The sequence below is a fragment of the Pan troglodytes genome, chromosome 9, assembly GCF_028858775.2.
Source record: "Pan troglodytes isolate AG18354 chromosome 9, NHGRI_mPanTro3-v2.0_pri, whole genome shotgun sequence".
Taxonomy (NCBI): Eukaryota; Metazoa; Chordata; class Mammalia; order Primates; family Hominidae; genus Pan; species Pan troglodytes.
Genome location: NC_072407.2, coordinates 71,526,716 through 71,670,417, shown reverse-complemented (window position 1 = coordinate 71,670,417; position 143,702 = coordinate 71,526,716). Strand labels below are relative to the sequence as shown.

Below are 143,702 nucleotides of genomic sequence, written 5' to 3'. Positions count from 1 at the left end.
CATGAACTTGGGGCAGGGGAAAGTTACATCTTGATTTTTACCAACCTCTAACTGCACGGTGGCACTGGAGGGTAGGCCATGAGCCACAGCCATAGCAGCAGGGCGTGTGGCTTTGTCGTTTGTAGAAATTGTGGATTTTTTCAAGTCACAATACAGTTGCTGCAGACATCTCGGAATGTTGTTTGTGCTGGTGTGCCCTTCGAAGCCATGGAAGTGAGAAGACCTGCTGCTGCCTTTATTGCATGTGCTGGAAAAGCAGGACAGTTTCCATATGATACACTTGTTTTTTTTTTTGTTTTGTTTTGTTTTGTTTTGTTTGAGTTTAAATGCATTTTATTTTTAGACAACCTACATGACATGTTTTTCTTAAAAACAATGCCTCCACTCCAAATAAATCACAGTCAAAATAAATGAAGAGCTCAAGATGACATCAGTCCCATTTGTCTTAAGTCCTGGTGTTGTGTGGATGACAAGCAGAAGCCAGTTATGATGACAGGTGATAGATCCAAAATAATTGCCAAATTTGTTAACATTTTTCCATTTCTAAACCATCCTTAAAGAAAATCATATATGGGGTCACACCATCCTCACGGTAGTCCAATAGAGCAACCATGCCATCTGGATTCATGTTTTCACCAATAAAGAACTGGTAGTTTTTGAAATTAGCAAGGATGTGCTTGATTTGTTCTGCAGCCCCTGTCATAAAAGGTTTCACTCTTTCTGGTCTCTGTTCTTCAAGTTTCCCTTTGATTGATTTCATGTAATCTTTGATGTACTTCTTGTAGGCTTCTTTTGTGAAACTTGTTTCCTGCAGGTGATGGTTCATGACAATATCGACACCAGTGATTACTGTGCTTTCGGTACCTTCGCCCTCCGGGCCTTCAGCGGAGGCATTTCCACCAATGAGCGAGTCATCAATGTTACCTTCTGTCCTACTGACCATCTTCCCCTCCACCTCCAGGCACAACCCGTCCGCGATCTCCCGGATCTTGTAGATGTCGGAGAACATCTCATCGTGGCTGATGAGGTCCCGGTAGATAATCATGATGGCGACTGAAGGGAGACGACGACGGCGCTAGCTTAGCACGAGCCTGAAACTCGAAGCGAGCGCGGTGCAGCCGGAGCGGCGCTCGGGGGGAGGGGGGAGCGGGCGGAAAAGCGATACACTTGTTTTTTTTAAATTTTAATTTTAAATTTATTTATTTATCTATTTTGAGACTGAGTCTCATTCTGTCACACAGGCTGGAGTGCAGAGAGGCACAATCTCGGCTCACTGCAACCTCCATCTCTTGGGTTCAAGCGATTCTCCTGCCTCAGACTCCCAAGTAGCTGGGATTACAGGCATGCACCACCATGCCCAGCTAATTTTTGTATTTTTAGTGGAGACGGGGTTTTGCCATGTTGGTTGGCCAGACTGGTCTCGAACTCCTGACCTCAAGTGATTCACCTGCCTCGGCCTCCCAAAGTGTTGGGATTACAGGGTGTGAGCCACCACGCCTGGCTATTTATTTATTTATTTTTGAGACAGAGTCTCACTCTGTTGCCCAGGCTGGAGTGCAGTGGCACCATCTCTGCTCACTGCAACCTCCACCTCCTGGGTTCAAGTGATTCTTCTGCTTTAGCCTCCCGAGTAGCTGGGATTATAGGCACATGCCACCACACCTGGCTAATTTTTGTATTTTTAGTAGAGATGGGGTTTCCCCATGTTGGCCAGGCTGGTCTCAAACTCCTGGCCTCATGTGATCCACCCACCTCAGCCTCCCAAAGTGCTGGGATTACCGCGCCCAGCCCACTTTTTTTTTTTTTTTTTTTTAAGAATATTTGGTTAACTGATTTCAGTGTAATTTGCTTCCTTTGAATCCTATATATTTTGTGTTTTGCACTGATAAGTGTTATTCTGAGAAGGGGTCCATAGAATTTAAAAATTTCCCATAAAGTCTACATTGCAGAAAGGGCTCAGAGCCCCTGCCCTGGTTATCTTCTTTTCCTGTCCACTGAATGAGAAATGCAAATCTGAGCCCTGAAATCAGAAGCATCCAGATGATTCCAGATGATTCCATGTGGATGTGATGCATGGAGGACATGGTCACTGAAATGAACACCAATTTTAAAAACCTCATGGAGAAATCGTGGGTGGCCCACCCACCCGAGAATATGGCCCCCAGGTCATCGGCTCTCAGCTAACTGGACAGGCCCACTTGGGCTTCCTTAGCTTTGTTTACATTGTTCACTGCCCTCCCCGCATCCCCAACCACTCCCTACCTATTCCAATGTTTCATGTTTCTCAAAGCTCTTCTGGGCCTCACCTCCTCCAGGAAGCCTGCCTGGATCTATAGAGGTCATGACAACACATTCTCACTGCTCAGGCCCAAGCTTGCCTTGTGCCATGATGCCAAGGGCCCCAATCCCTTGAACAGGGCTCCCTGGACATCATTTTTTGGTTCTAAGCCACGTGGTTTCCCTGAGGCGCTGGGAGTCCTCTCCAAGGCTGGGGAACCCGGGAGGAAGGGGATGTGCTTGGGTTTTCTGCACCTACCCTTTGGCTGGTGCACAAACACCACGGTGATCCCTGTGGAAAATGATTGCTCGTGGTCAGGGTGTGCAGAGCCCAGGTGATCCCAAGATGCCAGCGGCCATTTCCTTCCTGACAGTGGGAGTGGGCTGAAGCCGGTGACCCTGCAGGCTGTGACCTTGAGGATGGCATTCGTGATAGGCGCTTTGGTCTTTTTCCCTGTCCCTCTTGCCGTGAGGGCTCCCCAGCCAGGTGGGTGCCCATGTATCCAGGGAAAGAGCTGGTCATACTGGCATCATCAGGAAGGTCTGATGGAGACAAGCAGAGTCACTTTGATCCCAGAGCCCGGAAGTCCAGCTGCCTCCTCACTTTCCATTCCCTCCTGGGATGGTGGGCAGAGATTTCACAACTTCCCTCCTGCCCAGATGTCCAAATATTTCTCTTATCAAAATGTATATTTTCAGCAAATTGTACAGTCAAAGAGGAAAATCCCACAGAAACAGAAGAAGAAGAAAAAAGGCTGTGTTTTCACTTTAGAAAACAATCTCTTGAAAAAAGAAATCTTCCTGGCCATGGAGGCCAGAATATGGTTCTGGTGGGCTCATGTGTGATCTCAGACTCAGATGAATCCACTGATTTAACAGGCAATTTCCCTTAAATGACTCTGAACCCCACTTACCTCACCCAAATTATTCTTCGGATAATTTGGGGCCTGTTTGGGGTTCATGGACTCTGGATTCTCAGGACAAAGTTCTCAGCACGGTCTACTAGGGGAAGCAAGAACTTTGGAGGGAAGCAGACTCTAGTTTGAATTTTGGAACTTCTAACAGATACCTGTATATCTTCAGATCCCAGTATTTTTATTTGTAAGATGAGCAGCATGTCATCTGCCCATGTTAATTTCCTGTCCTTACTTAAACAAAGTACATAGTGTTTTGGAGGGCTGGCTGGGTATGGAATTGCAAATGAAACCAATGTCATACTTACAAGTGGGCCAGGACTTCTTCCCCTTCCCCTCACATTCAAGGAACTGAGGCAAGAATGAGAATCATTCCCAAACACTCTCACCTCTGCCTAAAGTTTGCTCCTGAATTTAAAATCCAGGCAATTGCCTTAGTTTCCCGCTTCTCAGTTAAGACATGCTCAGCATTGCAGTTTGTCTATTACCCAGAAGATGTTTATTGATTTGAAATGGCAGGTGTTTGGAGGTTAACCAAATGACACAGGTTGACTTGGCTTTCCCCTCTTCCCTTCCTTGTTCCCCCTCTCCCTCAGTCCTGTTCACTCATTCTCACTTCCCAACCAAGTACTTGCAGTTAAGTCTTTGTTTCAGGATTTGCTAAGAACATTGGGCTAAGATAGTTGGAAAAAAGAAATAACCTCTGAAAGCAGAGCCCCAGGATGGGATTTTGGTATTGGATCACTCACTAGTCAAACATCAATGAGGGTCCCGTTCCTGGTAGTGGTGATGATTATGGCACACATTGCCAAGGCTCTCACCTGTGGTTGCCTGGGATGAGGTGCACATGGAAAATGAGGCATTGGGCTGTGCAGGGCTGTGGCACTTGAATAGCATGGAGTGTGCTTCCTTTAGTTAAATGGCCCTGGGAGCCTTGAAAAAGAAAGTGATAGGTTTAGATTAGCCATCTGTCAGTTCATGTCAAGCTGTGGAATCCAGAGGGTCTCTGGCAGCATTTAAAGGTTTTCATTTTCTGTAAGGCAGACTGTACTGAAAATCAGGCTCAGGATCTGATTGTAAGAGTGGCAGAGCAGCAAAGAAGACTGAATGCACAGATCTGCTTTGTCCAAATTAGGGTCCTGGTAGGAAAAGAGTGGGACTTTGAGATCCAAGATGGTAACATTTAGGTGGATGAACCTGAAAATCCTGTACCTCCAGATTCTTTTGAGTCCTCTACATCAGCAGATATCCTTATCCCTTCGATGAGAAATGCCCTCTTTGCCTAGAGCTTCCTCCAATTCACAAAGTCTCACTTGAAGCAGGTATGTAACATGACATTAGCCATTTTCAGTATGTGTTCCCACCTCAGTACATCCAAGCCGATAAGGCTAATAGCTAGGGTCAGCCCTGAGCATGGCCCATGTGAGGAAATGTATTTCCTGCTCTAAGAGGAAAGAGCTCACTAGTGAAGAAATCAGGAGCTAATGAATATGTACCAATGGGAACCAGGGACGTATACATAGTAGTAGGTTTCAGTTTACAAACCCAGACTCCATTAATTAATTAATTAATTAACTAATTAACTAAAAGGGAAGTTGAGTATCCTTGAGGGAGGATCCTGTGATACCACTGCCAGTTTATGCAGCAATTATTTCCCTGATGCTTTCCTGAGGTGACATGTGGCTATCTACCGGAGTAACTGTGCACTGAAGAGAGAGGATTACTTACGCTTTCAGGGATTGTTGGATATAGGGCCTGATATCAGGCAAGCTGAAACTCCTGATTATCCCCTGGTTATACTGGCAGCGGACAGTGGGGGGCCTTCCTAAGAAGACCAGGTGATAAATGGAGTTCCTTCCTGCCCAAGGTCATCACACAGTGGAGCCATTGGATCCAAGGACTCACCTCATAGTCATTTCCCCTCTCCCTTATTGTAGTAATTGGAGTAGCCAGACTTCAGAATTGGCAGGACTTTTGCTTTCATTCTCTGACTTGTGGGAAAAGAGCCATGAAGTGGGAAGAACCAAGTGGAAGCCCCTGAAACTGTCACCTCCTGGCTAAGATGGTAAAATCAGAAGCAATACTATAAACCAGGGGGAACTGCAGGGATTTAGGACAATCACAAAAAACTTAAAGTATGTAGTGATGCTGCTCCGTGGCATTGTCATCCAATTCACCTGTCTGGCCCCTGCCAAAACAGACAGATCATGGTGCATGATGGTATGGTAAACTTTACCATGTAAACTTAACCTCATTGCTGCTGCTGTGCCAGATGTGGTGAATATACTGGAGCAGATTGACACAATCTCTGATATTTGGCATGTGACTATTTACCCATTTATTTACCAGTTCAGATAGTCTTCATTCATTTGTGCGGGTTCTTATTTCCATTGGTATAATATCCGTTCAGCCTAAAGAACACCCTGGCAGTACAGATCCGCTGGTGGGAAATGCTTTCAGGTTTTATGGGTCTAAAGAGGCCTTTATTTCATCCTTTCCTCCACTCTTGTTTTTGAAGGATATTGTCACTGGATATAGAATTCTGAGTTGAAAAATTTTTTCAACACATTAAGTCTCTCTTGGCACTTTCTTCTGATTATAGTGTTTCTGATGAGGCATCAGTACGATTTGTATCTTTGTTTCCCTCCTTGTAATGTACATTTTTTTTCCCCTGAATGTTTTCAAGATTTTCTCTTTATCTTTGGTTTTCAGCAGTTTTACTATGGTGTGCCTAGGTGTGGTTTTTCTTGGCAATTGTTCGTTTAAGGTCACTGATTTACTTGGATCTGTAAGTTGATGATTCCCTTCAACTTTCGGAAAAGTTTTGCCTTATTTCTTCAGACTTTTTTCTGCCTTGTTATCACCCTCTTTCCTTCTAGGACTATAATTACACATTGCTAGACCATTTGATTTTGTTCCATAGGTATCTCAGGATCTGTTACTTTCTTTACATTTTTTTATCTCTGTTATTTAGATTGCATAGTTTCCACTGATTTGTCTTTCGATCATTTATTCTGTCATTTCTAATCTTCTTTTAAGTCAATCCAGCTACTTTTTCATTTGCTTTGTGTTTTTGAGTTGTAGAATTTCCATTTGGTTCCCTCTCTAAGTTTTAATTTCTCTGCTGAAATTCCCTATCCATTCAGTCATTAACACCATATTTTTCTTTAAACCCTTAACATATTTATTATAATAACAGTTTTAAAGTCTATATCTGCTAAGTGCAACATCTGGGACATCTCAGTGTCAGTTCCAATTGATGCCTTTTTTTCTGAGTATGGCTCACATTTTCCTGTTGTCTTGGATGTCTAGAATTTGTTTTTATTATATTCTGGACATTGCCGATAACAGACCCTAGAAATCTAGGATTCTGCTATTTGCTTCTGAGTACCATTGATTTCTATTCTAGCAGGCAGTTTGATTCTGACGGATAACTTGAATTTGCATAGACTAGGATCTAGTGTTTCCCAAGCCCCACTAAGTTGATTTAACTCATCCTCCAAGTTTTGCCTTCCAGCTGTATGTGGTACTCTTGTTGAGGCTTAGTTTTAGGTTTAGTTAGAGAGTATAGAGTAGACCTTATTCTAGATTATGGTCCTTACTCCTGAGGCATGATTTTTCTGATGTCTCTTATGTCTGGGATATAAATGAAACCACTCCCCTCTGGCTGAGCTGGAGTTCCAATATGTCTCAGCATCATTCTCCCTCTCAACTGCATAGCAACTGATCTCTGGTAATTCTTCAATCTTTCCCTGTATATACACAGCTCCACCTTTGTCCGAGGACTGTGGGTGACCCCCACACAAACTTTTGAGGTACCAATGCTTGGAAGAGCTTCCCCTGTTTCTGGTGCCCTGATCCATAGATCCAGCTATTTGGCAGCCTCTTCAGCTGGGTAAAATTGCTATGCTCTCGCTAAGCCCCCTGGACCACAGTTAGGACATTTTCCTTAGGGAGAGAGGCAGGGCAATCCATGGGCTCACATCAGGAGTTTCCCTTCTCTTAGAGATCACAGTCTTTGCTGCCTGTACCCAATGCCTGAGCACAGTTGCTTCATATCCCTCCCCAGTTCCCCAGTTTTAGAGTTGTTTGTGGCAGGAAAGTTACTTTTGGCCAGAATTGGAAGTTGGAAGGTGTGCAGCTATTGCTATAGCAAATGTGTTCTCCATCCTGATCAGTAAAGAGGATAAAAAGCAATTTATCATTAGATAGGAAGGATATTCACAATCTCACTCCAGATCTATGTTATAATAATTCCTGTTCTCCAAAGAATATACTTCACAGGTACCATAATCATCTTGATATTCTACAGATCATGCTGGTCTGCCCAACCTTTCAAAGGCAGACACTAGACTGGGTGTGGTGGCTCATGCCTGTAATCCCAGCACTTTGGGAGGCCAAGGTGGGCAGATCACTTGAGCCCAGGAGTTTGAGACCAGCTTGAGTAACATAGTGAAATCTCATCTCTATGAAAAATGAAAAATTAGCCAGGTGTAGTGTCGTGTACCTGTGGTCTCAGCTACTGGGGAGGCTGAGGTGGGAGGATCACTTGAGCCCAGGAGGTTGAGGCTGCAGTGAGCCGTGATTGTGCCACTGCCTTCCAGTCTGGGCAACTGAGCAAGACCCTGTCTCGAACAAACAAACAAACACACACACACACACACACACAAAAGCAGACAGTAATGACAAACCTTCAATAAGGCCTCATTCCTTGAGGGCTCTGACCAACCACTTAGTGGTAAGTTGATTATATTGGTCCCCTTCTAGTCTAAAGGAGATAACACTTGTCTTTTTAGGAATTGGCATTACTCTAGAAGGTGTTTGCCTTCTGCATTCACAGTGCTCTGCCCACATCAATCAAAGGGCTGACAGAATCTGTCTCCAAGGAATTGGCAGATGCCTTGAAGCAAGGACACATTTTACAGTGAGGGAGACGCTCTCTGGAGCACACACTGGTGAGATCTGTCAGGCTTACAACAGATATATTCCCATAAGCCAGAAGCATCAGTCCAAGGGAATGTGAGAGCATCTTGCTAAAGACTCTGCTAAGGTGTCAGCTCAGGGCAACACCCAGTGGCATTGGGACCCCGTCTTCCAGTGTGTGGTGAATGCACTGAGCTAATGGCCGGCACACGGGGCTGTGTCCCCAGGAATTCATGGGCAGTAGGAGTGACGCCTCTCGTGGTCACACTGCGACCCACTTGTGCACTGTACCGGAGTTTGTGGATGACTCTAGCAGAGGGTGGTTGCTGATGGATGAAGGTGGGATTAATGTTTTCCCCTCTCCAGAGGAAAGTCCAGGAAAACAGTCACACACTCCTTGGGGAATCTCTTGGTTTGAGCGACCAGTGAAGGTAGCAATAGCAAGTTCAAGTCTGTGCCTTTGTGTCGCCCCCTGTCCTTCCAGCCTTGCTCACCCCACCTCAGATCATACTTCTCCATGAAGGGCTCACACTCAAGCCTTTGTTTCAGCCTCTGCGTACTCTGCACCACTGGGCGCTGAGGCCATTTACCCGGTAATATTGATCGAGCTCTCCCGATGTATGAGGTAGGATACTCGGGCTGGGGACACAACAGTGAATTAAACGGACACTTCTCCCCACCACCCCATGGACGCCAAATTCTAGAGGGAGAAGCAGAGAATGCCATGTCACTGAATGAGTAATAACACAAAGGGAATAATGCCAGGTAAGAAATTGAGAGTGACCATGGGTGGAAGGAGAGGGGAGCAGGGAAGCAGTTAGCACAGGGGGCTGGGGGGATTTGTATGGACCTCCAAGTGGGCCAAAGAGGACAGCCAAGTGGCCATTATCAGGGCAGAGTGTCCTGGGCAGAGGGGACATAAGGGACCACATCAGGGAGGTGAGGGTCACTTTCTTTCCAATCTGTTCAGCATTGAGAAATAACAAATCTTCAGCTTCCCATCAGACCCCTGAGAACTGGGCCTAGCCAGATTATACAAGAACTCCACATGCCAGCGAGCCTGTGACCTACAGACCATGCAGAGTCTTCCATCCATCTCTTACCCCGGGCACATGAGCCCAGCAAGAAAATTATATTTAAAAGATGAAGATCAAAAGGAAGGCAAAACTGTGTGCATCCGGAATCCCTTTATTAGACACCAAATTTAGTTAAGATCCGTCTTTTCTACTTTATTATAGTACAAAAGGATAAATAAAAGATGGTGAACCCGAGCCCTCTCCTTGGCTGTTCATTAAGAAAGACCATTTTGATTTTGAGCAATCTAAGCCAGGTGTGGGAGGGACCACAGTCATCCTCAAATGATACCGTTGATGGTGGAGAAATTAACCAAAGTCCACAGGAGAGAGCACAGACACATTTTTCTTCTTGGAAATTTTTGTTTGTTTGTTTGTTTTTGAGACAGGGTCTTGCTTTGTCACCCACTGCACTCCAGCCTGGGTTTGTTTGTTTGTTTGTTTGTTTGTTTGTTTGTTTTTGAGACACGGTCTTGCTCTGTCACCCAGGTTGGAGTGCAATGGTGCTATCTTGGCTCACTGCAACCTCCACCTCCCGGGTTCAAGCGATTCTCCTGCCTCAGCTTCCTGAGTAGCTGGGATTACAGGCGCCTGCCACCACACCTGGCTAATTTTTGTATTTTTAGTAGAGACAGGGTTTCACCATGTTGGTCAGGCTGGTCTCGAACTCCTGACCTCAAGTGACCCACCCACCTCGGCCTCCCAAAGTGCTGGGATTACAGGCATGAGCCACCGTGCCTGGCCACTTCTTGGAAATTGAGTTGCTAAGAAGTCTGTTCAGATCTCATGTCTGTTGTCTTGGGGCATTTACGTATAAGTGGCCTGTAGCTGTCAAAGGGCTTTAAAGGGTTTGAAAGCAGGTGTAGTGGACAGAGGCACATCTCAGAAATCCCCATTGCTGGCAGGGACAAAGTTCAGATAATGCCCACAGCATGTTATTGCAGAAAAAGAAGGCCTCTGGCAGGATTCTATAATAACACTCTGTATCTGTGGTCTGTTTTCATCCGAGGATCTCAAAACATTTTCAAGCATTAATTAAACTTCACAACGATCCAAGGCCGCAGGTATAATTAGACCCATTTCTTAGCTGGGTCATTTGAGGCCCATTAAGATGAACCGATTTGCTTAGAGCCTTGGAACCCGACTTTCCTGTTTTGAACCTCAGCTTGCCAAATGTCTCCAAATCAGAGAGGAACATGCACATTTAAGCAAATCTACTCAGAAACCAGTTACTTAACGAATTCTTGGACAAACCCTCAATGGGTCTCCGTGACCACTGTGTTATCATGTTCTTTCATCACAACCAATTAACCAAGGTATTTTTTACATGCCTTTATGAAAAGTCACTGTATGGAAATATTGAAAGGCAGGAGGTTGGTCTCAAGAAGCAGTGAAAAGTGCCCCTTTCTCATGGCCTGAAACTGACTCCCTCCTGGGCGTAAAGGAGACTCCAGTGTGCTGTTGGTTTCCCATCATTTTGCCAGAAGGCTATAAGATGTCTTTTCATCTTAAGTTACATAAGTATCCAACAAATAAGAAGTCTGTTATTACAACAGCAACCATACTGGAGGGAAAAAGGGTTGATTTATTCCGAATATCTGCACTCAACAGTTTTGATGTCTTTTAAGAGACTTCCGAGTTTTAGGAGGGAGAAAAAAAATGCACAAACATTCTTTTAAAAATGCAACCTGGCTGTGGCTAATGTTGTCTGGCCAGAAAGCTATTGTTCATAAGCCCAGGGCTGCGTGGTTATCATTCATCCTGGGATGCATCGACTTGCCTTCCTCCTTGCCGACAAGCTGCTTATGCAAAGCAGCCCCCAGTATTCGTATGGAGGGTGGGGGTAGGGAGACTCTCATGCGTTTACTTCGAAAAGTCTCCTCCTGACAATCAAAAACATTCTCAGGAAACATGCCTTGCTGTGGATGATCCCCACACCCCCTGCCCTCCTGTCTTCAGAAAAACAAATGAGTGGTTTTTCTACAGAAAGGTGTAGAGGTAACTGAGGGAAGCCTGTGATGGGAGAGGAAATTCCCCGTTTTTCATGTCTCCCTTATAACCGAGGGCCTCCTTCTCCGAGGTGCTCTACTGAGCTTCATCCTTCCACATTCTTTCCCCTTGACTGACTCTCAAAGGATCCATTTCAACGCGGAAGAAAAAACTCCAGCATCTTGGATGATGGTCGCTGATTCTGACACTCAGATACGTTGTCCGTTAAACAGATAGCTTTGGCTCAGTGATATCGGACAATTGACCTCTTGGTGCACAGACTCCCAGCAGCCTCGCTCCCAAAGGGGGTCTTAGGGGAAGCCAGTTCCACAGGTCAGGAGCCCCTAGGGGACCTGAGACGGGTCTAGGGTTTCAGTTTCATCTGTGATCTTTTCGGTGAGGTGTGTTCAGTCAGCGACTTCCTAGGAGGAAGCCTTCAGATGCATGGAAAGAAATTTAAGTTCCTATTCTCTGTCCCCAGAGTCATTTAAATGGGGCCAGTGTCGGAGACCGGAGCGTGATCCTGCGCTGTGCCCGTGTGCGATACCATCTCAGTTGCCACTGAGCTCGGCCTGCTGGGGAGGAGGAAGGTGGCCTGCCCCAGGGAGTCAAGAAATTCAATCCAAGTCCATTTTTAACTCGATGAACATTGATTGACAATTTAGTAGGTCTTATGTGGAATGCAAGGATGAATACATTAAAAGACAGAGTCTCTGCTGAAGGTAGGAATGGACATAACTAGCATAATGCAAGTGGGGATGTGGTATGTATATTAAGAGGGGCACGAGAATGTGCTGCAGAAATGATTCTATCTTGGAGAAGTGGGGAGGCACTGCAGGTGGATGACAGCTGGATCCTGAAGGGCAAATGCAGTGTCAGTGAATGTAGTAGTGTCTTGATCTGCTGGGGCTGCCATGATGAGCTATTGCAGACGGGGAGGCTTAAACAACAGAAATTGATCCTCTCACCATCCTGGGGCTGGAAGTCCCAGATTAAGGTGTCACAGGGCTGGTTGCTCCTGAGTCTTCTCTCTATGGTTTATAGTTGACTGCTTTCTCCCTGTGTCCTCCAGGGTGGTCTTTCTGTGCGTGTCTGTGTCCTCATCTCCTCTTACAGGGACATCGATCAGATGGGATTAAGGCCCACCCATGTGATCTCACTGGACTTAAATTACCTCTTCGAAGTCCCTGTTCCCCAAAACAGTGTCACATCCTGAGATATGGGGGGGGTTAGGACATCAACACATAAATATTTGAGGGACATAATTCAACCCGTGCTAAGGGAGAAAGAGGCCTTTCCATGGAGGGGACAGAGGCAGCAAAGCCAGAAGGATGTGAAAGGGCAGGGTCTCTGGCCAGGCTTCTCAGATGCAGAGCCTGAGACAAGGGTTTGGGTCCATGGGATTGATTGACAGAGGGCTTTCAAGAGAAAGAAAGTGAGAGAGGCTAGATGGGGCAGGGGAGGCTCAGCACAGTGGTGGTTTCAGCCCCACAGGGGGCTCTGGAGTGTGACCTGCATCACAGAGTCAGTCCCACAGTGAGGCATGGGGGCCCTTAGACCCCCAGGGTCAGTCAGTCAGTCACTGACTATGGCCCTACCAGGCAGGGTGGTTCTGGTGGGATGTTCCAGGCCAGGTGGCTTTCATGCAGTCAATATCAATTCTTGGCTCAGGACATGGCTGTGAGTCCTCAGCGCTTTCATCAGAGACTAGGGGATGCTCCCAGAAGCCAGGCCAACACAGGGGACCTGGATGGTGAGCTTGGGGATGAGAAAGCGGCTGCTCTGCTGTGTTGACCACAGGGCTCTGAAGTGGATGCTGGAAAAGTAGTCCGTCTGGAGAGACTTGAAGGCCAAGCCAGGAATCTGGACTTTGACTGTAGGAGGGGAGTTTCCATCTGAGCTGTGCGGCCGGTCCTGCATACTGCACCCTCTTGTAAACATGTGGATTCACCCCAGGCTCAGCTGGGCCCAGGAAGCTGCAGGTTCCCACCTTCAGGTTTCTCCTGGCCAGGCTGGCCCTCAAAGCTGGGCGTGAAGCAGCTGTTGTCTCCCATGGCCTCTGCTCTCGGCCTCCTCTCTGCCACCGTGGTCTTGCACTTGTAGGGACCTCATCAAGGGGTTAACAGGAAACTCATGGGGCCCAGCGCCTGCATCTGGAGAGCCACCTCCCTTCTACTCTTTGGGCTTTTATGAAAAAGAGTCCATTTAAATCTGATGAATAAGTCAAAATGAATTGAATAAATTAACGAATATGTGCATCTCTGCAGAGGATGTGGCTGCCTGGTGGAGAGGCCAGCGGGCCTGCCAAAGAACAAAGGCAGGCGAGGACTGGCCACAGTCCTGGGGCCTGGGGGGGGGGTCCCAAGCAACGGCGACTCCTGCAAAAGCCAGAGCACACGTCCTGTTCCCAAGAGGGACTCAGGGAGGGACGGTCTGAGGTATGGAGCCCAGGGGTTATCGAGAGCCAAGGAGGAGTGGAAATATGGTTGGCTTTGCTTCCTTCCCCATTCATCAGTGGTGGTCCTATTAACATTTGCCCTGTCAGCTCCATCCACGGTTGCTTTGAGCGAAGGCCTCCCAGTGTCATTACCGTCATCACCGCATGTTGGAGAATGATAATGTGTTTGAATTTCCTGAGTACACATGAATTTCCGAGGTCTGAATGTGGCACGGGGTCCCAGGCGAGGAGGGGTTTACACGGTGAGAGTTCTGTTGGGACGCACACGCTCCCATGTGGGTGCCGCTCCGCAGGCCACTGTCCCTCCCAAGAGGCGCAGATATGGGGTCTGGAGCTGCCCGTTGCCAGCAGTTCTTCCTGCTGTGGGTGCTGGCCTTGGTCAGTGCCCACGGAAGGTCTCTTCTCTGGACCCTAAGTGGCCAGTTGGCTAAGGAAGGAAACTAGTATTAACTCATCACTCTACTGAATCCATCTAGGCTCCAGGGATGGAGACGTGGGGGTGGAGGGTGGTGCTGACTCAAGTGAAATCTTGCCCCAGCTTTGATTCTGCTTGGACGATGGAGGAGGATCCCAGGAAAGTCTCCTCACCCCTACCCCTAGGGTGGCTTAGGAATGCACTGACATTTTGGTTTCCTCCTTCCAAAAATAATAATTTGCACATAACAGACAATTTCTTTCAAAAACAGAGACCCATGTTATAAAAAGGGCAACACCCTGCTAGAGATAGACCACCTCATGGTGGAAACAAATAGCTTGTTTTATAAACTGTACTCCATTCCTTATAGAAATTGTGTTTCCTCTCCAGTGTACCCTGCAACCCTGATGCACCAGATGGACATTGATGGGGAGTGTCTGCAGATCTAACGGGAGCTCAGCTTCACGTTCGACTTGGGTGGCAGCTATGCCATGTGGAACTGTAAAGATTCTGGTACTCGATTTTTATAAAACTACGATACTTATTTTTTAAACTGAAAGGCATAAAGACAGGCAAAGGAAGAGAGGCAGAAATGCTAATTTAACTCAAGCTGACTTTTTTTTTTTTTTTTTTTTTAGCTGTCTTTGAGACATGACAGAAGTCTGGAAAAGATAAAGCGACAAGTTCAAACGTATAACGCTTACTTTTACTCCGCATCAAAGCAAACCAAACATCGAGAAGACCTATATGCAGAGCTAAAATACTCAATTGATCCTTTTTTTCCCCACTGACCGGCTCCTGGGAAACATGGATGCCTCAGCCTCTTAAATAACGCTGCTAACAGCGGGCCAATTGTGCAGCAGGACCGGCACTGCCCAAGGTAGCCGATAACTTCCTGTGTTGAAACGATGACTTGGAGATTTCATCATGATATCTTTGCACACCAGGAAATATCATCTTTCAGACCTGCCATTTCTTAATCGGTGAGAATGCTATTAAAGTCGATGTCTTAATTAAGCCTAGCATTAGCCAAGGAATTACAGGCATCCGAAGGCTTAGCTGTCTGGTGGGATCCAGTTTCATGAGGCAGGATTAGGTGCATGGCTGGGAACTCCAAGGGGGAGATCCCTGGCTGCGAAGAGAACAGGAACATCTCTGGAGAAACCTGCAGGGTGTGCCTGGCGGGCAGGAACTCAGAAACTCTCTTTGCCTCTCCAGCCTCTTTAACCCATTTTATTACAATTGGTCAGTTTGTTTATGCTATAAATGAATATGTACAACCAGGCTCCTCGGACTTCTAGGCCTTTGTTTAACTCCTCTGGCCTCTGTTTTCAATCTGAGAAATGGGTTTCATTCTCAAGTGCCCAAGTAGACTGATCACAAACAGCTCTGAAATCTAACTTTGGAGTATGGGACGTAGTACTGAGCCAGGGGGCTGAGCCCTGGGCTCTGGCCTGGCCCCACCACCCCCAAAGCGTTTGCACCATGGAGTGTTAAGATTGAGAGGTAAGGGTAGGAAAGCTTTCTGGTCTTGAACTCCTGGGCTCCAGCGATTCTCCCACCTTGGCCTCCCAAAGTGCTGGGATTAAAGGAGTGAGTCACTGTGCTGGAGTGGAGTGTTGCTGTCATGGCTCACTACAGCCTTGAACTCTTGGGCTCAAGCGATCCTCCTACCTCTCAGCCTCTCAAGTAGCTGGGACTGCAGGTGTGCCACCATGCCCAGCTAATTTTTCTATTTTCAGTAGAGATGGGGTTTCACCATGTTGCCCTGGCCGGTCTTGAACTCTTGGGCTCAAGCAATCCTCCCACTGCTGCCTCCCCAAGTGCTGAGATTACAGGTGTGAACCACCATACCTGGCCAGGAAAGCTTTCTGAACACCTGAATTCATGTACCTAGGTAAATGATTATTATTAGCAAAGCAAGGAGAGCTGCCTCCATCTGCTTAGGGTATTATAACAAAATACCACAGACTGGGTGGCTTAAACAACAGAATTTTCTCACAATTCTGGAAGCCAGACATCCAAGACCAAGGTTCCTGTTGGGTTTAGCTCCTGGTGAGGGCTCCCTTCCTGGCTGCCAGACTGCCACCTTCTTGCTGTGTCTTTGCGTGGTGGAGGAAGAGAGGGAGTAGGCTGTCTGGTGTCTCTTGCTCTTCCTATAGGGCCACAGTCCTATCAGACTAGAGCTACACCCTAATTCGACCAGGGCCACACTTGATCAGTGGCCCTCCAGGGATGACCAACCACCTGTCCAGACCCTTCCAGGCTAGAGGCTGGGGCTGCTGAGTGGACCCTGAGCCTGACGCAAGAGTAGGCAGAGCCATGCTACTCCTGCCCACCGGGTGGCTGTCAGCACCAACTATGGGGACCCGGAACCCATGTGCCATGCATAAGGAAGTGGTTACATCCCTCTGGCCATATTTCCAGGGAACTCTGCTTCCTCTTGACAGCACAAGGACTCAGGGGCTGTGAGCACATAAGCAAGTCCTTCCTACCCCAGGTGCTCACACCATGGGGACACCTGTCCTGACGTCAGTCCCCAGCTCTCACAAAAGCTCATGGCCATTCCTTTTTTCTAAGTAAATCTCAGGCTGCATCAATTGTAACAGTGACAATGATTATAATGATAATAATAAAATTTTAAAAGGCTGGCCTGGTATTGCCAGTGTCTTGTGTCTGGCACCAACACTGTGCCTACTTGGAATCACCATAAGATGAGACAAATTCTATGCCATTTCCTCAGCTCCCAGTGCACAGAGGCCTGGAGATTTTGCTGGACTAGAGAGAGGACTTTCTCCTGAATGTTCTACACTCTGTGCCTGGAGTCCCACGGGCCGATGCACCTCCTGGCCTGGTGGGAAGGGACACGAAGCACTGGCCTCCCCTATCCTGTGGGATTGGCCCCCTTAAGTGATGCTGGAGTCCTGAGCCCTGGTACCCATGAACGGGAATTTGACCTTGTTTGGAAATAGGGTCTCTGCAGATGATTAAGATGAGGTCATTAGGATGGGCACTAATCCAACATGACTGTGGCCCTCATGAAAAGGGGAAATCACACAGAGGGGCAACCAAGGGGAGACGCAGGGAGAGGAGGCCATTGACAAGCCAAGGAATGCGTGGGGCCCCCAGCAGCGAAGGAGAGGCGTGGCACGGGTTTCCCTCAGACAGAACCAACCCTCCTGGCACCTTCAGTTTGGACCTGGGGCCTCCGGAACTGTGAGTGGATACATTTCGATTGTTAGGCCACTCGGTCTGTGGGCCTTGTTATGACATCCTGAGCAGGGGACTGCATTCTGTGGGCCAGTCATCCCCCTCCGACTTGTGGGGGCTGGTAACCCTGCAGGTTGGAACTGCCCTTTGGAGAGAGGCGTCCCCTGGGGACAGAGGATGGGATGCTAGCCTGTCCATAGAGAGAAACCCTGGTGCTCCTGGGGTTCCCACCCCGTCCCACTGCCAGGGCTACGGGAAGGATGCTTGCTTGCCCCCTCCCATGGCAGGTACTCCATGCGCCTTTGGTTTGCAGGTGAGGGAAATTCGAACTGGAGGTGGCTTTGCTGGAGCCTGTGGTTGGGCTGAGCAGCCTACACCCCCCTCTGAGGCAGCAGCAGAAATCAGGGGTGACCATGGGCAGGCCCGATGTCACCACCCTCTTCACATCATCATTGGCAGGGCCAACTCTGGGCACAGCCTGGACAGGTTCTCAGAGCCCCTCAGCTTCTTCCTGCAGGGACCCCCTAGGAAGGTAGCCAAGAGCTCAGCCACCTGACAAAGCCAGCACCCACACTTCGCCTCTCAGGGGACAGAATGCTGGGAGGGCGACTCTCGCATGGTGGCTCCTGGCTGGAGGGGTCACTGGGTGGGGCCGGCTCTGTGTCTCCACTGCCCAGCCTGCCCAACAAGGTGTCTGTTGTTTCCAGGACAGGCACACGGTAGGGTCCGTTTTGTTGCTGTTGAAGAAGAAGAAAAAGATCTCTAATAAGCCCCATTAAGACTTGAGTCAACACAGTCCCTAGAGGTCCAGGAGTGGCCAAAATGTCTGCGTGTAGCCATGTCCCTGTGTCTGGCAAGGAGAGTGTGAGGACGAGGCATGAGGTCCTGGGAGTTCTGGGGAAAGAAAGCAGTTGGGAAGGGGCCACCGTGTGCCCAGCCACGGGTCTGTGGTGATGGTGGCTGGGATGTGCCTGTCACTCCTTCACCTGACAAGTCCTGAAAGCCAAGGCGCTCGCATGGTGCTGGATGCTGAGTCCAAGGACTAGAGGGACCCTCGTGGTCCTGCAGGTGCTCCCAGTGAGGTAGAAGGGGATGCTGGGCTTCTGAGCTCAGGTGGGCGGTGTCCACCTGGGGACTCTAGGGACAGGGAGATGGTAATGGGATGGCCAAGGTGAGACACCAAGGTGGCATTTGCTGCTGCCAGAGCCCATCATCTAACAGAAGGAAGCAACTCTGTGTGTGTGTGTGTGAGCATGTGTGTGTGAGCATGTGTGAGCGCATGTGTGAGCCTGTGTGTGAGCATGTATGTGAGTGTGTGAGCCTGTGTGTATGTGTGTGTGAGCCTGTGCATGACCATGTGTGTGAGTGTGTGTATATGAGCGTGTGTGTGAGCATGTTTGTGTGTGTGGGCCTGTGTACGTGAGTGCGTGTGTGTATGTGAGTGTGTGTGAGCGTGTGTGAGGATGTGTTATGTGAGCGTGTGTGTGAAAGCATGAGTGTGCATGTGTGTCAGCATGTGTGTGAGAGCGTGTGGGTATAAGCATGTGTGTGCATAAGCATGTGTGTGCATGACAGCATGTGTGTATGTGTGTATGTGTGAGCGTGTGTGAGGGCATGTGTGTGTGTATGTCAGTGTGTGTGAGCATGTGAGAGTATGTGTGTGCATGTGAGCATGTGTGTGAGCATATGTGTGCATGTGTGTGAGCGTGCGAGAGTGTGTGTGTGAGAAAGCGTGTGTGTGGATGCGAGCGTGTGTGAGCGTGTGTGTACCAGAGGGCCTTCCTAGAATAAGTGACACCAACACCAACTTATGCCTTGAAGGCGGAAGAGGAAGGCAGTCTGGCCAGTGGGAGAGGGCGGGCACCCCAGGTCAAGGGCCCAGCAGGAGCAATGGCGCTGAGGCATGACCTGGTGCAGTTGTTGGTCCCGCTGCCAAAACAGGCAGATGGCTTAAACTACAGGCATTTGTCTTCTCACAGTTCTGGAGGTTGGAAGTCCAAGATCAAAGTGTTGGCAGGGTTGGTTTTCCCTGAGGCCTCTTTCTTGGCTTGTAGATGGTATCTTCTCCCTGTGTCCTCACAGGGTTGACCCTCTGTGTGTGTCTGTGTCCTCATCTACTCTTCTTATAGGGACACAGTCATATGGGATTAGGGCCCGTGCTGGGGATCTCATTTTAACTTAATTACTCCTAAAAGCCCTATCTCTAAAGCAGTCACATTCTGAGGCACCGGGGTTAGGACCTCTACATATGAATTCTGGGGACACATTTGGGCCCGTCACACATGGGGTGGGCTCCAAGGGAAGTTGGTGCAGTGGTCCTAGCTCTTGTGACCGCATAAGCTCCAAAGGCTTGTTGGTATTCAGACCTGAGGAATCAGAGGCCCAAGGAGGACAGGAGACACGGCTTTAGGTCCCCAGTTCTTTGTGGCAGGACTGCCTCTCACCCAGGTCTCCACTCCCAGGAGAAGACGCCTTCCACACTCGATGCCAGGCTTCTTATTACACAGACCCTACTGCCTCAAAGGCCTCAAGTGACTCCGGACTCACTCACGCCCTGCAAGCAGGGGAACTGTCAGCATCTGGCTAGGGCCATGTCAGCTGCGATGGGCTGGGGCGAGCTACAGTAAGAGTGGGGCCCGTGGAGTGGGTTCCTGGGGGAGCCCATCGTATGTCTAGCAGTTGCGGGCTTTTTGGGATGTCAACCACCTCTGCTGGGAAGGTGCTGGGCGTGGGTGGGTGGGTAAGATGCTGGCTGAGTCATCTGTGTCCCCGAAATAGGCTGTGGAATGGGGAAGCTTGAGCTGTGCACGTCTGCACCACCGAACTCTGAGTTGACCAAGGAGAGGGTGAAGCTGTGTGGGGCAGCCTTCCCTCACAGCAGAGTCCCACACACCCACCCCGACCTCTGGCACTGTGAGGCTGCTCATTTGAGCAAATTCTTCTCTCACCTGCCCTTTGAATACCAGGAGTCAACCAGCACAGCGCCCTTCTTTTTGGGCTAAGCACCCCATTCCTTCAGGCTCACTGTGTCAGCCACTTTACCTCTCTGGTGGCGTCCTCTGCACAGTCCTTAGTGTGCTCTGTTAAATGCCTGGTGGCAGGGGGTAGAATCCTACAAAAACCAGCATGAGCCAAAAGGATCCCAGTTGGCTCTTGTGACTGGAGAAGTCAAGTGGTTTCAGGGATGGCTGGATCTAGGCACTCAGGTGATGTCATTAGGCTTTGTTTTCTGTCTTGGCTCTGATTTCCTCTGAATGTTCTTTCTCTCCTTTCTCTTTGCCAGTTCACACGGGCATCTGTCACGTGGCCAGAGAAGATGATGCGCTCCAGGCTTATGTTGTTCTCCGACCCTAGTGGAAAGAACACTCATCTGCGCCACCACCCACAGAGCAATCCCAAGGAGGACTCTGATTTGCTCTGCTTGGGTCACATGACCGCCCTGAGCCAATCACTGTGTCTGCAGGAAGGAGAAAAGGAACTATGGCTGGCTGAGCCTGTCTCTGCCCACCCCGAGACTGAATGTACCCAACTTAAGATCTGTTCTCCAAGGTCCCTGGAGCTGGCAGAGCTGGCCTTCAAGGCCAAAACCTCATCCTCCCTGTGCAGCCTCTTGGTGCAGCCTCCAATCAGGCCCTGGGGAGGGCAACAGCTTGGAGATGCGGCCTCTGCCTTCAGCGGTTTACACCTGGCTGGGGAGACAAAGCAACGACACAGGAAACAAAGAGTTAAAAGTTCGGCCACAGAGAAAAAGCTTAAATGAGGTGCCAATCTGCTCCCCCATGGGCTGTGGAAAGAGGGCTGGCCCAGAAAGGGGACCCCAGCAGCAAGAAGGTGGCTCCCTGGCTGTCCTCCTGTCACCCCGATGACTGGCCTACGCACGGCCAATGGGGACTGAGCAGGGGGCGTGGGGGAGGTTTTGGAGGAAGGTACCTTTGGACACCTACATGGAGGCGTTTCCCATTTTCGTATTCAACAGTCACTTACTGTGCATGGAACTGGGCCGGACCGGTGGTTCTCACCTGGCCACATAGACGACTCACCTGGGACAGTTTTGCAAGAAGACGAAGGCCACCCACTGCCACTTTGGCGGAATCCATCTGGGTTTGTTTAAAGCTTCCAGGCGATTCTGAAATGCAGCCGCTTTTGGGAAGCACTGAGCCAGACAGACATTGGGGGAGGTTCTTAGACCAGGACCCGGAGACAAGAGTGTTTGCCGCCTGGCATGGTGAGCACTCAGAGGGAAGGCCTCACTGCCCCGAGGAGCTGCCAGAGCCGCTGGGCAGAGGCCCTGGTGTTGAGAGCTCATTGTCTATACCGGGGCCGGTGCGGGCACCGGGTGATCAGGAAGCAACGCGTGCGGCCCGCTAAGCCCCCGTGGGCCCTCGGAGCAGACGTGGCCTCCTCTGGCCCTCTGCGTGCAGCACAGTCCAGCTCAATAGGAAGAGAGGTGAGTTCATTCAGCCACACAGAGTGTCGTCCCCGCTCTAGAGAGTTCCAACCATGAAACAGAACGGAATTCAGGGAGCAGGAGATTGCATTCACTTACAATTTTCAGAACGTGATTCAAAGCGAAAATGGGCTTGAATAGGTCTATAAAAAGAATACCAAAGTCCCCTTAGACAGACGAAAGCATTTTGATGATTTTAGTATAAATGAATCTGGAACATAAGGATTAAATTTTTCTCACAATACTTGAGAATCCAAGATGGTGCAGAGAACAGGACTGTGAAGAATCTGACAGCTTTCCGAGACTTTTTCGACGGGAAAGACGTAGCTGAGTAAAGCTCCCAGAGAACGGGTCTCCTTTCGTTTTCCTTCTGAGAAAGGATTTTCCATTTCTTTCCTTCTCTTCACAGATGTACACGGCACCCTCCTTCATGGACAGCCTTAGCCCCTCTGTCTGGGGAGCCCCCTGCCCTCTCTGGTCTTATCTCCTTGGCTTGTCTTGCTCTGTGCTCGTTCTTATTGTACCTTGAATCTCATTCCTGGAATCTGCTCACCATCAGGTGCTGGGTGGGGGACACTCTGTATGGGTGGGGGTGGGTGGGAAGGCTGGGAGGGGGACTTTAGTGTAGACATGGGGTTGTTTGGGGAGGGCTGGGCTGTCAAGGTCTGGTTTCTCCTGAGGTCTCTCTCCGGCTTGTAGACACGCATTCTCCCTGTGTCCTCACGTGATCATCCTCTGTGCATATCTGTGTCCTCATCTCCTTTTCTTATAAGGACACAAGTCAGATTGGATTAGGACTCCCCCATCTGACCTCATTTTACCTTAATCACCTCTGTGAAGACCTCATGTCCAACTGCAGTCACTGGGCAATTGGGGTCAGTTCTGAGGCTCTGGGCCTTAGGACTTCAACATGTTCATTTTGGGGGAGCATGACTGAATCCTAACACTCCCCATCAGCAAGATCCTCCCCGTCAGTATGATTTGATAGGTTGCCTGGGATAATGGTGAACATTTCTTATAGTTCTAAAATCCTAAGAGCCTGTTTCAATCTTATGACAGTGATATCACTGAATCAAAAATGAGACTCACAGAGGAAATGAAATCTGATCTCACTGTTTCAGGAGGAGATGGTGGGATATCGTAAGTGAATTATATCCACATCTATATACACGATGGTACGTGAACAGGACACAGCAAGGTCTGGTGGCGTCTTTCCATTCACCATTCTGTGAGATGCTTATGGCTGCCATAACAAAATATCGCAGACTGGTTGGCCTAAAGAACAGGAATTTATTGTTTCACAGTCCTGGAGGCTGGAAGTTCTAAATCAAAGTGGCAGGGTTGGTTGCTGGTGAGGGCTCTCTTCCTGGCTTGCAGACTGCAGCCTTCTTGCTGTGTCCTCATGTGGCTGGCAGTGGGGGAAGATGGAGAGAGAGAGAGGGAGCTCTCTGGTGTCTCTTCTTATAAGAACAACAATCTTAATAGATCAGGGCCCCACCTTTCTGACCTCATTTAACCCTAGTCACTTACTTAGAGGCCCCATCTCCAAATACAGCCACACTGTCAGGCTTTAACATATGAATCCTGGAGGGACACAAACATTCGGTCTATAACATACATCTCCTCATTTTCTCTTCCCCCTTCCTGACTGTACTTTAAACTTTACACCATCAAAATGGACATTTATAGATAGTTGGCTAACCACAGTTCAGGCTTCAGAAATTGAAACTGTGTCTGAATCTCCTCTTATAAGGATACCAGTTATATTGGATTAGGGTCATTTTCTTTTCCCCTTCCTAACTGTACTTTTAACTTTACACCATCAAAATTGACAACATTTATAGACAGTTGGATAACCACAGTGTAGGCTTCATAAATTGAAATTGCATCTTAATCTTCTCTTCTTGTGAGGACACCAGTTTTATTGGATTAGGGCCTACCCTAAAGATTTCAATTAGTCTTGCTTTTTGGTTTTTCTTATGGTGCTTTTTTTTTTTAACATGTGAGAGATTTTTGTTTTCATGTAATTTAAACTTTTTTATCCCTTTTATATTTTTAGTCATAATTTAAAGGCCTTCCCCATTGTCTAGCTGTAAAATAATTCTCTCATGTTTTCTTGTAGCACTTTTATAATTTTTTTCCTTTACTTTTCTCATTTGAACCTTTGATCGATGTGGAATTCATCTGAGCTATGTGACGAGGTCCCTGATTGTCCTAACACCATTTGTGGCCATCTCTTCCCCATTGGTTAAGATGCCCTCTTTTCCACGTACTGAAGTGTCATGTGTATTCTGAGTCTATCTGAACTTTTTATACCTTGTCAGTGGTCTGTTTATTTCTGGTATCATACTGTTTTAATGACTGATGCTTTTTTTTTCCTCTTTTAAAAAATTATACTTTAAGTTCTAGGGTACATGTGCACAACGTGCAGGTTTGTTACATATGTATACAGGTGCCATGTTGATGTGCTACACCCATTAACTCGTCATTTATGTTAAGTATATCTCCTAATGCTATCCCTCCCCGCTTCCCCCACCCCACGACAGGCCCCGGTGTGTGATGTTCCCAACCCTGGGTCCAAGTGTTCTCATTGTTCAATTCCCAGCTATGAGTGAGAACATGTGGTGTTTGGTTTTCTGTCCTTGAGATAGTTTGCTCAGAATGATGGTTTCCAGCTTCATCCATGTCACTACAAAGGACGTGAACTCATCCTTTTTTATGGCTGCATAGTATTCCATGGTGTATATGTGCCACATTTTCTTAATCCAGTCTATCATTGATGGACTGATGCTTTATAATATGTTTAAATATCTGCCAAGATTATCATACTCTTTTCTCCTCTTCTTTTTCAGGGTTTTCCTGGCTATCTTATTTATTTTTCCACAAGAATTTTACCATTGCTTTGTCTGGTTAGAGAAAAAGAAGCTATTTGTATTTTCAATGGGGTCAAGTTGACTTTGAAAATTAACAGTGAGAATTGGCTTCTAGAATTTGGGTTGTTTTTCCAATTGTTTATTTTCCTTTGTGTTCTTCAATAGTTCTTAAGAGTTTTAAAAAATAGAGATCTTAAAAATTCCTTTTATGCTTATTCCTATCATTTTATCTTTTAAAAAAATTAACTGAGAAGCAGATTCTGGATTGTGTGTGGTGTGTGTGTGTGCACGTGTGTGTGTGTGAAAGCTACTGATTTTTTAATATAGTCTGCTCCCTTAGTGATGCATTTGATTGCTTATAATAGCCTTTCAATGTATTTTGGGGGGGTTTCCAGGAATATAAGGATATCACCTGCAAATACTAAGACTTTTTCTTCTTTTCCATTTTTATACTTTGAATTTATTTGCCTTTTCTGGTTGTATTTGCTAGTAATTCTGCAACAATTAAATAACAGTGTTGATAACGATTGTTGCTGTCTTAGTGGCAATACCTTTCATGTTTCTTGTATTAAGAGGAAGCTGGCTGAGATGGAAATATTTTGTTAGATTAAAGATAGTTCCATCTATTCTTTTTTATTGAGTGTTTAACCAGGAATTTTTCAAATGTTTTTCAACTATGGAAACAATCATTTGATTACCTCCCCTGAAGTCAATTAATACAATCAATTTTATTAACATATTTCCCAGTGTGAATGTAGTCTTCTTTTCATGTGCTTCTGAATTCTATTTGTTTATATTTTACTTTGGATTTTCCCCTTGATATTTATAAGAAATTTTATCCAAAGCTCCCATCAAGTTTTGGTATCAATGTTATACTTGCTTTATAAAAATAATTTAAAAAATTTTCTTCCTTGTTGTATGCTCAAGTTTTAAACAGCATTGGGATGAAAGGTTTAGGAGCTATTCCCTGTGAACCTCCTGGGCCTGGTTCCTTTTTGGGGTTGAAGGTCCTAAAATTTGCCATTAAAAACAATGCCATAATGAATATCCTTCCTATCTATGCTTGTACACTTACACGGGTTTTTCGGTTAAGCTAATTCATAGATGCATAGTTGCTATCAAAGATCAGCCACCATTTAAAATGTGATCAATAGGTCCTTATAGTCCCTACCCCTCCCATGGAGGCTGAATCAATTTATGCTCTCTCCAATAGTGACATTGGGTATTTTCAACCTTTTTTGTCTTCGCCAATCTGATAGACAAAGCAAAAACAAAACTCAAAATTCTTATATTATTGGTTTAAAAAATGCACAGTTTTTAAACCAGTTATGAGGTCGGGCGCTTTTTTATATTTTTACTGGTAACTGAATTTCCTTCTCTTTGAATTGCCTGCTCATGTCCTTCCCATAGTTTTCCAACGGGTTTCTCTCCTTTTCTTCATTGCTTTTCAAGAGCTTTTTATATAGTAGGGATCCACAACCATTCCACTGGGTCCGTAATCCTAGGCCAGCCATGCGTTGTCCTGGTGGATGGACTTTATTATAAAAATTATGTAGCTGCTCTACAGTACCTAAGTTCACTCTACTGGGCAGAGGCCAAACTGCAGATGATTCAGCCTTGGGTCATGCAGAGAACTTGAACTCGTCAATCGAAGATCCAGAACTGACTTGAGGAACTTGACTCAACTATCCTGTGTCCAGTTCCAGCAAACTCTTTATAGGACTGGAAAAAAGTGTCCACGGCTAGAGAACTCCCACAGATGGGGAAACATACCACACATCCACGTAAGTCTGGTCATCAAAATTCATTTCCTGAATAGGATCAGAGGAAGCATGGCCTGTCCCTGGTTAGTTATTTGAGGGAATAGAACGGAAAGGAGCTATTTGCAATTTTTAAAAATCAAAATTCAGCCGGGTTTTCTGGCGAGTTGTGTTTTTTGGTGCTTTGTTGATTTCTGGAGGAAAACAAAAATATGTGATCGGGATGCAAAGGAAGTTTTGGGAGGCCAAGAACGGCAGGGAGGTGGCAGTTCCCGGCTGATAACCACAGCAGGGAGGGAGAGGGTGTATGTTGCCCATATGTAGTTTGCTGTAGCTTTGCAAACAGCTTTAAAAATCAAGCAAGCCATCAGGCCACAATAGTTTCAGACCCATCTTTTTGGAAGCTGCATCTCTTAGCCCAGACCCAGCCCTTGCCCATGTGTCCTGGCAAGACAGGACGTGAGGATGAGTCAAAAGGATGAATGAAACATCAGATAAAACAAGGGGGGAGAATGTGGTTCCACTGTCCAGAGCACAGACATTCCTCTGACCTGTGTCAGGCACTGTTTTTGACTTTGGGCTGACAAAGGTGTTGAGAATAACAGTACAATCATGGCAACAACCAAAACACATGCTCATTCTCTGTCACAGGCGCTACTGGGAGGCATGTCACAAACACACGCCCATTGGGTCTGCAGAATGAGGCAGGTGCTATTGAGACCTCAACCTGTAGATGGGGAAAGTAGACTTGGGGAGGTGAAGTAACTTGCCCAAGGGTGTGTGTCTGGGAAGTCTGAGCCCAAACCCGTGCTCTGTGCCACGTTGCCTCCTCAAGACAACAGGTGCATGGGTACGTCCTTGGAAGCTCAGGGTGATGATGCTGTTGAAGGCATGAAGCCATGGCTTGGAGTACCATGTGGCACCTGCTGTATGGGGAAACAGATGCTGAGGGGATCCAGAAGACTGCCTGGGATGTCAGGGAGGGCTTCACCAGACACAGGGGCAGGTGCCCAGGGATGCTTTGGGTTTTAGCAGGAAAACAGGGAGGAGGCTAGGTGGGAGGATGGCCTTCCGGTGGATTGGCCAGGCTTCTGGAAGCAATGGAGCCCATGAAAAGCGACAGCCAGGGACAGTGGGGAGGGCTGGGGTTAAAATGGCTGTAACTAGATCGGGCATGGTGGCTCATGCCTGTAATCCCAGCACTTTGGGAGGCCGAGACGGGTGGATCACCAGAGGTCGGGAGTTTGAGACCAGCCTCGCCAACATGGCAAAACCCTGTCTGTACTAAAAAAATACAAAAATTAGTTGGCATGATGGCACGATGGCACGCACCTGTAGTCCCAGCTACTCAGGAGGTTGAGGCAGGAGAATCACTGGAACCTGGGAGGCAGAGGTTGTGGTGAGCTGAGTTCACCCCATTGCACTCCAGCCTGGGCGGCAGAGTGAGACTCCATCTCAAATAATAAAATAAAATAAAATAAAATAAAATAAAATAAAATAAAATAAAATAACTGTAACTCTTCCTCAGAGAAGAGTTAGAAGAGCTGTAGGGGCTGGTGGGCCATTCAGGAGGGTCCCTTAGGGCTCCACTAAGGAGTCTGGCCACAGTGCCCCAGCAGTGGGAAACACTGCAGTTTCTTAAGCAGAGAGTGGCTTGGTCAGATTCACGTTTTTTATTTTTATTTTTGTTGTTGTTTGTTTGTCTGTTTTTGAGACAGAGTCTTGTTCTGTTGCCAGGCTGGAGTGCAGTGGCACGATCTTGGCTGACTGCAACCTCTGCCTCCCAGGTTCAAGCGAGTCTCATGCCTCAGCCTCCCCCATAGCTTGGGACTACAGGCGCACGCCATCACGCCCAGCTAATTTTTGTATTTTGAGTAGAGACAGGGTTTCACCATGTTGGCCAGGATGATCTCTATCTCTTGACCTCATGATCCGCCTGCCTTGGCCTCCCAAAGTGTTGTGATTACAGGCGTGAGCCACCGCTCCTGTCCCAGATTCACGGTTTTAAGAGCCCATTGTGACAGCAGCCAGGGGGGAAAACTGAGGGCCACCCTATGTCCTTCATAACTCACCATCTGGGCCCCATTTGGAAAAGCCTAGGCGAAGTACAGTCATTGGTTCATTGTCATGGTTCATATCCCAGCGAATCCCAGTGGAGTGGGTGCTGAGTGTGTAATACTTGGAGGAAGAGTTGTTGCAACGGATGTCGACGTGCAGGCTGAACACGGCGACATGGGCCTGATGTTCAGCAATAACAAATGCAGGCTACTGGGGAGCTTAGGGGCAGGAATCCTGCTTCTCTTAACAGAGAATGTGGCCAAGCCTCTTCCATGTCAGACTTCTCATCTAATGACATTGAGCTTTTGATATATGAACATTATTTTTAAGGCTAAAACCAGATGTCACAATTTTTCAGAGTATTTGCTAGGAATATCACCCTGACTTGTTGCAAGGGAAGTTTCCTCATTGTGAGACTGAGAGATTAAATTCTATTTTATGTGTCTGGAGGAAGCCATCTGCCTTCGGCTTTTGTTAAGGGCTTCTTTCTGCCTCCTTTACTTTCAGCATTTCATGTTTATGTGCATATGTTAAAATTTCAAGATGACTCCAAAGAACCACACTTTATTATTATTATTATTATTGTTATTGAGTCAGTGTCTTGCTTTGTTGCCCAAGCTGAGTGCAGTGATGCCATCATAGCTTACTGCGGCCTTGGACTTCTGGGTTTAAGCAGATCCTCCCACCTCAGCCTCTTGAATAGCTGGAACTATAGGTGCATGCCACTGTACCTGGCTGATTTTTTGTGGAGATGGGGTCTTGCTATGTTGCCCAGGCTGGTCTTGAACTTCTTGCTTTAAGCAGTCCTCCCTCCTCAGCCTCCCTAAGTGTTGCGATCACAGGCATGAGCCACCGTGCCTAGCCTAAGAACAAAACTTTACATGGGACATGATGACATAGGCTGGTGGGATACGAATTGGCTAACTGGTACAGACCACCAACCACAGACAATTCTCCAAGTTCCAATGAAATGTCCCCACAGACACTGAACCATAAAGTATATGATACCAGAGATGGCACTGAGAGACAGCTTCATGTCAACATCAGAGAAGAACAGACAAAAATTTAAACCCACAGAGAGCAGTGCACTAGGTAAGGTCTGCCAAAGAAACTGGGAATTAGACTGGGAATTGATCACCTCATTTGCTTCCCTGTTTGGGAGCTGAGAAAGGAAATCCACCGAATACAATTATTTGCCTGATCATTTAAAAACATGATGCCTTTACAGATCTTGCTTTGTTCAGGGATTTTAAAAAGGAAGCAAACCAGTAAACCAACCAACCAACAAACAAATGTCCAGAAAACAAACAACAAACAAATAAACAAACAAAAAACCACCAATAAGGGGCAAAACAGGAGAAACAGAACAGTATCTAAAAGATGAGGATCACAGTCTGAAAATGTTCTATTGCAGAATCCCCCACACCCAAATAAAGATCAAGAGACTGATTGGGTTAAATCCTATGAAATTGCCATTTTTATAAGTCTAAAACAGCTCAATATAGGCAATTTCATAGGGTTCAACTTAATGTATATTCAACATAAGATATAGTTTGGCTCTGTGTCCCCACCCAAATCTCATCTCAAATTGTAATCCCCACATGTCAAGGGAGGGACCTGGTGGGAGGTGATTGGATCATCGGGGTGTTTTCCCCATGTTGTTCTGGTGATAGTGAGTTTCTCTTGAGATCTGATGGTTTAAAAGTGTGTGGCGGTTCCTCCCTTGCACAGTCTCTTTCCTGCCACCAAGTAAGACATGCCTTGCCTTCACCTTCTGCCATAATTGTAAGTTTCCTGAGGCCTCCCAGCCATGCATGACTGTGAATCAATTAAACCTCTTTTCTTTATAAATCACCCACTCTCAGGTAGTTTTTTTATAGCAGTGTGAAAACAGGCTAATACAACATATCAAAGACAGAAAACAAAATAAACAAAAAGAAATGTACACACAATCATTGAATAAAGAGACAAAATAGAGCTGAATGTCTGGGTTATAATAATAAATGTAAATGGGATATACTCTTTTATTAAAAAGACTCTAAAATTCAATTATGTGCCATTTCCAGGTGATACCCCTAAAACATAGTTGCTCAAAAGGTGAAAAAATATGTAGGTAAATACATACTAAATAAATGCTAATACAAGGAAAGAAGGGGCCGAGCATGGTGGCTCCACACCTGTAATCTCAGCACTTTGGGAGGCCGAGGCAGGCGGCTCACTTGAGGCCAGGAGTTTGAGGCCAGTCCAGCCAACATGGCAAAACCCTGTCTTTACTAAAAATACAAAAAATTACCTGGGCATGGTAGCACATGCCTATGGTCCCAACTGATTGGGAGGCTGAGGCATGAGAATTGCATGAACCTAGGAGGCAGAGCTTGCAGTGAGCCAAGAACATGCCACTCTACTCCAGCCTGGGTGACAGAGTGAGACTCTGCCTCATAAAAAAAAAAAAAAAAAAAAGTCACAATATTAACATTGGCTCAAGTGAAATTCAATAGAAAAAAAACAGAAGCAGAACAAAGAAGGTAATTTTATTTTTGCTTTTATTTATTTATTTATTTATTTTGAGACAGGTCTTGCCCAGGCTTGACTTGAACTCCTGGGCTCGAGTGATCCTCCTGCCTCAGTCTCCCAAGTAGCTAGGACTATAGGTGCATATTATTGGCTATGTTTATAGATGATAAAATTCAAAATAAAGATATACTGACTTAAGTTTCTTGGTGATAGATAATTATGCCCTAAATATATATAATGTAAACATGGTTAGAAATATAGGGAGAAATGGAGAGAAATCCATCAAGGCCCCAAATCTTCTTTTCATCATTTGATTTTCAAAAAACTATGAAAGGCAAAACCTTTTCTTAAGCCTGGCACCAGCTAGGGAGTGAAACTGGACTTGAACTGTTAGGAGGCTATTTATAGTCTTATCTCACTCAGTGTGGATATTTGTGTATTTCACTGAAGAAACATCACTGGATTTGATTATGGGGTCCTGCCTCTGATCTGTCTGGGGGCTTTACATAGAATGCCCTATATTACTTTTCTAAAAATGAGAACACTCTGAGTTTTGATTTATAGCCTGCTCCAGTGGATAGGGTAAGCGCTTGTGGGCCTGTGCTGAAGATATCTTGAACAGACTTCTCTCAGTCTTTGGCCTATGCAATAGGCAAAAAATAGAGTATACAACATAGTCGTAACTATAATAGGTAAAATTATAATTAATAAACGCCTTTATGTGTGTGTGTTTATTACCTTACCAATTGAGAATGCACATTTTCTGGCTCTTATTGTAACAGTTTTATGTTTATATAAATCACACTCTATGATACCAAAGCAATAAAATCAGAAATTTACAACCCAACCATGTGGTTTTAAAAAACACTCTTCTAAATTAGGTCAAAGCAGAAGTAAAAACTGAAATTACAGACATCCAAATTTATGGGATGTGGTCAAGGTTGAATTTAGAGACATATTAAATGCTTTCATTATTAAGGAATAAAAAAGGAGAACAAATAAGAACGAGAACAGGGACTCTGCCACAGAGGTGGAGAATTTACACAATTACAAAGAAGCTGTGGAAGACCCACGGCTGATAAATGGCTTCATGTTTACTGGGTGCCTATGATGTGGCTACTATTGCCTAGAAAAATACAAGTGGCAAAATTACTGAATTAAGGAGGGGTTGAAAACCTGAAAAGACAAACACCCATAGGAGAAATTGAAAAGTTATCAAAGAATTGTCCTCCAAGAAGGCTGAATTCCATCAAGCCCTCAAGTTATCAGTCATCCCTATACGATGTAGACCACTCTTACTGAAAAACAGGATGAAGAGTTTCACTATTCACACCACAGAAAACTGCAGACATACCTAATTTGTAAACATAGACTCATAAATTCACAACATAAGATTTCAAATAAAATAATGCAAAGTCCAACAGAATATTTTAAGGCATAGAGCATAAACAGTCAGGTTTTATTCAAAGAAAGGGAGCAGGGCTCAGTATTAGACAATCTACTAATAATTCCTCTCATTAATGGGCCAAAAGGAGGAAAAATCCCTGCTATCATTTGAATAATTTCCAAATAGACATTTGATAAAATTCAATATTTATTTCTGATTTGAAAAGAAAAGGAAATTCTTAGTAAGTGAAGACCAGCAGGATACTTCCTTGCCACGATGAAAATATCCATTTGAAACTAGCAACCACCTTTGTACTCAGTGACCGACCACTAAACACATTTCCACTAGAGTCAGAGACAGGGCAGAATGCCTCGCTGTTATTGCTACAAGTTCCTACAGAGATGTAGTTTTAGTAAGGAGGAGACAAAATATAATTATTTTATCTATGTATAAATCCTAGAGCACTCATGAAAAACTTACTAGGCTGTATTGCAGGATAATTCAGAAGGTGGCTGGTTAGAAAGTAATTATACAAAAATCAATAACTTCCTTATACACCAACCAGAGCCACGTAGGAAATATAATACAAAATAAAGACATTCACAATAGCAACCCAAATTATAAAATCCCTAGTAATAAATTAAACAATGTAGTGGGTACTTTTAAGTGTCCACTTGACCAGGTTAAGGGATACTCAGACAGTAGTAAAGCATTATTCCTGGGTGTGTCTGTGAAGGTGTTTCCAGAAGACATTGGCGTTGGAATCAGTGGATTGTGTAAAGAAGATTGACCCTCACGCAGTGTGAGTGGGCACCATCCAATTCATTGAGGGCCTGGGTAGAACAAAAAGACAGAGGAAAGGTGAATTCCTTCTTTCTCTTGGAACTGGGACACACTTCTTCTCCTCCCTCTGACATCAGAGCTCCTGCTGTTAATACTTGGACCTTCACACCCAAGATTTACACCTGTGCCCCCCCCCCACCCCCCGCTGCCAGTGCCAGGTTCTCAGGGCTATGGCCTTGGACTAAGAGTTACTTGGTGGCATGAAACAACAAAAAAATTATTCTCTAGTGGATCTGGAGACTGGAAGTTCAAAATCAAAGTGTCAATTGCCTCTTTCTGAAGGTTCTCGGGGAGGATCCTCCCTACCTCTTCCAACTTCTGGGGGCTCCTGGCATTCCTCGACTGTGGCCGCATTGCTCCAGTCTCTGCCTCTTCTTCACATGGCCTTCTCCTCTGTGTCTGTGTTTCATCTTCTTATAAGGACACCAGATATTGGATTAGGGCCCACCTTACTCCAGCATGACCTCATCTTAATTTAACTAATTACATATGCAAAGGGCCTATTTCCAAATAAGTTCCTATTCACGGGTACCAGAGATGAGAACGTCAACATATCTTTTTGGGGGACACAGTTCAACCTGCAGCACCATCTAAGCAGCAGATCACTTATTCGCTTACTTTTTCCACACCTGGTAAGTTTGGTTGTGTTGCATGGACAGAGCATAGGCTGTGTTGAAGCTGCAGCATTCTTTTGGAGGACCTTCAATGAAAGAAATGGTCTCATAAGATCTCCAGTAGCCTGAGATTTTATGACTGTGTGAAGAGGAACACTCATGGCTTCAGAGAGCAATTTAAGGGAGAAATGGGTCCCATGTCCTTCATGTCATGGGGTAGGAACCTCAGTGAGGCTGACTGGGGCCAGATCTACTCTTGCTGAAGGACCCCACTCCCGAGAGGTCCAGAAGTTGGTGTGGCCATCATGTCAGGGTTCAGACAATGCCTACAGCACATGTTATCAAAACCATGCTTGTGGAAGCACGTGGCTTGAGATGCTGGGAAAATTGGGCCTGAGTTATCTGACCCTAGTCAGAGCCACTTCAGGAGGTGATCAGTGGCCATTTTATAAAAGACCCATGAATGACCCATTAGGGACAGGTGTCAAGTTAAAACCCAAGGTGAGAAGGGTGATCGAGGATGCTTTCACAGGGCATCTCATAACAACAGGACATCTGCACGATTAGAATGGATTGTTAGGTTCATCACTAGAACGTCATCATCACTATCATTAGGCTATCATCAGAATCCATGTGATTAGAATATATTATTAGAATTATCCACATGATTAGGATTTATCAAATGCTACTAATGATAAAATAATGTGATTCCTTTTTTAAACAAATATATTCTTTAACAAAACAAGTCTTTGCAGTCATCCAAGGGGGATACACACCTATTCTACAAGACAGCCATTGCCCAGGCTTGCCGAATACACCTGGTGATCCTGAATAGATGGTGGTGGGTGCCTATTTTCCCAAAAAGAAGCTTCAAAAGGAGTTTGAGTAATGATCAATGAGCCTGAACATATGAACTTTCAGGGACATAGATGAAATTGTGAGACATCTACTTACCTAGTCCAACTCACTGATCTAGTTGCACATACACACACTTACAATTACATATCACATGAAATGCTTTGATGTAGACATATTGGTTTTCCCATCTCACATATTATGACATGGTTTTATGGCAACACTTTGCAGAGTGCAGCTCTTCTCCTGTCTGGGCTAGCTGGCACCTGTCCACTCATTCAGGGAGCTACTCCCGCAAAGGTGGGGCAAGTGCTCTCTCATTTCTTTTATAGGTCTGTAGTGGAGACCCCACAACAAGTGGTCTTTAAAAGACTCGGGCTGGGCATGGTGGCATGCAGCTGTCGTCCCAGCTACTTGGGAGGTTGCAGGTGGGAGAATCCCTTGAGCCCAAGAGTTTGAATCCAGCCTGGGCAACATAGTGAGACCCCATCTATAAAAGACAAAAAGTACTTGGACCCCGTATACTGGACATTTACAGTTATGAAGCCATGGTCCAAGGGAGAATTCTAAGGCTATGCTAGATGTCCTCACCTCTCGATGGCACCTTTCATAGGCATTGAGAGTCTCCAGAGACTGAGGTTGCTTCTGCTACTGCATCTCTTTCAGCTAGGAGTACATTCGATTGCTTGTAATAGAAAGTCCAAAGTAAGTGTGTCTTATAGAGCATAGAAGTTTCTTTGTCTTTCTCATAAAAGAAGTCTGGAGGTGAGTAGTCTGAGATTGTATGGGGGCTTCACAGGCACCAGGGACCTTGCTCCTTCTTCAGTCTTTCAGCTCTACCATCCTAGTGTGCCATTTCCCCTCCCGAGAACACCTCATGGTCTAACCTGACTGCTGGAGTTCAGCCATCACATCTGAGTTCTGGGCAGCAGAAGGAAGAAAGGAGCACAGCTCCCATCTGAGTTAGCTGCCTTGAGAGAGAGTCCCTGGAACCCCACCCAGCACTTCTGCTTATGGGTCATTGGCCTGGACCTACCTACTACGTGGGGACATCTGGCCAAAAGAGAGGCTGGGAAAATAAAATCTCCAGTAGCCTGAGACTTTATGACTCCATGATTCGTGGCTTCCCAGAGTGATTTAAGGGAGAAATGGGTCCTGCGTCCTTAACATCCTGGGATAGGAACCCCAGGGAGGCTAAGAGGGGCCAGGTCTACTCTTGCTGAAGGGCCCCACTCCCGAGAGGTTCAGAAGTCAGTAGGTACGTTTGCTACGAGTGATGAACCAACCGTGGCACATTATTATCTGCTGAAGTCCACAGTCTTTTAGCAGGGTATGTTGCTGCCCCAAATAAAATTGAGTTTCTCTTACTCAAGAATTAGGAAAGGACAAACACCAGGCAGGTAACTAGTATCTTTACCCAACATCTTCCAACCATGTTTCTTTTTTAAAAAAAAAATTGACTTCATCAAAGAAGATATACAGATGGCAATTAGCTGGGTGTGGTGACGGGCGCCTGTAATCCCAGCTACTTGGGAGGCTGAGGCAGGAGAATTGCTTGAACCTGTGAGGCGGAGCTTACAGTGAGCAGAGATTGTGCAACTGCACTCCAGCTTGGGTGACAGAGCGAGACACTGTCTCAAAAAAAAAAAAAAGATATATAGATGCCAAATAAGCATATGAAAAGATGCTCAACATCATACGTCATTAGGGAACTGAAAATTAAAACAGCAATGAGACACCACTAGATACCTAACAGGGTGGCCGAAATCGAAAACACCAAATGCTGGCAAGGATGTGGAGCAACAGGAACTCTCATCACTGCTGCTGAGAATGCAAAATGGTGCAGCCACTTTGGAAACCAGTTTGGTGGTTTCTTATGAAACTAAACACACTCTTTTCATGTGATCCAGCTATCATGCTCTTTGGTATTTACCCAAAGGAGTTGAAAACTTATGTCTACACAAAACCTGCACACAGATGTTTAAAGTCGCTTATGCATGATTGCCAACACTCGGAAGCAACCCAGATGTCTTTCAGTAGGTGAAGAGACAAACGAACTGGTTGGCTCAATGGCTCACACCTGTAATCCCAGTGCTTTGGGAGACCGAGGCGGGCGGATCACCTGAGGTTGGGAGTTCGAGACCAGCCCGACCAACATGGAGAAACCCCATCTCTACTGAAAAAACAAAATTAGCTGAGTGTGATGGCACATGCCTGTAATACCAGCTACTCAGGAGGCTGAGGCAGGAGAATTGCTTGAACCCGTGAGGTGGAGGTTGCAGTGAGCCAAAATTGTGCCATTGTACTACAGCCTGGGCAACCAGAGTGAAACTTCATCTCAAAAAAAAAAAAAAAATAGCAATGAGCTGTCAAGCCGTGAAAGATGCAGTAGTACCAGGTGAAAGAAGACAATCTGAAAAGACTGCATACTGTATGATTGCAACTCTGTAACTCCAGGAAAGGCAAAACTATGGAGACAGTAAGATGACGGGTGGTTGCCAGGGGCTCGAGGGAGGAAGGAATGAATAGGTGGAGCGCAGGGGACTTAGAGAACACAAATTCTTATTTCCAATCTGTGCTTGGTTGAATCGGTGGATGAAGAACCTGCAGATACAGAGGGCTGACCGTATTGCATATGACACAGTAAAGATGGATACATGTCATTGTACTACTGTCATAACTCACAAAACCAGCCAGGCACAGTGCCTTACACCTGTAATCCTGGCAATTTGGGAGGCCAAGGCAAGTGGATCACCTGAGGTCAGGAGTTTGAGACCAGCCTGACCAACATGGTGAAACCCCATCTCTACTAAAAATACAAACATTAGCTGGGCATGGTGGCGGGTGCCTGTAATCCCAGGTACTCAGGAGGCTGAGGCAGGAGAATCACTTGAACCCAGGAGGCAGAGGTTGCAGTGAGCCAAGATCGTGCCACTGCAATCCAGTCTGGGAGGCAGAGCAAGACTCCATCTCAAAAAAAAATAAAATTAAAAATTAAAAAAAAAAACCCACAGAATGCATGACCCCAAGAGTGAACCCTACTGTAAACTGTGGACTCTAGCAAATAATAATGTACTGCGGTTGGTTCATCACTTGCAGCAAATGTACCAAATCAATGCAAGATGTTAGTGATAGGGAAAGCTGGAGGAGGGATGAGGGAGTAGACGGGAATTCTCTGTACTTTCTGCTCAATTTTTCTGTAAACCTAAAACAGCTAAAAAATTAAGTCTATTAAATATAAAACAAAATATCGAGAGGGAGACCTATAACATGAGCAATCTGGTAAGGACTCCATTATAAAGGGGGTCTCTCTTTTCCGAGGGTAGATTCTGGGACAACGAGGCAGCCTTATACAGGGTGTACGTCCTGAGCACACTCTTCAGAGGTGGTCACTGCTTTTAGGACTGATCAGCAGGAGGTATGCAGCTCTGCGCAGAGAAGGTTATGTGGCTGGGTGGGGGAGCCACTTTTGATGTGTGATAATAAAGTCACGGGAAGAATTTCCTAGCATGGCTAAGTATCCCATGAGCAGTGCCTAAATTGCTCTGAGCCAGGCTTGGCATCGGGATCTCTAATCGGACTTCTTTGCAGAGTGAGCTCTCATGTGTTGGACCCAGGCCAGTCTCATTACTGTGCCCTGAACCCCACACTCGGTGGCCCCATTCTTCTAAGATTCGGCCACTGTCCCACCAGCAGGAAGGAAAGAGCTTGGGTTTGCTTTGCAAGCAGTGAATGGATTTAGGCTGTTCTGCAATCAGTCTCTCTCCAGTTCCTCTTGGGGCCAACTGCAAATACCCGGAGATGGCCGGGCTGGGAGGGCAGCCCTGTCCTGGCTAAGGTCAGAGTCAGGGCACCTTGGCCAGCCAGGCTCTGCCCAAAGTCATCGGGTCAGGTGTGCATCTTGAAAGGTTCACAGGTAGGGCTGGGTCCTCTGCTCTGGAGCTCACAGATGTGCAACCTGCCCTGCTCCAGTCTGAAAAGGGGAAGGAATGTGCTTGGGCCCCCCCACCCCCCAAAACCAGGCTGGCACTGATAAGAAGCACAGAGGAGCTGGAAGGGTCCCTGGAGGAAACAGGCTGGAAGTGTGGGGTGACTGGCCCAGGGTCACGCATCCAGGAGAGCTTGGCCTGGGCAGACCACGAGCCCACTGCCCTCCCAGGACAGCCCCACAGCTGGCCAGACACTGCCCACTCAGCCAAAGCGATTCTGTGTGCTCATACAAGTGACCTTTCTACCTCCGGAATATCTGAAAACCAGGCAGACAAAGACACTAAAGCCCACAAGAGTCAGTATCTCCTGCCGCTTAACGCCTTGGGCGTTCTAAATTCCTTCCACCTCCACCACCACCACTTCTCCTGGGCCTGGGAACCCTCCGGGCGGTGTGGGTCCATCCCACATATCTCAGAGACCTTTGGGCAGCCGTCCTGGAAGAGGGACAGGCTGGAGGAAGGTCTCAAAGCTCAGTCAGTGTGGGGAGAGAGAAAGGGAGAGAGACATAGGGACAGGGAGACAGTAGAGAGAGAAAGAGGGAGATGGAGACAGACAGAAAGGGGGAGACAGAGAGAGACAGAGGGAGACAGAGACAAGGGCAAAGAGACACAGGAGGGAGACACAGAGAGAGACACACAGAGAGAGGGAGACAGAAGGGCAGAGAGAGACAGAGAGGGGAGGATGGAGTCAGAGAGGGAGAGACAGAAAGAAACAGAGAGAGAAACAAGGACAAAGAGACACAAGAGAAAGACACAGAGAGAGAGACATGGGACACGGGGAGACAGAGAGAGACAGAGGGGGAGACAGCAAGAGACACATTGGGATAGCAATGTGAGACAGGGAGACGGAGACAGAGAGACAGGGAGACAGAGACAGAGAGAGACAACAACAGAGAGACACAGAGAGAGATGGAGAGGGAGAGACAGGCGATTGAAAGCATCAACTCTTCAGGACTTGAGTAAAGAAACCACGGAGACCCAGCCCCCACCAGGCTGTCGGTCTTGATAGGGTGCCCCCAATGTCCTAGCCGTACCCACCGCCTCACACCCCTGAGGAATATAAACACCTCCAAGGCTGTCCCCAACTTCAAGTGGCTTTGGTCTGATAAAGGTCCAGGGGGGACACACAGAGCAATGAGCGTCTCTCCCTGTAGAAATGGCCTGGACCCGCAGCTTGGTGGGAAGAGGCAGGGCGCCCAGGCTGGCGAAGGAGGCCCTGAGTTCTCACCCTCACTCTGCAACCCTGGCCTACCTCTGACTTCCCTGGGCCTCGGTGGTCTTGATGATGAGACATGAGGCTGTTGGCTTGGGGGAAAAGGTAGGTGCAGACGGGAGCAAAAGCAGGTGATGGGATAGTGGGAGCAGGAAGCCGTAGGCTCAAGCTGGGTGAAGGGAGAGTTGCAGGGAGTCGGGGACACCTGGGGGTGACACAGGACAGCCGGACCCTGAGTGGATGGTGGGAGGGAGGGTGGGGGCAAGGCCTCCCTCCAGCCACGTGGTTCTCAGCATCTGAATGCACTGCACTTCTGCCACCTCAGTGCTGGGGCAGACTTGATGAGGCCTAGGGTGATGGGGAGAAGCCAGACTCCCAGGCCTCAGCAATGGGTACAGCCAGGAGTAGGGCCCTGGGAACAGAGCTGGGCCGGAGCATGGCCCGTTGGCTTTGTGGACCTGCCACCTCCCTGTCTCTGGGCTGGGCTGGGCTGGGCTTGGCTGGGCTTGGCTGGGGAATCCACCCTTGAGCTGCTCAGCCAGGAAGCCCCCAGACTCACATTAACAGAGGGAGGCACACACAGTTGAAATTTAAGTCAAAACCACCTAAAGCTCTCCAGTGGGTTTTTCTAGACCTTATAGTTGAATTTCCATGACATCTTTACTCTTTCCAAGAGCGGCAGAGCCATGGGCCTCGTTCCCGGCCCCTGCATTCTCCCCATGGTTCTCTGAAAGCTTCTTATCAGTCGCCTTTCCAGGGCTGGTGGTGGCTTCTGTCTCAGTGAACTCAGCTACCAAGCGACCCCTGATCCAGGCAGGATTATTTTTTCCCTTCCTCCCAAGTGCAGATACCAGCCCGGTTAGGACCCAGGACTTTGCTGCCTGACCCTAGTACCAAAGAGCTGGCTTATTACCTGGCAAACACAGAGTGTTTGAAGGAGAAAAGACTGTGAATCGCTGTTGGATGCCACAGCCTTTGCATGCAAGAGCTTGGCAGCCTAAAACAGTAAAAACATATTGCATTCCTTCCAGTATTCCTTCGTTGGATACTGCAGAGAACAATTTTAATGTGTAGCTACCCTTTTCTGCATTCTTCAGAAGTTAAAGTCTTAATTAACAAGATGGTAGCGTCCATAAGCATCTCAGGGGTGGGCCCAGCTTAAGACTGGAAGACTCAAAGAAGCGACATAGAGTACAAGTAGAGTTCCGATGGTTGGAGTCCTCCCAGGACCCTCAGAGTCACCCACTGAAAGCCACATGGATGATGAGTGTCAAATTCCATAGGAAAAATAAGGCTGGTGAGCAGATCATAACCAATGTTGTCAAGTCTTTCTTTGCTTTTCACGGGCCTTGAGCTAAAACTCAAACACAGAAGGCCCTTCCTGACCCCATTTTTAGCCTCACCCTTAGTCCCCCGCCCTCAGCCTGAACTCCAGCCAGTTGTGGGCACCTACCTGAGCAAGACCTCTTCTGCTGCCTCACCTTGGGTGCCAATTTCTCCCCCTTGGATTTCATGGCTCCTTTTCATCACTGGACTGAGTCCTACCTTCCTAGGGTCTCCTCAACTGACACCTCCTCCAGGAAGCCCTCTAATATCCATGGAAGGTATGGTCCAGGCCTGCCTCAGTGTGGCTACGGCACTCCAGTGTGTCTTCCCAATATCTCTTCCCTCCCTGACCTGCGATTGTCTTCACTTCTGTGTTTGCACACAGGACTGGATTTCAGTACAGCATGAGCAGGCACCTTGGGCATGGTTGACCTTTTCTAAACCGTTTGTGAGACAGATCATGAGGTCAGAGCTACTTGGAGGCCGCTGGCAGGGTGGTCCCACCTTTTCCTGAGCCCCCCACCCTGGAGACCTGCATGCACACACACGTGTGCTGTGTATATTTGGGAGGACCAGGCGGCAAAGCGTGCAATGGGAGAAGAGACAGCAGCATGTGTGGGAGCCCTGAGGTGGGGACAAGCTCATTGTCTTGGGGGTCCCAGCCCAGGCAGCAGGAGGTTGGAGAGCTGGCAGGAGCGAGCTGATGTTGCTGCTGGGTTCATGGGGACCAGAGCTTGTGTGAGGATGTAACAAACACCATTGGTGCCTGCCCAGATCCCCTTTTTGAGTGAGGGCATCCACCTTCCAGTTGCTGAGGGTCTTGGCTGTCAATGGCACCTGGTGGGTGCTGTTGGGAGCCCCCCATCTTGCTGCCAGGCAGTTATGGAACACCCCACCTCAAGGGGCAGCCCACACCGGTGACTGCTGGAGGTGGGTCAAAGGCTGGCCCAGCCTCGGCGCCAGCGGTGCAGTGGGACTCATGCCCCAGAGCTGCCCTGAGCACTGGGCTAGGGGCAGCCTTTTGCTGAGGCCAGAGCCAGGCCCAGTTCCTCCTCTTGCCTCACCCTGCTGATCCCTCCCAGCAGCTTCCCCGGGAGCCCGCACTCCACAACTCTACTTTGGGCTTGGTGTCCAGAGAGCCTGGCCTCACCCAGGCCACGTGTGCCTTGTGCCAGGTCTGACGTCCCCACGTGCTGATGGCTGACCCTTGGGTAGACAGGAGAGCCCGGAAGATGTGACCCACTGCAGCACTTCCAACAGCGCCCCACCCCCCCACCCATCTATCCACCTGGACAGGACGTCCAAGTGTGACATCTCTTCCAAGAAGCAGCCAGATTGTGGTATTTCAAAAGGGGTGTTTTCAAAAATTAAAAGCAACCTAAATGTCCACCATCAAGTGAATGGATAAACACAGTGTTGTCCATCCTCATAGAGGAATGCTGTTCAGCAGTTGAGGGGAACAAACTAAGGCTGCATGCCACAGCAGGATGGATAGAAAACATTTTGCCCAAGAGAGAAAAGCCCACCACAAGAGACCACACGTTGCATGATTCCATTCAGATGAAATGTCCAGAAAAGGTAAATCTATAGGGGCAAAAAGGAGCTCAGTGGTTGCCTAGGCAGGGGTGGGAGGTGGAGTGGGTACAGTGGGAATTACCAGTGAGAAGCAGGAGGAACCTTCTTGGGGTGATGAATGGCCCTGCAGCTATATGTTGATGATCGCACCACTTGGTAAATTTACAAAGACATCATTCACTGGCACACTCAAAACCAGTGAATTATATGATATATAACATAGACCCCAATCAAGTTATTTCCACTCCCATAATGGTTCTTATTCCTGGATGAAGGATTTTCTGGGTGTGAGTCTTTGTACAAGACCACCAACATCCCTATATTTTTGTTTTCTTCGGTAAGAGGCAGGTAAAGTCCTTGGCATCAAATATCTGGTTTGCAAAAGCGTTATGAAATTTTGGAAGTTGATCACACAACATGAAAGGTCCTCATTATTTGTTGTTTCTTTGGCTCAGGCCCACAGCCAAAACTCTCAACACACGCAAGAAGTTGTACTCACCATCCGTAAAGGCAGGTCTTTTGGGAACATGGTTTGTTTAAAGATGATCATCCTCAAAAAATCACTAGACCTTTTTTCTTAGAGCAGAGTTCCTCAGACCTCTTGGGTCAACATCATATGAAAAGCTGGTTAAAAATGCAAATTCATGACCCCTGCTCAGACTCAATGAATCAGAACTGCTGGGGCAGCCCAGGAACTTGCATTTTCATTGCTTCCCTGAAAGTCCTTATGTTCAGTATAGGAATGGGGTTCCCAGGTGGCAGAAACCTTTGGCCCAACTTTGCAAAATAAGCCTGGCTGTGGCTGTTGGAGGCTGACTACAGAATAATCCTTCAGCTTGCTAAGTCAGATTGAAAAAGCACATTTGCTATCCAAGGAGCACATTTTGCACTGAGGATCAGGAGGGGTCTGGGAAACCCAACTGTCTAAGTTGCAGCCCCATGAACCTGTGGATCCTGATGACCAAACCCAGGAATCCCCAAGAGCATTGCTTTTGTAAGTAATTTGCACCTTCATCGGGATCTCATCTGAGCTGGTTTAAAGGTTGCAAATTCTCCTGGTCCACTAGTCACAGGGCCTGGGGACGTGAGAGTAGATACTCTGTTGGGTTTTGACCAATTCTTTGGCTTCAAGGCCACCGAACTCCGTGACAGTGGACTAATTCTCACAGGGAACTGGGGTCTAGTCATCACGATATTGCCACAGAAACTCCCACTTCCCACAGGCACGTGTGAAATGGGATTGTTGAGAGCCCAGTGGAGGAAATGGAAAACACACAGCCTCTGGGGGCGCCCACTGGGAGTGCCCCTTGGGCATTAGCAGTAACTGGAAAAAAGGCTGAAAAGGTGTTTTTTGAGTGGGCAGTTGGTGGGAAGTGAGGATGGGATTCCCCCCAGGAATGAGAGAATGCACACAGGTGGGTTTCCTGAGGTGCAGATGCCCCTGAATTAAACAGAAGCAGCACTTTAAACTAGGAGCTGGCAGGACCACGTGCTTATCTCCAGCCACTCAGCTCTGGAGTCCTGGGCAACTGTCCTTAGAGTCTGGCAAGGGGAGATGAGGCAGGCGAGGAGAGTCGGAATTCTCTGGCTATCTCTGTACTGATAGGTTGACCAGGATCCTGCCCCAGGCCTCCCCTCTGAGAGCAGTAGATGGATAGATGGCCACGGTCCTGCCTAGGCCTAGACCTGGCCCTCCGTCCTGTCCTACAGCATCCCCTAACCCACAGCAGGAATGTAAGACGTGACTTCCTGGCAGCCCCTGCTCTCTCACATCCCTCCAAAAAGCAGGAGGCAAGCCCAAAGCCCAGGGCCCCCAAGAAGGGCTAGAAAAGACTCTCTGGGACATTGGAGCAGGTTGTCACAGCAAGGGCATTACAGAGGGGCCGTGTCTTCTAGCCTGCCTCCACTGAGGGCCCTGAGCCCTACTCAAGGGGAGGAGTAGACCAGTAGACCATGGATTCAACAATCCTGGTGCATGTGCAGAAGCTGCCGCCAGCTGGGTCAGAGGAGGGTGTGGGCGAAGCAGATTTGCAGGGGAGGATCGGGAGGCCTGTCCGTGGATCGTATATGGGGAGACGCCAACTGGCATGTGGGAAGGGAGGGCTAGGAGGGAGGTGCGAGGTGAGAGCTGTTGGCCTGTGGATGGTGTTCAAAGCCATTTCCACATCAGCGTGTCCTCAGGGTTCCAAGACAATGCCCATAACCCGTCCCTGCCCAGGCAAGAAGAAGGGGACAGAGACAGGGTTTACAGGCTAAGCCAGTGGTGCCTTCCTTTTCCTGGGAGCCCCACCGAAGGGTGGCTACTTCCTTGGCTTTGCCCAGAACTGGCTCCCAAGGCCACAGGAGAGTGGGGAAGGTGCACATTTGCGCCCACAGGGAGCCTGTGTGTGGCGCTCAGGGCCTTATTGAAAACTAACAGCAAAAATAAACGCTAACCCTAGGACCACAGAAGCTGGGATCACGAAGTCTCAGAAACGGGTTTTTCAGCAGGCACACTGCTGGCATTTGGGACTGATGATTCTTGGTAGAGGGGACGGTCCAGTGCCTGGCGGGGCGGGGGGGCTCTGCAGCCTCCTGGCTTCCCCACCGTTGGATGCCAGTGTCAACCTAACCACAAGATTGGGACAACCAAAAACATCTCCAGATACAGCTGAAGATCCCCTGGAGGGCGAAACCACCCCCCAGTTAGAACCACTGCTTTGAAGAATCAGAGGGAATGGTTTATTAAGTTGTATGTGACTACAGTAGTTTATGAGGTGTTCTTCCGTGCGTCCATCTTTGTTTTGTCCTCTCTGCAGCGGGGAGAAGTGGGGATAGCCACACCATGGAGCATGAAAAATATCCCAGAAATAGTTTTCAAAATAAAGCAATTACACACACACAGACACACACACACAGTTTTCCACATGCAGTGCACACACACACACAGGTTTCCATATGAAGTGTGCACACACACACAGAGGTTTCCATACACAGTGCACACACACACAGGTTTCCACATGCAGTGCACACACACACAGGTTTCCACACGCAGTGCACACACACACACAGAGATTTCCATACGCAGTGCACACACACACAGGTTTCCACATGCAGTGCACACACACACACAGGTTTCCACATGCAGTGCACACACACAGGTTTCCATATGCAGTGCACACGCACACAGGTTGCCACATGCAGTGCACACACACACAACAGGTTTCCATACGCAGTGAACACACACACACAGGTTTCCATACACAGTGCACACACACAGACAGGTTTCCACATGCAGTGCACACACGGGTTTCCATACGCAGTGCACACACACACACAAAACAGGTTTCTATATGCAGTGCACACACACACACAGGTTTCCATACTCAGGGCACACACACACAGGTTTCCATATGCAGTGCACACACACACAAACACAGGTTTCCACATGCAGTGCACACACACACAAACACAGGTTTCCATATGCGGTGCACACACACACAAACACAGGTTTCCATATGCAGTGCACACACAAACACAGGTTTCCGTATGCAGTGCACGCACACGGATTTCCATATGCAGTGTACACACACACACAGGTTTCCACATGCAGTGCACACACACACAAACACAGGTTTCCATACACAGTGCACACACACACCAGTCTATAGTGCTTGGATGAAATCCCCCTTTCTCAAGTCTGAGTTCTTTGTTTGCTCTTAGCCAATGTGAGTTGCTCTGCAGGCACCTTTGATGTTGGGCACTAGAAGGCCCAGCCGGAAACAGTTTCAGCCGCTGAAACTGTTGACCCCACTATCCTCACTGAGTTTGTCTGTCTGAACAAGTGGGGCCTGTTCCCTGCACTGAGACCTCTCTTTGTGTGGAGTATTTCGTGACGTGACCAGGTGTAGCCCATGATGGCCAAGCGAGGGTGGTTATGTGATGGGCAAAGTCTGCCAGGAGGACATGCCAGCCACCTCCAGGGCTGGGGTTGCAATCGGAGGGCATGGAGGGGCCCTCGAGGAAGGGCTGAGGAAATACCAGCTGCATGACCCACAGGTTGCAAGTACGGGTGGACATTCCTGACATTTCCAAGAGCTGCACAAACCCTTGGGCAGCCTGGGGCCACGGATGGGGGCGCTGCAGCTGGAAACAGCTCAGCCTGGGACCACAACACCGGGTCTGGGGTCTCCAGTCTCCAGGGTGCAAGTCCTACCCTAAGGGCCAGGTGTGTGGCCGCTGTCCTTCCTGCTCTCAAGAACTTTCACCAGTCAAAATATTTGATTCTTCAAATTTTATGCATGCATGCATTGGATAAACTCATAAAACTTCAAACATTTGGCCAGGCGCAATGGCTCACACCTGTAATCCCAGCACTTTGGGAGGCCAAGGCAGGCGGATCACTTGGGGTCAGGAGTTCAAGACCAGGCTAACCAACATGGTGAAACCCTGTGTCTACTAAAACAATACAAAATTAGCCAGGTGTGGTGGTGCATGCCTGTAATCTCAGCTACTTGGGAGGCTGAGGCAGGAGAATCACTTGAACCTGGGAGGTGGAGGTTGCAGTGAGCCAGGATTGCACCACTGCACTCCAGCCTGGGCAACAAGAGCAAAACTCTGTCTCAAAAAAAAAAAAAAAAAATTCAAACATTTTACAAAGTCAATCAACACAAAATTACTACCCAAGTAGCCCTCGTTTGTCTCAAAAGATCAGAAAATAAAGTGAGCAGAAGGACAGCCAACTGGAATCACAGCACACAGAGATGGGCTGCCTTTACATGGGGGCTTGGAGTCCAGGTTCTATGCAGAAAGATACATATTTCCTTTAAAAAGTGAGATAATTCAATATGCATTTTTTTGTAAGATGTATTATTTTTAAAAAATTAATAGTCTTTATTTTAGAACATTTTATTTCTTAAAATTTTATTTTTAATTGACATAATCATTGCAGATATATTTATGGGGTACAATGTGATGTTTTGATATGTTTACAGGGTGGAATGATTAAATCAGGCTAATTAACAAATTCATAACCTCATATACTTACTACTTTTCTTTGTGATGAAAACATTTAAAATCAACTCTTTTGGTAGTTTTGGAATATCCAGTGCATGATTAGTTATTATAGTCCCCAGTCTACGTAATTGATCCCTAAAGCTTACTCCTCCTGTCTAACGAAAACTGTATGGCCTTTGATCAACACCTTTTTGCCTCATCTATGCCCCATCGGCCCCCAGCCTCTGGTACTCATCATTCTACCTTCTGCTTCTATGAGTTCAACTTTGTTTTTTTTTTCCCCTCAAGATGGAGTCTTGCTCTGTCACCCAGGCTGAAGCGCAGTGGCGCAATCTCAGCTCACTGCAACCTCTGCCTCCTGGGTTCAAGCGATTCTCCTGCCTCAGCCTCCCAAGTAGTTGGGATTACAGGTGCCCACCACCACATCCGGCAAATTTTTGTAGTTTTAGTAGAGACAGGGTTTCAAGATGTTAACCAGGCAGGTCTCAAACTCCTGACCTCACGATCCACCAGCCTCAGCCTCCCAACCTCCCAAAGTGCTGGGATTACAGGCATGAGCCACCACTCCCGGCTGAGTTCAACTTTTTTAGATTCCACATATAAGTGAGGTCATGTTGTATTTGTACTTGTCTTTGTGTGCCTGGCTTATTTCACTCAGCATAATGTCCTCCTGGTTCATCCACGTTGTCACAAATGTCAGGATTTCCTTCCTTTTAAAAGGATGTGTAGTATTCCGTGGTGTATGTGTATCACAGTGTCTTTATCTGTTCATCTGATGATGAACATCTAGGTTGCTGCTGTATCTTAGCTGTTGTGAATAGTGCTGCAATGAACATGGCAGTGCAAACACCTCTTCAACATACTGATTTCAGTTCCCATGAGTATCTACCCAGAAGTGGGATTGTGGATCACATGCTTGTTCTGTTTTCAGTTGTTTGAGGAACTGCCATACAGCTTTCTAAACTGACTGTGCTAATTTACATTAGCACCGTGCATAAGGCTTCCCTTTTCTTCACCTCCTCACCAGCACTTGTTATCTTTCGTCTTTCTGATAATTGCAGTTCTAACAGGGGTAGGGTGGTATCTCATTGTGATTTTAATGTGCGTTTCCCTGGTTATCAGTAATGATGATCATTTTTCCATATATCTGTTGGCCATTTGTATGTCATTTTTTTGAGAAGTGTCTGTCTAGGTCCTTTGTTTATTTATTTTTTTATTTTTGCTTTTGTTGCTTGTGTTTCAGGGGTCTAGAACATTTTTAGATTCACACACAAAAAAAAGAAAGCTAAACAGATAGTACAGAGTGCTCCTATATAACTCCCTCTGAAGCACACAGTTCCCCCCATTATTAACATCATGTATTGGTGCGGTACATTTGTTTCAATTAGTGAACCGGTATTGATAGATTATTATTAACTAAAGTCCATAGTTCACATTAAGTTTTATTCTTGGTGCTGGTGCTGTGCATTCTATGGGTTTGGAGCATAATGTGCTGTATCCACCTTTATAGTATCACACAGAATTGGTTCACTGCCCTAAAAATCCCCTGTGCTCCGTCCACCTCATCATCCCTTCTAACCCCCAGACTCTGGCAGCCAGTGATCTAGTAATTGTCTCTGTGGTTTTGCATTTTCCCAAAAGTCAAATAATTGGAATAATATATTTACTTAATAATATACAATGGGCTGGGCGTAGTGGCTCAGGCCCTGTAATCCCAGCATTTTGGGAGGCTGAGGCAGGTGGATCTCCTGAGGTCAGGAGTTCAAGACCAGCCTGACCAACATGGTGAAACCCTATCTCTACTAAAAATACAAAAAATAAAAGAAATAGCTGGGCATGGTGGCGAGTGTCTGTAATCCCATCTACTCAGGAGGCTGAGGCAGGAGAATCACTAGAACCTGGGAAGTGGAGGTTGCAGTGAGCCAAGATTGCATCATTGCACTCCAGCCTGGGCAACAAGAATAAAACTCCGTCTCAACAACAACAAATATATATATATATATATAAAATGAACATCTCTGCATGTCAAAAAAATCCATCTACTTGATCACTTTACATGGATTCATAGTCTTCCCTGAAATAGATATATCCAAACATATTTAACCAGTGTATTGGAGCCGTTTTCCCCTTTTTTCTATTTTAAATAATCCCACCATGATGATCTTGTACATGCATCTTTACACATCCGTCTGCTCATTTCCTTAGGATAAATTCCTAGAGGGGGAAGTTCTAAATCAAAGGGAAGACCTGCACATTTGGAAGGTTTTGGGTAGAGACAGTCAATAGCCTACCAGGGCAGGTGGACCACATGCTCCAACATGAGTCTACACCTGCTCCGACGTGAGTCTGCACTGTATGAGGTGCACATTTGAGTCCTGGGTGGCTGTGAGTGTCCTGGGGCTGTCCTAACAGATGACCACAAGCCTGCAGGCTTAAAGCTGCAGGAATTTCTTCTTTCACAGTTCTGCTGCCCAGAAACCTGAAATTAAGGTGTCTGCAGGGAGGGTTCCTACTGGAAGCTCCAGGAAGGAATCTCCTCCAGGCCTCTCTCCTGACTTCTTGTGGCTGGCGACAATTCCTGGCATTCTGTGGCTTGTGGACTCATGACTCTCACTTCTGCCTCCTCTTCACATGGCCTCCCCCTCGTTTTTCCTCTTCCTAGGACACTTGTCAGGGGATTTAGGGCCCACCCTGTTAAGCCTGGATGATCTCATCTCTTAAGAGCCTTCACTTCACTGCAAAGGTCTTTTTTCCAAATAAGGTCACATTGCAGGTACCAGGGGTCAGGATGTGGACATAGCTTTTAGGGGCCACAATGCAACTTATGATGAGTACTACCTCCTTTTTACAGAGAAGGAAGCACTGGCTTAGACAGGATGAGGGACTTCTCAGGCTGCACTCCCTGAGAGGTGAGGGTGGACCTCGCACTCCAGGCTCTGGGTACTTGACAAATAACGTGGGTGCTCGTCTCTCCCTGCCACAAGGGCCCCACCACAGACTTCCGGAAAGGGTGGCCTCAGGACACCGTCTTCATGTGCCCCATTTCCTAGGAGCCCTCTAATCTTTAATGACAATTTAAGGAATGCTGAGAAATGTATTCTTTTTATATTCTACTTATTTCTATTTTTGCCATAGTCTGTGATACCAATCAGCCCTTCAAAAGACCGAGCTGGGTTTGTCCAGTGGTTGAATGATCATCAAACAATGAATGATGGCAGAGTTCTTATGGGCACTTTGGACCATGGGCTGCGGCATGGCCCGGTGGATAAGCATTTGGGCTCCATGTGGCCTTGGGCAAGAACTTTGACCTCTTCGAGTCTCAGTTTCTCCATCTCTAGAATAGGGATAATAATACATGTGCCTTCTGGGCTGTTGAGGGAATTCAACCATACAACGTAGGTGGAGTTCTTAGCACAGCATCTTGCACAGAGCAAAGGGTCGTAAATATTTGCTACAGATGAAGGTGACTGTTGGGCTTTTTGCATTTGCTAACTTATTTATCAATTGCTGCTCCCCTCTTGTTGGTCCCTCTGGCCATTGCAATGTGGGGCGGGCCTTTGCCCAAACTCCCAGCCAGGTCCCTGCTCCAAACACCCAGATCCCAGCCTCGCTACTCCAGAACCTCCTTTGTATTTCAAATCCCAGGGCCATGGCTGGTGTGTCAGGAGATAGACATTGAGGATGAAGTTTCATTTGCTTCCCTCCTCTGCAATCCTGGGAGCTGTCATGATGACACAGAGGCCTTTCAGGGGTCACGCCCGGCCCCCCATTTCTTTCCCTTTGTAACTGGGCTCCTTTGTCAGCACAGGTCCCATTCTTTGGAGAAAAAGTATGGTTAGGCCCATGGACTCTAGGTCTTTGGATGTTCCGAGTTCTCTTCATGTCCTGGGTAACAAAGTCAGCATGTGGACAAGGCCCCCAGAGGATGCAGGGGCAGTCTTGATTTGGCTGGGAGGTTCCCAGTGACTCCAGAGGCTCTTGACTCAGAGGGACCACAGCAACAGACCCTGAATGGGTGGCACTGGTGACTGTCCTGGGTCATGATCCATGAAGGCAGTGGGTCCTGCGAGAAGGGAGACCCTCCCCAGCCCCGACCTGACCCCTGACAGCAAAGGCACAGAATCCAGGAGGCAACAGCACTGAAAGGTACAAAGGGCCCCCCCACCAGCCACAGCCCTGCCCTTGACCCGGGAGGGGAACTGGGGTTTCCTTTTTAGGAATAGTAGCTCCAGCATCCTCAGGGTATAGGTGGATCCCCAAAGAGGTCTAAATAATGCAACTAGACCCCAATGAGTGCATGTCAAGATACCTCACTGAGGAAGAAACATCTTGAGGTTTTGGGAAAATGGAGCCAAAAGAGGAAAAAACAAAAACATAGCAGAGCAAAACATGGAATGACCATGTGACCAGCAGTTCCACTCCTAGGTATAAGCCTGAAAGAGCTTAAAACTGGTGTTGAAATAACACATGTACACAAATGTCCACAGCAGCACTGTTTACAGCAGCCAAAAGGTGGCAACAGCACAAACGTCCACCAGTGGATGAGCAGATCAACAAAATGTGTTCTGTCCATAGGATGGAATATTATTCAGCCATGAAAAAGAAATGAAACACTGATACAAGCATACCTCGTTTTATTGTACTTCACTTTATTGTGCTTCACAGATGTTGTGTTTCGTATAAATTGAAGGTTTGCCACTCTGAGTACAGCAAGTCTATTGGTGCAGTTTTCCCAACAGCATGTGCTCACTTTGTATCTCCGTGTCACATTTTGGAAATTATCGTGATATTTGAAACTTATCATGGCCTGTAAGTGTTCAGGCGAAAGGAAGAGTTGTGTACCTCTCACTTTAAATCAAAGTTTAGAAATGATTAAACTTGGAGAGGAAGGCAGGTTGAAAGCTGAGATAGGCAGAAAACGAGGCCTCTTACACCAGTTAGCCAAGTTGTGAATGCAAAGGAGAAGTTCTTGAAGGAAATTAAAAGTGCTTCTGCAGTGGACACATGAATGATAAGAAAGTGAACCAGCCTTATTGCTGATTTGGAGAATGTTTGAGTTTTCTGGATAGATCAAACCAGGCACAACATTCCCTTAAGCCAAAGCCTAACCCAAGGCAAGGCCCTAACTCTCTTCAATTCTTCTTTTTTTAAATTTAATTTATTTTAATTTATTATCATTATTTTTTGAGATAGAGTCTGGCTCTGTTACCCAGGCTGGAGTAACAGTGGCAACGCAGTGGCTTGATCTTGACTCACTGCAACCTCTGCCTCCCAGACCCAAGTGATCATCCCACCTCAGCCTCCCAGGAGTAGTGGCAGCCTTGTGCCACCACACTTGGCTAATTTTTGTGTTTTTTGTAGAGATGATGTTTCACCATGTTGCCCATGCTGGTCTTGAACTCCTGAGTTCAAGCAATCCACCCACCTTGGCCTCCCAAAGTGCTGGGATTACAGGTGTGAGCCACCACACCCAGCTTTCAATTCTATGAAGGCTGAGAGATGTGAGGAAGCTGCAGAAAAAAAGAAGGAAACTAGCGGAGGTTGTACATGAGGTTAAGGAAAGAAGCCATCTCCATAAAATAAAAGTGCAAGGTGAAGCAGCAAGTGCTGACGGAGAAGCTGCAGCAAGTTATCCAGATGATCTACCTGAGACCATTGATGAAGGTGGCTACACTAAACAACAGGTTTTCAATGTAGACAAAACAGCTTTCTAGTAGAAGATGGCATCGAGGACTTTCACAGCTAGAGAAGGAGAAGTCAAAGCTTCAAAGGACAGGCTTACACTCTTGTTAGAGGCTAATGCAGCTGATGACTTTAAATTGAATCCTACACTCACTTGCCATTCTAAAAATTCTAGGACCCTTAACAATTATGCTAAATCTACTCTGCCTATGCTCTATAAATGGAATAACAAAGCCTGGATGACAGCATATCTGTTTACAACATGATTTGCTGAATATTTTAAGGCTACTGTTGAGAACTTACTGCTCAGAAAAAACATTCCATTCAAAATATTACTGTTCATTGACAATGCACCTGGTCATTGAATCATGTGCTCTGGTAGAGACGTGCAAGGAGATAATGTTGACATTAATGTAATCATACCGGAAAGCATAACATCCATCCTGTAGCCCACGGATAAAGGAGTCATTTCAACTTTCAAATCTTATTATTTAAGAAACATCTAATGTGTCTCACAGGACTATTGCTGCTTTAGATAGCGATTCCTCTGATGGATCTGGGCAAAGTAAATTAAAAACCTTCTGGAAAGGATTCATCATTCCAGATGCCATTAAGAACACTCATGATTCATGAGAGAAGGTGAAAACATCAATACTAGCAGGAGTTTAGAAGTTTGATTCCAACCCTCATTGTTGACTTTGAGGATTTCAAGGCTTCAGTGGAGGAAGTCACTGCAGATGTGGTGGATATAGTGAGAATTAGAATTAGAGGTGGAGCCTGAAGATGGGACTGGGTTCCTGCAATCTTATGAGAAAATTTGAATGAGTGAGGAGTTGCTTCCTGTGGATGAGCAGAGAAAGTGATTTATCGAGATGGAATTTACTCCTAGTGAAAAGTCTATGCCCACTGTTGAAATGACAACACAGGATTTAGAATATTCCATAAATTGAGTGGATAAATTGAGTGGATAAAATTGGAGCAGACTCCAATTTTGAAAGAATTTCCACTGTGGCTAAAATGCTGTCTAACAGCATTGCATGCTACAGAAAAATCTTTCCTGAAAGGAAGAGTCAATCATCAAGGTAGCCAACTTCATTGTTATCTTATTTTTACAAATTGCCACAGCCACCCCAGCCTTCAGCAACCACCACCCTGATCAGCCAGCAGCCATCAACATCGAGGCAAGACCTTCCACCAGCAAAAAGATGACAACCCGCTCAGCGTTCAGGTGATTGTTAGCACTTTTTGGCAATATTTTAAAATTAAGATATACATTTTTTAGGCCAGGCATGGTGGCTCATGCCTGTAATCCTAGCACTTTGGGAGGCTAAGGTGGGCAAATCACTTGAGCTCAGGAGTTCGATACCAGCCTGGGCAACATGGTGAAACCCCATCTCTACAAAAAATACAAAACTTAGCTGGATGTGGTGGCACACACCTGTAATCCCAGCTACTAGGGAGGCTGAGGCAGGAGAATTGCTTGAACTTGGGAGGCAGAGGCTGCAGTGAGCAGAGATCACGACACTGCACTCCAGCCTGGGCAACAGAGCACGACATGTCTCAAAAAATAAAGAAAGAAAAGTTAGACACAAAAGACCACATATTGTACAATCCTATTTCTCTGAAATGTCCAGACCAGGCCAATCTATGGAGACGGAGAGTAGATTGGTGGCCTCCAGGCTGGGGGTAGGGTGTGTGATTGCTAATGAATGGATGTTTCTGGAGAGGGTGATAAAATGGTTTGGGACTAGACAGTAATTTTTCACTTTAAAATGGTAAATTTTATGTCATGTGATTTTCATCTGAATAAAAGAGAGAAAAAACGCAGAGCAAGAGCATTTGAAGAGAAAACGGGAAAACGCAGGATCTCTTTAAGGGTGCATGGCCTCTTTTTGCCCATTTTAGGGGAGTGTGGGGCAGGACCTCTGAGAACAGCATATGAGTCGCTGGGAGAGCCTTATTGAGCAGGAACTTCCTTTGTGGGAACCCAGGGCTATCTGTCTGGCCCATCTCAGCTGCAGATTCCAAGGCCCCTTCAGCCCCAGGGCTCTTTCTCCAGTGAAGGGTCCTCGCCTTGGACCCAGGAATGACAAAGAGCCGGGGCTCTGAGGCTGCTATGTGTGCCTCTATCTTCCCTTTATGTGTTGGCTTGGCCCTCCTAAAAAGCCTGTGACCACTTCCTGACCAGGTGAACCCTTTTTGACCAGACACATCCACTTAAAATAAGTCTTTAGGCACACGGATGGAGGTCTGCTGGCCGAGGCTGGCATTTGCACACTTCATTGCAGCACTGGAGAACTGAGTCTTCTTTTATTCAATTTTTCATAGAAATAGGCACATTCCCCATCCTTTCCCCTCGCCCCCACAACCCCTGACGCTCAGCATCCAGGGCTGATCTGAGAGGGACCCGGGAGGCAGAGAAACCCCAGAGACGTCATTTCCCAGATGTGGCATTATGTGTGAGCCTAGGTTTGTGTTCTTTTAACGGCACCACATAAAGTCGCTTTAGGAAAGTCTTTATTCTTATCATGTAACCGGTAGATCAAAAAGCATCCTCATACTTACAGGATGTGATGTGACAGATAACAGACAGATGTGGTGGTAGGAGAGGCTGTGGGAGCGGAAGGAAAATCAGAGAAAGAAAAGAGAGCGCTTTGTTGGGTTCGGGGTGTTGTTTCACCCACGTGAAACAACAAGAAAAGGCCCACGTGGCCTTAGCTTCTTTCTAGTTTGAGAATGGGTTGTTATTTCTAAGACATAGGCAAGGAGCAGAATGTGGAAGGAAAAAGTCAGAGATTTCCACTGAACCTACGAGACCAAACAAGAAAGCGCTCGATGACAGTGGTGAAACCAGTGTTTGGGGTGCCTCTATCCACCAGATGCAGCTGGTTCATATGGGGCCCTTTCCCGGACCCCACAGGAGACAGGTGGCCAAAGGATCTCAGACTAACGCATCCAAGCGTGCCTGGTTCGTCCTTAAGGAGGCCTAGGGAATGAGTTACACGGGCACAGAGTGAATGAACAAGCTAAGACCGCTGCCCAGTTAGACTCGTAAGCTTACTCTACATGGTGTAGATACTAAGAATAGCCAACATTTATCAAAACATCTTCTTTCTGCCGAACGCTCTCCTGGGAGTTTTCCATGTAGTAGCTGATTTAATCAGCTCAGCAGCCCTCTGGGATGGGGGCTTGCATTAGGGACATTTCACAGACGGGAAACTGAGGCAGAGAGGGGTGAGGGGACTTGCCCAAGGTTATGGTGGGAAAGCAGTGGTGCTGTGATACATGTAAAAATCAATGAGAAAAATTACATTATGCTGCAAGTCCCAAACTGCACCCAAAATAATCACCGAATAATGATACAGATTGGGCGTGGTGGCTGACGCCTATAATCCCAGAACTTTGGGAGGCCGCGGCAGGTGGATCACTTGAGGTCAGGAGTTCTAGACCAGCCTGGCCAACATGGAGAAACCCCATTTCTACTAAAAATACAAAAATTAGCCAGGTGTGGTGGCATGCGCCTGTAGTCCCAGCTATTCGGGAGGCTGAGGCAGGAGAACAGCTTGAGCCCAGGAGGCAGAGGTTGCACTGAGCCAAGATCGTGCCACTGCACGCCAGCCTGGGTGACAGAACAAGAGTCTATCTCATAAAAAGCAAAACAAAACAAAAAATGATACTAGCAATAACTGCCAAATGCATTTAGCCTTTGCTGTACCCAGGCACTGGGCACCCTGCCTTTCTCACTGAGTTTACTTAGTGCAGACAGGCTTTAAGTAAGGTGGGAAACTAAACCCCCCATATAGAGGAGGGAATGGAGGCCTCAGAGCAGACGGACCTGGAATGGAGTCTTGCCTCCTATGTTTGTGGCCCTGTTTCCCGGGAATCGGAAATGGTGCTGTAAAGTGCCTGGTATGGCGAGGTGAACCTGCAGGCCGGTATTGTTGTGACTTCGCTCTCCCTCTTGGTAGCAGCCACCGTCAGTGTGTTCAGAAGCATCCAGCTGCCATGTTTTGGGTACAATTCCCACGTCTTCTCCAAATCCCATGTTGGAATTTGACCCCCAAGCTTGGAGGAGGGTCCTGGTGGGAGTTGTTTGGGTCATGGAGGCGAATCCTTCATGAATGACTTGGTGTGTTCTCCTGGTAATGAGTGAGTTCTCACTATTAGTTTGTGTGAGAACTGATGGTTGAAGATCTGGGCCCTCTGCTCTCTCTTCCTTCCTCTCTCGCCAGCTTCCCATTGCCTTCTGCCAAGGCGAGTGGAAGCTTCCTGAGGCCTCACCAGAAGCAGATGCCAGCACCATGATTCCTGTACAGCCTGCAGAACCATGAGCCAAATGAACCTCTTTTCTTAGCAATTACCCAGCCTCAGGTATTCCTTTATAGCAACACAACTGAACAAAGACCCCAGGCGAAAGGCGGAGGGGATTTCGAGGCTCTAGGGTCCAAGAAGTGGGCAGGCCTAGCCCCATCTAGGCACAGGCTTGGATCTTTTTGAATTTTGAATAAGACTGGAAATGATTTCTCTCTTTTTTTTTTTTTTTTTTTTTTGAGATAGAGTCTTGTTCTGTTGCCCGGGCTGGAGTGCAGTGATCTCAGCTCGCTGCAACTTCCGCCTCCTGGGTTCAAGCAATTCTCTTGTCTCAGCCTCCTGAGTAGCTGGAATTACAGGCATGCACCACCACGCCCAGCTATTTTTTGTACTTTTAGTACAGACTGGTTTTGCCATGTGGGCCAGGCTGGTCTCGAACTCCTGACCTCAGGTGATCCACCCGCTTCAGCCTCCGAAAGTGCTGGGATTCCAGGTGTGAGCCACCATTCCCGGCCCTGATTTCTGTTTGCAATGTTGTGCAACCACTCCTCCATAGCAGTGAAACAGGTGACATTACAACCCCACTTTCAGGAAGTGGAAACTGAGGCTCAGAGAGACTGAGTGCTGTATCCCAGGTGGCTGGGCTAGTGAGGAGCAGAGCTGGGGTGTTTGGGTTTGTGCTCAGGGGAGTGTCCTCTAGGGCCCTTCTGGGCTGCTGAGGGAGCAGAGCCAGCTGCACAGGCGAGCCCAGTGTGCCCAGACGGGCCTGCACCTGCTGCAATGCCCTGCGATCACCATCTTGAAATTCTTACTAGGGTTTGAACAAGGGATCTTGCATTTTCATTTTGCACTAGCCCAGCAAATGATGTAAGAACAGGGGAAGGAACTGAGAGACAGCCACCTGGGGACCAGGGCCCTCATCCTGGTTCTCTGTGTGGCCTTAATCGGCTGTCTACCACTCCCTCTTGCCTTGGTCTCCCTGTCTGCAAGATGAAGGAACAGGGCTAGATTGGGATTCCCTCATGTATATTTCATGGAACACTGATACCTCATGGTTCACTGAGACAAAGTCCCTCCAAAAAGTGAGTTTGTGAAACGGTGCAAATTTTTCACTTGGAAAAATCCAGGGCAGTTTTGCATATTCAGGAATCTGTGTAGACTTGAAACAACAACAACAAAAAGCCTTCTTTAAAAAAAATGGCATTAGTATTTTCCAAATATATTAGATCACAAAAGCCTTCAGCAAAGTGGGATATCGGCCGGGCGCAGTGGCTCACGCCTGTAATCCCAGCACTTTGGGAGGCCGAGGAGGGCGGATCGCTTGAGGTCAGGAGTTCCAGGCCAGCCTGGCCAACATGGTGAAACCCTGTCTCTACTAAAATACAAAAATTAGCTGAGCGTGGTGGCGGGCGCCTGTAATCCCAGTTACTCCGGAGGCTGAGACAGGAGAATTGCTTGAACCTGGGAGGCGGAGGTTGCGGTGAACCGAGATTGCGCCACTGCACTCCAGCCTGGGCAACAGAGCGAGACTCTGTCTCAAAAAAAAAAAAAAAAAAAAAAAAAGTGGGCTATCTACAAAATATCCCCAGAGAAATGCTAGACTAACACACTTTTGAACTCTTTTCCAGTATTCAGGGCAAACCTTCTGCCTTCCTTTTACTATCCCCTGGATTGACCGTGTCATGCAGGAAATTCAGACACAGACCCCGCAGGCATGTATGGAACGAGCACAGAACAACTGGCAGCCCTGGAGGAGGATCTGGGGACAGGGAAGGGGCTCGAACGGTCCTCTGCTCCCATTTTTCAGCCCTTCCTCGGACCCAGAACAGCAGACCAGAATCACCTTTCACCCATGGAAAGGGGCTGGCACTCCAGGGATCTGTCCTGCTTGCTTTGGGCGGTCACTAGATCCCTCTGCCACATTTAGGGTCACTCCTCAGAGCACATGACCCCTCTGGAATCCTGAAGCTGCCCAGGGTAGGGCGGCACTGAGGCGGAAGCAGCGTGACCCTCCCGGGTCGGCTGGGCCTTTGACAGCTGATGTTTCACGGGATACTCATTCCTGCATGGCTCAGCTGCCTGAGGGCTGCCCCACCACTTCCCTGAGCTAATGTTGCCAGTGTGAAATTCCAGATTTGACTCTGAACTTCCTAGCTGGGTTTTAAAAAGGTTTGTTTGTAAGATGCACGGAGCATTGTTGGCCATCTTTTCATGGGCTCTTTGGCCATTTGTATAGCTCCTTTGGAGAAATGTCTGTTCAATTCCTCTGCCAATTTCAAAATTAGGTTGTCTTTTTTTTTTTTTTTTTTTTTGAGAGATGGAGTCTTGCTCTTTCGCCCAGGCCGGACTGCAGTGGTGCTATCTCTGCTCACTGCAACCTCCACCTCCCAGGTTCATGCCATTCTCCTGCCTCAGCCTCCCAAGTAGCTGGGACTACAGGCGCCCACCACCACACCCAGCTAATTTTTTGTATTTTTAGTAGAGACAGGGTTTCACCGTGTTAGCCAGGATGGTCTCGATCTCCTGACCTCTTGATCCGCCCACCTTGGCCTCCCAAAGTGCTGGGATTACAGGCGTGGGCCACCGCACCTGGCTAGGTTGTCCTTTTTATTGCATCTTCTCGGGGGTCATCACCGTTGTTGAGCCTCATGAGACACACACAAAGTCTCCCTTGGCAGCATGTATGTTTATCCTGTGGTGCAGTGGTGGGCTCTGGCCAGGCAGGAGCCGGGGGAATGAGGGGCCTGCACAAATCTTGCTTTCCCAGGTGGGAGTGGGGCTGGCAACAGCTGGGGGCATGGTGGGGAGGGGAGTCAGGGGCCAGTGGATGGACACTCAAGCGGGGCAATGTGGCCCCTGGCTCCAACACGGCCTGGTCATCTTCTTATGATTCCCATACATTCATTCATAGTGTTGGCACAAAGGGGCTGTCCTCACTCCTCTGGCTCCTGCAGTGAGGTGGTAGCAACACAGCAGTGCATAGAGGTTGTGCCCCTGGGAGGTCCCTGGGCAGGGAAATGGGAGCCCGGGCTCTAGGTCCCGCTCCTCCACTTGCAGTCCCATCACGTTGGGCTCCTCATCTAGAACTGCGGGATGACCCTCACTTTCCTGCTTCCCGACTATGGAGAGGCACAGGTGAGAACACCCGTGACAGCATGGGGCCAACCTCAGCTACTGCTGTGTGCGTGTGTGGAGGAACGTGGCTGCTGTGTTCCGGCCCCAGCACAGGCACCCCCACTCCACATCCATAAGGCCCCACGGCTTAATCACCCTGCCGCATGCACCCTTTTTGGCCAAGACAGGACTTCACAGCAGGGGACCATCTGAAACAGGGAGGCCTCAAAGTAAGACCCAGGGGGTGGACCCTGGGAGGGCAGGGCCTGGTGGTGGGGAGGGGCCTGGTGGCAGAGCCCCAGCAAGTTTCTCCAGAGCTTTGACAGAGGAAGAGGTGTCTGGGGAAGGTCTACCTGGGGCTGGGCCTGGCCAAGGGCTGGAGCCAGGTAGCGGAAAGACTGACTTCACCTTCACCTACTTGGACTTAAGCAGAGGGTCTGGACCTGGCATACAGAGGACTAGCCCAAGGTCAAGGCCGGAGACATGGCTGGGACCTGGCTGGCCTCTTCCTGACATTGGAAGTCACGGCCCAGGGCATGTCAGACTTAAGGGTAGCCACGACGTAGGACATGAGGGAGGGACCTTGGGGCTTTCTAGGGCCAGCACCCTCAGACTTTCTAGCAAAACTCTGGCCTTTGCTCCCTCCCAATGCTTCTGATTCCTGTACATTCATTCAGTCATTCAACAAACATCTGTGGACAGGAATGCTGGGGACACAGCTCTGAACAAGAAAAACTCAGCCCTGGCCTTGGGCGCTTGCCTTCTAGGGTGAGACAACGATAAGTAAGCAACCACGACACAGGAAGAGACTTGTCGGGGAGTGGAAGTGCTCCCAGGAGCATCAACTTCGCCTGTGGGCTGGGAAAGTGTGCACTGTCCCAGACAGACAGACCAGGATCTGGTGATATTCCCAGGAGCCAGGCACGAAGGTGAAGCATCCCCAGCTCCCAGACACATGTACCTTGACAGGAAGCAAATCCTAGGCCTGAAACACCCGATACCCCAAATCCTAGGCCTGAAACACCCGATACCCCAAATCCTAGGCCTGAAATCCCCGATGCCCCAAATCCTAGGCCTGAAATCCCCAATGCTCCAAATCCTAGGCCTGAAATCCCCAATGCCCCAAATCCTAGGCCTGAAATCCCCGATGCCCCAAATCCTAGGCCTGAAACCCACGATGCCCCAAATCCTAGGCCTGACACACCCCATACCCCAAATCCTAGGCCTGAAATCCCTGATGCCGCAGTCCTCACTCCGGGAAGCAAATAAAGACTTCCTGCCAGAGGACTTAGAAAGCGGGAGCGTTTACTGATGCTCTTTCTGCTCATTGGTCATTATTGTGCTTCTCAACAGGATCAAACAGTGAAACTTAAGAGTTTGAGCGGCCCTGCCTCCTGGATCTTGTCTTTGCCTTTAGAATTGTAATTATAGGATGTGTGCGATTTTTTTCCCACTTAACATGTCGTGAATATTTTCCATGTCTATGTAATCCTTTAAAAGCTATTTACAATGATTACATAATGTTTGGGACGTGTCATGATTTGCTTTCCATTTTACTTCCTGTTAGATGCCAAGGTCATAGGGTGGAGTCTCAGACCCACCCCAGCCTGGTTTATCATTTCATTGCCCTCAGCAGGAGCCACGCCGAAGTGTCAGATGTACCTCACCTGCCTCTTCCTCCTGAATGATCTTAGGCTTTCAGCACAGGAGGGGGGTTAGGGATCATCTGTTCCCATCCTTTTATTTTCTCAGCTGAGAAAACTCAAGACCTTGTCCAAGATCACAGGGCAAGTGAGTGATAATCCCTCTATGGTGAAAATGATGGAACTGCACTGAAATACATCAAAGAGTGGAAGGATTTCTTTTTGTACTGGAACTGTGCTGAATCTGTATACAATTTGGGGGAGAACCATACCTCTAAGATACTGAGTCTTTTATCAAAAAAATGCTCATCCGGGCGTGGTGGCTCACGCCTATAATCCCAGCACTTTGGGAAGCTGAGACGGGGGGATCATGAGGTCAAGAGATTGAGACCATCCTGGCCAACATGGTGAAATCCCATCTCTACTAAAAACACAAAAATTAGCCGGGTGTGGTGGTACACTCCTGTAATCCCAATTACTCAGGAGGCTGAGCCAGGAGAATCACTTGAACCCAGGAGGCGGAGGTTGCAGTGAGCCAAGATTGTGCCTCTGCACTCCAGCTTGGCAACAAAGTGAGACTCTGTCAAAAAAAAAAAAAAGTGCGATTTGGATACATCTTTGTTAGATTTATTCCCAGTTTATTTACATATATGTATGCATCATATACCTGTGTTTGTTGATGTTGCTGTTGTAAGTGGCATCTTTTTAAGACTTGTGTTTGCTAGTTGTTGCTGCTTTATAGAAATGCAATTGAGGTTTATATGCTGGTTTTGTACCCACGCACTTTATTTAAATGTCTTATTGATAATTTTCCATAGGTTTTTTTCAGGTTTCTATGTAGACAGTATTTTCATTTGTAACTAAGAAGAGTTTTCTGTGTCTTTCTTCCTTTATATTTTCTTTTCATGTCTTACTGCACAGGTTAGCAACTCCAGTTTGGTGTTATACAGAAGAGTCTGGGACGTACGTGGTCTTAGCAGGAATGCTTTTAATTTTTCTCCAAGCATGATGGTTATTGCAGGTATTTTTGGGAGAGGCTCTTTTGTGGTCTTAACAGGAATGCTTTTAGCTTTTCTCCAAGCATGACGGTTATTGTAGGTATTTTTGGGAGAGACTCTTTATCAGATGAAGGAAATTCCCTTCTTTTCCTATTTTGCTAAAATTTTCAAACCATGATTGGATATGGACATTTATTGAATGCTTTCTTTTTCATTTACTAAGATATAATTTGCTTTTTTAATCTGTTATTGTGGTAAATTACATTAATTAGATTTTTAGATCTAATTAATAGATTTAAATCTAATTAACATATTTGTATAAATCAGGCTTGTATTCCTGGGATAAACCTGACTTGTATGTGATTTATTACTCATCATTTAGAACTCTACATTTCCTTATAAGTATTGTGTGTGTTGCATCTGATAATTTGTGATATGGAATCTTTTTAAAAAATCACTCCATTTGGCTGGATTATGCCTGTAACCCCAGCACTTTGGGAGGCTGAGGTGGGTGGGTTGCCTGAGGTCAGGAGTTCAAGACCAGCCTGGCCAACATGATGAAACCCCGTCTCTACTAAAAATATAAAAATTAGCCAGGCGTGGTGGCACTCGCCTGTAATCCCAGCTACTCAGGAGGCTGAGGTAGGAGAATCGCTTAAACCTAGGAGGCAAAGGTTGCAGCGAGCTAAGATCGTGTCACTGAACTCCAGCCTGGGTGACAGAGTGAGATTCTGTCTCTAAAAACAAACAAACAAACAAACAAAAAGAGGCCAGGTGCAGTGGCTCACACCTGTAATCCCAGCACTCTGGGAGGCCAAGGTGGATAATGAGGTCAGGAGTTCGAGACCAGCCTGACCAACATGGTGAAACCCCATCTCTACTAAAAATACAAAAATTAGCTGGGTATGGTGGCAGGTGCCTGTAATCCCAGCTACTCAGGAGACTGAGGCAAGAGAATTGCTTGAACCCAGAAAGTGGAGGTTGCAGTGAGCTGAGATTGTGCCATTGCACTCCAGCCTGGTCAATAGAGCGAGACTCCATCTCGAAATTAAAAAAAAAAAAAAAATCACTCCAGTTGTGCATTGTTAGTATATAGAAATAAGATTAATTTTTGTGTGGTGATCTTCTATCTTAGGACCTTGAAAACCTGCTTGTTAGTTCTAGGAGTCTTTTTTTAAAAAAATATAGGCTTCTTGGGATTTTCAGTGTGGTTATGTTGCCTGAGGACAGGGACAGTTTTATTTCTTTCCAATCTGCAAGGCTTTCATTTCTTTTTTCTTGTCTTATTTTATTGGCTAAGATTTCTACTATGATATTGAATAGAATGGTGAGAGTGTCTATCCTTGCCTTGTTCCCAATCTTTGGGGGAAAGTCTTTCCTTATTAAGCATGATGCTAGATATAGGATTTTTGTAGATGTCCTTTATCAGATGGAAGAAGTTCCCTTCTATCGGTATTTTGCTGAGAACTTTATCATGAATGGATGCTTCATTTTGTTAAATGCTTTTTCTGTGTCTGTTGAAATGATCATATGGTTTTTCTTTAGGTTATTGATAAGGTGGATTCCACTGATGGATATTTGAGTACTGAACCATCCTTGCCTTCTGAGAATAAACCCCACTGGGTGGTGGTGTATTTCATATAATGCTGGACTTTATTTACTGATATTTTGCTGAGGACTTTTGTGTTTGTGTTTATGTAGGAATCTGGTCTGTAGTTTTCCTTTTTGGTACAGTCTTTTTCTAGTTTTGAGGCAATGCTCATATAATGTGTCATGAAGTAGTCTTTAATCTTTTATTTTCTGGGTAACAATCAATGTTATTTCTTCTTTCAATGTTTGGTAGAATTAGCCAGTGAAACCATGTGGGACTGGATATTTATTTTTTGAAAACAAATAGAAAACTATGCATTAAACGTGTTTAATAGTTATAGGAGTATTCAAGTTATTTATTTAATCTTGGATGAATTTTGGTAGTTTGTGTCCAAGAAATTCATTCATTTTGTCTAAGATGTAGAATTTAGGTGCACAGAATTGTTCATAGTATTCCTTTCAATCATTATTGACACCTGTGAGGTATTCTTTTCTCTTTGTTAGTTTGCTAAAGCTTCATCAATTTTATCGATCTTTTTAAAGAGCCATATTTTGGTTTTATTGATTTTTCTCTTTGGTTTTTCTGATTTCAATGTCATTGATTTCTGTTCTTGTCTTTATTATTTCCTTCCTTCTGTTTACTTTGGATTTATTTTGCTCTTCCTTTTCTAGTTTCTTAAGAATAAAAGCTTAGCTTATTGATTTGAGACGTTTCTTCTTTATAATAGCATTTAATACTATAAATTTCCCTCTAAGCCCTGCTGTAGCTGCTTTTCATACATTTTGACATGTTGCATTTTCATTTATGTTTAGTTCAAAATGTTTTTAAGCTTCTCTTGAGACTTTGAGTCATACATTATTTCAAAGTGTGGTGTTTAACTTCCAAGCGCTTGAATATTTTTCTCTGATTTTTCTGTTATTAATTTGTAGTTTAATTGCATTATAGGACATATTTTGTATAATTTAAATTCCCTTAACTTTGTTAATGTTTGTTTTATGACATAATATAGTCTGTCTTGCTGAATACTCCATGTGCACTTGAAAAATATGTTTTATGCTTTTTCGGGTAGAATGCTCTTTTTTTTTTTTTTGAGGCAGGGTCTCACTCTGTTGAAGTTATGTGATCATAGCTCACTGCAGCCTCAAACTCTTGGGCTCAAGAGATCCACCCTCCTCAGCCCCCCAAAGTGCTGGGATTGCAGGCAAGAGCCACCACCCCTGGTTGGCAGAATGTTCTAAATGTCTCATAGATCCAGATGATAATAGTATTGTTAGGTTCTTCTCTATCCCTGATGATTTTCTATTAGTTCTGTTATTGAGGGAGGAGTGTTGAAGTTTCCAACTATTAACTATGGATTTATCTATTTCTTTTTTCAGTTCTGTCAGTCTGTAAGCTTTATGTCTTTGGAAGCTCTGCTCTTAGGTGATACACATTTGGGGTTTTTGTAGTGTCCGTAGTGAATTGATTCTTTTTTTCTTTTCTTTTTTTTGAGATGGAGTCTCGCTCTGTCGCCCAGGCTGGAGTGCAGTGGCGCCATCTCGGCTCACTGCAACCTCTGCCTTCTGGGTTCAAGCGATTCTCCTCCTCAGCCTCCTGAGTAGCTGGGATTACAGGTGGGCATGACCATGCCTGGCTAATTTTTGTATTTTTACTAGAGACAGGATTTTACCATGTTGGTCAGGCTGGTCTCAATCTCTTGACCTCATGATCCACCTGCCTCGGCCTCCCAAAGTGCTGGGATTATAGGCATGAACCACCACGCCTGGCCTGATCCTTTTTAGCAGAATGTAATGCCCCTTTTTATGCTGGAGCTTTTCTTTGCTCCAAAGTCGACTTTGTCTGAAATTAATGTAGCTACTCAACACACAGCGAGTTTTTAATTTTAGTAATTACATTTTTCATTTCTAGAAATTCTGCCTTTTTTCAAAACTTGTTGGTCATTTTTTATGGATCCCTCGATCATGTTTTAAGTTTCACTTTTATTTCTTTAAACATATTAAACATATTTATATTATTTTTTATGTTTGATAATTTCAATTTTGAACTCTTTGTGGGTTTGATTTTGCTGTCTCTTACTTCTGCTAGATTTATTCTAATGTGTTGCAATTTTTGTCTGTGAGCTACTAATTTTCCATAAAGCTCTATCTATAGGAAGTTTTCGGGGCTAGGTTTGAAGTGGCATCTACTTTCGTTGCTCCCAACAGCTCTGAGTAGGTGGATATCACTTCCATTTTACAGATAAGAAAACTGAAACTCAGAAAGGCTGAGTGACTTGCCCAAGCTTCCCTTTGACTCAGGGTGGCGTGGCTCACGCCTGAGCTGCAATCCTGTGACACACAGATCACCTGGAGTTGAATGATAAATGCAATAAATCACACCCTGGTGCTCCTGGAAGCCCCACTGTGTGCAGCACCGTTCTCTCAGTTGCACAGTTCTTTTCTTCCATGCTTCTTTCTCAGGGTGGCTCCATTCTTGGTTGTAGGCTGGTGAGGATGCTCCCGGGTGCGCCTGAGCCTTGCCAGATGCGCTATGAAACTGAGTCAACTTTTGGAGAGGATGGTGACAATAATGAGAAAGTAGTCACCACACACGACTCTGCCATCGTCTTCTTGCACTCCACCTCTCCCTCCTCGATGGTACCCAGATGCCATGACTCAGCGTGCAGGACCTGGTGTTCTGAGAAGCACCCGGAAGTGCAGGAGAGGTTAGCATCTCACAGATACACTTTTTAAAAAATGGAGGTGAGATTCGTTTAACATCGATTAATCATTTTCAAGTGAACAACTCGGTGGTATTTAGTACATTAATGAGTTGTGCAACCACCACCTCCCTCAAGGTCTAAAACATTGTCCTCACCCCAAACGCCCTGGAGCCATTGAGGAGTTGCTCCTCATCCTCTGCCACCCTCTACCATGGGGTAAACTTTTAACAGTGGGAGAGGAGTGACGGGCAGCCAGGCTGACAAACCCCCTCCTCCTTCCTCTCTGTGGGCCACTTGGAGGTGCGGCTCCTGCTGGGACAGCTGGGGTGCTTCTGCCCAGGACCCCTCTGGTTCCCTTGTGTCGTCGTGCCTGTGCCTTCTTCATGGCCCTCTTCCTCACTCCCCCGCCTTGGCTGACCCCTCCCTCAGCCAGGGTCGGCACCAACGTCCTGGCCTCAGGCTCCGCGTCCTAGAGCAGAGCTTCTCAAAGCATGCGGTGCAGGGGAGATCAGGGGATCTTATCACAATGCACATTCTGGCTTACTGGGTCCAAGTGGGCCAGTCTAACAAGCTTCCACGTGACGTCAATGTGGCTGGTCGCTTGACCACGTTTTGAGTGGCCCAGCTCCAGAGGCCCCTGACTAAGACAAGTGTCAGCTGTGCTGGTGGAGCACAGGACGCTGCCCCGTGGAACAGTGCCTGAGGCTGAGTGGCGGGCACTGTGCCTGTCTTCTAGAGGATGGCATTGGGGCTTGTGTGAGTGTCCTGGGCTGCTGAAACAAGGTTCCACACACAGCAGGGCTGAAAGCAACAGAGTTTCCTTCTCTCACAGTTGTGGAAGCCAGAAGTCCAAAATCAAGGTGTCGGCCAGGTTGGTTCCTCCTGGAGGCTCTCTGAGGGGCTACGGGAGGCTGTGGACAGTCTTCAGTGTTCATCCCCCCAATCTCCTCCTCCGTCTTCACTGGCCTTCTTCCCTCGGTGTGTCCATGTGCCCCCGAATCTCCCTCTCCTTAGAACAATGCTAGGCCTTTTACCTGGGGCCCACCCGAACCCAGAACGACCTCATCTTCACTTGATTACATCTGTCAAGACCTTATGTCCAAAGAAGGGTGCATTCACAGGCTCGGGGGTTAGGATGTGGACGTAACTTTTTATGGGGACGCAATCCAACCTCATACAAGGCCCAAGGGAATGCTGCCAGCTAAGAGTGGGTGCCGGGCTGCAAACATCACAGTTGCCCCTTTCTTCCTGTCCACTGCTGCTCCCGGTGATGGTGGCGCAGGACCTGCCTCGAGGGCTGGAGGCTCAGGAGAGGAGGGGCTGGAGGCTTAGGAGAGGAGACAGAAACTGCCTTCATCAGAGGCTTTGACACAAGGGCATACTGACCCCTCCCCTGAAGGACCTGCTCACTTTGGGCACAGTGGGGTGCTCCTAGTCATCCTTCAAAACCCAGCTCAGAAGTCCCCTTCCCTGAATGTTGAATCTAGGCAGGTTTCCTCTCAGTTTCTGCTGTGACCACAGAGCATTTTTTTTTTTTTTTTGAGACGGAGTCTTGCTCTGTCACCCAGGCTGGAGTGCAGTGGCACGATCTTGGCTCACTGCAAGCTCCACCTCCCAGGTTCATGCCATTCTCCCGCCTCAGCCTCCCAAGTAGCTGGGAATACAGGCGCCCACCACCATGCCCGGCTAGTTTTGTTTTTGTATTTTTAGTACAGACGGGGTTTCACCGTGTTAGCCAGGATGGTCTCAATCTCCTGACCTCATGATCTGCCCGCCTCCGCCTCCCAAAGTGCTGGGATTACAGGCGTGAGCCACTGTGCCCAGCCGACCACAGAGCATTTTATCTTCCGCTTGACTACTCTCCCATCAGCCAACAGCAACAGCACGGCCACCTGGCAGGTGCTCAGACCCCAAACCTCGTAGTTGCCCGTGGTGTTGCTCTTTTGGTCCCATCCTGCAGCTCAGCGATGTCCGTCAGCATGACTGAGACCTACGTCCAGAACCCCGCATCGCCCCCGCTTCAGCCTCACCCTGTGGTGCTGCTGGCCTCTCCGTGGCTGCTCTTCCTCCTCCCCGCTTGCCCCTCACCTGGCTCTCCCCATCTTGGCCAGGGCAGGCCTGGCACAGACTCTGTCCAGGCCACTTCTCTTTTAAGGCTCCCCCAAGGCTCCCCCAAGCCCACAGTTCAACTCCCACGTCCTTAGCATGCTCAGGAAAGATGCCTTGCTCTGGGCCTTGGCAGTGGCCACCCTGCCCGCTTCTCCTCCTCCTTCAGTCCCTGCACAGCCACCACTCTGCCTCCTTGCTAGGCCTTGGGAAATCGGACACACTTCTCATTCAAGCCCATGGCACTGACTGCTTTCTGTACCCGGAGCAGTCCTCCCCTGGGGAGTCCCACTACCTCCCTGCAGTTGTAAGCTCCTCACAGCGGCCTTCCTGGGCTGCCCTGCAGACAAGGGTGTCCCCATCACCCTGGAGCCTTTGCCCCTGCTTCATTCTCTCCATAGAGCTGTGCTCCACCGGGCGTTCTGTTACCTGCGGACTATGGCTTTCAAATCCATCTCCCTTACTGGAAATGCAAGGTACGTGACGGCAGAGACTAGAACAGTGCCTGCTCCTGGAACATGCTTGTGCTGGGTTGGAAGGTGACCCCACAGATTCCATGGCCTTTTAGGACCTCAGGGTTCTCCCATGGAAATAGGGTGGGTGCAGACAGAAGAAGATGTAATAAGCTAGCACGAGGTCAGAATGGAGTGGGGTGGGCCCTAAATCCAATGGGTCCTTTGAAGAAGAAGGACATTTGATTACAGGGACACAGACAGGAGGAGGCCACGTGACTATTGAAGGTGAGACTATTGGGCCATGAGCCAAGCAATGCCAAGGGTGCCACCAACCACCAGAAGCCAGACAAGGCAAGGTAGGATCCTTCCTGGAGCCTTCAGAGACAGTGTGGCTGTGTTAGTCCATTTTCTGTTGTTATAAGTAATTACCTGCGTGATTTATGAAGAAAAGATATTTATTTCTCATAGTTCTGGAGGCTGGGAGGTCCCAGGTTGAGGGGTGCCTCTGATGTGGGGCTTCTTGCTGGCAGGGACTCTCTGCAGAGTCCCGAGGGGCACAGGGCCTCAGATGCCCGGGGGCTCATGAGATATGGCTGAAGTGAGTTTCATCATAGACCCACTCTCGTGATAACTACCCCATTCCCTCCATAAGCCATGAATCCATTATCCCCTGAATGGATTAATCCACTCACGAGGGCAGGATCCTCATGGCCCAGCAACTTCCTGAAGGTCCCACCTCTCAAGACGGCTGCACTGGGAACCATGTTTCCAACACATGAACTTTTGGGGGACACAGTTAAACCATACCGCATTGTCCCTGCTGACATTTTGATTCTGGATGGCTGGCCTCTGAAACTCTGAGGGAGTGAATGTCTATTGTTTTAAGACACCCAGTTTGTGGGACTTTGTCATAGCAACTACAGGGGATGAAAGCACATCTTACATGTCCCAACACATATTCATGGAATGAATGAACCGATGGATGGGTGGCGGGGGATGGACAAGGCAGCGCATTCTACTTCTCTCAGGGGTTTGCCATGACCAGGTGGGTAGGTCCCCCTACCCGTAAGTCACGCAAGCCCGTGAGCTGTGTCTTCTTTGTCTAGGCGTCTCTGCCACACAGTAGACCCTTAGCACACAACTGCGCCATGGATGCCTGTGGAAATCTGGTCGCGCAGTGCTAGTGACCATGTGGCACACAATGTGGCAGCAATCGTGCCCCGAGCCCAGAGGTATGGTGCGAAGGAGCATGGAAAGCTGTTTAGACCCTCTGAGGCCACCCAGGCAGCCGGAAAAGCTGAGGCTCTGGGAAGGAAAGTTCTGAGCAAAGATACGCAGGGCCCTGCCAGCAGCCCGAGGAGTGCAGACTGCAGAGTGTGGACTGCGGCAGTGAGGACTGCGGAGTGTGGAATGCAGAGTGCAGACTGCGGAGTGCGGACTGCGGAGTGTGGGGTATGGACTGTGGAGTGAGGAGTGCGGACAGTAGGGTGCGGAGTGCGGAGTGCAGAGCAGAGTGTGGGGTGCGGGCTGGGGACTGCGGAGTGCAGACTATGGCCTGCGGAGTGCGGAGCGCAGAGTGCCAAGTGCAGGGTGCGGAGCGTCGCCTTTGCCCCAGAAATGGGACCAAGGCAACACTTTGTCTCCCGCCTGCAGATGCTGGCAGAGAATTTCCTGGAAGCCACTGTGATATTTCGGAGTGCCCTCGGGGCCTTCATGGAACTCTCATGACAATACGAAGCAGCCCCACTCACACAATGATCTCACTGTTGCTGGTGGAGTTTTTTTGGTGGTTAATCAAAATCAAAAGGCTTCTAGTCCGGAGAGTCATTGAATCATCCAAAATATTTCTTAACAAGTCCACCAGGAGCCATTGCCCACCTCACCTCCCCCCGTCCCCCACCCCGTGTTCCCCCCACCTCATTTTCCCAGTAGATGCTGTTGAAGTTTTAGAACCAGAGAATCAGGTAATCAATTCCCATAGAATCACTTGGGAAAAAAATCCCCTCTCCCCAGGTGAACTCGATTCCTAGATGTTCAAAGGCAGAGAAACACTCTTTGAAAGCAGCCAGGCCTTGTGGGTTGCAAGCATGTGGCCCATAGTTGTTTAAAGCCATCCCCTGCCCTCTTGGAAAGAATGGCCATGCCCAGGGATGGGATTAGTCAAACATCTTCTTGAATGTTTTGGGTTCAGCAACACCCCACATGGATTTGCCAAGTGATTTCTCGTGTAATTATTAACCCCGAGTGTATTCCAACGGAAATGCAGCCTCGTGTTTCTGATTCACCCAGACTTCATTCAGCAGTATGTGTCACAAGCACTCGCTGGTGTCTGAGATGTCATTGTGACCTCCTAAGAGGCTTTCCTTGACCCCCTCCCCACTGCCCATCATAAGCAGGAGGCTGATTTGTGCCAACTTCCTGTGAACCTGAATACTACCGGGACCCAGCTCAGCTTGAAATTCAAAACCCTGGAATTTCGAGAGGGTTCTCATGGTGTCCAAACATCCTCACCCTGGCAGTGGAAACCAGTCTCCACTGCAGACTGATAACTGAAAGGAAAAGCCCAGAGCGAGAGCCCAGCGGCACCAGGTCCTCACACTGGCACCAGGTCCTCACAGTGGCATGAGGTCCTCACAGTGGCACCAGGTCCTCAGGCCTCCAGAGGCCAGGCTGGCTTCCAGGAGCAGGTGCAAGTGTCAGATCTCGTAGCCTGGCTTCCTTTAGGCTCCTGTTCTTGGAGCATTGCTCTGAGGCTGAGATTGAAAAAAACCAATCATGATCCCAGCTGTCCTCTGCTCTGAGGCCTGAGCTGACCCTCAGGGTTGCCCCCAGCTCATTCTTCAGACTGGACTGGTCCCATGCCTTCCCGGGGGGCTGGAGATGCTGCCTCCCTTCCTACAGCTGCTGGTACTTCTGATGCCATGTATTAGCCAGATCACCAGACCTCTGGAGATGTGGGACCCCCATTCATCTTGTCCCTGCTCCCCATGTACTCCACCGAGAGTCCCGGTTGCCTCTCTGGGGCTCAGTTTCCTCACTTGTCTCAGGTCCAGTGAGATGTGATTGTTCCATGAATCTAAAAGTAGAACGTTCTGGTCCAAGTCGAGGCCCTGGCAAAGCTGCCTTTCCTATCTCTAATTATGTGGCTCCATGACTCACTCATCATAAACCCAAGTCCTCAAGAAATGTCTTAAGGAGGTGGAGGGTTCTCAGAATGAACCTGCCGCCTAAGCCCCCGGCCCATTGTTACATGCACCGGCGCCAGGTACCTTATTCCCACCGTAGTGGGAGCAAGTTCGATGCTAAGAATAAGAGCTAGAGCGACGCTTTGCCTCCGGGGTTTCAGTGGGGGCTGGGGTGTGGAACCAGGGCAGGGATTGGCTTGGCGGCTTGAGCTGCTCTGGTGTGTGGTGTCCTGGGACGCTCTTCTCCTCTCCCATGGAGGCCCTGGGATTGCTGTCTCAGTCTGTGGTGGGTTGGTGGGGGCAGGGGCGGGCAGAGAAAAGGTTTTCAAGACCCTGAACCATCACCAAGCCCAGCAACCGGCCATTGTCCCTTTAGGGGTGCAGAAGGTGGTCCTGTATGCAGTGGCACCAGCATTGTCAGCTCAGAGAAAGCAGCCATGACCCTGTGGAGTGTGGTTGAGTGGGGGGAAGTAAGGAGAAAGTGGAGGGAAGGCCAGGGTAGGTGGGGTGGGTAAGAAGCGGGGATGGGGGTGGGGCCCGGCCCCGGAGACTTTTCTCCAGCAGAACACAGAACCATAGGAACGGTATTTTTCCTACTTCCAGGCCAAATGGGCTTGCACGGGAAGCCTGCTCCAGTTCATGGGGAGGGGATGGTCTATGGGAACCAGAGAAGCCCGCCCTGCACCCAGCGGCCGCTTCCTGTAACGCGCTCTGCCCCCAGGGAATTCCCACGGAGCTGCCCAGGAGGAGCCGGGCCAGCGGGCAGCTGGGCCTTCCTGCCAGGCCAATGCCAGGGTGAGTTCCGGCACCTGTGTCATTCTGCCGCCCAGGCTGGGCAGTGGCAGGCGCGTCCCTCTCCTAGGGTCTTTGTCCTTTCCCTGCCTTCCCAGGAGGGGCCAGGCCCTTGGAAAGGGGGAGGAAGACGAGGGAGAAAAGGGAGAGAAACTGGCTCCCAGCACTCAAAATAGCCATCTCCTTCTATGTGTTGATTTTCCGCTTTAAGCCAGGCTGGGGTGGAGGCCAGGAGCGGGGCCTGTGACGCTGATTTTCAATTCCTCCTGTGAGATTCCAGTCAGGTGGCACTCAAGCAGAGACTTCCTCCCTTCTGAGACACGGAAGTGCCTCCATGGAGGGGAGGGGCCTCAGTTCTGCAGAGGAGCCTGGGGTGCTGAGGGGGTGTGGGTGCCGAGATGGGTGGTAGAGGGGTGGCCCTGCAGATACAGGGTCTTACTCACATGCACTGCTGCAGCGTCCTCGCCCAGGGGGGCTTCGGGCCCTCGGGGGCAAATTCTGGCAAGTTTGTAAGTTTAATTTTTTCAGTGGATAAGGCATTCACGTGGTTACAAAACCTAAAAGTAGGCAATGAAGGGAAGCCACAGCTCCCTCGGTCCCCTGCGGCTGAGAGGCTGTGGGCACCGGCACACGCTGTCTTACCTCTCCCTTCTATATCCCGCTGTGGCAAATGCTGCCTCACTCTTGGGCACGTTGCTTCCTCATGCCACTGTCTAACCAGGTTTTTGGAGCCTTCCAGAATTCTGGGGCCTGAGAAGTCTCCTTTCCTTCCCATCTCTTTCCCTCTCCCTTCCCTTCCCTCTTCCTTCCCTTCCCTTCCCTCTTTCCTTCCTTCCTTCTGACTAACTGGCTGTGAGTGGCTTTGTTGAGTGGGTGCCTGACAGGAAAGAGAAAGTGACTTTTTAGTGGCCTCAAAGATGAAATCAGGGAATCCAGGGGCCTGCTGCTAGATCTGATGGTGGGGCCTGGTTGGGAAGGCTCGGTACACTGTGGGCTGCAGGTGCTAGCACCAGGCAAGTCGGAGGCAGCCCCTCCCGTCCTTTCACTGCAGCTGGCCTGAAGCCCCTGGCTCAGTCCCCCACCACGTTCTCAGCAGCGGGTGGCCTGTGAGCCAGGGCCCATCATCCCTGATGCTATTCCGCTTACTGGCGAAAGCAGAGGTCTGGGTTTTGGGTCCACCATAGCTCAGAGCCTCGGGTCCTCACCCAAGGCCTCAGTCCCCTAGCCTGGCCCACAGGCAGGAGTCTGGCTTGAAGCAGAGCCCTGACCAATCCACCTCCTCTGCCCACATTCTCTTGCTGGATGGCTGCCATCCACATGAGAGGGGCTGGGCATGTCCTGCCAGGGCTTCCTCCTGCCCACTCCAGCCCTGCTGCAGGCCCTGATCTCCAGGAGGAAAAGGCAGCTTGGGTACCTTTCCAACAGAGGCATCGCTTCCTCCCTCCCTCCCTCCCTCCCTCCCTCCCTTCCTTGAACTAACTGGCCCTGAGTGGCTCCACTGAGTGGGTGCCGGAGAGAGACAGCATTGACTATGACATGTCACTTGTCCTGGGGGAGGATGATTGGGGGTGGGGGACAGCTATGTCAACTGTCAGTGATCAAGACCCCGGACAATGTGAGAAACCAGCCAGGGGAGACTTGGGACAAGGTCAGGAGGGTTGGCGTTGGGGGCGAGTCCTAAAGAGTAACAGAAAGGACTTAATCAGACACAATTGGGGTGTAGCCTCGGAGCTGCTCAGCTCATGGCCCCTCCCAGCAACCCTGCCTTGTGGCTGCTGGTCCCTGGGTCCCTGCTTTACAGCTGAGGACACTCTGTGGTGGCTCAGCTGGAGGTGCCAGAGCCAGACTCTGCCTGCGTCCCCCAGCTTTGGTCAACTTGGGTCAGGTTCCCCAGCTGCAGAGTTGAGGCCCCCCAGTTCCAGCCCATCTCCTTTCTGCACGTGTCTTCATCAAGCCTTGACTTTGAGAACCACCGGCTGAAAGCAGCCCCTTTGCTCTCAATGCTCCCTAAGCAGTGGCCCTGCCGAGTCCCTGCTCTGCTGGGGTCAGGACCATCTAGACCAAGGAAGGAGGAAGTGACTTTTTGGTGGCCTCAAAGATGAAATCGGGGATCCAGGGATGCAGGAGGCCTTTCTTTAGAGGAGGGAGGGGCAGGAGGGAAGCAGATTTATGCCCTCGGAAATCAGCTCGGGAAGAAGCCTGGTAGGGGCTGGGCACTGGGGGTTCTGGAGCCACATCCCCCAACATGGCCATCCTCTGGTAGGGATGGGTCAAGTGCTCCCATGACCCACACAGCACCGTTCAGAAGGTTCTGCAATCACACCGGGCACCCACTGGGTGCTGGGCCTGTGCCTCAAGCTCTGGAACATATGGGGGCCTTAGCAGCCCCACCATCTCCATCAATCCCCTCTACACAGCCCTCAAACATGAACAAAACATTCAGTGTGGACAATGTTCTGTAATGTTTGAAGAAAGCTTCCTCAGACAATCTCGATTTTTCCTATTGATTTGCAGCATTCAGAAAGAAAAAAGTGTGACTTTCCGGTTACCATGGCCTCTTGACTTAGGCGGCCACCCAAGGGGCACCCCTGCTTCTGGGGGCTCCGTGCTGTAGCGTTTTGAAGATAGAGCAAGGTGGGACCTGCTCTTGTGTCCAGGCAGGGGATGCAATGTGACTCTAGCACACACACGGCGTTTCCCCAGTGGCCAGAGACATTTCAGAAGAAACACGGTGCCCCTTTTCAGGCACCGGGTGACCCATGGGCCGTGTGTCCAGTCTGAGGCCCTGTGCTGGCATTTGGTGACATCCATATTTGAAGCCAAACTCATTTTCTCATGCATCCCCTCAGCCCCTCCAGCCGCGTGCCCTCCGTTGCCAGACATGCTTCTCCTCTCCACGTAGCCTGTGGGTCTCCCCTCTGTCAGCCAAGACCCAGTTCTGGCTCCTTCTCCAGGTGCCTGGCACATGCTGGCTTCCCACAGGGCACCACCTGGCTCCACTTTGCGTGTGGGTGTCTGGTCTTGTCCAGACTGGAGGCTGATGGAGTTCAGGGACTCTGCCTCTCCTTCTTACCTACCGATGAATCCCACAGTGCCCAGCAAGCTGCCTTTAATGTGCCAGATACTCAGGACAGCTTCCTAAATGTTAAAAGCAACATTTTTTTCTGCTTATTAAAAAAAGAATCCGTGCTCATTGTAAGCAAGTTGGAGAATACTCAAGGGTATAAAGAAGAGCAAGTCAAAATGATCCCATAACCTTCAGAAGACCCCTGCCTGGGAATAGTTCATTATTTTTTGTTTTTTGTTTTTTCTGTATTTACATATATGTATAATTATATAATTGTAGACACACATGTTATTTAAATATAATTAGCATCAAAGTAACCCGTGTTTACTAAAAGCTTCCGCACACTCGATTGGTGAAAATGGCGCCCACAGTATTTCCAGTGCATTTCTAAACAAGTGAAGGGAGGGGCCTGGGGAGTTGAGGCGTGCAGCACAGGTCCTGCTGGAGTCTGCCTATACCGGGCTCCAGGAGATGCCCGGGCAGAGGGAGGACACGTGCAGACATGGGCACAGGAACCAGCCCTTCATTCATTCACTGACTCAGTGCACCTGACCCACCTGGAGGCTGGAGGTCCAGGAACAAGGTGATGGCTGATTCAGTTCCTGGTGAGGGCTCCCTGCCTTCCCGGTGTGCAAGGCTGTGTCCGCTCTGTGTTCACATGGTGGGGGTGGAGAGACAGCTCGCAAGGACTCTCCTTCTGGTGTTGCTTCTCATAAGGGCACTAATTCCATCATAGGGCCCCACTCTCAGACCTTCCCTAACCATAGTCATCTCCCAAAGACCCTGTCTCCAAATACCTTCACTCTGGGGATGAGGATGTCCTCATAGGAGCATGGGAAAGACACAGTTCAGTCTATTCCAGGAGACATAGTTCAGTCCATCCCAGTTCAAGGAGACAGGGGGCAGGGCCCGAGGAGCTTCTCACAAGACTGGTGCTGCTGGTGGGGAATGAGCTCAGTGAGCAGACAGGATGCAGCTATGGCAGAGCCTGCAGGCAGGAGCTTCTGGAAAGAGGACTAGGGTGCTGGGGATGGATGGGGCATGATGGGCATGAGGGGAGAGGGAGGGGCCTGGGCCGAGGAGGGGGATGCTAGCTGGGCCAGGCAAGAAGTGGTCTGGGCAGGCGGGAACCCTGGGGCGAGTGTAGGGGGCTCTGTAGAGCAGCGGGGCTGGGCAGCAGGAGGGCCGGATGCTGTGGAAGGGCATGGACTTTTCTTATGGGTGACAAGGGACTGTGGGATGCCACAAGCAGCTCCTTCACACTCTGGAACATTCTTGCATTGTTGTAGAGGGTGAAACAGAAGTGATTTTCATACTCTTAAAAAATATATTTTATGCCAGGCATGGTGGCTCCTGTCTATAATCCCCAGCACTTTGGGAGGCTGATACGGGAGAATCACTTAGCCCCAGAGAAGTTCAAGAACAGCCTGGGCATCATACATAGCGAGACTCGTTCTCTAAAAAATACAAAAAAATTAGCTGGGTGTGGTGGCACATGCCTGTAGTCACAGCTACTTGGGAGGCTGTGATGGGAGGATCATTGGAGCCCAGGAACTCCAGGCTGTAGTGAACTATGATCATGCCACTGCTCCAGCCTGGGTGACAGTGTGAGACCCTGTCTCTGATAATAATCATAATATTTTGTTAGTAGAGTCGTTTTTTCTTTTTCATTTTTTTTTAATTTAATGTTTTGTAGGGACAAGTTTTCGCTATTTTGCCCAGGCTAGTCTTGAACTCCTGGCCTCAACCGATCCTCCCGCCTCAGCCTCCCAAAGCACTGGGATTACAGGCAAGAACCACCGCACCCGGCCCAAACATTTTCATTTTTTATATTTCAAGTACTTTGATTAATTATTGTGCAAGTTTCTTGTGCAAAGCTTAGAAGAAGAGGTCTTACAGAATTTTTGGCAGCACCTCTCTCATCTACATTTTGGAGGAAAAACAATTATTTCCTATTCTAGAGTTTGGGGTGAGCAGCATTTGTGTTTTATTTTATGTTTGTAGTAACAGTTCACCATTTCAACCATACATTCACATGGTTATACAATCATTACCGCCATCATCTCTAGAACATTCTTGTCTTCCCAGACTTAAACTCTGCCCTCATTGAACACTCACTCCCCCTCCCATCCCCCAGCTCCTGACCCCACCACTCTCCCTTTACATCTCTGTGGATTTTTTTTGTTGCTTGTTTGTTTGTTTGTTTGAGATGGAATTTCGCTCTTGTTACCCAGGCTGGAGTGCAATGGCATAATCTCGGTCACTGCAACTTCCACCTCCCGGGTTCAAGTGATTCTCCTGTCTCAGCCTCCTGAGTAGTTGGGATTACGGGCACACGCCACCATGCCTGGCTAATTTTTGGTATTTTTAGTAGAGATGGGGTTTCTCCATGTTGGCAAGGCTGGTCTCAAACTCCTGACCTCAGGTGATCCTACTGCCTTGGCCTCCCAACGTGCTGGGATTCCAGGTGTGAGCCACTGCGCCCGGCCACATCTCTGTGGGTGTGACGGCTCTAGGGAGCTCATGGAAGTGGGACCCCAGAGCATTCCTTCTTTTATGACGGGCTTATTTCGCTCAGCACAATATCCTCAGGGTCCATCTGTGTTGTAGCCAGTGTCATTTTTCCAAAAAGCCCTACAGGCTGTCCTAAAGGAACAGTTATAAAGGGACTCGGGGGCCTGAGTCCCTCCCACGCAGCGACCCCACTCCTGCAGGTAGTTGCTGGTCACATTCACAGAACCCCAGGCCTCCAGGAAGCAGCCCACAGTCCGGCTGGATTAGAGGCTGGGCACGGCCAGGTGCACCGATGGGGCCGGGGCCAGGGCGGCACTCCCCGGGGTAACCCGAGCAGCTCTGATAAGCCTCCGGCACACCGGCTGCTGGCTGGTATCAGACCGGCATGTCCCTTGGGTCAGGTCACTGACGACTTGCGTTTGAACAGGGAGCCCGGGCCATAGCCATGGGTCTCATGGGAATGTCACTGAGTCTCAGAAAGACCCCATGAAAGGGGAGGCTTTGTTCCCATTCCAGGGTGGCCAGGACAGGGACACTGTGTGTAAGGACTTCCTGATCTTATTCTCGCACCAGAGGAAACGGAGCTTTAGGGCTCAGAGACAGAACATGTTTGTCCAGGTGTGGCTCAGACATAGACAATGGGATGGGGTCCCCCTTCAGGAGGTGCAGCCCAGGAAGCTTGGCAGGGCCACAGCCTCATCTCTGGGGTTGGCCAGGGACTCCTGGACCAGACATCGGCTGGCGCCTGCCACCACCACCCTGACTGCTGCCCGGCCCTGACAAGGGTGTGGGGAAGGCGGTGAGGGGTCCCAGCTCTGGCTGCTTTGGTCTCCCGGCCTCCGGAGCAGCCGGAAGGTGCTGAGTGGGGGTGGGTAGGACGAGGGCGGGGTTCTGACCAAGGAGAGGTACGTCAGCCTCAGAGAAACAGGGTTCCCTACCAGCTGTGGTCGCCAGCAAGCGTGGCTCCTGTGAAATCCGGGTTTAGAGCTTTTCTTGTTTTTGTTTTTGTTTCGACTTGATAGCCTTTATTTCTTAGAGAAGTTTTAGGTTTACAATAATATTGAGCAGAAAGTCCAGAAAATTCCCATATACCCCCCTGTACTCGTTCATTCTCACACGGCCTGGCCAGGCACCGTGGCTCACACCTGTAATTCCAGCACTTGCAGAGGCCGAGGTGGGCAGATCACCTGAGCCCAGGAGTTCAAGAGCAGCCTGGGGGCAACATCGAGAAACCCTCTCTCTACCAAAAATACAAAAAAATTAGCTGGGCATGGTGGTGCACGCCTATAGTCCCAGCTACTCAGGTGGCTGGGGTGGGAGGATCACTTGAGCCTGGGGGGTGGAGGTTGCAGTGAGCTGTGATGGCACCACTGCACTCCAGCCTGGGCAACAGGGCAAGGCTCTGTCCCCCCCCCCAAAAAATTGGGGAATTACAATTCAATATGAGATTTGGGGGGGATGCAGATCCAAATCATATCACCCTCTCCCCCCCAGCACAATTCCCCCTGGTATTAACATCATGCATTAATGTGGCACATTTTTACAATTGATGAGCAGTGTTGATACATTATTATTAACTAAAGGCCATAGTTTACATCAGGGTTCACTCTAATTTTCTATTGTAAATTCTCTCTCTCTCTTTTTTATTTTTTTTTGAGACAAAAATCTCACTCTGTCACCCAGGTTGGAGTGCAGTGGCACGATCTTGGCTCACTGCAACCTGCCGGGTTCAAGCGATTCTCCTGCCTCAGCCTCCCAAGTAGCTGGGATTACAGGTGCCCGCCACCATGTCTGGCTACTTTTTGTATTTTTAGTGTAGATGGGGTTTCACCATGTTGGCCAGACTGGTCTCAAACTCCTGACCTCAGGTGATCCACTGCCTCTGCCTCCCAAAGTGTTGGGATTACAAGCATGAGCCACCACACCTGGCCTTCTATTGTAAATTCTCTGGGTTTTACCAAATGTCTAATGCCCTGTATCCCCATTTTAACATCATACAAAGAGTTTCACTGCCCTAAAAATCTGTCTCCACCTGTTCACCCCTCTCTCCAAATTCCTGGCAACCACTGATTATTTTACTTCCTCTGTAGTTTTGCCCTTTCTAGAATGTCAAAGAGTTGGACTCATACGGTGTGTAGCCTTTTCAGACGGGCTTCTCTCACCTACTAATATCATGGAAGTTTCCTCCATATCTTTTCAGGCCTTGATAGCTCGTGTCTTTTTAGCGCTGAATAATATTGCACTGTCTGGATGCACCGCGGCTCAACCCTTCACCTACTGAAGTACTTGTGGGTTGCTTCCAAGTTTTGGTCATTATGAATAAGGCTGCTGTACACATCGGTGTGCAGGTTTTTGCGTGGGCGTCTCAACTCCTTTGGATAAAGGCGAGGAGCATAATTGCTGCACTGCATATTCGGTGAGACTGTGATTAGCTTTCTAAAAAAGTGGTTTTGTTAGATGTAAAAAATGAATATGACATTCTGAAACAGAAAAAAATAACTTACTCTTTATCTGAGTGGGATGAGATTAAACTGCGTCTTCTTCGTGGTTTGAACGCAAGAGCTCCCTGAACACCTGGCGCTGCCATTGGCATGAACGAGGGGAAGCCCCTCCTGACAGCTGGATGGTAGGACAAAGCCCTCTAAGCCCCCTCTCCCCGTCACATCCCCCCGACCCTGCCCACAAGGGAACCTGGGGCACTGGGTGTTCACCTGCCTCCCACTAGGTGAGATCTTTCCTTTTTGGCTCCTCTATCCTAATCCTCACCCACAGCGTTCCCACGGTGGCCTTTGCAGATAATATCCAGCGTCCAGAGAGTCCCTGGGCTTGGTTAGCGTTCCTCCCAAGGCTGACCCTGAGCTAAAGACGTAGGGATAGGGGAGGTGGTCCCAGGAAGCTCAGGTGAGACAGAGAGAAAAGCCCAAGTGTGTGTTTTGATGAGCAGGTAACCTCAATGGGAACCCGGGGTCCATTCCACTGGAGACCCTTGGTCCCCCAGAAGGTGGAGAGGCTGGGACATGGGGTTCTCCACGACGGCTTCCTCTCCTGGCTGCTGAGGGTCTCCTCTCAGGTACTGAATAGAACAACTCTAGGGGTCTGGGCTGGAGAAACCCCAGGCACAGGAGCAGAGAAGGCAGCTGCCCCAGGCAGGTGCAGACAGGCAGAGGGGACGCCCTGGCGCTGGTGCCGCCTCCTCTCATCTCCCGCAAGGGTCCCCTCACCTTCTTGCTCTGCCTGAAGCTTCCTGCGCTGCAACTCACCCAGAGGTTCTGTTTCCCCTGGTGCTGGGGAGGGGGGAGGTGTCCTCTCACTCCTCACTTTCTTTCCAGAATGTTCTACCTCCCTCCTACCCAGGCTTTGAGCTGCTGGGACCTTCAGACTCTGCCTTTTACTCTGGAGTCATCTACGAATCCCAGGTCGTCCCTCACTCCTGGAAGATTTTAACCCTGGATTCACGGTCGCTTCCCCACATCACTCCTGCCCAGTTCTTGAACATCCCTATGGGTGGTCCCGGCCTCCCAGAACCTTCACCTCCTCCTCTTCTCTCCTCCCCTCCCCTCCCTTCTCGTTACCATCTCCCCATCTCAACTTCAAGCACCACCCCCAGCACCTCAACCCCCAGATCCCACCTCGCCTGTCCCTCTCATCCACACGGTCACTGCCCCGCACCCCTCACCTCTGCACTGGGATTTCCCTTCTCACGTCCTTCTGTGGCCTCTGTCTTCACGCTGTTGCACCTGGGCACAGAACTGTCACCTGAAATTCCCACCACCGACCGGCCAACTGACCTTGGCGTCCGACGTCCCCTCTCCCCGACTTGGATTTCCCACCTTCTCTGCCCTCTGCCAGCCTCCAGGACCCTACCTGCTGCCCGTATGTGCTGTGCCCCCTCTCCTGGCTCAGGAGCCCCCTCCATGCTAGGCCCAGACCCTCACCAGCCCCAGCCTTGCCTCTTGGCTGGGTGATTCCATCAGCTTATAAACACGCCTTCACCTTAAAAATAAGTCAAACCTCCCTAGACACTGCTTCTCCTTCCGGCCACTGCCCTACTCTGTTCCTCTTTCCAACAGCACTTCTGACCACGTGGGCACCCCTGGCTGCCCTCTCTCCCGCCTCTTGGGAGAAGCTGCACCTCACCCCAGGCCCCTCCCCCATGGCTCTCTTGTCGCCGGACCTAAGGGTCAGCCCTCAGGGCTGATTTGGCCTGGCCAGTGGGTCACTGTGGCCTCCTCACTCCCTCCACCTCCCTGACCCACCTTCAGAGGCTCCAGACCCGTGAGCCACAAGGGGCCCCCACCCTCGGCCCTTCTTTCCCTCCTCCCCAGGTCAGCGTCTCTCTTCATTTCCATCACCTGCTATACCCTGAAGTCCCCGCTTTGTAATTCCAGCCTGACCTCCCTCCTGGACTCCAGACTCAGAGACCCAACCATCTAGGAGACCTCCTGGCAGCGTCCTGAGTTCAAAGCCACACAGGACGGCTCATCTCTCCATCTCCCCAGCTGACCCTGTGGCAGCCCTCTCCCCACTGACTTAGGCTCCAGCCTGGGGCGTCCTGGGTGCTTCTTTCTGCCCGTTGTGTTCCACCCTCGGGTCTCCTGCAAGCTCTGTGCAGCGCCTCCTGCAGTGCGTCCTCAATAACACAGAGCGATGCCTTCAGATTCTTTAGAAAGTTGATTGGGTCATGAACTCCTTGGCTGTGGCTTCTGTCTCACCCAGAGTCTGTGCTGAGCTCTGAACACACCTGCCAGGCTCTGTGTCTCTGGTTCCCAGGCCTGTGTAACCTCATCTCTTTCCACCCCTCGCTCTGTTGCCCTGCCCCCACCCCCTCCCCCGAGGCCTCCTCCTCCTTCATGGACCCTTCCGGGCACACTCATGCCCTCTGCTTGGGGTGGGTTCCCTTCAGGTAGCCCCGTGGCTTGCTCTCCATTTCCTCCCAATCTCGGTTCTGACGTCCTCTTGGGCCGCAGGACCTTCCTTCCTGACCATTCTCTCTCAAGGGCAAAGCCTCCTTCTCACCCCATGCAAACATTTCCTAGCCCCCCCATTAGGCAGGTGAGCTGCTGCACCAAAGACCCTCCCCAAACATACGTTAACTCAACACAATACACATTTGTTCCTTATCCAGCCCACATGGGTGACCTTGACCAGTGAGCAGCTCGCCTCTGAGCAGCAACTCAGGGACCCAGGCATCTTCCATCTGTGGCTCCATTTCCCCAAGGTCCTGGAGTCCTCTCCTGGTTTCCCTACATTGGACAGCAGTCAGCAGAAGAGAGAAAGAATTGCACAGGGGAGGTCTCCATGGGCCGGGCCTGGACAGGAGGTGGATCACTGCACTTCTCTTCTGTTGGCTACAGGCAACTGCAGAAAGCAGGGAGATGGGGGCCGGCGGCACCCCAGGAGATGGGTGGCACATGGCCCCACCTGCCTTAGCTTTCCCCCGGTGCCTGTGCCATGGGACTGATTAGGTATTGATGGAGCGTCTGTCAAGCCTCCCGACCCCCGCAGAAGATCAACTCCATGAGAGCCGGGCCCGTCTGTTCTGCTCACTGCTGTCTTCTCTGTCTGGAGCATCACTGGGCGCAGTCAGACGTGTTGGAGCCAAGTCACAGGGTTGCTGGATGCTCAGTCAGTGGATTTGGCGCTTGGGTCCTGGTCCACACCCTGACAGAGCTTGGGTGTCAGGGCCCACCTACACCTTTTCACTATATTAACTTCACCCTTAACACTATATATATATATGGAGAGAGAGAGAAAGAGAGAGAGAGAGAGAGAGATGGAGTCTCACTCCGTCACCCAGGCTGGAGTGCAGTGGCATGATCTCGGTTCACTGCAACCTCCACCTCCTGGGTTCAAGTGATTCTCCTGCCTCCACCTCCTGAGTAGCTGGGACTACAGGCATGCACCACCACACCCGGCTAATTTTTGTATTTTTAGTAGAGATAGGGTTTCACCATGTTGGCCAGGATGGTCTCCAACTTTTGACTTCAGGTGATTCTCCCACCTTGGCCTCCCAAAGTGCTAGGATTACAGGCGTGAGCCACCGTACCCAGCCAACACAAAATATTTTTCATGTTTTGAGATCTCACCGTGCTTCGTGACAGCCGAGTTTGTAGCCACCTCCCAAATGCCCCCTGACTTCTCCAAAGCCGTCATCTCTCCAAACAGTATTTGGCTGGTACTAGGTCAGTTTCACTCCCCGCCCCTCCCCCACCCCACCCCTTTATACATAGCTCTGCGATCCACACATTAGCAGATTGTATAGTTGTTATTTTCTGTGGAATTATTTTCTTACGGCTTCTTAGGCATGGGATTATGAGGTCAAACAGTGTGGCACGGGTCTCCTTGGGCACCTGCGTGTCCTGTTCAAGGGCTGTAATGTTGGTTGGAAAAATAAACAAGAGAGGTGGTTGCTTTTCTCTCTGATGTCTATGCTTCAACCCTTATTTGAAACAAAAATGCTTTCCAATAATAACATTCAGTGAATTAATTATGTTTGAGACAGGGTCTCTGTCACTCAGGCTGGAGTGCAGTGGTGCAATCATGGCTCACTGCAACCTCCACCTTTCAGGCTCAAGTGATCCCTCCCACCTCAGTCTCCTGAGTAGCAGGGACCACAGGTGTGCACCACCGTGCATGGCTAATTTTTAAATTTTTTGTAGAGACAGGGTCGTGCTATGCTGCCCAGCCTTGATGATAACATTTAAAATAGTTGAGAGAAATGTGGAAAGTACAGAAAACGATTAAAAAGGCAAATAAATCCAGAATGCCACCACCCAGACATCACCACTACTTGTTGGCATTTTCCCTTCCAGATGTTGGTTTGGGTGTGTGTGCCTGCTTGTGTGTGCCTGTGTGTACACATGCCTGTGTGTACACACTCTGTATGTCTATATATGTATGTGTACACACACATGCCCATGCATATAAATATATGTAAACATGCTTTTTTTTTTTTGAGGTGGAGTCTCTCTCTGTTGCCCAGGCTGGAGTGCAGTGGCTCAATCTCTGCTCACTCCAAACTCCACCTAACGAGTTCAAACCATTCTCATGCCTCAGCCTCTTGAGTAGCTGGGATTACACATACCTGCCATCATGCCTGGGTAATTTTTGTATTTTTGTAGAGATGGAATTTCACCATGTTGGTCAGGCTGGTGTTGAAGCCTCAGCCTCCCAAAGTGCTGGGATTACGGGCGTGAGCCACCACACCCAGCCTACTATGTACATACAAGTTTATGTTGCTCAGAGCCAATAATTCAGTATCTGGATTTTTTCCCACTATCTATTTTTCATGGCATTAAAATCAATTCATAAATATTTTAAAGATTCTGTAAAATTCCATTATATGAATTTATTAACACAAGTGATTGTTCCTTTCTGTAGTGTTTTTAAAATAATAAAAACATTTAACAGGACGGCACGGCTCATGCCTATAATCTCAGCACTTTGGGAGGCCGAGGCAGGCAGATAACGAGGTCAGGAGATCGAGACCATCCTGGCTAACATGGTGAAACCTCGTCTGTACTAAAAATACAAAAAATTAGCCTGGCATGGTGGCACACGCCTGTAGTCCCAGCTACTCGGGAGGCTAAGGCAGAAGAATCATTTGAACCTGGGAGGTGGAGGTTGCAGTGAACCGAGATTGTGCCACTGCACTCCAGCCTGGGCGACAGAGCAAGACTCTGTCTCAAAAAAAACAAAAACAAAAACATTTAACACCAATTATGGCTTATTTTTTCTGGTTACAATTTTCTGGACAACTTGGAAAATACTAAAAACTTTCAAAAAGAAATAAACATCACCCACAACAGAACTATCTGGGGGTGTTTTTATTTTATTTTATGTTCATTTTTATTTTTTTGTCGAGACAGGGTTTTACTCTGTCGCCCAGACTGGAGTGCAGTGGCACGATCATGGCTCCCTGCAGCCTCGAACTTCTGGGCTCAAACCATCCTCTCACCTCAGCTGGGACTACAGGTGTGCGCCACCACACCTGGCTCATTTTGGTATTTTTTGTGGAGGCGAGGTTTCATCGTGTTGCCCAGGCTCGTCTCAAACTCCCAGGTGCAGTGATCCACCCACCTTGGCCTTCCAAAGTGCTGGGTTAATAGGTGTAAGCCCCCACACCCTGCCAAGGGAGTGTTTTAAATTAAGAAAGGGGCACAGTGGCTGAGTCTTCCTTTCAAGAAAATCTGGGCTCCCGACAGCACACACATGTGCAGGGGCCCATTTCTAAGGACTGATGCCCAAGGCTCCCTTGAGCAACCCTCCTGGGGGACTTGGGACACTCGGAGTCTCCTCTCCTTTGCTGGAGGTCAGGACACAGAGGCCTGACTCGCTGCAAAGCTGGGGCCCTGCTCTGGTCCCGGCATGTGCTCTGGGCCTCTTCCTTCCCACAGGGCGTGTGCTTAGGACACTCTGTCTCCCTCCACTCTCCTGGGCTCATGCTGACCCCTCAGCTCTTCCCCTGTGCCCCTCCTGCTTTAACCCCACTCATTCTCAGGAGTTCTGGAAATCAGCAGCCCTACTGTGTGCACAGCTCGGCACCCCCACCTGGCTGCCCCATAGCCTGGAGAGCACAGCTCGGCACCCCTGCCTGGCTGCCCCATAGCCTGGAGTGCAGAGTCGTGCACACAGTAGGGCTCAGGAAAGGCGAGTGGAAACATCTATTTATTTGTTCATTCAATCACTCAGCTCAGCACCCCAGTGTGCCTTGCCTGTGCCAGGCACTGTTCCAGGCATGGGTGTGACAGGGAACAAGGCGTGGCCTGCATGGGCTCTCCTAGTTGGCAAGAGGATTCGACAAGGGTAACTCAATCCATAGTAATATGAGTCTGAGGACAGAGAATCTGGGAAGAGGTAAAATGGGGTGGAGGAGAAGGGAGTGCTGGGGGTTGCTGGTGCTGCTCTTTGGTACAGGGCAGTGGGGACCCCCTAGCAAGGTGATGCCGCACAGAGGCTGAGGGGAGTGGGGGACAGCGAGTTCCCGCAGCAGGATCTGCAGGTGCAGGCATCCTGGGTGCACTTTTGCTTGGCGTTCCTGAGAAACAGCAACGAGGCCCTGGCTGGAGTGGGGCAGGGGAGAGGCTCCAGGAGGCTGGCTCTGAGGATGTGGTGGGCTCCAGCAGGGACCCAGAGTTCTATCCTAATCGAGGGTAAGTTCCGAAATGTTTAACAGGTGGGGCACCACAACCAGACCCTGAAGCAGGTTCTGGAGTCCCCACTTCCCGTGCCAAGTGCCAACCCTTTAGTTGCCAGATTATGGGGAAGTCTGGCGGCTCCTCGGAGAGCAGTGCATGCTGACCACTGTGGATGTAGGGACACATTCTAACAGCCTGGGCAGCCACCCCTGAGCACCACGGACCAGCAGCTGTCATGCTGAGTGAGAGGATGGCCACTGGAGGTGTGCGGCAGGAACAGCCCCTCCTCCTGTGCGAGGAGAGGCCCATGGAGGCAAGCATGGGGATGGGGCGGGCAGGGATGAGGGCAGAGGGGGCAAGTGTGGGGACAGGGCAGCCAGACATGAGGGCAGGGGGCAGGCCCAGGGAGCAGGTCCCGCGGTGGCCCTCCAGGGTGCCTCTCTACCTGTGCAGCCTCTCCTTTCAGGCCCCCTGGCAACTCCAGCCCCAGTTCCCCCCAGCCCCTCATCACACCGTGCAGGGTGATGAAAATTCTCCATCTTGGGTGTTTTGCTGTCATTTCCCGAGGGAGCCGTTTGCCCCCAAGGGGACCGTGAGCTCCTTGGGGCTTCCATGACAGCAGCGATGTTTGTCTTTGGACACAGAAAGACCTGACCTGAAATCTCTGCCCCATCACTTGCAAGCCACGACTTGGTTCCGGTCACTTTCCTTTCTCGGTCTCCACTGTTTTGTCTGAACTTGAGGGGTGATGCCTGCCTATTTCATGAGTCATTGCAAAGACTACAGGAGAGACGGCAAGCAAAGCAGAGGCCAGCATCTGGTAGGTGTGCAGGAAGTGGTGGCCGATAGCTGTGTCCTCAGGGCCCCCACTCCCCAGCGCCTTGGCAAGAAGTTGGGCCGCTGTCAGGCGACACCCACGCCTCCTCCAGCCCCCGGGAGGGAGAGGGCTGCATTCCTGGAAGAAGCCCAGGCTTTATTTATCTATTTATCTATTTACCCAGCAACTCACCTCTTTATTTCCAACTCTAACATCATCTCATTAGGGAGGCACCAATAAGGACAAAAAAAGTGAAATTGATACCGGGTCCTTTTTAAGTGGGGAGCTGGCTGCCTGCGGCCTCGGGAGAGAGGCTGCTTTCTGATCTCTTTCCAGTGAGTGGGTGCCCTGGGGCTTCTGCGGAGAGTTTCCTAAGATCCCTCTCCATACCAGGCCAGCCACCTCCGTCCTTCACCACATCAGGGGAAGGCTACACGCTGCTTCAAAGTCACAGCAACGCTCTGCAATTGGAAACATGCATGTTTTGCAAAGTATCAATTTAGCAACTAGTTCAACTGGCCAGGCGGGGCAGGCCAGCTGGTTGAGTTTCTATTCAGGAATGGCATATGGCCTGGAGTTCAGAAGGCCTCGGTTCGAGCCCTGGATTTGGCATTCACTAGCTGGGTGACATTAGACAAGTTTGTGCCTCCTTCTGGCTCTGGTGTCCTGGTTCCAAGGTGGAAAACCACCCAGGAGCCATTATGACTGGTTCAGACCATATGGAAGACACAGAAGAGAAAAGGTTTCCCAGACCAAACCTTGGGATGCTTAGTAGAGGAATCTCATTCCGCATTATCAGGCTCAGCTCTTGAATTGCTAGTGGAACTGGTAGCAACCTATCCTTGGCTTCTCTGTCAGTTTGGGCTGTTTTGTGACAGGAAGCAGAAAACCCACCCCAAAGTGGCCCACCCAGTTGGGAAGGGTGGTGGCAGGTAGGCTTCCAGTGCAGTTTAACCAGGGCTCTGGCTTCAGAGTTCAGCAGTTCTCTTGCTGTGTCTGCTTCTTGTTGGTGCTGTTATTGGGCTAGGTTACCTCATGGCAACAAAGTAGCTGCAGTAGCTCCAGGCTTTGTATCTGCACCCCTTACTGGTCAGAGCGAGAGAGAAGCCTTAATCTAACAGAAGTCTTGAGCCTTGTTCTGGTTAGACCAACCTGAGTTAATCACTGTGGCCAGGGAAGTGCTGTGTGCTTGCTGATCAGCTGAGTTGTTTTTGATCCCTAAAGGAGTCACTCTGGCAAGGGGGTTAAGATAATCGTGATTATCTTAGACCAAACAGACGCCACTCCGCAATTTGGAGTGGGGTGGACCCTGCAGAAACCACCTAGCTGTCACACATGGGCAGTCTGGGGAGATCTAAACCTACTATGGGATCAGCTCCTGCCATCAGACTCTAAGCCATCCAGTCTCTGGGCTGGGGCCATCCATTCAACCTTCTGGGATGACCTGGAATCTGGGCTCTGAATGTGGCTCCAAAGTGGCAGTGCCCTTCTACAAGCACAGCTTTGAGAAAAACAGAGCAGGGAAATGCACATTTATTCTCTTCTACTGTGCACTAACCTCTTTTGCCTGTGCCACCTCACCTGTCCTCACAACAGCCATAATGCCCTTGTGCAGGTCAGGATATGGGCACAGTGAAATGAGGTAGTCTCTTCACTGTCCTCAGCAAGTGAGATGCAGAGAGGGTTCTTCCAGACTCCAGTGGCCTGTCAGCAGACCTGATTAGCTTTGACTCCAAGGAGGCTGTGAATTGTGGAGGGAGGGATTGGAATAGAAATATTCTAGAATCAGGGGATGGTAGGTTATGCTGATAATGGGGTCCTTATAGATTGTGAGCATCCCAGATAAGCTGAGGTTTTGGAAAGAGAATACTTGGATTAGGGTCCTGCAGCTACCACTTATGACCAGGAGACTTACCTGAACTTCCTGAGTTCTGTGGTGATATAGTTCAGATATTTGTCCTTGCCCACATCTCGTGTTGAACTGTAATCCTCAATGCTGGAGGTCAGGCCTGCTGGGAGGTGTCGGGGTCCTGGAGGCAGATCCCTCATGGCTTGGTGCTGTCTTTGTGACAGTGAGTTCTTGTGAGATCTGGTTGTTTATCTGGCACCCCCTTCACTCTCTCTCTCTCTTGCTCCTGCTTCACCTTCTGCCATGATCGTAAGCTTCCCTAGGTCTCCCCAGAAGCCAAGAAGATGCCAGCTCCATGATTTGTGTAAAGCCCGCAGAACTGTAAGCCAATTAAATCTTTTTCTTTATAAATTACTCAGACTCGGCTGGGCGCGGTGGCTCACGCCTGTAATCCCAGCACTTTGGGAGGCCAAGGTGGGCGGATCACGAGGTCAGGAGATCGAAACCATCCTGGCTAACATGGTGAAACCCTGTCTCTACTAAAAATACAAGAAATTAGCCGGGCCTGGTGACAGGTGCCTGTAGTACCAGCTACTCAGGAGGCTGAGGCAGAAGAATGGCGTGAACCCAGGAAGCAGAACTTGCAGTGAGCCGAGATCGTGCCACTGCACTCCAGCCTGGGTGACAGAGTGAGACTCCATCTCAAAAATAAAAATAAAAATAAAAATAAAAATAAATAAACAAATTACTCAGTCTTGGGTATTTCTTTATAGCAATACAACAATGGCCTAATGTAGAAAATTGGTACTAAGAGTGGGATGGAGGTATTAATATGAGGATACCTGAAAATGTGGAAGCAGCTTTGAAACTGGGTAAGGAGCAGAGGTTAGAAGAGTTTGGAGGGCTCAGAAGAAGACATGAAGATGAGAGACAGTTTAGAACCTCTTAGAGAATGGTTAAATGATTGTGACCAAAATGCTGACAGTGATATGGACAGTGAAGTCTAGGCTGCCAAAGTCTCAGATGGAAATGAGAAGCTTATTGGGAACTGGAACAAAGATTACATGTGTTAACCGTTAGTAAAGAACTCGGTTGCATCGTGGTCATGCCCTAGGGGTCTGTGGAAGTTTGAGCTTAATTTGCTAGAGATATTTGCATAACTAAAAGGAAGCCAAGTGCTACTATCCAACACAATGGGAAAAGACCTTAAAGGCATTTCAGAGACCTTCACGGCAGCCCCTCCCATCACAGGCCCCGAGACCTAGAAGGGAAGATTGGTTTCAGGGCCCAAGTCCAGGGCCTTCCTGCCCTGTGCAGCCTCAGGACATTGCTTCCTGCATCCAGGCTGCTCCAGCTCTAGCTGGGGCTCAAAGGTGTCCAGGTATAGCCCAAGCTGCTACTTTGGAGAATGCAAGCTGTAAACCTTTGTGGCTTCCCCATGGTGTTAAGCCTGCAGGTGCACAGAACAGTGCAACAGTGAAAGAGGTTTGGCAGTTTCTGCCTAGATTTCAGAAGATGCATGAAAAAGGTTGGTTATCCAGGCAGGAGCCTGCTGCAGGGGTGGAGCCTTCACAGAGAACCTCAACTAGGGCAGTGTGGGGAGAAAATGTGGGGTTGGATCTCCCACACAGAGTATCTACTGGGGAACTGACTAGTGCAGCTGTGAGAAGGGGGCCACCATCCTCCAGACTCAAGAATGGTAGATTTTTTGGCAGCTTGCACCATGCACCTGCAAGAGTTATAGGCACTAACACCAGCCCATGAAAGCAGCTGTGGGGGCTGAACCCTGTGAATCCACAGAGGCAGAGCTCCCCAAGGCCTTGGAAGCTGCCCCTTGCATCAGCGTGCCCTGGATGCAGGATATGAAGTCAAAGGAGATTATTTTGGAACTGCAGGATTTAATGACTGCCCTGCTGGGTTTTGAACTTGCATGGGGGCTATAAACCCTTTCTTTTAGCCAGTTTCTCCCTTTTGGAATGGAGATGTTTATCCAATGCCTATACCGCCATTGAATCTTGGGGGTAACTAACTTGTTTTTGATTTTACAGGCTCATAAGTGAAAGGGATTTGCCTTGTCTCAGATAAGACTTTGGACTTTTGAGTTAATGCTGGAATGAGTCAAGACTTTAGGGGACTCTTGAGAAGGCATGATTGTATTTTGCAATGTAAGAATGACATCTCTTCCCCTCATGATGCTCCTGCTTACATGGCAGGAACAGGAGGAAGAGATAGAGTGGAAAGAGATTTGGGAAGAGCCAGGGGTGGAATGATATAGTTTGGACCTTTGTCCCCACCCAAATCTTGTGTTGAATTGTAGTCCACAATGCTGGAAGTGGGGCCTGGGGGGAGGTGTTTGGGTCATGGGGGTGGATCCCTCATTGCTTAGTGCTTTCTTTGTGAAAGTGAGTTCTCCTGAGATCCGGTCATTTCAAAGTATGTGGCAACCCCCACTCTCTCTCTCTCTCTTCTTCCTGCTTTTGCCATGTGAAATGCCTGCTCTCCCTTAGCCTTCTGCCACAATTGAAAGCTTCCTTGGTCTTCACCAGAAGCTGAGGAGATGCCAGCACCATGCTTCCTGTAAAGCCCACAGAACCATGAGCCAATTAAACCACTTTTCATTATAAATTACCCAACCTCTCATATTCCTTTTTTCTTTTCTTTCTTTCTTTCTTTCTTTTTTTTTTTTTTTAAAAAAGACAGTGTCTTACTCTGTCACCCAAGCTGGAGTCCAGTGGTGCAATTATGGCTCACTGAAGCATCAACCTCCCGGGTTCAGGTGATCCTCCCATCTCAGTCTCCCAAGTAGCTAGGACTACTGGTGGCACATGCTACCATGCCCAGCTATATATATATATATATATATATATATATATATATATATTTTGTAATTTTTGTACAGATGAGCTTTCACCATGTTGCCCAGGCTGGTCTGCAACTCTTGGACTCAAGTGATCCTCCCAGCTTGGCCTTCCAAAGTGCTGGGATTACAGGCATGAGCCACTGTGCCCAGCTGGTATTTCTCTGTATCAAGAACAGCCTGATACATGTGGCAACGGGAATACTGAATGTTAGTAAGTCCTGCTGTAAAGGGTAAGCAAGTCAACTGTGCTCCTCACACCTTTCCACTGAAGGGACCCACCAGCCGAGGGAGAACTTTCTGTCCCTGGCCACCATCAAGTAGTCTGAAGTGCCCTCTGTGGGGTGGGGATTGTGTCTCGTGGGTTCTCACTAATTCCCTTGGAAAGATCCAATCAAGGTGGCAGTCAGCACACACAAGGCTACACCCTTGAAAAATCACATGAGATGTCCAAAGAGGTGCTGTGAATGTGTCATAAGAAACATCATCTTTAGTGACTTAAAAACATCTGGGATTCTTGGAAGGTGGGAAGCAGACAGGAATAGCTATAGAAAAACAGCCACAGCTCTGAAGCATTTGTAGAAGGCTGCCTAGAGAGCAGGGGAGCCAACTTCGGAGCTAGGTGGCTGAAAAGTGGGCAGGTAGGGTACAGGTTGGAATCCCTGACCCCAGCATGGTGGTTTTCCTCAGGCCATGGGCAGCAGAGACATTTGCTCCCTCACCATCTGTGAGAGTAAGTGCTGCACCCAGGGGGCAGGCCCTGGAAGAACAAGAGCTTGGCCCCCTCCTTACCCCCACACCATTGTCAGGGATGGCTTCAGACCAGGGGGCAGAGGAACGAGTAGTTCTGGCTACAGCACTGATCTGGCAACCGGGGATCCCCAGGACTTTGAGTAAAAAGAAGACCAGACCCAATAACAGAAAAACAAATGCTGCAGAAATAAAATTAAACAGCAAAGGGAAGAGATTTAAAATATACACACTCATAAACATTACTATCTTCAGGGAATGCTGAGGACGTCCAAAATAGAAGCAGTTGCAGACCTTGGGAATTACATATTTGATTGTCAAAAAGAAAATAAAAATCAATTGATGGGATAAATACCATAATGGACACAGCTGAAGAACAAATTCATGAGCTGGAATTCCAAGCTGAAGAATTCTCCCAGTACCCAGAAGGAATGAACCAAGAGGAAGATCCAGATGTTCCCACATCTGCGGATGGAATTTCCAGAAAGAATTAAAAGTGCAAACAAAGATGAAGTAATGATGGAAGAAGTCATGTGTATTAGTCTGTTCTCACACTGCTATAAAGAAATACCCAAGCCTGGGTAATTTATAAAGAAAAGAGGTTTATTTTGGCTCACGGTTCTTCAGGCTGTACAGGAAGCGTGGCAGCATCTGCTTCTGGGGAGGCCTCAGGATCATGGCAGAAGGCAAAGGAGGAGCAGGCATCTTACAGGCAGGAGCAGGAGGAAGAGAGAATGGGAGGTGTCATGCACTTTTAAACAAACCAGATCTTGTGAAAACTCACTCACTATACAGTACCAAGAAGGGTTGGCGTTAAAACATTCATGAGAACTCTGCCCCCATGATCCAGTCACCTCCCACCAGGCCCCACCTCCAACACTGGGGATTGCATTTCAACATGAGGTTTGGGTGAGACCCAAACCGTATCATCATGGTAGATGTTTTCCCCAGTTGGGGCAGGATATGAGTCTTAGGTTGCTGGGATCTACTCCATATAAGGCAGAACAGTTGTGAAAGGGGAAAAGATTCTAAAAGAAATCTGAAAGATGATTCACATTAAAGATTTTTTAAAATTTACTGTATAAATTTTGAGTGTACAGTGTGATGTTTTAATATACATACACATACAGTGAAATGATTACTACAGGTAAGCAATTTAACATATCCTTCATCTAACATAGTTACCTTTTCATGTGTGGTAAGAGCACCTAAAATCCACTCTTAGAAAACTTTTCATTGTAAAATGCAATATTATTAGCTAGAGTTCTCATGCTGTACTGTAGGTTTCTGGATCTCTGGATTTATTCATATTATGTAATTGCAACTTGGTATCCTTTGATATACATCTCCCATACACCCCGCCCTGCCCCATCCACACACAATAAATATTTAGTTGGGTGAAATTTCAGGGTAGTATAGATAGAAACTCCTAAAAGCTTCCAAGGGTGAAAACAGGTCACATTCAAGGAAATGAGAATCTGATGGGCATGAACCTCTCAGCCATACCAAGTGCAAGAAGACATCAGGGAAATGGCTGCAGAATTTAAGATTGTGCAGAGGTCTTAGAGACTGCCTGGTGGAAACGCTGCATTTCACCAAGGGGAAGATGAAGCTGCACTGAGGAGCAGCCCACCCCGCCTTAAGCTAATCAGGCAGTGCCATGACTGGGGAAGCAGTGGGGTTGGGGGTTGAGGTGCAAACGAAGTTTCTTCCTAAAATTCAGCGAGTATTCATCTCTATGCTGGGTGGCCTAGGGTGCAGTGGCAAAACAAAACAAAACAAAAAAACAGATGCAATTTCTGTTGTCATGGAATTCACGTCCTCATGGAAGAGAGGGAAAAATGTAAAATTACAATTTTGGTGAGTTCTGCTAAGGAGGCACACATGGGCGGAGCTGACCATCCAAGGAGGTCAGGGTCTCAGTCTTCCCAGAGAAACGGATGGTTTAGCTGAGCTCTGGGGATGGATGGGAATGGATTAGATATGTCAAGGCCGTGCTGTAGGAAGAAGTACAGGGTGGACAGAGCCCAGGAGCCTAGGTCAGTGGAGAGCAGCTGACAGGGCCAGGGCCAGTGGGAAAGGCTGGAGGGGAAGAGGGGGAACTCCTGCAGGGCTTGGCAGAACTAGAGAATGGGCTGGAGGGCTGCAAATGGAGACCAGGGAAGGCTGATGGAGCCATCCAGGGAAGAGATGCTTGGGCTAAGGCAATGGCAATGCAGGCGGCAGGAGGGGGCGGCTCAGAGGTGGTGCAGGAGGTGAAGTGGACAGTGCCAGTGGACAGAGGGAGCGTGGAAGTGAGGGCAGGAGGTGCTGGGTTGACCGTGGGTTTCCGGTGAGGATTTCCCTGCTCTAGACCTTCATGGGAGTGGAATCACACAACATGTGGTCCTTCCTGACCCTTCTTTGACTCAGCATCATGTTTAATCATGACTTTTTATCACCTTCAGCTGCTGAAGAGTTTTAAGAAGGTGGGTGACTCACACAAGTGGTCTTCCAGAAAGATGGCCTCAATGCCGCCATGTTCCCATGGACCTGAGCCAAGCTCTTCCCAGCATGGGAGCAGCTCACTCCTGCCCTCAGGACCTGGCACAACTGCTGCAGTTTAGAGGAAGCTTCTGGCACCCTCTCCTCCTCCTCCACCTGGTTAGAAGCCAGGATCCCTCATCTATGTCTCTGCTGTCAGCTGTGACTAAACCAAGAGGAGCTAGATGTCTCTGCCCATTTTCTATTGCTTATAACAGAATACCTGAAACTAGGTAATCACCTATAAAGAAAAGAAATTTGTATCTTACAGTTCTGTAGGCTGAGAAGTCCAGATCAAGGGGTTGCATCTGGCGAGGGCCTTCTTGCTGCTGGGGACTCTCTGCCAAGTCTCAAGGCAGTGCAAGAAATCACATGGTGATATGGTTTGGATGTTTGTCCTCTCCAAATCTCACATTGAAACATAATCCCCAATGTTGGAGGTGGGGCCTGGTGGAAAGAGTTTTGATCATGGGGTGGACTGCTCATGAATGGCTTGGTGCTGTCCTCAAGAGAGTGAGTAAGTTCTCTTGATATCTGGTTGCTTAAAAGTGTGTGGCCCTCCCACTTCTCTCTCTTGCTTCCACTTTAACCATGTGATGCCTGCTCCCACTTGGCCTTTCATCATGAGTAAAAGCTCCCTGAGGCCTCACCAGAAGCCAAGCAGATGTGGGCACCATGCTTCCTGCACAGCCTGCAGAACTGTGAGCCAATTAAACCTCTTTCCTTTAAACATTTCGCAGCCTTAAGAATGTCTTTATATTGATGTGAAACTGCTGAATACACATGACCGGGGCTGGGTGTGCTGGCTCAGCTCTCTCTTCCTCTTTTTATAAAGCCTTCAGTTCCACTCCCATGACAACCTCATCAATCCATTAAACTATTAATTCACTCATCTATGAATGTCTTAATCCATTCATGAGGGCAGAGGTGTCACGACCCAATCACCGCTTAAAGGCCCTACCCCTCCATCCTGCTACGTTGAGAATTACATTTCAACACGAGTTTCGGAGGTGAGAAACACGCAGACCACAGCACCAAGTGTCCAGGAAGAGCAAGCCCAGCCAGAAGCCTTTGGGCAGGCAGCAGCCACAGGGCTGTCTGCTAGAGGAGCACTCCTGGGGTGGAGACACCTGGAAGCTCAGGTATGCCTCTTGTTTCCCCTAAATTAAACAACTGGTTTATTTGACCTGATTTGCAGAGATGGATCTGCAGGCCCAAGGTCAGGATGACTGAGAGCTCTGGTTACTGTGGATTTTAGGCAAACAGGATCCCAGAGGGCATGGGCGGAGTCATGCCAGCTCAGGGCACCTGTGCAGGTCTCCTGTATGGAGTGCTCAGTGGAGCTGCATGAAGTCACCATGTGGGGAGCGGGAGGTGCCACATACTTTTAAAAAAACAGCTTTGGGGAGAACTCACTCACTATACAGGACCAAGGGGGGATGGTGCTAGACCATTCACAAGATCTCCACCCCCGTGATCCAATCACCTCCCACCAGGCCCCACCTCCAACACTGGCGATTTCAGTTCAACAGGAGGTTTGGGTGAGATCCGAACCATCCAAACATCTTCATCATGGAAGACGTTGTCCTGTGTGGACGTTTCCCTGTCTCCATGTGGGGCCACGGCAGGTCCAGCTCTCTTGGGCACATTCAATGCTAGAGCCATGCTGTGGGGTTGTGAGACTCAGTGTCTAGTCCTGGCTCTTCTGCTGCTGGCCTGTGTGTTCCTAGGCAAGTAGCACAACCTCTCTGAGCACCAGTTTGCTCCTCTGTGAAGCAAGAAGCATCAGGGCCTCTGCCTTCCTCACTGGGCTCCTGGAATTGATCTGTGGAGTGGAGATGCCCCTCCTTTGACTCTCGCAGCCACCAAAGCCCCAGTCACACTGCACTTTCAACACCAGCTGTGAACACCCGCATCCTCCTACACAGAGTGTGTTGTGAGGACAGGACCAAGTTGTGGCAGACATTTGTCCCTTTACCCCTTTTTTGGTTCTTATTTTTTATTTATTTATTTTTTTGCATGAGATCCTTTCTACTGGGACATTCCTCAATGCATGAGTCTTTTTTTTTTTTTTTTTTTTTGAGATGGAATCTCACTCTGTCACGCAGGTTGGAGTGCAGTGGCACAATCTCGGCTCACTGCAAGCTCTGCCTCCCGGGTTCAAACAATTATGTTGCCTCCGCCTCCCAAGTAGCTGGGATTACAGGCACATGAAATCATGCCCAGCTAATTTTTGTGTTTTTAGTAGAGACGGGATTTCATCATGTTGGCCAGGCTGGTCTTGAACTCCTGGCTTCAAGTGATCCACCTGCCTCAGCCTCCCAAAGTGCTGGGATTACAGGCATGAGCCACCGCGCCTGGCCCAAGGCATGAGTCTTGGTGGGACTTTGTGACACCAGGAGGCAGAGCCTGGGTGCCTGGGGAAGAGTGGGACAGAGGTGGAGGGAGTCACCCCTCCTTCTGAGGCCCCTGTGGCTCTGTCACCTGAAGGAGGCTGTTCTGTCCATTGTCCAGCATCTACAGAAAGCCATTCAGCAGCCTGTCCGCCAGGTGTTCCTTCCACACAGTGCTTCCAGGCCTCCAAGTGTTCTAGAACACCCGGGGCCTCTCACGGTGTCGGCAAACATCTGGGGTTTGACAGGCTTCTTGGGGCCTGGGTGGCTGTTTGGGGCCTAAAGAGATGCAATGCAGAGTTGCAGAGAAGCCAAGAGGTGGGGCTGGAGGAAAAAGCCAAGGAAGAGGCTCTGGGCCTGCAAATCTCCCTCGCTTCCCATGGACGGGAAGGGGACCCGGGCCGGGGACACCAGCACTGAGCTTTCAGCTTGAGGCAAGATCTCCAGATGGGGTGGACACAGTCTGCAGAGGGAGTGAACTCCCCGTCCCCAGGGCTATTCAAGCAGAGGCTCCTTCCCTGGCCTTCGTGTCTCCTCCTTGTGCCTGGCTCACCCCCTTCTATGTAAGGAGAGAGTCATCACAGCTCTCCCCATGGGGAGGGAAAAAGGGAGGAGGGTGAGAGGGAGCGAAGGAAAGAAGGAGACGGAGGAAGAGAGGAAGGTGAGAAGGAAGGAAAGGAAAAAGGGATGACGGGAAGCAGGGAGGGAGAAGAGAAGGGAGGGAGAGAAGGGGGAATCTGGCCCCCACGAGCAAGACCCTAACATTCTCTCTTCGTGGAGGCTGATGGAAGCTGACTTCTGTGCGGCAGGAAGTGCCGTACACCCGCTGTCACCAGGTGGTGGGGGGCGGGTCTTGCAGAGGTCACCTCAGTTGTCTCCCCACTGTCCCCAATTACCCAGGCCAGATAGGAGGAGAAGGAGGTGAGCCCCTCTTCCCGGCCCTGGACGCCATCCGCGTGCAGGACACAGACAGACACTGCAGCAACAAGGCCCAGGCCCCATGGAGGGGAGGGTGTGGAAACTCAGGAAGGTCATCCTGCAGGCTGGGAGGCTTCAGGAGCTCAGGGGTCAGGGAGGAGGGAGAGACCTCCACTGTGACCTGGCCAGGGAGCGAGAGAGCAACAGTGAGAGGGCGGCCCCTCCGCTGACCCCAGAGAGGTTGGCGGGTGAAGGCCAAGGCCGAGCTCTGACATACTTGCACTCTCAGGAAGGACTGGTGGGCACGGAGGGGCCTCCTGCTGCGTCCCACAAGCGGGTCAATGTCTTGGGTTGTTTCTGGTTCCGAGCATCACAGTGTTCAGAACAACTTGGCAGCTGAACGACGCTTTCTATCTTGGGTTGTGTCGGGGAGAGGAGTTTCATCCTGAAGGCAAAGGGGCCCCGGCCCGAGGGCAGGACACCATCACTGGCAGCTTGCAAGCCCAGATGCTGGAGAAAGTGTCCCACTTGGGACCAAGTCACCGCAAAGTCTCCACCTGTCTCCACTTCCCCAGGTGCCCGGATCTGTGCCTGCACTTCAGGGTGATCTCGGGGGCTCTCGCAGCCCTGCCCACATGGTGGGCCCCACCAACTTCTGGAACCCTCAGGGTACCTGGGAGGCTGCCAGGCAGATTAAAGATGCCCCAGTTTTGACCATCCAGTCAAAACAGAAGCCACAGCCACTCAGAGGTGCACCTATCAGCACCGACCATGGCCCTGGGGTCTCGCTCCTTTCAGTGGCTGGCTAGGTGCGTGCACCTGTGCACCTGGAGCCCCACCAGGAAACATACTTCAAAGCCTGAGCCAAGGGCATGCTGACAACAACTTTGGAGGTCACCCCCATCTCCCCTGCTGTTTCTGCATGGACCCCAAATACTCCCACTCATGAGACCAGGCCCTGGGCTGAGAAGGCAAGATCCCCTTGCCCCACCCTGGCCGAATGAATGTCACCCTCCAGGTGCAGAGATGAGTGGGCTTGCAGCAGCAGCCAAGCTGACAGCATCCCTTCTGCTGGCCCCTAGACCTCCGCCTTCTGGCCCTTGGGCTCCATCTCTCCACTGTGCACTGACAGCCGAGGGCCGAGGATCGACCCTAGACGGGTGGGCAGGCATCCTCACTTTCCACTTCCAATGGAAGGGGCGAGCGACTTGGAATTCTAAACATCACTTTCCTCTGGATGGGGGAAAATGACCCTTGGAAAATTAGTGACAGTGCAACAATCATAGTGCGGGCCTCTGGTGGGGCTGTAGGAAGGATTAGAGGAAAGCAAATGCTTCCTCCGGCATCCACCGGTTGCTTGGACCGCATTCAGAACCCCCGGTGTGACTACTAGGTTCATGGCACACCCCACAACAGGATGGCAATGATGCGCTGTTTCCAAACAGATGCATCCCCCTCCCTCACTGGGCTTTCTGGTTGGTGCACTGAGCAGGGACGAGCAGCCCATGGCAATTGGGAGATGCCTCCGTCATCGATCCATTCAGCCGCTTGGCAAGAAGCAGACAGAAGCCCTCAAGGGACGATTCCCCGGCCACATGTGATGCAAACAAGACCGACCTCAGGAGTTTGGCTCAGAATACGGAATAACAACGTCATGTTGCAGTCATTTCCACTGTATGTTACCACAAAACATTTAGAATGATGGGCATTACCCATGAAGGATTGAAATATTTCCATCAAACTCGGACTTGAAGGCTGTGATTTATTTCCTCTGTGAAAGGAGATGGACCCCACCCTTGGCATAGCATCCTGCACTGTTGGTGTAGTGTCTTGCTAGGGGGCCGGAAAACCAAGCTGGAGCCCGGGGCTGTGGGCATGAGCCACTGCCCTGTGTAGCTTCCTACAGATCTGCACCTCCGAAAGGTTTGCTGAGATGCTGCCCCGTCCAGGCCCAGAGTTGATGTGTTTCAGATCTTCTGCCTCGGCCACCCCTCCCTGTGGACAGAACTGCTAATTTTTGAAGTTCAAGGGATCCCCGCTTTCTTGTGAGCTGAACCCAGTCACCGTTTGGACCCCAAGGCTTCCTTTGTCCTTACTGACCCAGCGTGGCCATTTCCAAGTGGCCAAGCTGCCTCACTGAGAAGCACAGACCTGTTAGAAGATGCCAGAAGCACCCCCAGAAGATGCCAGGCCCGCCAGCAGACAGAGATGCATCTTCAGAGAAGTTGTCATGCCCAGACCTTCCAGGAAGCTGGGCTGGAGATGGGTGTGAGATGGAGCCTCTAGTCACCCCATCTATCCTGATCTGACCCACGCAGTGGCCACAGTCTGGCTTCATAGAGTACCCCAGAGGGTGGGGTCTTAAGGAACTCAGTGACCCAGACAGACCTGAGCTTCGGTCCAGGATCTTTGGATTCACGTGCAGTCTGTCCCAGTGGGATGCTGACCAGGTCGGGTGGCTCCTACCTCCCTCTGGGGCTTGTTGGTGTACAGGTGTGCAGGTCAAGGTGATCACAGGTTGCTGGAAGCACCTATTTTCCTGCAGGTAGATGCTCACACCCGCTGAAACAGCCCCCACGCCTGGGTCTCTGGATTCTTCCTCACATCCCAGAGTCAGGGGTTGCAGAAGCCTGTATTGCCTGGGCAGGGGAGGGGGAAGCTGGGCTAGCAAGGGCTTGTTGGGGCCTGAGTCAGAAGTGGGTGTGACCTACAGGGAGGGGCTCGAGCACTGGACATGAGCGTGCCAGACCCAGCAGGGGCTGTGGGAGCAGCTCTAGGCTCAGTCTGCAGACCTGGCCTCCAGACTACTCTTCTCGTCTCCCAATCTCGGTCTTCCCATCTGCAAAATGAGATTGTTGGCTCTCTCCTGGGGGCTTGCCAGATACCCCATTCCCGGATGGTAAATACGCTCCTGAAGAAGGTCCCCGGGGTCTTAGCTCGGGACCAGCCACTGCAGTCGGGCAAGGACAGGCCGCTGGACATGCTCAGATGAGGAAGGCAGAACTTTGAGAAGCAAGTTGAAAACCGGAATCTCTCATTTGGGTATTCTGAGTGGCATGATACATTACGTGTGGGCTACCTGGAGAGGCGGGCCTGTCAGGCTATTTGGGTTCCCTGTAAGTGTGGGCAGGATGGGGCCGTGGGAGGGAGCTGACATGAGTGGCCAGGGCTGACCATGCCGACCATCTCCACCAGGACTCAGGATGCTGGCAGGACCCCACCCAGACTTCTCCCAGTTTCTACATGCTGGATTTAGCACATAGAAGCACTGTGCCCCCCCTGGGTGTCCAGAGCCTGGCACGTGGCCAGCTGTGAATACACAAGTACTGAACACATAAGTACTGAACAAATGAATGGATGTGCTGGTGCCAGGCTTGTTGAGCTGGCCTCGGGCTCTGCTCGAATCCTTGATGTTTTTGTGCAGAAACCGCTCCACTTCCTGCATCCCCCTGCCAGGAGGCCTGGACCTCAGTCTGGGCTGAACTGGGCACTGTTATCTCTGGGAATGGGTAGGGTACCAAATCCTTAGGAGGGAAGAGCAGCAGTCATCTTTGCTGCCCCCAGGGAACACCCTGCTGAAGAGTCCCCTTTGCTCTCAAGGCCTTCTTCTCTCAGTCGGGATGCCTGGTGGTGGTGGTGGTCGGTGAAGGGGTGAGCGGGCAGTACCAGCTGGTCTCTGTGGGGAGCCTGAACTCCAGAGCCCTGCAGAGAGAGCCAGGCCTGGGCTCTAGTGCCTGCAGGTGCCGGCCAGGGGCCTGGCTGTGTCAGTTGGTCTGAGCTGTGGTCTGAGGGGCTCAGCAGGCACCACATCTGCCCCTGCCCAGCCAGCCTGGACCCAGGTGTCAGGTGCCCAGTGGTGAGGAGGTGGCTGCCCAGAGCGAGTCCTTCCTCACTTGTGCCATGGCGACCGTGCCTCCCCATGCTCTGTGGGCACACCTGTGTGGACCTGCTGGATTTAGCACATAGAAATAGAGGACGGTCAATTAAATTGAGATTTCATGTACATTCATTTCATTTTCAGATGAATAAGGAATACTATTTTGTCAATATGCCCTGTGCGTTCTTGGGGACATACATTGATACATACTTATACCAACAAGTGGTTTGCTGTTTATCTGGAGTCCTGTGGACTTTCTGGAAGCACCATCCCTATGGGCTCGGCACCCGGCACAAACATGAGTCAGACTTCCTCCCTAAAGCGTGCCTCTGATCACCTCCCCTTCCTGCCCCCAAACCACCAGTGTCCCCAATCTGTGGAACTCCTCAACTCTTTAGATCACAACCACCATCAATCAAGATCCTCCTACCATACACCCCACATACTATTGTACTCACATCTTTATTATTTTTTTAGAGTGTTACCTTATTGATTTTACTCTAAGCATGGAGTGGTCTTGATTTTGTTTTACTCTTTTCTCCCCAGCATTATTGAGGAATAATCAACAAATTAAAATTGCTTATAGTCAAGGTGTACACCATGAGAATCTGATATACATATAGCCTGTGAAATGATTATCACAATCAAATTAATTAACACACCCATCACCTCACATAGTTACCATTGTGTTTGTGTGTGTGTGTGTGTGTTTAGGGGGGTGAGGAACTAATGTATTTTTTACACGTATGCAGAAAAGAAATTAGTTTCTAACAGAGCTAATATATGCCCACGTGGGACCCAGCAATTCCACTCCTAAGTATTTACCCAAAAGAAATAAGTGCATGTGTGTATAGCAAGACACCCACCAGAGCACACATGGCAGCTCCATCTAGAAGAGCCTCAAAGTGGAAACAGCTCAGGCATCAACAGGAAAACAAACATAGACCTTGGGCAATGGAACACTTCTCAGGAGTGAAGAAGAGTGGTTCTGATCAAGGCAATAACATGGATGGATCTCAGAAACATTAGGACAAGAAACAAGGTTCATGCACTATGATTTCAGCTGTATGAGGTTCAAGGATGGGGAAAACTCATTCATGGCAGTGTGGTCAAATGCAAAATACCCAGTTAAAATTTGTGTTTCAGATAAATGATCAATAGTTTTTTTCGTGTGTGTAAATATGTCCCAGGATATGTCCCAAATATTTCATAAGACATACTTATACTAAAATTTTATTTGTTCATCCCTCATTGTAAGCATTACTGGGCATCCTATTTGGGTTTTTGTTTGTTTGTTTTTTGTTTTTTTGCTGCATTTTGCAAACCTAATGGGGAATCCCATAACGGGACTCTCTGGGTGTGTGAAATGAAATGTCCTATAGCCAGATCTTGGTGGTGGTTTCATGGGTGTACACACACACACACACACATAAAAATTCATCAAGCTTAAGATTTGTTTATACACTTATGATTTGTCAACTTCACTCTATGAGAATTATACCTCAGTAAAAAGATATGAAGACAGGTACTTCCTGTACCTGATAAAGGACATTGAAACCAAACCAAACAACCCTGTATCTAATATTCTACTTAATACTGAGAGACTAGACTTTCCCCTAAGATAAGGGACATGGTAAGATGTCCATTCTTATCACTTCTACGCTGTTCTGGAGGTTCTAGAGGGGGCAATTAGGCAAGAAAAAGAAATAAAAGGCATCAAGATGGAAAGGAAAAAGTAAAGCTATTTCTATTTGCAGATGATCTTACATGTAGAAAATCCTAAGAAATTAAGTAAAAAACTATTGGAGTTAATAGATGAGTTAGGTATGGTTGCAGGATATAAGATCAATATATAAAAATTCCTTTTATTTCTATACACTAGCAATGAACAAATCAAATATAAACTCATGTATCTATAGTCAACTGAATTTTGCAAAAAGTGTCAAGGCCATTTAACAAGGAATGTCTTTTCAACAAATGGTGCTGGAACAACTGGGTATCCACGTGTAAAAGATGCAATCGGACCTCTACCCCATACTGAATACAAAAATTAACTCAAAATAGATCAAAGACCTAAATGGAAGAAAACTATAAAACTTGTAGAAGAAAGTGTGGGTTTAAGTCTTTATGACCTTGCATTCTTAATATGACACCAAGAAAAAAAAATCAAAAAACAAGTAACCAAACAAAAAGAAAAGATCTAGAATAGATGAATTAGATTTATTCATCCAATTCATAAATATATGAAAATAGATGAATTAGATTTCATCAAAATTAGATGAGTTGGTTTTCATCCAATTCAAAAAATCATAGATTAATTTCATCAAAATTAAAAACTTGGCTGCTATGGTGGCTCACGTCTGTAATTCCAGCACTTTGGGAGGCCAAGGTGGGTGGATCACCTGATGTCAGGAGTTGAAGACCAGCCTTGCCAACATGGTGAAACCCTGTCTCTACTAAAAATACAAAAATTAGCTGGGAATGATGGCGGACACCTACAATACCAGCTACTTGGGAGGCCGAGGGAGGAGAATCACTTGAACCCAGGAGGCAGAGGTTGCAATGAGCTGAGATTGAGCCACTGCACTCCAACCTGGGGGACAGAGTGAGATTCTGTCTCAAAAAAACAAAAATTAAAAACTCGTGTATTTCAAGGGAGACAATCAAGAAAGTGAAAAGACAACCCACAGAATGGGAGAAAATATTTGCGGATGTCATATCTGATAAAGGTCTAGTATCCAGAATATATAGAGGACTCTTACAATTCAACAATAAAAAGACAACCCAAATAGAAATGGGCAAAGGGCTTGAATAGACGTTTCTCCAAAGAAAACATGCAAATGGCCAATAAGTCCATGAAAAGATGCTCAACATTATTAGTCATTAGGGAATCACAAATCCAGAGCAGACTAGGATGGCACTCCACAGCCACTAGGATAGCTAAAATTAAAAAGGCAGATGGTGTTAGGTATTGGTGAGGATGTGGAGAAACTGGAACCTCATTCGTTGTGGTGGGAATGTAAAATGATACAACCTGGCGATTCCTCGAAATGTTAAACGTAGAGTTACTGTGTGACCCAGCAACTCCACTCCTAGATATCTTCCCAAGAGAAATGGTAGCACTTGGACGTGAACATTTCCAGCAGTGTAATAACAGCCAAAAAACGAAACAACTCAAAAGCTCATCAACTGAAGGATGGATAAATAGCCTGTACTGTGCCCAAACCATGGGGTGCTATTCAACCATAAAAGAAGGTTTGCATTGACACACACTACAACACGGATGAACCCTGAAAGCAGCCAGTCACCAAAGCCACATGCAGTGTATGTTCCATTTATATGAAATGTCCAGAAGCAGTCAATCCACCGAGCCAGAACGTGGATTCGTGGTTGCTGGGACTGAAGTGGAGCAGCGGATGTGGGGTGGCTGCTAATGGTGTGGGGTTTCTCGGGGGTGATAAAAATGTTCTAAAATTAGGTAGTGGTGATGGTTGCACAACTCTGTGAATATACTCGAAACCACCGAATTTACACTGGAAATGGATGAATTGTATGGTATTCTTGGTCAATAACGCTGTTATTTTTAAAAAGGTCTGAGAAAATAAGGATAAATGTCTAGCGTTTCTTCCGCTTCCAGTGACTGGCCTTGTCACTCTTGGGCGTGTGGTCTGCCGACTCAGCCTAAACTCAGCCGGCCACTGGAGGCCCTTGGTGATGTGGGCTGCCCTCTGTGCCTCCTGGTGTACACCCCATGGGGAAGTATGCCCAGATGTTCCAGAACCTTCCCACCTTGTGCCCCGCCTTCATTTACCTTAAGCCTCACCCACCCACCTTCATCAATGGCCTCCCCTGGGCTCACAGTGAAGGACCCTGATGGCAGAGGCGTCCTGGGTAGCTTCCCTGGATGCCCAGCATATGGCAGGAGGGGCTCACTTGTGGCTAAACCAATGGATATGGTTTGGATCTGTGTCCCCACCCAAATCTCATGTGGAATTATACTCCCCAGTGTTGGAGGTGGGTACTGGTGGGAGGTGATTGGATCCTGGGCACAGATTTCCCCCTTTGGTGCGGTTCTTGTGATAGTGAATGAGTTCTCACGAGATCTGGTTGTTTTTAAAAGTGTGTGGCACCTCCCCGCCCTCTCTCTCTTGCTCCTCCTCAGGTTATGTAAGAGGTGCCTGCTTCTCCTTCACCTTCCACCATGATCATCAGCTTCCTGAGGCCTCCCCAGAAGCCACTATGCTTCCTGCACAGCCTGTGGAACTGTGAGCCAGTTAAACCTTTGTTCTTTATTAATTACCCAGCCTCAGGTGTTTCTTTATAGCAGCTTGAGAAGGAACTAATCCACCAGCCAGGCTCCCCGAGACCAACACCTAACACTTTATGGGAAGCAGAGGGGTCAGAGTTCCTGCGAAGGCCTCACCCAGGGCACATGGCTGGGAGGTGGGTGGATGCAGGGCATGCCTGCAGCATCTACCCCACCCCCACTCCCCACTTCATCCAGGGAGGCCCCTGCTCAGCCTTCTGGCCTCTGCTGGACCCTTTGAGGGCTCTTACAGGCTCAGAGAAAGGCAGCGTCCTTTCAGGAACGGAAAACCAGAAAGAATGCTTGAAAAGAGAGCTGCCTCCGAGGAGCGGACTGCCTGTTGGTTTCTTGGTGCCTTGCAGGGGAAGGGGACCTGCCCAGGGCTCCATCCACTTTGGGAATAGCCTTCTCGGGAGCGACAGAGCCGGGCCCTCGCCCTGCAGAAGCAGCGGTGAACATCCAAAGATGGAGTTTAGACATGCACTATTTTCCAGTGGTGCAGGGTTTGGCTCTGTGAAGCCGGCACAGCCAGATAGTTGAGAGCATTTTAAGTTTCACCCAACTAAATGTTCAGTGTGATGAGGACATGGTCAGAAGCAGGGTGGAGGCTGGGGTCCCCAAGTGGGGTTTTAAAAATCTGTACCAGTTTCTCAGCCTGCAGTGATTTTGTCCCCACGGGCGTTTGATGGGATCTGGAGACCCTCCCTTGTCACAACTGGAGGGGACCCTTCCGGCCTCTTGTGGGTGGAGGCCGCGGATGAGGAGCACAGAACAGCCTCCGCTCCTCCCCTCAACAAAGGATGACTTGGCCCAACGGGCCCATGACACTGTGGCTGAGACACCTCGATCCTGTCCCAGGGAGGGATGAGGCCAGACCCTGGCTGAGAAACCCTCATCCTACCCCAGGGAGGGACGAGGCACAGACCCTGGCAGAAGGCATCCGAGCACAGCAATTCTCCCAGTGCGCTGACACTGGCTAAAGACATAGCCATTATTCTTTTGGGTGATAAAAGTGATGCATGCTTGTTGGAAAAAAATTTGAAGAACACAGAAAAATCCAAAGAAGAAAGTAACAATCATTTAAAGCAGGGGGGAGAGCAGCAACATGATACATGCTCATGCTTCATGTTGTATTTTAATCTCAAATAGCATAACTGTGCAGTGGACCCTTAAACAACATGGAGAGTAGGAGACCAAGCCCCTGCAGATGAAAAATCCACCTACAACTTTCGACTCCCCCGAAACTTAACTACTAATAGCCTACTGTTGAGTGGAAGCCTTGTCTATAACATACAAAGTCAATTAACACATATTTTGTATGGTATAGACTATTCATGCCACAAAGCAAGCTAGAGAAAAGAACATGTTACTAAGAAAATCATAAGGAAGAGAAATGTATTTACTATTAAGTGGAAGTGGATCATGGTAAAGGTCTCCATCTTTGTGGTCTTCATGTTGTGTAGGCTGAGGAAGAGGAGGAGGAAGAGGAGGGGTGGGGGTTGGTCTTGCCATCTCCTGGGTGACAGAGGCAGAAGAAAACCCAGGGAGAAGTGGAAAGACCCTCCAGTTCAAACCCGGGCTGTTTGAGGGTCAGCTGTACATTGATTTGATGAAACTGCTGCCTGGAGTTCCACGTCTTCTCCTAAGCACAGACCACGCTCATTCTCAGTTTCAATTTCTTTAAGGCGAAGTGGAAGCTTACAGACACGTGACACAGTCTGAATTCAGGATTTTTCTAGAATGATATGAACGGGCATCACAATTGTTTCCAGCTGCCTCACCCTTTACTAGGCGGAAGGTTTTTTTTTTTTTTTTTTTTAAAGCAACTTATCAGTATCATTTTCTAAAGCGTAAAGCTTCATTTTCGTAGAATTAGTAACCATATTTTTGCACTCGGATTTCATAGGTAGGTTTATGTACTAGTTAACAAAATAAATTAAGTGATGTATGGTCAGCCTCCCGTATCCACTGGTTCTGCATCAACATATTCACCCAATCTTGGATCAAAATGATTTAAGGAAAAAATTCAGTTAAAAATACAACAATAAAAATAACACAACAATGAAACAAAAAATACAGAATAACAACTGTTTGCATAGTATTACAATTACTTTAAATCTGGATTACCTATAATGCCTAATAAAATGTGGCATATTATATTTTACCACAAGGGTCCACTTACATGTGGATTTTCTTCCAACTCTGCCAACCCTGAGACGACAAGACCGCCTCCCCCATAATATTACGCCACATTTTGTTAGGTATTATAAGTAATCTAGATTTAAAGTATGCAGGAGGATGTGCCTGGGTTCTATGCAAACACTACAGCATTGTATATAAGGGAGTGGAGCATTTGTGGATTTTGGTCTCCTCGGGGATCCTGGAATCAATCCTCCTTGGGTTCCAAGGGATGACCGTAGTTGTGATTAGAAGTACAGAGGTATTAGCAGATGCGTGAACCCACTGACCTCAGTGGGCAGATGCAGCTGGGAGTAGGTGGGCAGGGTGCCAGGAAGCAGGTGCCAGCTGGGGCTGCCAGTTCCATGTGGGCATCAGTGGAGCTCTGCAGCCAGAGTGGGGTGTGTGAGTTAATGCGGCTGGTTGTCTACTTAGAGGTCAGCTTGGTGGAGACCAGCTAGGTGGGTCTGGTTAGGCGGCCTGTGTGGGTTAATGGGGCCAGTTGGCTTAAAGGTAGTTTGGTGGAGGCCAGCTAGGTGGGTCTGGTTAGGAGGCCTGTGTGGGTTAATGGGGCCGGTTGGCTTAGAGGCAGCTTGGTGGAGGCCAGCCAGGTGGGGCTGGTTAGGAGTCCTGCTATCTGTGGTCTTTCAGTCTGTTTCTCTGCGTGTGGCTGTAGGTTTGCAAAATCGGCATTCTATTACACACGTGATCTAGCAGCCCCTCGTCCCCACTTAACAGCATACACACCTCCTGATAGTCCTGTTTCAATGTGGTAGAGGAGGAGCACAAATCTCGCATCTCTCACCCCAGACTCTGGGGCCTGAGCGGAGGAAAGAAGGCCTGTGGAGTGGCGCACAGAGGTGAAGACAGGGATGGAGATGAGGGGTCAGGCTGTGGCCTCGCTGCACTCTCTCAGGTCCCGTGTGATTGAGCACCAGAGGCAGCATCCCCCAGGCGGCCGCGTCGGAGGTCCGTGGACAGGCAGGCCATGGGGGGACGCTGAAGCCTTCTGGTGAGGGCCATTCTGGTGCCGAGTGTGCCTCTGGGTGGCAAAGCTGGCCTCATGTCAGGGAAGGAGCCTCTTCTGGGTGGTGGGGCCGGACAGCCAAGTTGGGCGGTCACGTCCACGGCCGGCTCGAGGGGTTGGAAGGAGCTCTCTATTCGGCAAGTCACCTCGGCGCTGGGCTTCCTTCTATGGCCACTTGTATGTGATTGTGATTATTTTTCATTGGCAAAATAAAATCCATGCTAGAAAAATCCCCAGGATTCTGGTGCTTTCCACATTTGCAGGGGATTTTGGCATGCCTGGGCACGCACCTGTCTTGTTTTGGCGACCCCAGGTGCCCATGCTGCCAACATCACTTGGGGGCCAGTGGGTTCTTATGACATCTTCACCATCCCCACTCCGCCCCATTTACCAATTCAGGGAAACATGTGCCCTGGGCTTGGCAGGTCACTGGAGATCCCCTTGTTCATCAAAGGGAGGACACAGCCTGAGTAGAGTGTAAAGAGTTTCCGCCCAACCCCACCCTCCCAAACCCAACAAACCCATCCATCTACCCACATCTACTCCTCCAGCCCTCCTGTCCTCCATCCACCCGTTCTTCCTTCCATCTTCCTCCTTTCAGCCCTCCCCACTCCTTTTCCTCTCTCCCTCCCTCCCTTCTTCCCTCTCTCTTCTATCCATCTCTCCCTTCATTCACCAGTCCTCCAGCCCTTCCTCAACTACCCATTTTTCTATCTTTCCATCCTTCCTTCCATCCTTTCATGCATATCTAACCTCCCTCCCTCCCTCTCTTCCTTCCTTTCTTCCTTCTTCATGCCTTGCTTCCCCCCTCTCTCCTTTCCATCTCTCCATTTCTGGACACATTTCCTAACTATCTATTTTTTCACTCGTCTATCTTTCTCTCCTTCCTTATTTCCCTCCATGCATCTGCTCTCCCTCCCTCCTTCCTCCCCCTCCCTCCTTTCTATCCATCCAGCAGGTGCTGGCTGAGCACCAGGCGGTGTCAGACCCTGGGGTGCCGAGATGATTCAGACCCACCCTTGGCCTCGATTTGCCCACAGTCTACTTGGACAGACAGACGAGGCAATGTGGACTTTCCCTGCAGGGTGATGCCTGCCTGGGTGCCATGGAGCCCAGAGCAGGGGTGCCTGGCCCAGGTTTGGGTGAGGAGGAACACCCCACTCCGAGGGAAGGGGATGAGCAGGAGCTGGTGGGCGGCCAGGAGTGGAAGTGTGACCCGTCTCCAGCAGAGCAAACAGGTTGAACCATGGGTGGGAAGCAAGAGGGGTGCACGGGCAGACTGGTTGGAGCAAAGGTCAGAGGCAGGGCCAGGAGGGTGGGCTGTGAGGCTGGACACACCTAGGAGAGATAAGGAGGTGCAGGTGCCTTGACACACACGTGTGCAGGAAGTAGGGGCCTGGCCCACAAAGACACCGTGCCCCCTGCACCTGCTGTCTGGCCAGTTTGCACAAATGCATGCACTGCTCAGGCTCTGTGTGGGGATGCTCAGGGTCTGGGGCAGGTGCAGAGTGGAAGCGAGAATGCAGCACTCTGGGGCGCCAGGTGCCTGCCTGAACTTCCTGGCTCCAAGCAGTTCCCTGCCTGCCAGGCTGGAGGATTTGTCTTCTGGGGCTGCACAGATGGAGCCTCCTAGACTGCAGGGAGGACAGGTCCCTGTACTGGTGCAAGGACTCAGTGCCTGTGAGCTGTGTGGCCTTGGGGCAGCCCCTTCCCTCTTAGGGGACCTGTTTTGGCCCACTGGACACTATGATTGAAAGCACAGGTTCCAGCTTGCAGGTTTAAGTCCTGGCAATGACCTTGGGCAAATGGTTTGCCCCTCTGGTCCTCAGCGCCCTGCCCTGCCAAGTGGGGCAGCAGCCCCTGCTGTGTGAGAGCCTGCATGCTGGTGGCAGCAGCTGGACCCTAAGCAGGCCTCAGCCCTGGACACTGCAAATTGTTCCCTTGAGCTTCCATCACAGTGCTGCCGGAGGCGTGGGAAGGCAACGTGGTGTGTTGTAACACGCTGCCTGGTGGGAACGTCTCTGCTAGGCCTCGAGGGCCCTCCTTTGAGGTTGGCCAGGAAGGGGCAGGAGAGAGGAGAGCTGGGGCCAGCAAAGCAGGCTCAGAGACGCCTCCAGATTCGGTCTGAGTTGAAAGGGCTCTGGTCGCAGTGTGGAGCAGGTGTGCCCTACATTGCAAATCCCACTGGGTCTTCTCGTTGCCCCACAGCAGCCCCAAGAAGCAGGTGGTGTCGCTCACTCAAGCCCTGGAGTCAGGAAGGGACAGAACAGGGACTCGCCCAGTCTCTGCAGGTTCCCGCCAATGCACTCCTACCTCCCGCTTGCACTTACTCCTCATGATGAAGTCTGTACAGTTCCAACCACTGTGTGGGTTACAGCAAAGAGGCTTCTCTGAGTAGATAGAGTGAAAGGGGTGGGCTGGTCTCATGGTCAGGGCTGCCGCTGGCTAGGCACCTGCTGCGTGTCCCAGGGTGAGCTGGATTCTTAACCATTCGGCTTTACACACCTTCCACTTTAGAACAGCTGCAGCTTCACGGAGAAGTTATGGACACAGCAAGAGCTCCCGCGTGCCCCACACCCAGCTTCCCCTACTGTGAACATCTAATATTAGTAGGGTGTGCTTGTCAGAGTTAACGAACTCATGTCAATGCATTCTTGTTAATTAAGGTCTGTAGTTTATTTGGCTTTCCCACAATACCCTTTTCTGTCCCAGAGCCCCATCCAGGGCCCCACGTGACACTGGGTCACCCCATTTCCTGAGACTCCCTGGGCTGCGGCAGCTTCTCTCTTTGCTTGCTTGTGACATCCTCACCAGTTTTGAGGACTGGTTTTGAGGATTTCACAGAATGCCCTTTAGTTGATCTCATAGTTGGACTGGGTTATGGGGTTTGGGAAGGAAGACCCCAGAGGGAAAACACCCTTCTCATCACACCTGCCGCTGGCAGGTGCTGAAGGCATGACTTATCTCTGTAGTCCCCTTTCTACTGAGGAAGGAGGTACAGCAGCTCACAGAGGTGACAAGCCTGGAGGCGGCGGAGTGGGCCTCATCACCCAGGGATGTATCTAGGGCTCGCTATCCCTCTGCCTATACCTGCACTTGCATATACCTGTACCTGCACCCGCATATACCTGTACCTGCACCGTCCACGTATACCTGCACCTCTCCACCTGTACCTGCACCTCTCCACCTATATCTGCACCCCTCCACCTATACCTGCACCCCTCCACCTGTACCTGCACCCTTCTACCTGTACCTGCACCCCTTCACCTGTACATGCACCCCTCCACCTATACTCACATTTGTACATACCTATACCTCCATCCCTCCGCCTATACCCACACTTGCACATACCTTCACCTGCACCCCTCCACCTACACCCGCACCCCTCCACCTATACCTGCAGTCCTCCACCTATACCTACACCCCTCCGCCTATACCTGCACCCCTCCACCTGTACCTGCACCCCTTCACCTATACCTGCACCCCTCTGCCTATACCTGCACCCCTCCACCTGTACCTGCACCCCTTCACCTATACCTGCACCCCTCTGCCTATACCTGCACCCCTCCACCTGTACCTGCACCCCTTCACCTATACCTGCACCCCTCCACCTACACATGCACCCCTCCGCCTATACCTGCACCTCTCCACCTACACTTGCACCCCTCCACCTATACCCACACCCCTCCGCCTATACCTGCAGTCCTCCACCTATACCTGCACCCCTCCACCTATACCTGCACCCCTTCACCTGTACCTGCACCCCTTCACCTATACCTGCACCCCTCCACCTACACATGCAGCCCTCCGCCTATACCTGCACCCCTTCACCTATACCTGCACCCCTCCACCTACACATGCACCCCTCTGCCTATACCTGCACCCCTTCACCTATACCCGCACCCCTCCACCTATACCTGCAGTCCTCCACCTATACCTGCACCCCTCCGCCTATACCTGCACCCCTCCGCCTATACCTGCACCCCTCCACCTGTACCTGTACCCCTTCATCTATACCTGCACCCCTTCACCTATACCTGCACCCCTCCACCTACACATGCACCCCTCCGCCTATACCTGCACCCCTCCACCTACACTTGCACCCCTCCACCTACACTTGCACCCCTCCACCTATACCCACACCCCTCCGCCTATACCTGCAGTCCTCCACCTATACCTGCACCCCTCCGCCTATACCTGCACCCCTCCGCCTATACCTGCAACTTGCACATGCCCATACCTGCACCTCTGCACCTGGACCTGAACTGCCTATACCTATACCAGCATTTTCATCAGGACCCTTTGGAGTTGAGGCTCTGAGTCCTGATGCCCAGGTCTCAGGCACTGAGGGGTATCAATTGGCCCCAGACAGTAAATGCAGCCTGCTTCCAGGGGCAGGCATCCACCCCAACCCCACTCTCGCTGGCGTTCCTGCACAGAGGCTGCTGCAGTGCCCTGTGTGTGGGGAAGGGTACGCCTCCCCTGTGGTCTCCCTTCTGAGGGCTGGCCCCCGCCCCCACCCCATCCCACCACAGAGCCTGATATCTAGGGGTGAGGTCATCGTTATTTATGGGATGGCCCTGCTGCCCGGTGGTGTTTGCACACAAAGGCCCCGCTCTGGGGCTGTGCCATGCGGGCCGGCATTCCAGCACATTCCTGCAGCCCGCAGCCCAGCCCTGGACAATAGCTCGCACTCTCTCCTTTGCCGGGCCGGCCTCTGTGAACAGAGCACTGTTGACAGCCGAGGCTGCTCTCACTCCCGAAGAATTCCAAAAATGGAACAATGTACGCCCGGCCTGGGACTCTCAGGCAGCTGCTCAGAGCAGGGCCCCGGAAGGCTGCGGTCTGGAACTGCCTGTGTAGCTGTCCGTTTGGCTGGCATTTCAATGGGAACCTGGGGCAGGGCGGGGCGGCGGGGGGTGGGTGCCACGAGAAGAGAGGAAATAGAAAACACCCAAACCAACCTGGAAGCAAGCCAGCACTTCCCTGGCCGCACGATCCCCGTGGTGAGGAGGCTGAGATGGTGGGCTCAAGCACACTGTGCTGGCCAAGTCTATGCAGGCACTGACCTTTGCCCAAGACCTGTGAGTGGTTCCCCAGCTCCTAGATCAGCTCCTGCCTCAGACAAGTAAATGGGGGTGGCAAGGCAGGAGTGACACATTTGAGCAGTGGGGGAATGAGGGGGAACGAGAGCCGGGACCCCTGCATCCTGGTCCAGGGCTCAGGCCACTGCTGCCTCCCAAAGATCTGTCCTCAGCCCAGGTGGGGACCACCCTGCTCCTGAGTACAGTGCCCCCCTGCATTGCAGTCTCAGGATAACTTCTGAAAGCCTGCTGTGGCTGGAGGAATGACCACACCTGGACGTCCACAGCCACTTGTCCCAGGATTTCTCTATCCTGCAATGCGGCCGGATAATTCTCTGCTGTGGGGACTGTCCTGGGCCCTGTAGGGTATTTAGCAGCATCTCTGGCCTCTGCCCTCCAGATGCCAGTACCAAGCCCCTTCAGTTGTCCCCACAACTGTCTCTCTGTTGGGGGCAGAAAGAAAAGAGAGGAAAGAGAGAACATCCAAACCACCCTCAAAGCAAGGTAGAGCTCCCCTGAGTGCATGGTGCTCATCAACTCAGGAAAGCACGGATAATGCTGCCGGAAGTTGGTTCTGCAGCTGGCGAGGCAGCCACCCAGGACAAGGATGGCTCTGGCCCCATGGCCGTCTTGGACTAGAAGGAAAAGACAGAAGGACGAGTCTGCCTGTGAGTGATACCAACACGGGAAAGCAGAGCTAGAAAAGGAGGGATGGAGACCCCAAGTTCCGATGACAGACTCCTGGAACCAGCTATGCCTGAAGCTCTTCTACATCAATTAACCCTCTCCTTTTGGCTGTAACCAGTTTAAATTGGTGTTCTGTCGCTTGTAGCTGAAATGTTCTGGACCAACCCACCTTCTTCACCCGATGGCACGCTGCTGTCTCTTCCCAGCCAATCTTGGTCAGGAGAAACATTCACTGTTGCTACAGGGGGCTTGGGCTGTCATGGCCTCCCAAACCCAGCTGAGCTTGCTGCATATTGTTAAAGCCCTGCGGATGGAGGAGAGCAAGGCATCCCGTGCCCCTCAAAGTCTGCCACCAGCATTGTCATCCTAGCTGCCCCACCTGCCCCAGGAGCTCCTGTCATCAAGCCCTGCCTCCTCTTTTCTTCCCGGAGCTCACGTCATCCCCAGGAGGTACTTAGGACCAGGGATCTCAGGCCTGGTGCAGAGGTGAGGACAGAGGTGTAGGAGCTGGGACTCGACCCCACACCCTTCAAGTTCCCAGTTGTGAACGTCTGGGCCCTGGGATCAGCAAAGCCAGCCTCCCCTCCCGGCCATGTGTTTATGCTGGACATGAATGGAGCCCCTGGAGGCCAGGAAGGGTGAGGCCTCCAAAGCCCTGGGGAAGATCCTGGTGGGGGGACAACCCCAGGCTGGATGGACTTTGAATTATCCAGGTGGCACCAGAACCTCAGAGGCCTCTTTCACAGGCGGGAATGATGTGGCAAAGCCCAGCTGGCCCCAAGAGGCTTCACATATTCCACGGGGAGCAGGGACCCACTCACTTCCCAGCAGCCCCTGTGTCTGTGTGTGTGTGTGTGTGCGTGGGTGCACCTGCACACCCATGTGTGTGAGTGTGTATCTAGCAGGGGCTGGTGAGGTGAGGGCAGCTTCTTCCACCTTCCGGGCTCTGGGTGGGTGTCCTGATTCATCTTTGTCCTTGCCCTCCTCACTTAAGACCTGCTATCCTGGTGCATGGCTTCTTCCAGCCCCAGGGCTTTGTGGCAACTTCCCACTGGTCACAATCATACATTGAAAAATCTTCCTAGAAGCACCGGGGGGTTGGGTGGCCTTTCCCTACCAGGTCTCCAGAGGTTCCAGCCCCTCTGGTTCCTGTCCATGCTTTCCTGCTGGAGGTGGGGACTCTGGGGAAGCCACCTACTCCTCATGCAGCTCTTCCAGGAGTGCAGCGGCTGCTGTGGCCAATTGTGCCCACAAGCCTGCCAGCCTTATCTTACTGGCCAGTTGTCAAAGCCCAGATCCCAGGTCTCACCATGTTTTCCTCTGAGAGGGCCCTCGCTGTCCGGGACCACCTGCCATGCAGCAGGCACTTGAGTCCAGGATTTGGGCCTCTCTGGCAGGGCTGCTCCCCTGTTGCTGCAAGTGCTGCATTTTGAGGAGTCATTTCCACGTCCCCGGCATAGTCACGAAAAGCCCCTTGGGTTTGCCCTGAAAGCCCAGGTTGTGGTTGAGGGTCTTTCTGTGCATCTGGCAACCACACAGCCCTGTGCCTATGCCCTGCAGAAAGGCTGGCTTCTCCGCCCCCTTGTCTCCTCTGTGGGGGGTGGGCCTGGCCCTGTCATGCCAGAGAGGAATATCGGTGAAGCTGCCGGATGGCGTCACCGCGGGAAGAACAATTGGATGATGACAATCGAAGGAAGGTGAAAGATCTTGTCCCAGTCTTCCTGTTTTTGTGCACAGTTGACTCAGATGGGCACTGATAACGCGGCTGAGGGGTGGTCCTGCAGCAGGGCTGGGGTGGCTCTGGCTCTACGCCCATCTGTGCCATCTCCTGCTTCTTCCTGTGCAGAGCAGGGGTCAGATGGCAAAGCCTTCATGGCTCAGGTGTGGCTGGGGGCACCTGGAGGTCCTGAGATGGGGAGCAGGGATAGAGATGAAAGGTTCTCACGCCCTGCCCTCGGGCTGCCCCTCGTGGTGATGGCAAGCAGGTGATGGCAGCAGCAGGAGAGCAGTGCCCTCTGCCAAGGGAAGAGCTGCCCAGGCCCAGAGTCCCAGGATGTAGCAGTGCCCAGTCTTCTCGCAGAGCAGAACACATCCCTGTCAGGTCTTCCTGGCCTCTGCTTAGACCTGGCGGGGGAGGCGATGTGTCAGGGAAGGACTTCTTGAGATGTCCTAGCCGCCCTAGTCCCCACTCTGCTGGACAGCCCACCTTCCAGAAAGCTCTCCCACCCCCTGGAGTCATGCCGCCCCAGGGGCCCCAAGGCCACCGAACTCCGCCTCCTTCCAAACTTCCTTTGATGGTCGAAGCGCCCCCTCCACACGCCATGAACACAGTTCATGAGCCAGGTTTTCGGCATGTTTTCGTCGCTTTCTTCATAACTGCCCAAACTTGGAAGCAACCCAGGTGTCCTTCACGAAGCGGATGATAAATAAACTGCGGTACGTCCAGATAGCGGAATATTATTATTCGGTGCTAAGGAGAAATGAGCTCTTAAGTCGCTGAAAGACAGGAAGAGTAACTACACATTACTCAGTGAAAGAAGCCGATCTGAAAAGGCTACAAGCTGTATGATTCCAACCCTGTGACATACAGAAAAGGCAAAACTGTGGAGACAGGAAAGGATCAGTGGTTGCCAGGGGCTGGGGGAGGTAAGGAGTGAGTGGATGGAGGACGGAGGACATTGGGGGCAGTGAAGCTATTCTGCGTGATACTGTAATGGCGGATATATGTCATTATACATTTATCCAAAGCCACAGAGTCACCACACCAACAGTGACTGCTTATGTCACCTACTGACTTTATAATAATGGGTCAATATTGGTTCCTCAATTGTAACAAATGTACCACAAGATGCAAGATGTTAGTCACAGAGGAAACTGTGTGTGTGTTTGGGAAGGTGGGATATGGGAATTCTGCACTTTCTGTTCAGTTTTGCAGTGAACCTAAAACTGCTCTAAGGAATCATCTAATCATTGATTAAAAAAGAAAAAAGGAAATTTGCGTGCACCACACGCCAGCTTTGAATCCTCAACAGATTTCATCACTGACAGCAGTGTTCCTTAGGCTGATCTGATGCAGATCCTTTGAAAAGATTCCCGTGGGTTCCTGGTGTTGGTTAAAATGCCTTTTATTCCAATGCTTTGGAAATAGTGCAGACACAAAACTAGGGTAGGCTCCTAGGCTGACAGCTCTAATATAGCCCCAGACCCAAACCAAGCTGACAAATCTCACACAGAGCTGCAAAAGCAAGGCGATGCCTGTGGACAGCATCAATGTGGTGAGTGACATCTTGCTGGGTCCAAGGTGCTGTCTGTGTGGCAGGTGAGGGACTGACGGACGGCTTGGGTGCCATTTCTTTGACGTGGGGCATTCAGTGCCACCCCCGCCACTTTCTCTTTTTTCAGCCTGGGAATCCTCCCTGAGATTGCGATGCCCGTGGGCCTTCCTGGGTGGATGCGTCTTTCATCTCCATGCTGCGTTCTCATCCCAGCTCACAACCCACAGCGTTCCAGGAGGCTTCAGTGTGAGCTCAGAGGTCAGCAGGTCATCTTTAACCCCCGTACAGTTTCCTATGGCTGCTGTGACAAATACCACAATTGCAGTGGCTTAAAACAGCACACGTGTTATCTCACGGTTCTGGAGGTCGGGAATCGGACACGGTGTCACCGTTCTGCAGTCGAGGTGGCAGCAGGGCTGGGTTCTGCTGGAGGCTCCGGGAAGAGGCCTTGCCCTTTCCGGCTTCCAGAGGCCGCCCATGCTCCTTGGCTCATAGGTCCTCCTCCATCTCAAGCCAACAGCACGTCCCTCCGACCTCTGCTTCTATCCTCACATCTGCTCGGCTCCCCCTGCCTCCTCCTCCACTTATAAGCACCCTTGTGATGACGCTGGGCCCGCCAGACAGTCCAGGGCCATCTCCTCCTCTCAGGGTCCTTAACCTTCATGCCTGCAAAGTCCTCTTTGTGGTGGAGGTCACACTGTCAAGGGTGACGGGTTAGGATGGGGCATCTTTGCGGGAGGCACGATTCTGCCGACCGCAGCATCCCTCTTTCCCTCATTTCACATCCACTCAGTTCAGAACCCTGCTGGCTCCATCCCGCCATCACCACTGGGGCTGAAGCCGCATCATGTCTCCCTGGAGGACTACCCCAACTCCTCGTTGGCCTCCTGGCTTCCATCGTGGTCTCTCTCCAGTCTCTTCTCATCCCAGCAGCAAGGCGGTTCCTGGGAAAATGTGAGACCAAGCCTCCCATTAGTTCCTGTCTTCGAGGAAAATCAAAATCCTTCCAGTGGCCAATGAGGTCCAAACCCATCTGCCCATCCTCCCAGTTCCCTCTGCTCCACCCCACGGGCCTCTGTGCCCTCCTGCCTCGGGGCCTTTGCACTGGCCGCTCCCTCCTCCTGAGCTGCCTTGCCCTGTACCTCTGTAATCCCTGTCCACTGTGCTCCAAATGTCCCCGCTCTACTCTGCATCACTTGCGACTTCTAGCAGACCCCACTGCCCTCTTGCTCCCGATCTCCTTGCCTGTCTCACCATGCTGAAGCAGCGCCATGGGGCAGGGGTTCTGCCTGCTGAGTTTGCTGATAGAGCAGGGCCTGGCTGGAGCGGGCGCTCCACACAGATTGGTGCGGCACATGCAGGAATGGGTGAGAGGAGGCTGGCAGAGGCTTCAACGGAGGAGGAAGATACAGAACACTGGGCTGGCATAGCCACCAGGTCTTCATGCCAAGGGCCCAGGGCTGGTTCAGGCAGAGCAGGAGACCACAGCCCAGCTCCTCGGGAGGTCAGAATCCTCTCTCTCCTCACTCACCCCACAGCTTCCCATAGGGCTAACTCCATTACCAAACAGCCTTTTGGAGCAAACTATTCATTGATTCACTTACTAAGCAAATGTTGACCAGGTCTGGTCAAGGATGTGTGGATGCTGGGATAAGCAAGGTCCTTCCAGAAGGTCCAAGTTCATGGTGGGGATGCAGGACGGGATGGTCGTGGCTGCACTGACCGAGCACCTGCTGTTCTGAGCACGTTCCAGGTGTCAGCTCTTTATCCTCCCCCTGGAGCCTGCAAAGCTCAACCTGGCCATCTACTCCTTCATGCTGTGTCCCTGCTCCCACACCTTCACTTCACCACTGAGCCCTGCCAGCTCGCCTCTCCTACTGGTCACCTCAACCCTCCCCATCACAGGGTGTGTTTTGCAGTCTCCTTGTTTGTTTCTTCCACCAAACTGGGGGCTCTTGGAGGTCAAGGCCTGGGGTCTTCGATGTCTTCATGTCTCCAGCAGCTGGCGCACAGCAGGCCCTCAGAAAATGTGGATGAAAAAGAACCGATGGCTGGCTGGCTGCATAATGAGTTGATAAATGAATGAATTCCAGGGGGAGGTCTTGCTTGGGCAGAGTCACAGGGGTAAGTGAGGAGGGGGCGGTGGAGGGGTAGGGGGAGGCCCTTGCTCTGAGCCTGAGGAGGGGTGCAGAGTCTGGAAAGGGAGGTGGGGCTAAGCAATGATACTGCTGCACTGCTGAGCGCCTGCTGTGCCGGAGTCTACCACTGGACTTTCCCAATGACACTGTCAACTGGGGACCAGCGACTCCCATCAGGCCGAAAGTATAACCCTAGGATGTGGTAGAACTGGGCTTTGACACGAAGGCCTCAAAGGCCTGCCCGAGACGTCTGGACTCTGTCTGCAGGCTGTGCTCTCAGAGGGCACATAGGGGCCCCCCTGCCTTGGGAAGCAGCTTTTGAGCCCGCCTCAGGGACCCCACCTCACCTGCGCTCGGGATCTCTCTGCTCTCACCTGCTTCCATCGTTTTAATGCTTCCAGATGAGTTTGTATCTGGAAGAAAACAAGGATTCATCGGTGAATTGTATTTCTAGCTGCTGCAGGCACTGGGGAGCCATAGGAGGTTTCAGAGTCAAGAAGAACTGGATGAAAGGCGGTCCCTGTCACTCTTGGAAGCCATTGACTTTTCAGGTTCTTTGTCTTCACAGCACTGACTGTTGGCTGTGTACGCCCCAGATCCCACGCCTCCGCAGTCCTGCCAGCCTTACCGCTCTACCCTACAGAGACTGCAGCTTCGGACAAAAGCCCATTCGGCGGAACAGGGCCGATTAGGGATGGGCCTCTTGCCCCAGATGTGCCTGGGATGATGGTGGGACAGCTTCACTCCATCCCTGGGGCCTGGACCAAATCTCCAAGGAGCATGTGTGAGGGGCTGGGGTGCTTCTCCTTGGCTGGGGTGTTGAGGGACCAAGGGCTCCTCCAACAAAACTCCAGGCCCCTTTCTGACCTATGCTGTGGTGGAGCATCTCCTTGGGGAAGAATTGTCAGACACTCCAGGGTGCAGGAGCTGACCCAGGTGCATGAGGTCCTGGCTGGGTGACCTGGGAGTGGCACCCCCACCCCTGGGGCTGGAACCACTCACCCAGCCTGACCCTGGAAGCTCACCCTCATCACCCGCTGAGAGTGTCGGGATGGGGCTACAGAGGGCAAGGTGGAAGGCCAAATCCAGCCTGCCAGCCCCTGGGAGGCTCGGCCACGGGGGTTCTCTGTGAGGACAGCCACCCTCTTTCTTGACTGTGGTCACAGAAGCCTGATGCACTGGATTGTGCCTTTTTGATTTTGCAAGTGAGACCTGCCCCTGTCCCTGCGGGGGAGCCTACGGCCTATGGACGCCTCTCGGCCCTTGGAGCACCCACTACCGGTGCATGGGAGTCCGCAGCCCGCCTGCAGCAGGAGCACGTTCCCACTGCCCCAGGCTATTCTTAACAAGCCAAGCCTCCGGCTCCAGGGCTAAAAATACCACATGGGAGGCCTGTGGGAAAGCTGCCGCTGGCTATTTTAGTGATTTTGCGCTGGAGGTTTGGGGTCCCTGCATGCTGCCAGGGCAGGGAGGACACTGCGGCCTGCACTGCCCAGGCCCCCTCTCGGCCCATGTTGGGGCTCCTCTGTGTCAGGGGTCCTCAGAGCCCAACGGCAGCCGCCTCTGGTGTCCAGGGAGGCAGAAGGAAAGACCTGGGAGTCTTGAGCTCCCTCATTTCAGTTTCGGAGAAACCAGCTCCAAGTGAGGAGCAGGTACCCGGAGTCACAGTGTGGTCTGCGGTGGAGAGACCAGAGGGCGCCCGGGGTCTCGGTGTGGTCTGCGGTGGGGAGACCCCTGGACTGCTCCCTGACATGTGACGCCTGGTCCAGCTCCCCCCAGTCTGAGGGGCGTTTTGGGGCCACAGCCATGGTGTGCAGGTTCTGAATGGGCTTCTTAGACCAAGGCCTATCTTCCCATTACCTTTCTGAAGCCTTATCTACACACTTTCTTTCCCATGAGCCTTTTCTTCCTTGATTTCCCATCATCTCTCCCACAGTTTGGCAGGCGTGGCAGAGGTGGCTTTGGCCCCACTGTGGGAATGCAAAACCAAGGCTCAGGAAGGAGAGGCGCGTGTCAAGGCTACGGCTGTGCAGGGCTGGGCCAGGCTGGCCTCACCCTCCCAAGCCTGGGCGTCTTGGTGGTGCCCCCAGCACTCAAATCGGCCCTTTGCTGCCGGTTCCCCATGCCCAGGGCCCCGTGCCGTGCTGGTGACTGATGGCCATTGTGTTCTCAGACTGGAGGGCCTGGCTCCTGGGCAGCCACTGTGTGTCTGCACCCATGAGCTGTGTGTCCCCGCGACGGGGCCCTGATGGGCAAGCATGGTGATCGCCCCCGACAGGCAGCACAACGTTCCATTGTGTGGGGCCCACCCCGGGCCGGTCCATTAACTGCCCCTGCCCAGCAGGGCCTTCTCCAGGACTTGACAAAGGCTCCTTCTCTGTACCCTCCTGTTGCCGTGGGAGAGGCCTGGGTTGGTGCCCACCTCGGGGGCTCAGAGGAGCAGCTGGGGTGGCTGGAGGGGGCCCAAGCCTGCTTCCCAACGCTGCCTGCTGCAGACCGAAGAGGCCAGACCTGGGCGTCAAAACGGCTCCATTGCCCGTTGGCCAGAAACCCTGGGCAGTCGGTCAACCTGTCTAGGCCTTGCTGTGTCTCCCTCTTACCCTGGTCCAGGGGTCCAGGCCAGTTCTCGCGTGAGATCCAGACTCAGGCCTGTGGTGAGTGGCTGTGCTCAGGGAAGCCCCCCATGGCCTGAAGGACAGAGGCCTAGGATGCATCATGATGTTCTTTTGTGGCAGTGACAGAGGCAGGATGGAAGGTCCCACTGCTGGGCGCACTAGGATGGGACCAGGCCAGGGGAGAGAAGGTTCGAGGCCTGTGCCGTGCATGCAGGATTATCAGGGTTGAGGGGTGGCATGAGACCCTCTTCCTGCCACTGGGCTGGGGCTGGAATCCTGGCCCAGAAGGCCAAAGGGCCTTGGCCAAATTCCCTCCATCCATGTCTGTGCCTCAGTTTCCTCCTCTGCAGAATAGAGATCTCTAAGGCGGCTCCCATCTTGACCCGTGTAGGGACCTGGGAGGACAAGGGACAAAGAGGCGCAGCCGGTTACCAGGCTATCACTGTGGGGAAGCAGATGGGGATGTCAGGGTAGGAGGCATCTGACAAGATTCCCTTTGGACAAGATTTCTGCCTGAGCCAGGACCTGCCTCCAGGACCTCAGACAGCACCACCTGGACTCAGGAGTGTCTCGGGGGCCTCCACAAGAGACACCCACCCACACCTGCCTGGGGAGCGCCCTGCTGTGCCACACTGGTCCCCTTAAAACTGGAAATTCCACGACCCACAAGAAATCAGCCACAGGGAGGCCCAGTGCCATGACCGACGGGGAACAGGACCCCAAGGGGACCACCAGGGCCAGCACACGTGGACACCACATGGCCCCTTCCTGAGGACAGGGCGGAGGCCAAGCCTAGCTCCCCGTCAGCCCTTACTTGGGCCCTGCCCTGTGAGGACCTCAGAACATCATCCCCCAACTCACAGATGAGAAAACGGGCCACAGAGAGGGTGAGCATCATGGCAGACAGGATTTCCACCCTTGTTCCTGCGAGTGATTTTTCGAGGGCCCTGGTGGCCTGCAGCCCTCACGGGGCTCCCTCTCCTTCCCATGCCGTCCCACCCTGTCCGGCTTGCTCTCCTGGGCTTTCCAGGCCCCTCTCTCCTCCCATCCTCCGCTCTCCTCCTCCCTCCCGCTACTCTCTTCTGTGCCAGCTCCAAGCACCGCACCCAAGCCTTGGGGACACGGTGTGGCCTCCAGCATTCCTGCCCTGTTTTCATTTAGGGGACACCCCCAAAATACTCCGCCTGCGGGAGGCGGCAGCCGCCCCAGGCCCCCTGGGAATGCGCTTGCAAGCCTTGGCTGGGCTGCGCTGGCAGGGGCAGGGAATGCCGAGGCTGCAGAGTAGGAGGGGCCAGGACCCCCCAGCAAGGCTTTTCGGGTTAACGCGAAAGAGGAGGCCGTGCAGCTCTGGGCCCGGAGGGGACCTCAGGAATGTGGTGGTTCAGAGCTGACATCCACATTTCCCTGTCTGCCTGGATCCAATTCGGGGACAGTGGGGCAGGGCCAGGAGCAGGGCCAGCAACACAGCCAGGCAGCCGTCCTGGGGCTGGCTGGGAGTTCAAAGCCCTGCCACAGAGCCCCAGCCCTGCCACCCATCGCGGGGGCTTATGGAGCTCCTCAGATGGGCTGGGCCTTCCTGGAAGATGACCCCTGGGACTGGGAGAGGCTCCTCCCCTGTCCCCATAGGCTGTCCCCTCTCTCCTCATCCTCAGTCTCTGAGCAGATGGCACCTCCCTCAGGAAGACCCCCCAGGACAGCGAGGGGAGGGCAACTGCTCCTCCAGCTTCCCTGGCCCTGTGTGTCTTCTCTGGAGCAAGCTCAGTTCTGAGCGTTCCTGGGCCCACGGGCCCCTTGCGGCAGAGACACGGCTTTTGCGCCTTCACCTGGTTTTGGAATCACAAGCCAAGCTCAGGCAACGCCTGGGGAGATGAACGTGGAGGCCCCAGTGGGCAGGTGGACCTCGTGGTGCTGACCAAACTGTAGCCAAGTTTCGAGGCCCGGCTCTCAGATGCTCCCCCAGATGGCCCACAGCTAGCTAATATCTAGGGCTAAGATGGTCCGAGTGGGGCAGGGCACAGACCCCTCCATGGGCAGGATTTCTTCCCAAAGCTGTGCCATCCCTCGAGTCCCTGGGGATGCTGGTGACAGAGCAGACCCCAGGCCCGGCAGTGGGGCTGCAGTGACCCACAGTTATCATGGAAACTCCATACCTGAGGTAAGAGCTTGGACCTTGTCCTGGGAGGTCCCGGGCTGCATCACTCTGGGCCTCAGTTTCCCCTTCTGTCACACAGGAAGACATCGCTGTCCTGCCTGTCTGTGGTTAAGAAAGGGTCCCCATTTGAGATGCCTCCAGGATCTCAGACAGCACCACCCTGACACAAGAGTGCCTAGGGGGCCTCGGCGAGAGATACTCACCACACACCTGCCTGGCAGGCTCCCTGCTGCAGCTAAGGATGCAGCAGAGGCTAAACAAGGGGGTCCTGCTACCTCACCCCTGCAGGCAGGACCACGGGAGCCCTGGCGGAGCACCTGAACTGGGCCTCCTGGCTTCAGGAAGCAGAGTGGCAGCAGAAGGCCTGGAGGAGGACCCCACTGGCCCTGTGGTCTGCCCACAGATGCTGTACTTGCCTCCTGACCTCAAATATTGGCTAGGGCAGGCAGAGGGGTCAGCATTGCTGGCCAGGCAGCAGGCGCCGCTCAGTCTGCTGCTGAGTGACACAGACAATGTCCTGGCTGGGGCCAGCCCCATCCCCCACCTGTGCTCCCCTTGCCAAACAAAAGGCACCTCTGCAGCAAGCCAGAGCCTATGGCCAATGCCTGCTCTTCTAGCCCACGCCCCCAAGAGAGGGTCCCACCTCATCGGCAGTGTTGCCTGCGCCTAGGCAGGCACCTGGGGCTAGGGGCGGAGCTTCCCCTGGTTCTTCTGGTGTCTGGGACAAATATTTGTTGAATGAATGTTAAGTCCAGTGAGGTCAGTGGCATCATCAACCCTGACTCCAAGAACTCCTGAGCCACCAGCACATTTATTCTCCCCTCCGGCTGACCTTGACTGAGAGGGGATGAGAAGACCTTGGAACCCTAAGGGTCTGGGTCCAACTCCTGGCTCCATCATGTTCCTGGGGGAAAACCCTTTGCCTCTCCGACTCTCTGGATCCTCATCTGTGGCCTGGGCACTACATCACCCAATTGCTAGGAGGTCAAGTAAGATTTAGCCTGCAAAGCACCTGACCTGGAGGATCTGGCCATGAACTCCACCCTGCCCCCCACTTCCCATACGTAGTGACATGCTGAGCTCAGGACAAGGTGTGGGGCGAGTGGTGGTGGCGGGGGGTTGGGTGGTTCAGAGATTTCAGCACAGCCCACTTGTGTCAAACTACTGGTCAGCCGTAGCAGATAAGACCAGGACACAAACCATTGTAAATCACATGCACTAGAAGATTCTCTGCCTTCAGAGAAAACAAAGGAGCCAGTGAAGACTCTGGTGCTGTGGACAGCTTCAGGGAGGAGGTGACCTGCAGATGGTCCTGAGCCCAGGGTTTGACCCAGCAGGAGGAGGACAATGCAAAGCACAGACTGAAGACGAGGCCCCAGGAGTGCAGGGAACCTGCCCACGGCCACCCATTGCTGATTGCTGCCCAACGGCCGGGCTCAGCAGCTGCGTAGGCCAGCGCGACACAGGGCCGGCCCACTTGGCAGAGTCAGAGGGGTGTCCTCTTCTCCTTCCAGAAACTGCTGGGCCTTTTCTAGTGCCTGAAACATTCCAGTTTCACACTAGAGGTCCTTAAAAGCTGTGCCTTTGTGAGGCGTCCTTTGTGAAAACACCTCTGTAACTGTCCTTGGGAGGCAGGGGAGTCACCTGAAGTTGTGACATCTCAGGGCTCCCTTGGGACATCATTCAACAAGGATGTGCAGAAGGCAACACCCTTCTGGAGGTGGACAAGAAGCAGGTGCATGGGGCTCTGGGCCCACAGCAGGGGTGCAGGCCCACTGGCCATTAGAAGACCCTCCTGCCAGGTTCTGCGTGTACTCGTGCCGGGACTGTCCCTCCCTTCTCCCACAGAGCCTCTGTGTCCTCTCACCGGGCAGCCCTGACTCTCCTTCTCCCATGACCTCCTGTCTGGAGGCCATGCCCTGGCCTGTCTGTTTCTTGGCTGAGTGTTCTGAGGTCGCTCTCTATCTCGAAGCTGCAGAACGCAGGTTCTAAGGAGTGAGGGGGCACCCCAAGAGCACCCTCCCTTCCCTGGAGCTGACGCAGGGCTCACAGCAGGTACCTAGGGCCCTAGTTCCCCTTTACTTCGCAGCTGGGAACCTGAGGCCTGGGGAGCGGGAGCTGCCCGTGTGAGGTCGTGGAGTGAGTCGGGCATCACCCAGAGCCCCAGCCCGCCTGCCCCCGCGGGGCCCTTGGCTCGGCTGCCTTAGACAAAGGCTCTTCTTTGAAGCGCCTGAGACAGAGCCCCTGGTTTCCGGCCCCAGCCCACCGGGAGGCACCCGCCTCGGCAGCTGTCTTCATTTGCTGCCCGCCAGCCGGGCCGGCCCGGGCCTTGGTTTATTGTCAGCTTCCTTGCCAGAAATATGCTCCAACAAATGCTGTAAACAAAAGGGACAATTGCAGACCATCACGCCTGCATTTCTGTCTCATATGCATAAAATGGGGTGCGGCGGGGGCTGCCTGGCCAGCAGCCTCTGCTAAGCAAAAGCCCTTTCTGGACGTGGGCCTGACCACAGCAGCCTCTTCCCCTCCTCTGAGCCCACAGCCCTCTGAGCCCGGGTCACAGACAAGTCCCGACACTGTTCTACCTTCAGCCTACCCATGGAGATGGTTTCTTCATTTATTTAGCAAACACTGACCTAGTGCTTGCTAGGGGTCAGCACTGTTCCAATATCCCATGAATGTCCCTCATTTTATCCTCATAAAAACCAATGAGGTAGGGCATATCATGATCCTACTTTATAGAGAAGGAACCTGAAGTCCAGAGAGGTTAAGTAAGAGGCCCAAAGACACATAGCTGATAAGTGGAGGAAGTGGAATTCCACCCCAGGCTCCACCTGTAGGCTCCAGAGTGTAAGTCCTGGCCAGAGAGAAGTTTGGGAAGAGGGGTCCATGGGGCAGAGGACTCGGAGTCCTGATGAAAGAAAGAAGGGGACTCCAGACCGTGGAAAAGCAGATGGCTGCCCTCCCTTGCACAGACCTGCTCTGGGCAGCATTGCTGGGACTCTGGGAAGTCATGAGTACCCACACTCTCTCCTTCCACGGACCTCAGAAGTGTCTGTGATAGCTTAACTGCTACGGGCTGAATCACATCCCCCCACAATTTGTATGTTAAAGTCTTAACCCCCGGGACCCCGGAATGTGACATTATTTGGAGACAGGATCTTTACAGATGTAATCAAGTTAAAAGGAGGTCACCAGGGTGGGTCCTCATTCAATATGACTGGCATCCTCATAAGATTAGGATACAGACCCACATAGAGGAACAACCCTGTGAAAATTCGAGGAGAAGATGCTGTCTACGAGCCAAGGAAAGAGACTGCAGAAGAACCAGCCCTGCCACACCTTGATCTCAGACGTCTAGCCTCCAGGACAGTGAGAGAAGAAACATCTGTTTGTAAGCAGTCCAGTCTGCAGAACTTTCTGGTATGACAAACTATATAAATCAATCAATATAACTTCCTTCTCTCTTTTCCTTTCTTCCATCCATTCATCCATCCATCTATCCATCCATCCATCCATTTACCCATCCATCCACTCATCCATTCATCCACCTACTCATCCATCCACCTACTCATCCATCCATCCACTCATCCATCCATCCACTCATCATCCATCCATTCATCCATCTGTCCATCCACTCATCCATTCATGCACTCATCCATCTATCCATGCATGCATCCATCCATCCATTCATCCATCCACTCGTCCATCCATCCACTCATCCATCCATCCATTCATCCATCCATCTACTTGATATGGTTTGGTTGTGTCCCCACTCACATCTCACCTTAAATTGTAATAATCCCCATGTGTCCAGGGCAGGGCCAGATGGAGATAATTGAATCATGGGGGCGGTTTACCCCATACTGTTCTCATGGTAGTGAATGAGTCTCATGAGATCTGATGGTTTTATAAATGGGAGTTCCCCTGCACATGCTCTCTTGCCTGCCTCCATGTAAGATGTGCCTTTGCTTCTCTTTTGCCTTCTGCCATGATTGTGAGGCCTCCCCAGCCATGTGGAACTGTGAGTCCATTAAACCTCTTTCCTTCATAAATTATGCAGTCTCAGGTATGTCTTTGTTAGCAGCATGAGAATAGACTAATACACCACTCACTCATCCATCCATCCATCCATCCATCCATCCATCCGTCCATCCACTCATCCATCCATCCACCCATTCAATCATCCATCCATCCATCTACTCATCTATCCATCCATCCATCCACTCATCCAACCATCCACTCATCCATCCATCCACCCATTCAATCATCCACCCGTCCATCCATCCATTCACCCACCTCCCTCCCTATTTAAAGGGCTTACGATCTCAAAGCTGTTAGAGACCTTACTTGCTGGATGGAGCCTGGTCTAGCCCTTCCTCTGTAGGGATCTCCTGCAGGTGTCATCAGGGCAGGTGTCCTCTCTTTGAGCCACTCTGTTTGCAGATGCTCAGGCTGCCCTCTGCCCCACAGAGCTCTTCCCTCTTGCCTTGGGGTGTTCGTTGGGCTTGGCTCCTCCCCATGGGATGGCACTTGTCACAGGGAAGGAGCTCCAGTGTCTATGGCTGCCCCCAGCCTCCGCATTCCCAGAGGGCTGCATGGGCCTCTATGTGAGGACCTGATTCAGGGAAGGTCTTTTGCCACAGTGAGCTGCATCAGCCTGGACTGTCAGAGAAGCCCTGTTGGAGTGACTGCTGGGTTCGAGGGGGTGAGTGGGAGGTCTGGCTCCTTTTGCCTGGGAGACCTGAAGTTGGCTGGACTCTGGACCTTTCAGGGCCCCTGCCACTTGCCCAGAGTGTATCTGAGGTCCCAGGGTGTGGCCTGAGAGATTCTGGTGGGGACCCCTGAACTGAGTGAGGGCAGCCATCACAAGCCCCATTCTAATGGTGGCAGAGTGTGGACTCTGATGTGTGGACCGCTAGATCGGCTGAGTGGCACAGCCTCCTGGTGCCTCCTCATGTGTCAAATGGGAATCTAGTAACACTGGCTGCCCCAGCGGCTGCTCTGACGGAAGGAGGGAAGCTGGTCCTGGGCTTGTAGCTGTGCTTGGTGTAAACATGCTGTCTGCAGCATTGCCAGCACAGCCCCACCTCAGCCCCATGCCCAGCACACTGTAGGTGCCTGGCACCTGGTACACAGTTGCTAGCGGGCTGTGCACTCAGGCCTGGCTCTGTCCCTGGGCTAGGTGGTGCTGGGGTGATCCAAGGGTTCCCTGGGAATCCTGAGAATTCCAGGGAACCTTGGGAATCGAAGAGGCCTGTGCTACCTCACACTGTCCTCCTCACACGGCGTTGTCTGCAGGCCCTTGGCAACTCCTGACCTCTCCGAAACTCTTCCGCATGATGAGGTCAGCAGGGCCCCTGCCGGCATTCCATCCAAGCTACTGATCCCGCCCAGTGCCGGCTCAGTGCCAGAGTCCTCACTGTGGTGACCTGAACACTTTGGTCCACGATTCATAGCAGGGAAGAGGAGTTGAGTCCGGATGATGATGTCTGCAGACATTTCCTAACTGTTTCACAGAGAAGAGGGTTGAGGAATGCAGACTCCGCCTCAGCTCCATCCTGAGGGTGGGACTATCAGGTGAAGGGAAGCTCTCAGAGGACTTCTCAATTTCCCAAGACTCAGAGAAGAGGATACAAAGGGTCTGAGAGCCCTCCAGCCCTGTCTGAGCAATTTTTTTTCCAGCATGCCAAGGGGACGACAACATTGACTCTGGTCAGGGTTCTGGGTGCCCGTGACGTCTGCAGCCGCACACCCAGGGGCCCCCAGCTCCTCTCCACGCCAGCACAGACTCCTGGGAGCTCTCCCTGGGAAGCTGACGGGGTCCTGGGATGTGCTCAGGGTCAGGCCTGCAGAAGGGCCCTAGCCAGTGTTGGGAACCGGCTGCTGGCTCTGGCCTGGGCTCACTGTGTGGCCCAGGCTCGCCATGTCACCCTGCCTTCCCCTGGGAGAGAGGAGGCCAAGGCAGCCAGGGAACGCCTCTTTGTCTTGGTGCCCAGGGCTGTCAGATAAAGCCGTTGAGCCAGCCGCAATTGGGGCATCCAGACTGCTTTTCCAGCCATGCCAGGCCTCGCCCCACTGTCCCGTTTGCCCGAAGGGGGCTGATGAGTTTAGTAATGTTTACTGAGCACCCGCCCGCCTTGTGGAGCTGACAGCCAGGGAGACGAGTCGGCTGCAGACTTTGCCCTCACAGGCAAGACAGCCACACCTTGAACTCTGACTCAAGGAAGAGAGTGGGCAGCTCACCAGAGAGGCCAGAGGAGGCGGCAGGAAGGTGGGGTCTCTCCAGCCAGGGGCTTCCTGAAAGAGCTGCCTTCTGAGCAGGCCCCCCAGGCTAGGAAGATGTGCACCTGCCGAGCTGGGCAGGAGAGGGTGGCCCAGTGAAGGACCCAGCATGGGCAGAGGTTTGGAGGTGGCAGGTCCTGAGGGAAGCGGAAGGTGGGTGTGCGTTCTGGGGAAGATAAGGCTGCGTGCAGAGGCCGAGAGTGCAAGCCAAGAGGCTGGAGGCTGTGACCCTCAGGCTCCGGGCAGCCAGGCAAGGAGGAGAGGAGAAGATGCCACACTAGAGAAGCTGGCCCACTCCACCCTTTTGTCTTCTCCTCACCTGCAGCACCCTTCTCTCATCCCAAATGTGCACAACAGGGCGTTTTTCTGCTCATGAGAATAATACATGTTGATTGCAAAAGCAATCAGAAAACAGAGAAGAGTTAGGGCACCGCAGGCAACCTCAGCAGAGACCATCAGAGCTCACATGCTGACACTGAGATGTGGTTCCTTCTGGTCTTTTTTATGTTCTTCCACATATATACCACCCACTTGTTTTTTCTTTTCTCTCTCTCTCTTTTTTTTTTTTTTTTTTTTTTGAGACAGGGTCTCACTTTGTCACCCAGGCTGGAGGGGAGTGGCGCGATCTTGGCTCACTGCAACCTCCGCCTCCTGGGTTCAAGGGATTCTCTTGCCTCAGCCTCCCGAGTAGCTGGGATTGCAGGTGCCCGCCATTATGCCCGTCAATTTTTTGTATTTTTAGTAGAGACAGGGTTTCATCACATTGGCCAGGCTGGTCTCGAACTCCTGACCTCAAGTTATACACTGGCTTCAGCCTCCCAAAGTGCTGGGATTACAGGCATGAGCCACTGCACCTGGCCCACACTTGTTTTTTCTAAGTCACATCACAGTGTTGTTTTGTAACTTTATATTTTCATGTAAAAACTTATTATGATATCTTGCCATCTGATTGCTGGTTTCTTTTTTTGAGACAGAGTCTCGCTCTGTCACCCAGGCTAGAGTGCAGTGGCACAATCTCAACTCACTGCAGCCTCCGACTCCTGGGTTCAAGTGATTCTCCTGCCTCGACTCCTGGGTTTAAGCCATTCTCCTGCCTCAACCTGCTGAGTAGCTGGAATTACAGGTGCTCGCCACCACACGAGGCTAATTTTTGTGTTTTTTGGTAGAAACATGTTGACCAGGTTGGTCTTAAACTCCTGACCCCAGGGTGATCCTCCCCACCTCAGCCTCCCAAAGTGCTGGGATTACAGGCATGAGCCACCTCGCCCAGCCTAATTGCTATTTTTTAGGAACATATTCCTTTGTGAAATATTAAAACACATCCATCTGGGGAGAGAAGACGCCAGCCCAGCCCTGAGCAGAGGTGTGAGTGAGGAAAGACAGGAGCAGGCGGTCAGGGTGCAGGAGGCAGGTCCCCAGGGACTTGCAGAGGCTTGGGCTCAGCACAGGGGTGGAGGCGGGGGTGCAAGGCCTCCCCAGGGGTGGGGACTCCGATCCCTCTCGGTACCTGTGCAGGGAGTCAGCAGGACGGAGGACCAAGCAGCAACTTTCCAGCCTCTACTCCGTTGTTGGGCTGTTCCCTACTCCTGTCTTACTGCCCCACACGGCTTGCCCTCGTCCTCTGGGAGCCTCCATTTTTCTGATCATTCTATCCACTAAGGGGTCCCCCAGCAATATCCTGCCTCACCCCCAGTCTGTTTTCTATGGAGCAGCGGCATGACCTGCAGCCATTTTGTTATTCATTTGTTAGCAGCCCCTCTCGGACCCATGGAGAAAGAACTTGCACCCATTTTGTCCAGGAAAGTGCCTGGCACGAAGCAGACAGGTGCTTGTCAGACAGGTGCTTGTCAGACAGGTGTTGAATGAACTGTTCCTCGCCCCATCCCCACCACAGGGGCCACGGGCTCAGAAGGGCCCTGCACATGGTTGGATGCTCTGATCGTCCTGGAAGGAGGGTCTTGCATTTTCATCTTGCATTTTCGTCTTGCACAGGGCTCCACGAATCTCGTAGCTGCCCTGCTGTTCCCACATCCTGCCCCTTAAAAAGTCCTGGGCAGGAACCCTCCTATCCCAGGCTGTGGCAGCTTGGGGCTCATTCCTTTCCTGAGCCCAGTTTCGCCCTGCAGGGTGCAGGGTGCTGGCTATGAGTCCTTCTGCCCCACCGCACCTCAGCCAGGTGAGGACAGGGTGGGGGTCTTCATCCCTTCAACCTTGAACTCTGCTCTTCCCCACAGGCAGCCAGGTTGTGACAGCCTGTGAGGACCTCTTGGCTCCCGGAGCCTTCTCTCTCCTGGAATAGAGATGACACCGTGCTACCATTGAACTCAACCCGAAAAAATGATCTGTTGCAAAGCTCACAGGAAATAATGGAGCAATGTTACACGATAAACTGTAAAGTGTGGTGAGCATGTGAACAAGTGTCCAGGACCCAGCGAAGCCCCAGGCTACTGGGCTAGGAGTCAGATGAGAAGAGGCAGAGGGCCACCTCCTGTAGGATCTGAGGCCTCCATGTGCTCAGCCCATGGCTGTCGTCACGGTGACGTGTGCATGCGATGTACCTGAGCCATCCTTGTTCTTGAACGCGGGCAGTGAGTCCCACGGTGATGTGGCATGTCACGAGCTGAAGGAGGGGCACCTGCATTCAGGCTTGTGAACCAGCGAGACAGCCTTTGGACCTTTCGGAGCCTCACTTTCCCACACTGAGAATTGGAGTGGAATTCCCAAGGTGCTGGAGGTTGAAAGGCATTGAGAATCTAAAACGCTTTGCAGACAGCAAGACCCTCTGTGTAAGTTAAGGATGCTCACTCAGTCCCAGCAGGTACTCAGAGGGATCCTTTTATTTCTCCAGAACATTCTGCAGGTGAGCTGGGGAAGCCCACTGGCCCTGGCCTCACCCCCGAGCCCGAGCCTTCAGCCTGGGAATGGTCTGGCCTCTTCCTTGCTGGCCCTCCAGCCTGGCCTCGCAGGACCCTGGGCGGGACCCCAGGAACCCTCACCCGCTATGTGCTTCCCCAAGAAGCGCTCCCTGTGGCCTAATTTGAGAAAACAATGGGCCTCAATCCATATTAATGACCCTCGAGGGACCCTTTGTCCTCGGTGCACAGGCTGTAATCAGCGGGGCTCCGGGGGCTCTGGCCTAATTTGGAGGGACAGGTTTTATCATCACCCTTGATTCGGGTGACCCAATCTGACAGGCCCACGACCCCCTGTATGCGGGGTCCACGTCAGAGATGGGCTTCCTCCCAGCGGCCCACCCCGGTGGGCTGGGGAGAGGGAAGGGGGAGGTGGTGGCCATGGGGGAAGTTCGGGGTGAAGAAGGGGTCACAGCCAGACCCCCGCTTGGATGGGCCTGTGATCGGGTTCTCGGGAGGAGCAGGATATTGATTAGATCAGTGAATGGTGTGGAGGCAGCTCTCCCCAGGCACGTGCTCCCGACCACCCACCAGCAAGCGTCTGTTGCCTGCCGGCGCCAGGGCTGGGTGGGGACTCTGGGACAGGCTGGCTGCCCGGGAGGGGCCAGGCAGGAGCCAAGGGGCTGGCTCCAGGGACTGCCAGGAGGGCCCCAGGGAAGGGGAGCCGGGAAGCGTTTTGGCTGCCTCCGGCGTGAAGTCGTGGAAACGTGTTTGCAGGTTAGGGCCGTGGCATCCTCGTTGCACCATTTGAGCGCCTATGGGGTGCCAGATACATGACAAAGGGCCACCTCATTTAATGTTTCCCTCAACCTTCCCAGGCCCCGATCCCCATGTTTTGGGTCAGGAGGCCCATTCGAGATCAAGGGGTGGGCGAAGGCTGACGAGACAAACCCAGGGACTAGCTCCTGAGTCCCAAAACCTGTCCTCACCCACCCAGGAGTCCCCTGCACGCTCTCCAGGGTGTGCGGTGCGTGGCTGCTGGATTTGGGTGCATTAGAGCCTGAGGCAAGGGTTTGAGTCTGAATTCTCGCTACGGACCGAATGTGTGTGTCCTCCCTAAATACATATGTTGAAGCCTTAACTCCCAATGTGATGGCATTAGGAGAGGGGACCTGTGGAATGTAGTTGAGTCCTGAGGTTGCGGCCCCGTGATGAAATTAGTGGCCTGATAAGAAGAGGCCCAGAGAACCGGCTCTGTCTCTGCTCTCTGCCGCACGAGGACCCCACAAGAAGACGGCCACCTGCAAACAGCCATTGAATCTGCCAGTGACTTGGTCGTGGAGTTCCAGCCTCCAGAACTGTGAGAAATAAATGTTTGCGATGTAAACCGCACAGTCTGTGGTGTTGTGTTGGCAGTCTGAACTGACGGAGACAGCATCTGATTTGGGAAGCGACCCCGGGAAGCAATGGGAGGGGATGAGGCTGGTTCCAGGGGGCTCGGCTGGGCTCAGGCTCTGGGTCTGCACAAGGCCTCTCTGCTTCCTGGGGTCGGCAGCTGCTGGGCACCTGCTCTCAGCATTGGCTCTGTGCAGGGACAATTCAAACCTCTGTTCCCGCCACTGCTGCCCATGGCCCGTTGGCTGGAGCCCAGCCTCTGTGGGGCAGGAGGTGCGCATGTCCAGGTGAGGAGCAGCAAAGTCACGCAGCAGAGGGCATGGATCTGGGAGTGGGGAAGGCCTGGGAACCATGGCACCATCCATCACGCCATCCTCCAGGTTTCCTCACTTGCTTTTGGGACAACCCTGAACTCCTCAAGGAGGCAAGGAAGGCCTCCTGGACCTACCCCTCCCTGGCCACCTCTGGCTGTGCCAACCTGACACGCAGGTTCAGGCTTCTGTCTCCTCCAGAACTGCTACTCTGCTGTGCCCATCCTGCCAAGTCCTGTGTGTGATTTTTGCCCGGGTTCCCTCATCCATGAAGCCTTCCTGGACCCCACTGTTGGGGCAGAACACCCCTTGTGTGCCCCGAACACCCCTTGCGCCTTCCGCAGAGCTCCTGCGCAGCTTTCCCTCCACCCCCACCTCTGAGGCTTCTTTGTGCTCACCTCACCTGCCGGGTCATGAGCTTTGGGGCTCAGCAAATTCTGCTGGGCCCTGGAGGCAGCAAAGTAAGCAAATTAAATAATAATAAATCATAAACAAGATCACTTAAATAAAGGAATTTACCCTAACATCCCCAAGACCCAGCAAAGCCTCTGGCCCACGGTTGGAGCCCCCTACCCTCCAAAAATCGCGGCATAAACACAGATGAAGGAGATGGGTAGACAATTCCTATTCTGGAGGTTTTGGATCCAGAGGAGAGGCAATCTTTACAAATATGGTCAACCTGTGTCAGCCAAACAGCCTCGAGCCCTGGCCTACTTCCCAGCCCTGTGCTCATCTGGAAGGGGAGACCAGAGTGGGTGAAACATGGTTCCCACCCTAGAGACATTGTTGGAGATGAGACTGTGTTACTGCCAGACAAGGGTGTTATTGATTTGATTTAGTTCATTTCCATTGAACTCAGTTAATTCAATTCAGTGCAACCCAGTCTCATCCAGTCCAACTGAGCAAAGGTTTTCCAAGTACCTCTGAGGGTGGCATGCTAGCCTGGGTCCTGTCTGCACTGTGAGATGTAGAGGAAGTGCCTCCTTGTCTGCCTTCCTGGCCCTTCCAATCCAGTGGGGCCACAGTCCACAGGACACAGGAAATTGTCAGAGGTGGGCCAGTGAGGTAGCCAGGGACGTGGGCTCAGGTCTGGACACCATGTTTTCCTGGGAAAGTTTTTGCATTCCCATGGGCTTACCTGACTAGAGCAGGCAAGAGGCCATGTGGTCCTTGTCTGTCTCCTAGCCTGTCTCTGCCATTCGACTGGAAGCTATGGGAAGGCTGGCTCCCTGCCCTGCTTTCTGGGTCTCCTCTGCACAAATCTCAGGGAATGAGTGAATGATGCTGTGAAGTGGGGCTTTCCACTCCCTTTCGCAGAGCTCTTTCTGCTACACTTTGCTGTCTCCACACTACAGGCTGGCATGGTCAGAACAGGCTTCAGGGCAGGGGGTACTTGAGCTGAGCTTCTAGGGTAGGGAAAGAATTGATACTGAAGAAAAGAGAGAAAGACAGCAACTGTGTGAACAGTGGCCTTTTTAGCCGCCTGGCACTGTAGATGCAATTAATTTCTGCATTACAAACTATCCCAAAACACAGGGCTTAAAACAATGTCTGAATCTTTAGCTTGGCAGATAAGGCTGGGCTCGGCTTGGTGGTTTTCTGCTTTGGGCTGGGCTCACTGGTGTGTCCAGCATCAGCAGCAAGTCAGGTAGGCAGCATCACTGATATTGCCTGGGTTCTCTCTTATCTCTGGGCTTTGGCTGGAACATCTGGACCAGCTTGGCTTGGCCCCACAAATTTGTCACTCTCTTGCAGGCTGCCAGGGCTGTGTGGAGGTGTGAGAAACCACAGGGCAGCACGCAAGGTCCCTGGAGGCCTGGGCTAGAATCAGCACTCTGCCACTTCCACCATATTCTGTTGGTCAAAGTGAGTCATACAGCAAGTCCAGGTTCAGGGTGGGGAGACATAACCCCATTCTCCACGGGAGACACTGTAGAGTCTCTTTGCAAAAGGCATGGCTGGGTAGGGTGTTTGTTTTCAGTCCGCTCCCTCAATTCTTCCATGAGAAGGTACCAGCTTGGGGCGAGCTCCTACCTGCCACAGTGCCTCTGCCCTCTCACCTTGCATCTCCAGCTGGCACAGAGCCTCAGAGCCCATCTTGCCAGTTTGTCTATACTCAGGCTTATGGGGGCAGGCATGAAGGCCTGTGAGAATGTTGGGTCCTGGTGCCCAGGCAGAGGCTCCACACTGGCCAAGAGGCCCTGAGGTGGCATCTTGATTTCCCCAGGAAAATGATGCCGGAGCAGCACAGGCCCTTGGAGACAGGCTCTTCTTGGGTCCCTCCAGGGCCCGGCTATCTGGAAGACTGGCCTTGTTCTTCCTCTGGGCACAGTGAGTGACAGCTGCAGAGGTCTGGGGACCACATGCAACTCTGTGGTCCAGGCTTGCTCCTGGTCAGCTCTGCTCTGGTCCAGCTGCTGAAGACCAGCTGGAGGGGAGACTGGGGCCTGCCTTTCACAGCCTGCTGCTCCTTGGAGGGGAGGCTCATAAGGGCAGGCAGGCGGCCACGTGGGGGCTGGAGATGGACTCTGGGCCTCAGTTTCCCCATCTAATCAATAAAGCAGTTGGACGAGGTGACCTTCAAGGTCCTTACCACTGCAAACCCTCAATCACCGGCGAGCGATTGCAGAGCAGGGGTCCACAGCAGTCATGGGGTGAACACTGCATTGTGTGTGGAGCTGGGGTGTGGAGCTGGGCTGTAGGGGTTTTTGAGTTTGTCTGCTTGAACCCCCGATTTTCCAGAGTTGTCAAGTATGTGTAGGCTCAGCCTCACCCGGTCAGCAAGAGGGAGGCCAGACTCAGTCACAGGCTGACAACTCCCCCACCCTGGAGTCAACGCCCTTGCATGGGCCGAGTCCCAGCACACGGAGGGAATGGAGAGTTATGAAGAGCAGGGCCAGACGGCTGGCGATGGTGCGGTCACACAAGGCCAGCCTCAGTAGGTGTCAGCGTTTGGTTCAATGCTATGCTGTCCCCGCTGAACAGCCTGCAGCAGTTTTGGGAAACACAGAAGTCTGCATTCTCACTTGGCACAGGGTCCTGCAGCAGATGCAGCAGGTCCTGCTGGGGATCACGGCATCAGGTGGGACCCAAGGGGCAGGCAGAACCACCTTCACCCCTGCCCCCCACCTGCACCTGCCCATTCCCCACTCATTAAAGCACCCATCAGAGTGGGAATGAATGCATGTGAGTGAATGAATGAATGACACCATGTAGGTAGCCGGGTTTGATTTTGATAGCCATGCACATGGAAGCCATGGGAAGGGTGTGTTTAGGGCTTTGTAATTCAGACTGTGGTGGGAGTTGCAGCCTCTTGGGCACCTGCAGGGCAGGGGCTGGGGCTGGGGCTGGGTGGGGCAGGGCAGAGCAAGGCAGTGTCGCCCCAGGATTGTGGCCAGGCTCATCCCCCCATACCTGCTTCCTCCCAGCTCTTGAGTCCCTCAGTTTCCCCTCCAGCTCCTGAAGGCTGGCTCCCTGTTGCCCCTGTAACCCTCTGCTTCCCCTCTCCTAGTCCCCCCTGCCCCCATTCTCACCCTCCCGGGCCTACGATTGGGGGTGAGAGCAGGGAAGGGGCCGGCCACCAGCCCTGCCGGCCGAACTGGCCCCGGCCCGTGGACCAGGTGGCACGGTGGCTGCCCGGCGGCGCGGGCAGCTTTCATCCCGGGCCGGGGCCTGAGAAAGCGTGGGGGCTGCTTTATCCCGGCCGAGCCAGCGGCTCCTGAGAAGCATTGAAGGCGCATTACTCAGACTGACACATTCCGTTTCCCTCGGCGAGGACAATGAGGGAGGGCCAGTGCAGGATATGGCGCTGGCCTTGTGCGCGGTTGAAGGTTTTTTGAGAAAAATGTAATAGATCACAATAGAGCACTTTGTTGTCGTCGAGGGCATTGGGATGGGGCCGGGACGCCGCGGGCTTCATCATTACTATGATGAGAGGAGATTTAGTGCCCTCTTTCTTTCCTCTGTCAGGGAGAACAATGTGTGAGGAAAGCGGAGGTTTCCCATTATAAATCACCGTAAGCCCCATGGAAATCCTTCCCTACCCTGGGGTTTGAGTGGGGCAGACACTGAGCGCGGGGCCCCGCGGCCCTTGCTGCCCGCAGCCGGCTCCGGGGCCGCCTGGACGGCGGGCGGCGAGGGGGCTGGGGGTGCGCGTCCTCCCTGGGCCTGCTCAGCGCCCACCACGGCCTCCCCCAGGCCCCCACCCGTGGGAATCGAGGCTCCGGGAAGGCCCCTGCTCTCCACCCCGAAAAGCAGGACTAGTCATGGAAAGCGAGGACGCTGGGCCGGCCCACCCGTCAATGAAAGCACGGGGTGCGCAGAGCTCGTCCTAGGACCTGGGGGCCTGGGGGGTCTGGGGGGCTGGGTCTGAGAAAATGCCTTGTGTCCGGCTTAGCGCGTCCCAGGCG

General features: G+C 50.6%; 1 protein-coding gene across 1 annotated transcript; it reads right to left on the bottom strand.

Annotated features, from left to right (window-relative positions):
* Positions 1 to 360: 360 nt before the first annotated feature.
* LOC466689 (translationally-controlled tumor protein) lies at positions 361 to 1,154 on the bottom strand. Its single transcript, XM_003313187.7, has one exon. It carries the CDS (start codon positions 1,043 to 1,045, stop codon positions 527 to 529), a length of 519 nt encoding a protein of 172 aa, XP_003313235.3. The 5' UTR covers positions 1,046 to 1,154; the 3' UTR covers positions 361 to 526.
* Between the last annotated feature and the right edge of the window lie 142,548 nt (positions 1,155 to 143,702).

Bases quoted from the DNA above. Each gene is read 5' to 3' on its own strand.
- LOC466689 (XM_003313187.7), bottom strand. From the start codon at position 1,045: ATGATTATCTACCGGGACCTCATCAGCCACGATGAGATGTTCTCCGAC.